The 122,083-nt window shown below is 35.8% G+C and overlaps 1 protein-coding gene and 1 long non-coding RNA gene across 5 annotated transcripts; one reads left to right on the plus strand and one right to left on the minus strand.

The window, feature by feature from the left end:
* The first annotated feature begins 12,804 nt into the window (after positions 1 to 12,804).
* Positions 12,805 to 95,936, plus strand: LOC127562566 (uncharacterized). Of its 4 annotated transcripts, none has more exons than XR_007953708.1 (4): positions 12,805 to 12,907; positions 88,274 to 88,416; positions 91,995 to 92,056; positions 95,833 to 95,936. It is a non-coding gene; the product is annotated as an uncharacterized LOC127562566 (long non-coding RNA). The 4 variants fall into 4 exon arrangements; XR_007953705.1 differs by lacking the exon at positions 12,805 to 12,907 and adding an exon at positions 84,422 to 84,530; XR_007953707.1 differs by lacking the exon at positions 12,805 to 12,907 and adding an exon at positions 84,539 to 84,793.
* FLVCR1 (FLVCR heme transporter 1) lies at positions 44,798 to 64,201 on the minus strand. The gene is made up of 10 exons (XM_051998412.1): positions 63,358 to 64,201; positions 58,211 to 58,355; positions 53,098 to 53,235; positions 51,263 to 51,330; positions 50,495 to 50,598; positions 48,602 to 48,712; positions 47,849 to 47,954; positions 47,355 to 47,466; positions 46,297 to 46,364; positions 44,798 to 46,136 (listed from the first exon to the last, which is right to left on the minus strand). The coding sequence occupies exons 1-10, from the start codon at positions 64,105 to 64,107 to the stop codon at positions 46,110 to 46,112; spliced, it is 1,629 nt and encodes a 542-aa protein (XP_051854372.1). The 5' UTR covers positions 64,108 to 64,201; the 3' UTR covers positions 44,798 to 46,109.
* Positions 95,937 to 122,083: the final 26,147 nt, after the last annotated feature.

Genomic DNA, 122,083 nt, shown 5'->3' on the forward strand with positions numbered 1-122,083 from the left:
CATTGGGAAGTCTTCACACGCCCGAACCCCAGCATTTGGTGCCCACAACAATCTCATCATTTGATGCTGAACCTCCATCCCATTACCATTATGGGGGACCAAAAGGATGCCTAATGATTTGTGTCAAGTGCTTCCAGCCACGCTCCATCCTGCCTAAGGAGCTCTAGGGAAGATCCAAGAGAGGCGATTGAGCCCAATGGTGAGCGTTCTCCCACTCGTGGAACTGATTCAATGACTGCTCTCTTCCTGTGCTGGGAAGTTAGATGCATCAAAGAAGAATTAGATTAGAATTCCTCAAGGAGGTTTAGGAAACATGTGTCCCTACACATGTTCTGGAAATAGTTAAGAATACTTGATTTTCCCAAATCAGGGAGTGAAAGAAGCCCTTTACCTAGAATGCTTTTTACTAGGTTGTCAATGACCCTTAGCAGGTACAATTGCAAACTGGATCTTCAGGTACTGAACCTGAGAATAGGGGGTATTTACTGTGCCAAGCCTCGCACTAAGCCTCTGGCTGCCACCCCGAGTGCAAACAAGCACCCTGGAAGGTCTCCAGCAGGCTGTGCAGAACCCAATCATTAGAGTTTATTTTCGTCCCCGTCGCCCACGGATGCAGCCTTTTCCCTCTACCCTGGGGCTAGAGCCTCCCATTCTGGGAGAAGTACAACATTTTATAGAGGAAGAAAGTGAGCCTCATGAGAGGTCAGACAGTAAATAAATAGCAAAGCCAGGGCTCCTTATTCCTATTGTCTTAAAAGTCCCAGGCAAAATGGGAAAAGATTGACTGAGACAGTAGGGGAAAATCAAAAGTCCTATACTCATCAATTAGTAGTCTCTTGTCTGTCTACAGGCATTTTGTCTTACTTAGAATTTCCTCTTATAAGGTCAGTGATCACATATAGTATTTGAGGATTCTCAATGGTCTGTAAGGTACTTCAAAATGCAAGAGATACCCCCCCAAAAACCCTAAAGATTTTTTTTTTCAAAAGTTCATTTTTGCATAGACATTTAAATTATACTATGGAACATGACTATCATCAACACTTGAAAAATAATTATAGTTAACATTTATGTAATGTTTTAAGATTTGAAAAGTGCTTTAAAAGTATTATCTCCAATGTGTAAATATACTTAGAAGAATTGCAAATGTTTAACCTACATTGGATTGCTTTGCTGTCCTAGGGGAGGGGTGTGGGGAAGGGAGGGAGAAATATTTGGAACACAAAGTTTTGCAAGGATGAATGTTGAAAACTATCTTTGCATGTGTTCTGAAAACAAAAAACTGTTATCCAAATAAAACAAAAAAATATATGATTTCCCTTAATCCTCATAGTACTAGGAGGTAGGTACTATTATTATCCTTATTTTACAGATGATGAAACTAAGGCAGTCAGAGGTGAAGTGATTTGACCAGGGTCATGTGTCTAGTAAATCATGCATTCCTGGAGCAGTATGATGAAGTCTATGGATCCCTTCTCAAAATTGTTTTTAAATTCATAGAATAAAATGAAATAATTATAATTACAAAGGGAACCAATTTTATTGAAATAAAGATATGGCTAGTAAATGTTGAAGATCACATTTAAACCTGGCTTCCTTCTTTGGACCTGCCAGTCCCAGAGCTCTGTCCTTACCTTGTTGCAAATGTCAGATTTCTCTATTTATCTCTGACTTCTCTCTCTCTGATATGGATGTTGATGGGAGAGAGAACCTTTGGGATTTTTAATCTAACCCAACTGGTTAATCAACCAATAGGCATTTATTAAGCATTATATACTAGTTACTGTGATAACTATGAAGCATACAAAAAGAAAAAGAAAAAAGAAAGGGGAAGGAAGGAAGGGAGGGAGGGAGGAAGAAAGGAAGAAAGGAAGGAAGGAAAGAAGGGAGGGAGGGAGGAAGAAAGGAAGGAAGGAAGGAAGGAAGGGAGGGAGGAGAGGAAGGAAGGAATGAAGGAAGGAAGGAAGGAAGGGAAGGAGGGAGGGAGGGAAGGATGAAGGAAAGAAGGAAGGAAGGGAGGGGAGGAGGGAAGGAGGGAGGAAGAAAGGAAGGAAGGAAGTGAGGGAAGGAGAGAAGGAAGGAGGGAAGGAGGAGGGAGGGAGGAGGAAAGGAAGAGAGAAAAAAAAAAGAAAAGAAGAAAAAAGAAAGTCCCCCTTTTCAAGAAGGAATATGTATATATATATATATATATATATACAAATACAAATTAAATATAAAATCTTCTTACAAAATAAAAACAATAACTAACTTTATAGATAGTACTTTAAGAGTTACAAAATAGTTCAGTCATATTGAAATAGCCCAGGCAATAAAATTCAAGACAGCCGCAATGAGGAAAATTTAGAATTTATTTGGTACCGAGCTCCGGACGGAGTTCTGATCGAATTCCGTACCTCATAGAACTAAAGACAGCCTTATAAACATTTCTCTTCGGCTTGTTACATTTTAATCTGTGATTCGCATTTTACAACAGGAAGATGGGGGTTTTACAGGATAAGAGGAGAACCGCACCTGGGCAGATATTTTAATATAGATAGATTGGTTTCCACTACCATCCTACCCTCCCCGGTACCACCCTTAAGAGCATTGTTGAGCCCGCCCTTTGAAGTGCTAAAGAAGTCCCCCAATCTAGCTGAGCAAACTTTCTTCTGCTGGCCCGAGGTGGAAAGGAGGGCCATTTGTCCATTTCAATATTATATTTTTGATCCTAACAGCAATTCTATGGGGTAGATACGGATATTATACTTCTTTCATTAATGATTGCTAATTTGATTAATTAAAAAATCACCCAGAAACTATATCTCTTGAACTTTTTACATGTCACACTATCTGAGCTTATCAGAGTTAATGAAGGGTATGGATGAGAACCTGTTAGTCTCCCAGATTTGTGGATATGTACCAACTACACTTCCTGTGAAGCAGCTCAGGGACCCCAGCTAACAGTCACCTCTTGGAAAAAGCTTTTCTTTCTATCATTGTGCTCCAGCTGTGTTCTGAACTTTGACACAAAGGACTGGATGGATGTTGGAAATATCACTTCATCGAAAGGAACCCACATGTGCAAAAATGTTTGTGGCAGCCCTGTTTGTAGTGACAAGAACTGGAAATTGAATGGCTGCCCATCAGCTGGAGACTGGCTGAATAAGTTGTGGTATGTGAATGTTATGGAATATAATTGTTCTGTAAGAAATGACCAGCGGGATGAATACAGAGAGGCTTGGAGAGACTTACATGAACTGATGCTGAGTGAAATGAGCAGAACCAGGAGATCATTATACATGGCAACAAGAAGATTTAAGATGGTCAATTCTGACATTTGTGGCTCTCTTCAACAGTGAGATAATTCAGACGAGCTCCAGTGATCTTTTGCTGAGGAGAACCATCTACATCCAGACAGAGATCCGTGAGGACTAAGTGTGGGTCACAACATGGCATTTTCACTTCTTTTGTTGTTATTGACTTGAATTTTATTTTCTTTCTCATTTTTTTCTTTTTGATCTGATTTTTCTTGTGCAGCCTGATAATTGTAGTAAATATGTATGCCTAGATTGGATTTACATATATTTTACATATTTAATATATATTGGATTACTTGCCATCTAGAGGAGGGATTGGGGAAAGGGGGGAGAAATTGAACACAAGGATTTGCAAGGGTCAATGTTGAAAAATTACCCTTGCATATGTTTTGAAAATAAAAAGCTTCAATAAAAAAGAAGAAAATAAATGCAAAACAAACAAAAAAAATTCCACACACACATATATATGTGTGTGTGTGTATATATATATATATATATATATATATATGTATATACAACTGGGGCCTTGGGAGAATCTTCAAGTTCCTTTTTATTCCTTCTTTCAGTGAAAAATAATAATTTCTGGGGGGAAAAAAGAAATATATACTTTATCTCTCTGTCTCTAGGCAAACTTTAGCTGAACCACCTCAGGGAAGGCATAGGAAATTTCCTACTTTTAAAGAATTTACCCTGCTTTACCTCTTGGAAAAGAGGAACTTCACTGGAGTGACTGAACAATAGATGATGGCCAAAATATCTTTTGGAGGTACTAAGGAAAAGTGGGTTTCAAATGCATCTTGTGTTTGAGAATGAGTGAAGAAACCCCTTTTCCATGTATCTAACATGAGATATGTATCTACAACACGAGACAAAGAAAAGAAAGGCTAAGGGAAGGTTAACTGCAAATTCAGAAAATTGGAGAAGATGCTATGTGGGGAGAGATTAGAAAGATAAAGTCTCCAATTTACAAAAATGAAATAAAATCAAGCTTTTAAAATTCACAATAAATTGATTATAAACTTCATCAAATCCCACAATCCTGAATCTGGGTTAAATTTTAAACTTAGAATTTTAGGATCAATATAGTAAAGTTCAACTGAATCCAGCAGATAAAATAAGCAAAATCCAGCATCCTCTGAGATAATACAGGCTGAAAAACATAAACAAATGTCTAAAAGGGCCTACGATACTTTAAAAGTTGCTCCATGAAACTGTTGGAAATGAGGAATGTCTGGAACATCTCCGTGAGGGGTCACTGTCCAAAACATAATGACAAGCTAAATGAATCATCTAATTCAGTATGACATTTCTGTTGTGATGTGTCCGTGATAATTTCTAGAAAATGAAATGGGGAGAAAGTGCTTTTCTGACAACCTCAGGAAGAAAAGAAATATTTGGATTTTAGAAATTTCCCCTGACAAAGGCTATACTCAGATTGAGATACAATGGAAAGGGTAACTACCTTTTTCACTGAGTATTGTCATTTAGGAATAGGTCAAGAGGGAACTTAATAATGGTACTCTCAGTTGGAAGTTCAGTTTGCCTATTTTGGGGTCAAATTTCATTAATGCTCATGCTCCTTAACAATTTGATTGTGTCACACTCATTCTGTGGTTTCTTCCCACAGTCCAAAGTTGGAGATAATCAGGTCCTACCCAGGTTTGTAATTTTGCTTTATGATTTTCTCCAGCTCAGTTGGAATCTTCCTCTCTTCAGCCAACTGCTGTCTTTGACTCCTACACCCCCTTGAGTGTTGCTTTTCCCCCCTTGGGTGACAGACATGCTGCTCCCACTGTGAGGTGAGTGTTAAACTGCCTGTTGCCCTCTTTAGAAACTGATTTCACTAAGAAGAAAGGTGTTGTTTCTAGGTGCTGGTTCTCCCTATTTTCCCAAATGACTGATTCCTCGGCTTCCTTCCCAAACTCCACTCATCTTTCCTTTTCTAAGGGCTATCCCTGCTACAATTCATGAGAAAAACAGGAGAGGAAGAAAAAGGAAGGTCTCAGTGGGATCCTCAAACTGAGAAAAACCAGTCCTTTTTAGAAACCAGCCTCATACTTCTTTTACACTTTTACAGGCTTTAGAAATTCATTTCTAATTTGTTTTTGCCACAGAAACAACTGCCCAGGTATTAGGTTCCTGTAATAGAGAGAAACAATCAGAGCTGTTGTCTGAATTCTTTTCTACATCAAAGTGGAAGATCAGCCAAAGGGCTTTTCCTTTGGCATTTTAACTTTCAGTGGATCTAAGAAACTACATCTATCCAGGGTATCAGGATATCATTTCTCTTTCATGGGGAAATGCAAAGATGACCTATTCATACAATAGGAATAACCAGACTGAGATACAATGGAAGGGGTAACCACCTTCTTTGCTGAGTATTGTCCTCTAGGAATAAGACAAGAGATGCTTCATGTACTTTCAATCAGGAGTCTAGTTTTAGGGTCCGGCCTCAAGAATGGCTGTGGATTTAAGAATTCTGATTATCTCAGGCCTATTCTCCAATTCTTTCCCACTATTCAAATGTGAAGACCATCAGGGCTCTACCCTGACAGGCTTCCTTTTCTCCTAAAAATAAGTAGCCTTTGTGTCAATCCCAAATGAGCCAATTCAGAGACATATGAAAACTCAAAATAGGTCATTTGAAGGAAGGATCCCAGACACACTATACAAAGGGAATTTCTTAGAGCAGAGGACTTGAACAAGTGTACTGACTCTAAAACTAGAGTTTTCTGTAATCTGAGGAAGGAAGGCAATCATATCATAGGCATCTGGAAAGTCCCTCATGTGGGTACTTATATGTATGTCATCAAGTTCCAGTGAGAGTAACAGCTGATAAGAAAATAGTCCCCGGCTGCACTATCAATAAGATAGCCTTTTTCATGCTGAGTGTCCACATCCTCCACCTGTCTACAGAGGAAGCTGGCCAGTTGCAGTGACTGTGATTACAAAACGGCTCCTGCTACACAAGAAAATATTTGTTTACTTCCTATTGGATTTCAGCATCTCAGAGCTGCAGGGGATTTCTTTGTTGTCAGCCATGACAAATATAGGTTACTGTTCTGATTGGAGATATCATCATCAGGGCTCAAATGGTGGTAGAACGGACTCCAGCCCAGGATGGATAGTGTTGGAAAACTGACAGGGCTGAGAAAAGACTGGGATTTATATATGGGACAGAGGGTCAGTCATTCTAGGTATGGACATGTGGGTGACCATGAGAACGTTCTGCAAGGGAGTCAGTCAAGAAGCATTTATTATGTTCCAGGAACAGTTCAGATAGAAGGGCTCAAGGAGCTCATGGAGAGGAGACAATAAGCAAGCAAATATGTACAAATAAGATGTAAACAGGTTAAAAAGAAAATAGTTGACAAAGTCATTAGGAATATGGAAATATGTTTAAAAGAATTGTACATGTTTAACCTACATCAGATTGCTGTCTTAAGGAGGGAAAAAAATTTGGAATACAAAATCTTACAAAAAACAAATATTGAAATCTATCTTTAGATGTATTTGGAAAATAGAATACTATTGAAAAAATTTTTAATCACTAGAATTAAGGAGGGTTGGAGAAGCCTTTCTGTAAAAGATGGGATTGTAGTCAGGACTTAAAGGAAACCAGGAAGATCGGTGGTTGGAGTGGAGGAGACAGAACAATCCAGGCAGGGGGGATAGTCAAAGAGAATGCCTGGGGCAGAGAGATGCAGTGTCCTGTTCATTCAGCAATAAAGAGGTCAGTGTTAGTGGAAGAGTACCTGGAGGGAAGAAACTGTAAGAAGATTGGAGAGGGGGTAGGTGAGGCAGGTTATAAAGGACTTTGAATGTCAGAGAATTTTGTATTTGATTGTGAAGGTGACAGGGAATCAGCAGAGTTTAACAAGTAAGAGGGTGACATGGTCAGACTTGAGTTTTAGGAAAATCACTTGGGTGGCAGAATGGAGCTGGATTGGAGTGGGGAGAGACCCCAGGCAGGTAGACCCACCAGCGACCTACTGCAGTAGTTCCTGTGAGAACTCAAGGGAGTCTTCTCTCAAGGGAGAGAAGAAGGTTTTGGCAAGAGCTTGGATATATCGAGTGGGAGGGAGAAGTTCATAAGTGGCCTATAAGGAGTGTTAGTTAAATATCTAAACTCCCAGATGTAAGCTATTTCTCTAATTTTAGACAGAGAAGGCAATTAACTGAGACACAAGCAGACAAGTAGGGGAAATCTGTCAATTCGATTAAATTCATTGCATTTATTCAGTATGTATAAAGACTTGGAACAATAGTAAGCATTAGGGATTTAAAAATAGAAATGAAACAGTTCCTGCCTTTCAAAGAACTTACATTCTATAAGAACAAAGTAATGTGGGTACAGATAAGTAAATAATAATGTATGTGTAGCAAATATGTGAAGGGCCTTCATCACAACTGGATTTTCCTCTCTACGTGCTACTTGATTTTCTTCTCTCTCCCAAAAAGCTGACTTCTTTGCTGACTCTCTGACTCTATGATGAGTTTACTGATTTGGGAGCTTTTGGGGACTTCTCATCAAGTGGGGACAAAGAGTTTAATGGCTTGTGATAGACATGAATGGACTTGCATCTACTGTCACCCATGAGTCCTAAGAAGGCAGTTCCCAGATCTTAAGTTGCAAAATTCATCCTTCCACAGCCAGAGGAGTCAGATTTCCTGGATGGTCAGTGCTAGCTAGAGTTTAAGACTAACTAGCATAGTTCATAAAGCATTTTACATATGTCGACTTGTTTGATCCTCATAATAATCCTGTGATGTGAGTGCTTTTATTCTCATTTTACAGATGGGGAAATGAGGCAGAGAGGTTAAAAATGACTTATTTAAGATCATACAGCTAGTTAGTATCTCCAGGAAAAGGAATTAACATTTATATATTGACCATTATGTACCACATGCTTTGCTAAGCAATTTTTATGAATATTATCTCATTTTATTCTCATAACAACTCTAGTTCTATTATTATCTCCATGTTACAATTAAGGAAATTGAGATTTAGATGCACAGGGTCATATAGCTAGTGTCTGAGGCTAAATTTGAAATCAGGTTTTATTAACTTTAAGCCCTATACTTTCTCTCCAGTGCCAGCTGGCTACTAGCTCAGACTTGATTCTTTAGTAGTTTCAAGTTCAACAGTTAGAGGTTCCAAACTTTTAAAGAGAAAATGGGGAGAAAGGCAAATTTCCCGGATTGACACCAGACTCTTGGGGGAGAAAAATATAGAAGAGGATTATCCTCATGTCTCCCAGGGACAGAAGAGCACTAAGGAACCAAATCTCAATATGAGGGATCAAAAAACCTGGGATTTGCCTTCCCTTATTAATGTGTCATTTGGAGAGTATAGGTCTGATGCAAAGTGGGGGATTCTTTTCTATACTAACCTTAAATTAGTTTTCTTTCCAATGTATAAGTCCTTAGGGCAGTATTGAAATGGATGTTAATTGGACATTTTAGTGAAATGCAAAGAATATTGGGATATTGCTGTTCTAGCAGCTCTAACTCAGTCTCCCTCCTGAGGGATGCGGAAGTACAATACAATGACTCAGAAGGACTAGGATTCTGTGGCCTGGAGTTAGGGGGAAAGAGAGACATCAAGATGGGACAGAAATGGGGCTTCTCAAAGAGGAAGAAGAATTGTGTTAATTGTTTATGGGCTATTCTGAGTCTATTATATGTTTTCTGTATTTCCTATTGGGGGGGGAAGGGGGAGAGGAATAAACATACCTGATAATTGTAAGTAATTTTGCTTCTTGCCACTGTTCTATCTGCTTTTGACTAAGTTTTCCAACTGCTCTGGGATCATGTTCTCTTAATCAGTGAGAATTCACTGTATCTAGCTGTCCTAGGACACTTTGTATTTATTTATTTTTTACTTTTCTGTATTTATCATGTAAATACCTCTCCTCAGTACTACTTACTCCCTTTCTACCTCTTGCTCTGAGAACAAAAGAAAAGGAAGGGAACAAATACTTATTATATGCCAGGTGCTTAACAAATATTATTTCAGATTATTTTCATGACAACTCTGTGAGATAATATACTATAATTGTCCTCATTTTGCAGTTGAAGAAACTGAGGTACACAGGTTAAGTGTCTTGCATAGGTCAAACAGCTAATAAGTGTCTGAGACTGGATTTGAACTCAAGTTTTCCTGACTTCTGGGCCCAACTCTTTATCCACTTTATCTTTTACCACCTAACTGCTTGAATAGTAATTATTTTAATAGCTTTTCTCAAATACATGTAAAGTTAGTTTTCAAAACTCACCTTTGCAAAATCTAATGTTCCAAATTTTTCTCTCTCCCTTTCTCTTTCCCCGCCAAGACTGGAAGAAATTTCTTTGCGTATATTTTCATACTATTCTTCATGCTGTAAAAAAAAAAAAAAAATCAGATCAAAGTGAGAAAGACAAAAAATAAGCAAGCAAACAACAATAAAAGTGAAAACACTATTCTGCGATCCATGTTAGGTCTGCATAATCTTCTCTCTGGATGCCAATGGCTCTTTCCATTCCAAGTCTATGGAATCATCTCATTGTTGAAAAGAATCAAGAATATCACAGTTGATAATCACATAATCTTGTTGCTATGTACAATGTTCTCCTGGTTCTGCTCACTTCACTTAGCACCCGTTCATGTAAGTCTTTATAGGCTTTTCTGAAATCAGCCTGCTCTTCATTTCTTATAGAACAATAATATTCCATCGCATAGTAATTAAATGAATGCTACTGTCAGGGGCAGGAACAGAACTGCTTTGTATTTGTATTCCCAGCATTCAGCCTACTGCCTGACACGTAATGAGAACTTAAGAAATGTGTGTGTGTTTTTAAATTCATTCATTTCAGTGTTGACACAGGATCTCAGGATGCCTTTAACTATTTTTTGGAATATTGTGGATCTTAGGATCACAGTGATGTTCAATTCAGATAAAAATGGATCATTAAACTGTATATAAGAATCCCTGCAGGGCAGCATATCAATTTAAAAAACCACATGTTAACATTATCTATGTCCTATTGCATTTTAATTTATTTTGTTATTTTTGTTAACTTCCCAATTATATTTTAATTTGGTTTGGGCTATACTCTGGAGTGTTGCCAGCTGTGTTTGATACCTCTGATCTAGAGAGGGGTTATATTTAGAACATATTTGGGGATTTTCAAGGGGTTTTAGGTGGAAGTAAATGAATCAAAGAGATGATTTTTAGGGAGCTGGTTGGGCTTGGTCAGTGTGAGACTAGTGTTTGTGACTCTGGATACAGGTTACAAATGCAAGGAATTTCTAGGGAGGAAGGAAGTTTACTTATATAGGAGATGGCACTTGAGCCAAGACCATAAAAGGAATTAAGAGGCAAAGGTGGGGAGACAGAGAATTCCAGGAATGGGAATAATGCAATAGAAACAATGAAAGATGTTCAGAGACCTTATGGAAAGGCATGGAGACAAGAGATAGAATGTTGCAAGTAGGCAGATTTGGCTTAAACAAATATGGAGTAAGAGGAGCAGGTATTGGGGATCTAATTATGGAGTTCAGGGACAGGAAATACAATTTCTAGCAGGTAAAAATATCCATAGCTATTTTACCTCTCATTTCATATTCATTTTTGGTTGTTACAAGAACTTTTAAAAAAATCTTTATTTAGTTATTTTTGCTCAGTAGAAACAAAGCTGGAATTAAAGATGGCTGACCCATTGTCCTCCTCAAAATGGGGCTCGGAGGCTCTGAAGAGGCACTCTGAGAGGAACTTAACAAGGGGAGAAGGAGGCTGACATGATAGGAAGAGATTTTAGAATGAGAAGATTAGAGGGATCAATGGATGTCCAGGTTGAGGAGTCCATAAACACTAGGGAAGACAGCTGAGATATGGGTGGTAAAGTTGGAAAAATCAGAAACAAAAGTGGCAGAGCACTGGGGAATGGAATGAATATTAGAGAGACTAGAATGGATGGAAGTTTGTGGACCTCCTCATTTGCCTGTACCCATGTGTCTGACTTGTTCTAAAAGATTTGTATAGATGGACTAATTAGCATTAATAATATCAAGCAACTTAGAAATAATTTAAATAATCATGTTGGAGTGAGAGCTACCCCAAATATGTTGGGGCTCAAAGGGATCCCCCAAATGTTGGGGCTCCAGACCAGTGTTGCTATTGTGTCTCAAAAGAATATGTAGGTTCAGACTCATCTCCTAGTCAAGGGGAAAAGTTAACTATAGTTGTGACACCGATTAGAGCAGGCTAAATTTCAAAAGAGGAAGATAGGAAGTGGGGAGATAGCAGGTATTTTTAAAGGAAAAAGGTGAGAGAAATCAGGTGCTTCATGTCATTGATACATTCATTTTATGGCTTAGAGGTGGAGTTGAGGAGTGGTCAGGTTTTTATTTTGTGAGCTCAAAGGGGGAGAAATGTGTTTTTAGGCCTGAAATGTCACTAGATTAAATGACAAAGATCCATTTGCCTGTGTTAACTTCATTATTGATGCTCATAATGCCAAACCTCCTGTTACTGATGTCCAGTGGGCTGTTATCTGATGGCCAGAAATCTTTTGGACTCAGCATCTGATTGTACAAGACAAACTAAGGCAAGGTAGCATAAGGAGAGAAATAAATTATTCCTAAATCAAGATATCCTAAAATCTGTACTCCATCATTCCCAAAACCAGATAGCCTGGGGTTTATCACTACATTATTCCTAAGGGCTATACCATATTAATAAAAATATTCTTTTTTAAATTTTTTTTCTCTTTAAGTTTATTTTTTTAAATAATTATAACTTTTTTTATTGACAGAGCCCATGCCTGGGTAATTTTTTACAACATTATCCCTTGCACTCACTTCTGTTCTGATTTTCCCTCTCCCTCCTTCCATCCCCTCCCCAGGATGGCAAGCAGTCCTATACACGTTAAATATGTCACAGTATATCCTAGGTACAATATATGTGTGCAGAACCAAACAGTTCTCTTGTTGCACAGGAAGAATTGGAGAATAATTATTCTTAATAGTCTTTTGAAAATTCAATTTGATTTTGTTTTTAGTTCTGATTTCCCCTCCTTCATTCATTACTCTCTCCCACCCATGGACAAAGCAACAAAAACAAAATACGTTACAAATATGTAGTCATTCAAAACAAATAAAAGAAAGACAGAGAGACAGAAACAAAGAGAGATAAAGAGATAGAGACAGAGACAGAGGCAGACAGAGAGACAAAGAAAGAGAAAGAGAGGGAGAGGAAGAGAGAGACAAAACCAGAGAGGGGGGAGAAAGGAAAATATGCTTCTATCTTCACTATGTCTATCAGTTCTCATTTGAAGTGGATTGTTGGAATCCTTACAAACTGTTAAGTCATTAGAGTTGATAGAGACAATAATTATCTAATTTAGCATGGTTCAGTATGATTGATCTGATCTTACAAGGAGATGTTATGGGCCAGAAGAAACAAGGTACTAAGTAGAACTGATAAAAAACAATGCTTGTGTTCACACCTTTAGAGAGCTCATATGAGCAAGAAGCTCTTAGGGCCAGTGGAAAAGCTCCGATCCTGATTTCAGTGGAATAGCCTCTGATCCTGATCCAGTGGAAAAGACTCCTCAACCCAGAAATTAGGGTGAGTACAACAAAAAAATTTTGTTAAAAGAGTTAAAGTAGAATTTCAGCAAAGATGGGACAGATGTTTAGAAAACAGCCTTCTGTTTCTGTTCAAGGAAAATGTTCAGAGACCATTGCCAGACTTATAAAAAATCAAGGTTTAATTATAATCTGGGAGCATGTCGTTTATCTTTTAAAAACTGTACAGTACACATCTCCTTGGTTCTCTACAGAAAAAGAATTGGATCCAAGTGAGTGGAAGTTAATGGGAGAGCAACTAGGTGAATACTACAATTCTCATCCAAACTTAATTTCTAAAAATACACTTTATACATACAATTTAATACTACTGCTATAGGAAAGTATTTAAGTGTTAAAATAAGGAAAAAGAAGAAATAGCAGGAGAGGGAGATGCCAACTATATTAGGTGAAAAGGAGGAAGAATCAGATAAGAATGGAGTTAAGTATAATTCTGAGTGTGATACTTCACAGCAGGAGAAATTAGATCATTCCATATCTCATGACCCTTCCCCCTCAATTAACCTTTCATGGGTGGAGGAAGAAGGGAGAGGGAAAGAGGCAAAAAACACAATCAATTCCTGTGAAGCAGAATATGACAAGATTAGAAAAAGCATTAATCAAGGCAAAAAAATGAAGGAGAAGATATATATATATATATATATATATATATATATATTTATAAATGCATATCCTGTGATTGAAAAACTTGACTCTTGAGGTCAATAAGAGAAAAAATACACTCCTTTTAATTTGGAAAAAATTAAAGATTTGAAAAAGGGATGCACGCTTTATGGGTCTACATCCTCTTATGTTAAGCTTGACCACCTATCAATTGCAACCATTATATGACATTTTAAGGGGAAGCAGTGCTTTAAACTTACCACGCCAGCTTAGAAAAGAAGCTCAAGAGGCTTTGAGAGAAGGCTTTATCCAATGTGGTTGAAAAAGTCACTCAAAAACCTTTGGAAATGTAAGTTTTTGCTACACAAGAGGCACCCATAGCAGTCCTTCATCAAGGAGACAGTGTGATAGAATGGGTGAATCTCCTGGCACAACCAGGACAAAGCCTTACTCCTTACCCAGTGCTTGTGGCTAGAATTTTATTAAAGGCCATTAAGCGAGCAGTACAATTATCTGGAATAAGACCTGAAAAGATATATATCTTTTATACTAATGTACAATTTAATGTATGCTGTGAAACCATCCCAGAGTGATAAATTTTATTGGCCACAGATCCAAATTTTACACGTGGGTCTCCATTAAAGATAACCAGACTATTGCATAATTGGCAATGTATTTTTGAGGAGAAGGTTTCTAAGGTTCCTCTTAAAGGACCAACTATTTTTACAGATGCTTCCAAACAAAATATTTGTGCTGTATACTCTTGTGACTTAATTATAAAGAGAGTAGTCAGAACTCCTTTTCAGTCTACTCAGCAGAATGAATTGTATGCAATCATTCTAGCTCTTACTTATTATCCAGGAGATATAAATACAATATCTGATTCAGTTTATTCAGTAGGTGTGGTACAAAGAATTGCCACAACCCAAATAAAATTTGTAGCCTCTAATATCTATCAGCTCTTTAAGGAACTTCAAGAGCAAGTGAGAAAGCATCCAAGTAAGATTTATATCTTGCATGTCCACTCTCACAGTGGACTTCCAGGTCCTCTTTTTTTATGATAATTCAAAGGCGGATAGCCTTCTAACCATGTTGGCCAATACTCCTTTATTTCAAGGAGTTCAAGAATCTCATTTTAAATATCATCAGGCTGCTTGAGTTTTACATTTATAATTTGGAATAACAAGAGAGGAAGCTAGGAGCATAGTAAAAGCCTGTACCACTTCCCTTCTTTTCCACACTCCTACACTGCCACCAGGGAAGAACCCTTGTGGTTTGAGACCCAATGAAATTTGGCGAATGGATATGACCCATTATAAATCTTTTGGTCATCTGTCTTTTAGCCATGTTGTGGTAGACACCTTTTCAGGATTCACTTTTGCAATACCAGCAGCAAAAGAGACAGCCTGAGTGGTCACTGAATTCCTTATACAAGCATTTGCAATTATGGGTGTGCCACAAGAAATAAAAACAGATAATGGACCTGCATATACTTCTAAACATTTTGCACACTTTTATGCACAGTATAAAATTTTACACACCACTGGCATATCCTTTAGTCCTCAAGGACAGGCAATAGTAGAAAGGAGAAACAGAAACATCAAGTTGCTCCTCCAAAAACAAAAGAAAAGGGGAGCCACAGGTAACCCTAGAGAACTACTAAATCTAGCACTTTATACTATTAACTTATTTATTTTTGACAAAGATGCACTGGCTCCAGCAGACAGGTTTCATAACCCACTGGAAGAGTAGTATTCAGTGCGAGCAGTTCCATTATCTTTAGATAATCTCCAGGTGATGTGGAGAGACCCAGAAAGTAGTGAATGGAAGGGACAAGATAGGTCAAATGCGTGGGGGAGAGGGTTTGCTGTATCTCCACAGGTGGAGAAGGAATCAGATGGATGCCAACAAGCCATATTCACCTTGTCCATTGGAGAGAGATGGAGCAGACCTTTGATCAAAGGAAAAGATCTCCTTCCATTGCTGACTGTGCCCACCACTGAAAGAGCATGGTAGTTATAGCATTTGACTCATGGGCATCAAAAATTGTTGGACTTCAAAACCCTTGGGAATCATTGGAATCCCTGAGACATGAAAAGATTGTTGTAGGACTTCAAAACCCTCAGGAATCATTGGATTCTCTGAGACATGATAAGACTGTTATAGGACTTGAAAACCCTCAGGAATCATTGGATTCTTTGAGACATGATAAGACTATTGTAGGACTTGAAAACTCTCAGGAATCATTGGACTTTCTGAGAAATGATAAGACTGTTGCAGGATTTCAAAATCTGCAGGAATCATTGGATTCCCTAACACATAAAAAGACTTTTGCAGGACTTCAAAAACTTGTGGGGATCCTTAGATTGTCTGACATGTGAAGCAATGGACAATAGATTGGTTTTGGGCTATCTCTTGGCTGCTGAAGAAGGCGTATGTGTGACTATCGTTTACATACCCTCCTTCTAGGACTTCTGGAAACTTTTTACAACACCATGTTGATTTATATTGTTATATCACTACTTGCGTGTACAATTCATGTTTGTTACACCACATTGAGCCTGTACCGGTTGTAAGGAGAGTCATCACTGCTAGCCTGTGCATTATTGCTATATGTTTGTGTAATACCTCCCATGCTGATGGGTTTGTGCATACCTGTTTCTAATAATACCCTTCAGCCCAGAGACCCACTAGCAACCCCCACTTCCCTTTGGTGCTTTTCATCTCCCTTCCTGAGATGTCGGGGTGGGGGGGAAACATGATCACCTCCTTTATAGTGTTTTCACCTCCTTTTCTGAGAAGTCAGGGAGGGCGTGATCACCTCCCTTTTGAAGTTCTCACCTCCCTGAGTAGTCAGAGATGGTGTGACCACCTGTGCCCTAAAACAAAAGAAAGCAGGAGATGTAAAGAGCTGAAACTCTGAGTTGATGCACGGAAGTCGGATAACTGAGCACTTAAGGCTAACTACCAATTGGACAATACTCTATTATCATATGTTTGGAAAATGGTTCTTCCCACTATTCTATGCTGGTTCAATCTTTTGGTGTATACAGAGAATTGTGGGAAGGATTAGGGGGTAGCCTAAGACAAGCCAGAGTAACTTTCACTGTCGAGGTGGAAAAGGAAGGTCGTGGAGATCCTGTGTCTATTCCCTTCACTTCTACCCCTAAAGACTAAGAATAAAGATCAAGGACTTTTGCTTATCCTGACTCTGGCTGATTCTAAGGTATCCAGGGTGCTAACTCAGTCTTCACACTCAGCCAAAGCAGTACTTAGGGGAAATTTTATATCTCTAAATAGGTACATGGAAAAATAGAGAAAGAAGAGATCAATGAATTGGACAGACAACTAGAAAAACTAGAAAAAGAACAAATTAAAAACCCCTAATTAAATATCAGACTAGAAATTCTGAAACTCAAAGAAGAGACTGATAAAATTGAAACTAAGAAAACTATTGAACTAATTAATAAAACTAAGAATTGCTTTTATGAAAAAACCCAACAAAATAGATAAACCTTTGGTTAATTTGATTACAAAAAAAGAAAAAAACTCCAAATTACTAGCATAAAAAACAAAAAAAGGGTCAACTTACCACCAATGAAAAATAAATTAAAGCAATAAATAGGAGCTTTTCTGCCCAGCTATTACCAAATCTGACAATCTAACAAAAATGGATATTTACAAAAATATAAATTGCCCTGATTAACAGAAGAGGAAATGTATTACTTAAATAATCCCAATTTAGAAAAAAAAAGAAATTGAATCAGCTATTAATGAATTCCCTAAGAAGAAATCTTGAGACAGATGGATTCACAAGTGAATTCTGCCAAACATTTAAAGAATAGTTAATTCCAATACTATATAAATTATTTGGAAAAATAGGAAAAGAGTCCTGCAAATTCCTTCTATGACAGAAATATGGTATTGACACCTAAACTAGGAAGAGCCAAAATAGAGAAAGAAAATCATAGAAAAATCTTCCTAATGAATATTGATGCAAAAATTTTCAATAAAATATTAATAAATTACAGCAATTTGTCAGCAAGATAATACACCATATGTCTACATGAGATTTATACCAGGAATGTAGAGCTGTTTCAATATCAGGAAAATTATTACCATCATCAACCTCATCAATAACGAAACCAACAGAAATCCTGTGATAATCTCAATAGATGTAGAAAAAGCTTTCGACAAAATACATCACCCATTCCAATTTTTTTTAAAAAAGAGAGCACAGGTGTAGAGAGAGCTTTCCTTAAAATAGTAAGCACTATCTATATAGCACCAACAGCAAATATAATTTGTAATAAAGAGAAGCTGGATGCATTCTCAATAAGATCAGGGATGAAACAAGGATGTCCTTTTTCATCATTATTATTCAGCATTGTACTAGAAATGTTGACTTTAACAATAAGAAATGAAAGGAATTAGAATAGGTTATGGGTAAAGAAAGAAAAACTATCACTCTTTGTAGATAATATGATGATGTACTTAGTGAATCCTAGAAAATCATCCAAAAACCTACTGGAAACAATTAACAGCTTTAGCAAAGTTGTAGGATATAAAATAAACCCACATAAATTATCAGCATTTCAATATATTTCTGACAAAACACATCAGCCAGAGATAGAAAGAGAAATTCCTTTTAAAATAAGTATAGGCAAAATAAAATATTTGGATGTCTATCTGCCAAGACAAACCCAAGAACTAAATGAACACAATTGCAAAACACTTCTCATGCAAATAAAGTCAGATCTAAACAATTGGAAAAACATCAATTGTTCATGGCTAAGTTGAGCTAATATTATTTTTAAAAATGACAATTCTGTTTAAATTATCTATTGATTATTCAGTGCCATGTCAATCAAACTGCCAAAAATTATTTTATAGAACTAGAAAAAATAACAAAATTCAGCTGGAAGATCAATTGGTCAAGAATATCAAGGGAATTAATGAAAAAAATTACAGAGGATGGTGGTTTAGCAATATTAAACTTAAAACTACATAATAAAGCAGCAGTTATCAAAACCATTTGGTACTGGCTTAGAAATAGGGTGATGTATCAATGGAATATATTAGCTACATGACACAATAATCAAGGTCCACAATAATCTAATATTTGATAAGCCCCCAAACTCTATTTTCTAGAAGAAGAATTCACTATTTGACAAAAATTGCTGGGAAAGCTGGAAAATAATGTCATAAACTTAGCATAAACCTACATCTCATACTCCATACCAAAATAAGGTCACAATGGGTACATGATTTGGGAATAAAGGATGATACCATAAACAAATTAGGAGAACAAGAGATAATTTACCTTTCATATCTTTGGAGAAGGTAGGAATTTATGACCAAAGAAGAACTAGAGAACATTATGAAAGGCAAAATGGATGTTTGATTCCATTAAGTTAAAAAAGTGTTGTACAAAGAAAACCAACAGAAACAACATTAAAAGGGAAATACAAAGCTGGGGCAAAAAATATTTACAGCTAGTGTTTCTAATAAAAGTCTCATTTTTAAAATATAGAAAGAACTGTGTCAAATTTATAATAAAATAGTCTAAGGTTATGAACAGATAATTTTCAGATGATGAAATTAAGCCATTTATAATCATATGAAAAAATGCTCTAAATCACTATAAGCTTATTGCTTGTGCAAATTTAAACAACTCTGAGATACCACCTCACACTTCTCAAACTGGCTAAGATGAGAGGAAAAGATAAAAATGAATGTTGGTGGGGATGTGGGAGAACTGGGTCACTAATGCATTGTTGGTGGAGTTGTGAAATGATCCAACCATTCTGGAGAGCAATATGGATGTTCTCAAAGAGTATAAAAATGTGCATATCCTTTGACCCAGCAGTTCCACTACTGTGTTTGTATCCCAAGGAAATCATAAAGGTGGGAAAAGGACCCATCTGTGCAAAAATGTTTGTAGCAGATCTTTTTTTTGGTAGCAAAGAATTGTAAAATGAGTAGATGTTCATCAATTAAGGAATGGCTAACTAAGCTATATGAGGTATATATGAGGTATAAATAAATAAATAAAGTAAATAAGGTATATGAAAGTAATAGAATATTATTGTTCTAGAAAAGATGAATAAGTTGATTTTAGAAAGGTCTAGAACGATTTTTATGAATTTATGCTAAACAAAACAAGCAGAACCAGGAATACATTATACACAATAATAACAAGAATATGCAATGATCAAATGTGAAAGACTTGGTTCTTCTCAGTGGTTCAGTGACCCAAAGCAATCCCAATAGACTTTGGACATAAAATGCTATCTGCATCCAGAAAGAGAACTATGAAGACTGAATGTAAATCAATACAAATCAATTCACTTCTTTTTTGTTGTTTTTTGTTTTCCTTTTCTATGTTTTTTTCTCTTTTGTTCTAATTTTTTTCTCCCAACATGATAATAAAGTAATATGTATTTAAATAAATTAATTTTAAAAAAGACAGAGTGGATTAAATGCCATTTTCAGAATCAGGAGGACTTAGGTTTGAGCCATACTTCAGACACATACTGGCTTTGTGCATCTGGAGGAGTCACTGAACCTGGCAGTGTCTCTAGGGAACTCTTCTTGATAACTGAACTGCAAAGGGAAATGGAGCTGCCTGTCCATTAAAGGAGAGTTCCTTTAAGACACAGATATAAGTGCAGACCTATTGCCATGTTGCTAACTCAATTTCTTCATGCCATGACAGCCTGTTTTACCTTTCCTTCACCCAACTTCCACCCCCAGTTAAGAAAACAGTAATCAAATAAATAGTACCATTCCTATAAAGTAAGATTGAATCAGTTGCTCTAGAGCTCTAGTCACTCTTCTTGAGACTTTCCAGACCCAATACACTCCTTCCTGGCCTCGACTTCCCTATATGTGTTATCTTCCTATATTAAAACAAAAGTTCTTTGTGGGATATCAGAAAATAAAGATCATTTTCCTTTAGGGAATACCAAGTAAATACTTTAGGACCTATTCTTTTGCGAGATGGTTTTTGTACTTGTAGCCATAACACTTAGTGTAGTGCCTAACACATAATAAGCACTTTGTGACTACTATTTCATTCATTCCAAATAAGAGAATGTTGGATTATCCCTAATGCTGAGTATTAACAGCTATTGATCATTTAGACCTAATTCTATTAAGAAATTCTTTTGTGGAACAATCACATAAAACACTGAAACTCCAGGTATTTACTTGGCATCCCCTGAAGGAAAGTGATCATTATTTTCTGATAGCAATATACCATTGTTTCTTCATCCAGAAGGGTTAAATGGCCCTAATAGCATGTTGTTGTTGTGTATGCTTTGTCAACAGAAATAGAACATAATTGTCATTATTTCGAGCCCTCTCCTTAAACCTACAGATCCAGAAACTGAAGGGGGTTTTCTCCATTTTTCTGCAAGCTTTCCATTCACACACAGCTCCCTCCCTTGTTCTCTCCCTCACTCCCTCCCTCACTCCCTCCATTGCTTTCTCCCTCTCTCTCTTTCTCTCTCTCTCCCCTCTGTGGAGTTTTTCTTCTTTAAAATATAATGGTTCTCTCTGGGAGCAGGTTTCTCAGGGAGGTTTTCTGGAGGCAGCCTTAGTTGCAGTTCAGATCAATAATTACCCCAAATGCAGCCAGGTGTTAAAAGTTCAGATTGTTTATTGCTTCCTCAAAATAGCCCGGTTAGTTTTCTTGGTGGCCTGTCTCTCTGCTTGGTTCCAAGAGCTCCCTCCAAATGTCTCCAAATTCAAAGGTTTGTCCTTCTGCCCAGCCAGCCAAGTGGAAAATGTTTTGAATCTCTCTTGCCTCTGAGAAAGGGCTTGTGGGCTTCCTCCCAGAATGCTCCTCTCCAACCCCTGACAATGTTCTGAAGTAATTCCTCTAACCCGAAACTAAGAGCCTCTTTATATATGATCTCCCAAAGGTTGACTCCTCCTTCTGGAGGCTTTAAGGAAGCCCTGAAATCTCCCAAACGTGTGAACTCCAATGAGTACTTAAATACATTAGTGAGCTAGAGGATTTGCTAAGTGCCATGCTAAATTAGCACTTTGTAAGGATTCCAATACTCTCCCTCATTCCCTCCCTCCCTCCCCCCTCTTTTCCTCTCTCCCTCTTTCCATCTCTCTCTCCCTTCCTCCCTCATTCCCTCCCTTGCTCTCTCCCTTGCTCCCTCCCTCGCTCTCTCCCTCACTTCCCTTCTCTCCCTCCCTCCCTCCCTCCATCTCTCCCTAAATTCCTCCATCTCTTCCTCGATCCCTCCCATTCTTCCTCTCTCCCCAGTGGGCTCCCGCTCGCTTCCCTGCTCGCTCCCCTGCAAGCTCCCTTCCCTGCTCCCTCCCTCCTCTGCTTCTCCCTCCTCTCCCTCTCTCCCTCCATCTCTCCCTCCCTCCATCTCTCTCTCTCCCTCACTCCCTCCCTTACTCACCCCTCTCTCTCTCCTTCTTCCCCTCCCTCGCTCTTTCCCTTGTTCTCTCCCTCTCTCCCTCCCATTCTTCCTCTCTCCCCCGCACGTTCCCGCTCGCTCCCCCATGCTGGCTGGAGGCTGAAGAAAGCAGAGGCAGAAGCAAGGGACAATCTGCAAGAACTCATGGAACCAAGCAGAGAGATAGGCCTCTAAGCTAACCGGGCCCAAGGAAAGAGATAAGAAATAAACGGTTGAACCTTTATCAGCTGGCTGTATTTGGGTGATTACTACTTTTAACTGAAACTAAAGCTGCCTCCAGAAACCTCCCCAAGAAACCTGCTCCCAGAGAGAACCATTATATTATATAAGAAGAAAAACACCACAGTGGATAGCATGTGTTGTCATGAGTCCTTTGGAATTGTGATTGATCATTATGTTAAAGATACATCATTAAATTCAAGATAAGAATTGTAAATTGTAAAAAAAAAAAAAATTGTAAAAAAATTGTAAATAAATTGTAAATTCTACAGATTTTCATGGTCATAGAGCAGAAGAGGAATTTGAAAGGTCATATATACATTGTCATGCCTTCAGAAAAGATTACTTCTAAATCTTCTCATTTACAAGTCTTTTGTATTCCTAAGAAATCTGGCCTATTGCTTAACAGCTGCATTCTACCAAATCTGTGATCTTTTCAACTGGAATTCCTGGTAAAGGACTTCCTCCACAAATGCAGATCATCATATTTTCTGCAACTAATAATTTTTAAAAGTTGCCAGGACGTTAGGAATAGCTTGCCTAGTTTCCCTTTAAGGGAGTTGGTTCTCAAGAACATCATGGTTTGGCTTCCTGACTGACTGAGGTTAAAAGACTCAGCCTGGAGGAGAAGGGAATTGTTGTTATTTTGGGAATTCCTAGTATCCTGACAGAAGATCTATCCTTCATATTATTGCAGATTGCTATGTAATAATGAATTCAAAATGAAGTAGCTTTATTTTAATTTAACTCGGAACTATATAATTTTTTTGTCTTATAATATTAAATTTTAACTGAATTTTATGTTTTAGAGTGTTTCATTACATTCTAATCCTGAGCTTGAATCACTGGGCTGACTTGAGTAGATATACTCCAGAACACAAGGACTCTGAGAGAGACTGACAGTTTAAAAGATCTTATTAATATATTATGTATTTCATATATTTATTTATATAATTGTTATTATATAATTGTATGCCAAGTATTGTGTTAAGGAGATACAAATAAAGGCAAAAACAACCTCTATATTTTAATGGAAGGAGCAACATGACAATATCTAGGTATTCTGTATATGTGTATGTGTAGGCATACATTCTACATATGAATATATATACATGTATGTAATTTATACATATATATTTGTATACACATATATGCATATATATTGACACATATGGAGAAAGACAGAGAGAGAAAGAGAGAATGATTGATAGAGAGCCAATAAGGCAGAGTGATAGGAAACATTGAAGTGAGCTCTCCCTTCTTGAACTGTGAATTACATCCCCATATGGTATCTCATAACCGAACATGAGTTATTATTAATAAATGTTTGATTTATATACCTATCTTATATACTTATATGCTCTGGGTCATATGAAAATTTCTGAGTAAAAAATGAGTTATTATGGTGGCAGATATGCTCAAGACACAAAAACAGAAGAGAAAAATGACTCCAAAACATCTACAAGCAAACTTTCAGAGAAAAACACAGTCTGGAAACAAATTTAACTAGAATTCCTGAATGAGATGAAGCAAAAGTTGAAAAATATTTATAACACCTGGGGTAAAAATTGGAAGAGAAAAGGGAGCTAGGAAGAATGAAACAGAAAGGGAATGAACAATACAGAGAAATACAAAACTTTGTCCAAGCAAAAAACTTGCTAAAATTAGAATGGACCAAATAGATGCCAAAGTCTTTTTGAGGAAACAAAAAAGACTGAAGAAATAGAAGAAAATATAAGATTATCTCATAGCAAAAACAACTGAGTTGAAAAAATGGATTGAGGAGAAAAGAAAAATAAAGAATCATAGCTGAACATCATTGTTATGGGCCAGAACTCTGAACTTGAAACAAAGAATTCTTACAAAGTGTTAAGTCAGTGGAATTGATAGAGACAATAGTTATCTAATTTTGCATGGTTTAGTATGATTGATTTAATCCTGCAAGGAGATGTTATGGGCCAGAACTTGAAACAAGGAAGTGGAATTGAGGAGACAGTGGTTAAATCTAGTTTAGCATTGATTTAATCCTACAACAAATAATGGTTTCTTAGTGATATAATGATTGGTTTGTTCTCAGTGTGGAACATATAAGCAAGAAGCTCTCAGGGCCAAAAAAGGACAAGTGCACTAGAAGCTTTCTGAGGCTGAGACAGATTCATTCCATCGTCTACCTTTGTAGTGACTAAGCACAAACCCTTGGATTCGGAGAGATTCAGAGGTCAGAGAAGGAGGCAGGAGCTCAAGCTCTGGAAACCAAGGAGAGAGATGGGCCTCTAAGAAAACTAGCCGAGCCCCAAGTGAAGGAGATAGGACTTTGAAGGAGACAATAAAGGATTTGGACTTTAACCCCTGGCTACTCGTGATTATTGAACTGAAAGGAAGGCTGCCTCCAGCGACCCCAAGCAAACCTCAACAAGAGAACATTACATTTTAAAGAGAATATTACACATCATGACCAAAACCAAGCTTAAGTATTATATTACAAGCAATCTTTTGAGAAAATTGTCCAGATCACTTAGAACCAAAGGGGAAAGAAGAAACAGAAAAATTCTACTGATCATTTCCTGAAAGAAACTCCAAAATAAAAACTCCCAGGAATATTATATATGTTATAAATACTGTAAAAAGCTAGAAAGAAAGAATTCAAGTACGAAGGAGTTACAGTCAGAATCACACACTATGGTAATAGTGGCTATTACCATAAAGAAACTGTGAGTTCGGAATATGTTATTTCAGAAGGCAAAGGATATAGGTTTATAATCAAGATTAATTTACCAAGCAAAACTGAGTATAATGCTATTGGAAGAGAAAATAGATCTTTAATAAAATAGAGGGCTTCCAAGAATTCCTGATGAAAAGACCACAGCAAGGGAGAAACTTTAAAATTGAAACACAGACATGAAGACCTTTTTTATGTAAAAGTAAACATGAATAAACAATGATAAACGACTAACCAAGCACAAACTGCTTAAATTCAAATATAGGTAGATAATACAAGTCCCCCAAATTAAGAACCACCCCCCCAAATCATCAGGATTCAATGAGGCAGTCTGATTAGACAAGGCCTAGGCTTCTGTTACAGCTTAATGGTCTTAACAAAAAGATAGAAAGACAGGGAAAGAGGGCTACATTGATGGGGAAGGAGGTGGGGATTTAGGGGAAATTATCTCACATAATCTGTGTATACAAGCAGACATCTATTCAAACAAGGAGAAAGCAGATGTGAAAAGTAGCTGACACTTGACCCTGACTTTAATTTGAACTGGTCAAAAAAAGGAAGAATATTCCAGGCTTCCTGCTACTCAAGGATCAAATGCAAAATATCATTCAAAGCCTTTCATAACCTAGCCCCTTCATATACTTTTCCAGTCTTTTAATACCAGTACTCCCCAGAAATACTGAGCTTCTGGCAGTTTCATGAAATTCCATCTCTCAATAAAATTCCATCCAATTATTTTTTCTGGTTGTCTCCTATCCTTGGAAATACTCTCCCTTCTCGTCTCCACCTATGAGCTTCTTTGCCTCCCTGAGTATCAACTAAAATTCCATCTTTTATTGCAAGTTTTCCCCAACTCTCTTAATTCTGTTGCCTTTCCTTTGTCTAATGATTTCCTTTTTCTCTTGTATATATTTATTTGCATGTTGTCTCCCCCATTAGATTGTAAAGTTTTTTTGGACAGGGACTATCTTTTATCTCTTTTTGTATGCACAGTGTTTGGCACATAGTAGGCACTTAATGTTTACTGATCAAATGATCAAATTCACAGGCTGGTGTACATTTCAGGAGAAAGGGAGAAGCACAAATTAAGAGAGGGTAGAGTAAGGGAGGGATTAGTCTTGAACAAAACAAATTAAGGATGTAGAAAAATGTCTTTTTTGAGATGGCAAAAAATATTCTTCTTAAGATCACCAAGATATAACAAAACCACTCCCAGGCTTTGCCATCGGAGGGGGTGTCTTTAGATTGGGGGTTGGATGAACAAGTTATGGTACATAAATGTGATAGAATACTATTATATTGAACTTTTATCATCATAGTGACCAGCTAGGATTTGAGAAGATTATCCCAGGACATTTCCTAATTGAGAGGTATAGGATTCAGAATGCAGAAGGAAACAAATTTTTTTTAGTCATGGCCAAATTTTCTTTTGTTTGGCTAGATGTATTTATGATGGATTTCTTTTTTTTAATACTCTTAATGGTGGGGGGTGGGGTAGGAGTGTGAAATTTGCTTTGTTTGTCTATATACGTTTATAATGGGTTTCATTTATTTGTTTTAATGCTCTTAGTGGTGGGGGTGGGAGTGGGAAAGAAGGTGGGGCTGATTAAAATAAAATGTTTTAAAAACAATTTTTTAAAAAAAGAAAAATAATATTCAGAATAGCTGAAAGATAATCTGAGGGGGGAAGGCAGTAGCAGCTGGGGAGATGAAGGGGCCTCATGAAGAAGGTAGGATTTGAGTTGAGTTTCTGTGTATGTGTGTGTGTGTGTGTGTGTGTATGTATGTGTGTGTGTATAAAGCACATAAACACGCTGTGTTTATGTGTGTATGTGTATTTCAATGCCAGAGGAATTTTTAACCTAATGCCCATTTCTTCTTTTTTTCTTCATAAGTAGAACTGGAGAATAAAAGTAGCTGTTGAATATGGCTGACTTTTGTGAAGAAGTACTATATTTAAACAACAAAGAAATGGTTAGGGCAACAGGATGGGAAAGGAACCTAGAAATCGTTGGTAATACAATTCTAAACAATTAGCACTTCTCTCCTTGGCAGGAGCAGGCCCATTACTCATGAATCCACTCAGCACCTCTGAGATCAGTAATGAATCACTATGGTTGTTCCCATTTTAGGGGGGAAAGCTCTGAATCCTGTTGATTATAATCAGATCAATTTCAATGACATAGTTTTCTCAGGCAAGAATAGTCCTGCTGGAGAGAAGCATTTGGGTGGGAGTCCATTTTGTAATGGCATAAGAACACAAATGACTATTGATGTCCGCTATTTGGGAATGATTACTGAAATGCTAAAGTAGGGTGAACACTGTTTTTGACCTCAAAAATATGAATTTGGATCTTGGTTTTGCTGTTTATTAACCATGTGACTTTTAATCATTTTCCCTCTCTATTTCTCAGTTTTCTCATGTGCTAAATTAGGATGCCCTCTCATCTTTTGATTTCTAATCAGAACTTTTGAGCTATGCGTCTATGATACTTTCATAACAAGTCTCTGGTCTTAAATTCTTTTGCATTGACTTACACACTGGCTGGTTGAATTCCCACAATTGGGCTGGCTCTATCTCCTCCCTCAGGATTTTAGGGAGTACTCTTTTTCTAATGCTAGAAGCTCAAGTCATTATTCTGATGTATTCTCTTCACTAGTAATTAGTATCCCACCTCCAGTTAGCTAATTAACATAAAGTAGTTTTACAAAGGGATAATTACTTTAAAGGTACAGCAAGGACAAAAGTAGAACCATTTCCTCCCAGGTCTTAGGGCTACTCTGTCCTCCATGCCATCTGGGAGAGTGGACTCAAATTTAAAACAATGTCTACAAAGCATTTGTCCTTCCATGTTCTCTTCCAAATGTGAAATTCAGCAAAGCCACTGGATCTTGCATTTTGGCTGCTACTGGACTGGGTCAAGCAGGATGTTTAATATTGTACCTTTTGACTTTTGATATGTTCCCAGATATTTAGTAGCTTGACATTTTGACCTTTCCAAAGCTCACAAAATCATAGTTGTCTCTAAAAGTCCTTCATTTAAATTTGGAAAGAATAGACAAAATGGAAAAGAAGCAACAGCCAGGCTCTCATGGGTAGTATCATAGCAGGGCTAGTAGGGAGATAAAAGCCTGAGACTTCTCTCCTGGGAACATCAAGGATTTCAACATTCCTGCTTCTTTACTAGAATGAGGATCACTCTTGGTTTCAGCCAATGAGGATCTTTTAAATGTATTCCAGTTCTGGCTATACAGTCAATCAATAGTTTTATCTTTTTTATCACATTGTTAGCAGATGGGAACCAGTTACACAAGGTCTGCCAAGCAAGACACTTCTGTTACATGTTATACTTTTCTGGATGCAGGTTCCCCTGCTTCTTCCAAGTAGAAATTATATCAGTCACATATGTTACATGTACTTTGAATCTACTATTATACTATAGAAATGAAATGGGGATCGACTCTATATTTTCTGAGTGGCAAAAATGTAGCGATGGGAGATATGTTCCTAACTTAGGGGTGTGTTGAAACTAGCTCAAACCTGATGCTGATTAACTGTTAAAATTTCATTAAGAAACACACCTCAGAAATAGACAAACAAAATCAGGGCTTGATATTGTTTTATTGATCGTCCGGACTTAAGAAAGTGATGGGGAAAATGTTAATAACGCAGCCTAGACTTAAAAATGTATTGTGTATCTGACCTTCAGATTTGATTGTCTACTGTTTACCAATAATATTTGCCAAATGTTTATCTGTACTTACACCTTCATTTTACAAATGAGATTAAGTTTCTAGAGAGATTACATGATTTGCCCAAAGTTACACAGGTGATAAGACTGGGAGTACTAGCTGAAATTGATGAAAAGTAACTTGTGAAGAAAGGACCCAAATAAATAGTCACATGTAAAGTATTCTTTCAATGAGGAAAAAAAGCACTGATCTGAGAGCCAGGAGAAGCAGGGAGAAAAGTAAAAACAGCACCCATCCCCTTAGTCTGCTTACATTCTAATGAAAGAGACAACATACAAATAATTATGTACATACAAGATCTTTACGATGTCATTGGGAGGTATAAAGGTTCATAGAGACGAGACCAGACTTATGATTCCATTGGAAGAAATGTCTCCTAGAAATGTAGATGGGTACTTTCTTTACAATTTATAGAGTTGTCTGGGTCACTGAAAAATGACATGATTTGCCAGGTTGTGACCAAGGATCTTCCTGACTCCAGGTCCAGTTCTTTTTCTATTTCTTGATACCTCTCTAAGTTCTACAACTGAATATAATTCCTCCGCATAGTAACTCCCATTGATACAAATAGGGTAACAGTATGATGGCATGGTTTATTCTACAGATAAGTATAGTAAGTGACCAGCAGAGGGGGCCCTATACCCATTTTTATAGCCAAAAGGATGAAAATCTGCATTTCATTTATTTATTCATCCCTCCATCCATTCTTTTATTTGTTCATTCATTTATTTAATTCATTCTCTAGTTCATTCATTCATTTACTCGTTTTAGATGGAGGGCGTTCTTTAGTTGTTATAGTTAATGGTAGTACTTACTGAATGATTCATTACATATATGCACATACACATATATTATAGATAAACATATAGATTGTTCATTTCTGTTATGTCTTACTCTTCATGACCCTATTTGGAGTTTTTTTGGTGGAGATACTGGAGAGGTTTGCATTTTCTTTTTCTGTTCATTTTTATAGATAAGAAATTGAGGCAAGCAGGTTTAAGTGACTTACCTAGGGTCACACAGCTAATGTTGGAAACTGAATTTGAACGCATAAAGATGAAGCTTCCTGATTCCACAACCAGTGCTTTATGCACACTGCACCACACGTAGCTGCCTTACTAATAAATGTGTGTGTGCACGCATATGTACATGTATTTGTATATAAAGATTTTTTATGTAAAAATGCCCTTTCCTATGGACACATGAAACCTAAAACCAATAAGGATACATAGACCATGCAATCAGTGGTTGTATCTGGCTGAGGACCCAGCTCCCTTCAAAATGAATTTATTCATTGTAAAATTGACATTAGAAATTGTTTGACTTTGGCCTCCAAGTTCCTTCCTCAATTTACCTGAAGTCTCCGACACTTAACACTTGTTAGCTATGTGACCTTGAGCAAGTCATTAAGCTCCAATCGACTAAACAAAAAACAAACAAATAAATAAAAAGATTGGGAAGATTTGAGAGTGGGGAAGAGAGATGGCAATGAAGAATTTTGGATGCCAAACAGGCATGAAGGTGAGAGGGACTCAGCCATTAGAGTCTTTTGAATAGGAAGGTGACATGAGCTCTTAAAAGTTTGTGATATTTATTTTCATTTTTCTAGGCCAATATGATATAAATGAAGCAAGACAGGGAAAAACTTGTTTTCTCTCTGTGTGAAAGAATGAGACTTCAGTGCTTGCTAAATTCCTTTACCAGGCATAAAATGCTTTTCATTGTTCTTGCTGACTTTAAAGTATGTTGGTTTGGACTTCAAGTACTGTCACTTGATTTTGGCACCCTGGAACAAAAGCTCCAGCTGCCCTGTGACTTTGACAGGATAGAAGAAGAGAACACAATATTACTGAGAAGCTTTTATTTCTTCCTAGCCATCTTGTTGTTCTTTTGTTAGAATATTTATTAGAATTAAGTGTTTTCGTTCTAATTTGTCACAGCCAGGTGGTCTGCCTGAGAGATGAGAAGAATTTGAGTGGAGGGGGATGGGGATGGGAGAAATCATCTGAGACACATTGTTATAGTAGTATTGATGGTACTTGGTAACTGATTGAACACAGGTGTTAAAGGAGAAAAAAAAAAATCAGGGATGTTCCAGGGTTGCAAACCTGGAAGACCAAAGGACAGCGAAATCTTCCAAAGAAATAGGTTACAAAGTAGGGTGAAGTGATTTGAAGGAGAGAGAATAAATGAATTTTGGTTCTGGACACGTTGAGTTTGAGATGCTTATTGGGCCTCCAGTAGGAAATTTCTAAAGAGCATTTTATGATAAATAAGAATTAGATATGTAGACCTAGAAGTCATATGCATTGAAATAATCATTGAGATGAACAAGCTAATTTTAGAAAATTCTGGAGAGACTTACATGAAGTGACGCCGAGTGAAGGGGGTAGAACCGAGATAATATTGTACACGGCAACAAGATTATGTGATGATCAATTCTGATGGACTTGGATCTTCTCAACAATGCCGTGATTCAAGGCAATTCCAATAGATTCAGGTTGGAAATAGCAATTTGCATCCAGAGAGAGAACTATGGAGATTGACTATGGAATGAAGCATAACATTTTCATCAATTTTTTTTTCTTTCTAATGTTTTTCCCTTTTGGTCTGACTTTTCTTGGACAACATGACAAATATGGAAATATGTTTACAAGGACTGCACCTGTTTAACTTATATCAGATTGCTTGCTATCTTGGAGAAGGAAGAGATATGGAAGGAAAGGAGAAAAATTTGAAAGACAAAGTCTTAAAAAATTAACGCTGAAAACTGTCTTCATATTTATTTGGGGAAAAATACTATTGAAAACTGAAAAAAAATAATTGTAGAACTTTAGAAAGAAACAAATGCTTGTTTAAGTACCTACCATATGCCAGGCACTGTACTAAGCACGATACAAATATTATCTTCCTTGACCCTGACAACATCCTTGGAGGTAGGTGATATTGTTATCCTCATATTATAGTTACATTATAACTATTATAACTATATATATAGTACATTATATTAAGCAGCTTGTTATTTAAGCTATATGTGTTTTTTAATACTATAATAACATCTCTGAAATTCCCTTGTAACATCAAAGCCAGTTTCTAAAGGGAAATTAAGTCCAAGTTCAAGGATGAATTATAAAATCCCTAAAGATAGATTATGGTGGTTATTAGGCAAGGTCATGGAACCTTTCAAATAATTCAATTGAGAGAAGTATCAAGAGATTCTTGAAAATGAGTCTCTTGCATGCCTGAAACTGTTGAGCCAGTCATTAGCTAAATTTTGCATCCATGTTTAACCTTAGAAAATACATAGGAGAGGAAAATTCTCTCTCTCTCTCTCTCTCTCTCTCTCTCTCTCTCTCTCTCTCTCTCTCTCTCTCTCTCTCTCTCTCCCCCCTCTTCCTCCTCCTCCTCCTCCTCCTCTTCCTCTTCCCTCCCTCCCTCTCTCTCTCTCTCTCTCTCTCTCTCTCCCCCTCCCTCTCCCTTTCCCTCCCTCTCCCCCTCCCTCCTTTCCTCCCTCTTCCTCTCCCTCCCTTCTTCCCTTTCCCTCCCTCCCCCCTCTTTCCCTCCCTCTTCCTCTCTCTCTTCCTCCCTCCCCCTCCCTCCCTCCCTCCTTCTCTCTCTCTCTCTCTCTCTCTCTCTCTCTCTCTCTCTCTCTCTCTCTCTCTCCCTCCCTCCCTCCAGATATTCTAGGGTTTATAAAATTAATAAATTTGTTTCCAACCCAAATTATCAAAAGTTACCAAAAGTACCGAGTACTAAGTTTTTCTTTATCAGTTAAATGCCATCAAGTCTTAAAATCCAGTGCTTTGTAGTACTGGCATGACTTGGCTGCCTCACTTAGACTTCTAAAGCCAACTGAACAGAAATGAGAGAATTTTTGAAGTCTTATAGGATATATATTTTTTTTATTTGTTTTTCCCCACTCACTAGCTCTCTGTTGCTTTTAGGATTACATATAAAATTTTCTTTTTAAAGTACTCCATGATATTCTATCCAGTTTTTTATATGTCATTCTCCTTTATCTAGCAGGAGACATGTGGTAAAGTGAATATAATGCTAGAACTGTAGTCAGGAAGATTTAAGTTCAAATAGAAGTTCAACTACTAGGCGTGTGACCCTGGGTAATTCACTTAACCCTGTTTGCTTCCATTTCCTCATCTGTAAATTGAACTGGAGAAGGTACTGGCAAACTATTCCAGTATCATTGCCAAGAAAACTCCAAATAGGAGTTGGACATGAATGAAAATACATGCTGTTCACAATAACTTCCCTTTCCCTTCTCATATTTTCAGTGATCCAGCTATTAGCCCCATTGCTGTTCCTTGAACAGGAGCTCCATTTGTGCATACTTACTATGAATTTATTTTTAAAAAATTGTTCATTTAAATAACAAAATCATTCTCTACCTAAAGGATCTTAGATTTTAATCAAATGGCTGTTATCCATCTTTAGAATTCTCTCCCTCCGCATCTCCACCTCTGATTTCCTTATATTCCTTTAAATCTCAGCTAAAATTTGCTTCTCTTCAAGAAGCTTATTTTGGTCCCCTTAATGCTAGAATCTTCTCTCAGTTGATAATCTCCAATGTATTCTGTTTAAATCTTGCTTATATTTTGTGTTATCTTTCTTTTTAGAATATTTTAGAATATTTAGAATTAGAATTTAGAATATGAGCTCCTTGAGGAGCAGGGACTATTATGCTAAGCCAGGGCTTAGCACAGTGCTTAGCAAATATTTAATAAATGACTGAAGTGTGCTAGTTTTCACTTTCACTTTTCCTTTTATTTGAGTCTTCTTGTACAAAATGACTACTATGGAAATGTTTTACATAATTGCATATGTATAACCTATATCTGATTGCTTACCATCTCAGGGAGGGTTTTTTTAAATTAAAAAATACATTTAGTTTTTAAATAAATCTATTTTATTAATTGCAACAGTCAGGTGCTCAAAAAAATTTGTGGTCCATAAATGTAATAGAATGGACTTTCATGAATCTGGAAGAGAGATTTAGATTTGTGACTTTTTTTGCAACTTTTCCACTTAAATCCAATTTATGAGCAAATGAAGATATTGTTCTTATGATGTCTTATGATATCATTGGCCCAAAATGAAGGATTAACAACAACAACAAGAAAAAAAAACAAACCATAAAGTATGTGGTAAGACATGACAAAACTTGTATGAATTCATATCAAATGAAGAACCAGGAAAATAAGCATGGTAACTAAAACAACATATGTGGAAGGACAACAAAAAATGAAATTGAACACTGTATATAGTTCTGGAGAAGTGATGAAAAAGTACCCTTTCCTCCCTTGTTTGAAGGGTCTGAGGAATTGTGGGTCTGGGACATTGCTTCTATCGTTAAACTTAGTTCATTTTATTAGTTTTGCTGCATGAATCTTTTTGTTCTTTAAAAATTTTTTTAAAAAATTCTTTGTAGCAAAGAATGTTTCTCTGGGTAGGGAAAGAGGAAGAAATCTATTTGGAAATGAAGGTGGTACAAAGATATTGATATAGTTTAATAACATTTTATAAAATATATATTGATATATATATATATTGTAATTAATAAAAATCTAACTTTTTTAGGGTAGAGAATTATTTTAAAATACACCTTTAGCTTTTAGCGCAGTGCTTGGTACATAACTGCTCAATAGTGTTTACTAATTGATCCATGTGCATGTTAATTTGAGGGTATTGTTAATAACCGCCCCAGGAGGTTCCAGTAACCATTAGACTAGAATCGGGGTCCTCAAACTTTTAAAATAGGGGGCCAGTTCACTGTCCCTCAGACTGTTGGAGGGCTGGACTATAGTAAAAACAAAAACTTTGTTTTGTGGGCTTTTAAATAAAGAAACTTCATAACCCTGGGTGAAGGGGATAAACGTCCTCAGATGCTGCATCTGGGCCTGCAGGCTGTAGTTTGAGGACCCCCTGGAGATCTTTACAACTGACATTTATGTAGTACCTTAAAAAATTCAAACTACCTCATTTGATCTTCTCAATATTCCTGTGGGATAAATGAGATTTTCACGTGTGTGTTGCAAACAAGGAAATGAAAAGGAAGAGATGGGTTAAGCTACTTAATCATCATCACAAATTGGTTAAACATAGGAGACAGGACTCAAATCCAGTTCTCTTGGATTTGAGTTTTAGTGAGGTCCCTTAAGAATTGAAGATAGGCATTTGGTAATCCAGAAAAACTCACTTTTTGCCAATTCAGGGTTTAGGGAGAAGAAATGACAGCTCATAAAAAAATCCCCAAAGCTAAATTTAGCCATTCACTTTCACTAGTTTTCCCATTATTAGCTAGGAAAAAATATAAAGAATTATAAGTCACAAAACTAAATGGTGTGTTATCTTAAAGAATCAATCATTTTCATTTCTTCTTCAGGTTGAATAGATCAGTTTAATGTGTTACTTCAAGGATTATTTGCATTGTAAATGTGCTCTTTCAATGGTATATATAGTAATAAAAATGAAGTTCAAATCATACCTCAGACATTGCTTGCCTCAGTTTCCTCATGAGTAAAATGAGGATAATAATAACATTTACCTCTGAGGTTGTTGCAAGGACAAAATAATATTGGTTATATAAAGCACTCTAGAAATAATAGCTATGATTATCTTCATCAGAATCATCATCATCATCCTCCAATCACTGGAAAGAAATTTTGTTGTAATTTAGTCACGTCCAACCCTTTGCAACCTCATTTGCATTTGTTTGTTTGGTTTTTGCAAAGAAAATGGAGTCGTTTGCTGTTTCCTTTTCCAGCTCATTTTACAGATGAGGAAACTGAGGCAAATGGTTGTCTTACCCAGGGTCACACAACTAGTAAGTGTGTGAGGTCAGTTTTGAACTCAATTCTTCTTAAATCCAAGCCCAAGCTTTACCTAGTATACTATCTAGCTGCCCTGGGAAAAAATTTAGGGGAGATTAAAAACCCTGCTCCAGCTACTTTGAAAACCAAGTGTGGTCTTGACTAATCCAGAGCTGACTGGAATCTTGATCTGGGGCCAAGATGCAGAAGGATAATTCACTTTTTATTGAAAAGTCTAGTTATTCCTAACCTGAAATGTTAAAAATACACTCGACACTGAAAATCAGGTATTGAGGAAAAGAAGCTCAAGGAATCATCAGCATTTCTGGCCAGAAGCAGCTCCTCTCCATTTAGGGAGCCCAGAGCACAGAAGTGGGAGAAACTTTATACTCATTAGCTTGGTGCAGTTCAGAGACCAGATTGGTCTGTTAGCTTTCAGGATCTAATCTTTCTGATACGCCCAATATATATTTCCCCCTAAAATTGTATAAACATGCTCCCCCTCCCTCATCATACATCCCATGTTCATAAATGGCAGAAAACTCCTCCTACAGAGTGGATTGTTTAATATTCAATTAACTTATTAAGCAGATGCAATAGTGATTTAATCAAGTCAGATCACTGACTCCAATTAGTTTGGGCTGGATCATCTATTATTTTCAGTTTGTGTTTTTTCTCAAAACTACAAGACTCTTTCTGATTGGTTGAATCCACCTGTGCCTTCCTAGCTCCTCAATTCCTTGTGTGGTCAAAGCTTCTATTGATCACTTAATTGCTCTGTGGAATGTTAACCTTCCTTAACCTCTCACATTCTGAAAACCTCTTGGTCAGTGGTACCCATTATCCCACACTACCTCGAAGCTTGCAGCACTTTGTGGAAACCCAGGTTTTCAGCATTTCTCACATGAATTTTCCCTGTAAACAATTATAAAATAGAATTAAAGTTAAATATTTCATACTCCCCTGGGGGTAATTCCCCACTCCAAAGAGTTAAATGAATCCCTGAGTGGACCTGAACAGCAACTATTTATTTATCCAAACTGAGGGACCAGGTGAAAAATCAAGTTTTTACTAGTTTCCAGTACCTGTATTCCAGTAGCTTATCATGAAATCTGAATTAATTCAAAGGCAAGCAGAGCAAAGGAAAACAAAACTGAGTGTACAAGTTAACAAACTCAGTTAAAGGCACTTGGGCTCTGTTAGGTAAAAATACAAAGGAAGACACTTCTGCATTAATCTGACTTGTCCTTTCAAAACTCAAGTGTTACCTTCTATGTTGTGTTCTCCTTGCCCTCCTTTCCCCAAATAGCCTTGTATTTGTAGCATTGCTAATAGAAATGGACATCTCAGGCTCAGTCTCCTTTTCTCTCTGTCTCTAGTCTTTTGTTGTTGTTTTTGTGGAAGGCAATTGGGGTTAAGCAACTTGCCAAGAGAAATACAACTAGGAAGTGTCAAGTATCTGAGCTGGATTTGAACTCTGGTCCTTCTTCCTAACTCCAGGGCTTGTACTCTATGTAGGGTCCCTTCTTTGCCTCTAGTTTAAAGCCATACTAGATCTGGGGGAATAAAGAAAAAGATTACAGGGGAGTAGTAGTAGTAGTAGCTGGTTCTAAATTTTGCAGGGTACTTTACAAATATTATCTCATTTGATCTTCATAGAAACTCAAGTGGAAAATGCTATTAATATCCCCATTTTACCAGGTTAGGAAACTGAGGTAATTAAAGATTAAGTGATTTGACCAGGATCAGGCAAGCTAGTAAATATCTGAGATAAAATTTGAACTCAGATCTTACTGACTCCAGATCCAAGAGCTCTTGCTCTTGCATTGCACTCCCTAGCTAATTATAAACCACCCTTTCCTGTTGGTTTGGTTTTGTCTTATAACCTTGGACAGGTTTAGAAAGTGCTTGCAGCAGCAATAGCAAAATTATGTGATGATCAATAATAGACTTAGTTCTTACCAGTTCAGAGATCCAAGATAAACTTTGGATGGAAAATGCCATTTACTTCTGTAGTGTTCTCTTCTTTTGTATAATATGATGGTTCTCTGGAAGCAGGTTTCTTGGGGAGGTTTTCTGGAGGCAGCCTTAGTTTCAGTTCCATATAATAATCACTTCAAATACATACAGCTGATAAAATCCAAACATTTATTTTCTCCTTCCAAGTCTTGTCTCTTTCCTTGGGCCCGGTTAGCTTTCTTAGAGGCCTCTCTCCCTCCTTGGTTCCAAGAGCTCTTGCAGCTTGTCTATCGTTGCCTCCAGCTCCCTCTGAATCTTGGTTCTTCTCCGAATCCTTCGTTCTGCCCGACTGCAGTCTCTAGCTTGTCAATCTCCTGAACTGACTGACTGACTGACTGAAGCTCTTTTTATGCTCTTTTAGAGGTGTAAACTCAAAGATTGATTCCTCCTCTGAGAGTGGGATTATGGGAAGTGTGAATTTGGATATCTCATATTGAACCCTGAAATCTCCCAAATGTGTGAACTAATGTGTGAACTTTCAAAGGTGTTAACTTAAGCATTGTTTCTATCAATTCCATTGAGTTATCACCTTGTTTCAAGTTCTGGCTCATAACACATTTCCAATAAAAATAACTGGTTGAAATCAGTTGTAAAGTGTTGGCAAATCCCCAGTAGAAGCCTATTGTGGTATTTCTGCTTGCCCTTATTGCAACACTCTGTGGAAACCCAGATTTTCAGCATTTCTCACATGAAGCAATGAATATTCTTCAGATCTCTTCCAACACTTCCCAAATAATTATCTCCCTGAAGCAGCTAGGGGATGCAGTGGGTAGAGCACTGTGTTTAAAGTCAGGAAGATTTGAGTTCAAATTTCTTTTTTTTCTGTTTCCTCTCGTAAATTTTAAATTTAAGTTTTAAAAAAAATTAAAGCTTTTTTATTTACAAAATATATGCATGGGTAATTTTTCAGCATTGACTGTTGCAAAACCTTGTGTTCCAAATTTTCCCCTCCTTCCCCCCCCCCAGCTCCTCCCCTAGATGGCAGGTAATCCATGTTAAATATGTTAAAATATGTCAAATCCAACATATGTATACATATTTATACAGTTATCTTGCTGCACAAGAAAAATCAGATCAAGAAGAAGAAAAACTGAGGAAGAAAGCAAAATGCAAGGAAACATTAACAGAAGGAGTGAAAATGCTGTTATGATCTACCCTCAGTCCCCACAGTCCTCTCTCTGGGTGTAGATGGCTCTCTTCATCACAAGATCATTAGAACTAGTCTGAATCATCTCTTATTGAAAAGAGCCATGTCCATTAGAATTGATCCTCGTATAATCTTCTAGTTGCCATGTATAATGATTTCCTGGTTTTGCTCATCTCACTCAGCATCAGTTCAAGTAAGTCTCTCCAGTCCTCTCTAAAATCATCCTGCTGATCGTTTCTTATAGAACAATAATATTCCATAACATCCATATACCACAATTTATTCAGCCATTCTCCAACTGATGGGCATCCATTCAGTTTCCAGTTTCTAGCCACTACAAAAGGAGCTGCCACAATCATTTTTGCACATGTGGGTCCCTTTCCTTCCTTTAAGATCTCTTTGGGTAGAAACACTGCTGGGTCAAAGGGTATGCACAGTTTGAGAATCTTTTGAGCATAGTTCCAAATTGCTCTCCTAAATGGTTGGATCCATTCACAACTCCATCAACAATGTAGTAGTATCCCAGCTTTCCCACATTCCCTCCAACATTTGTCATTATCTTTTCCCATAATTTTAGCCAATGTGAGAGGGGTGAAGTGGTATGTGAGTTATCTTAATTTGCATTTCTCTGATCAATAGTGATTTAGTAGCTCACTATATAGTTTGGAGATTTCCTGCATATATACTAGAGCAAAAACCCTGTAAGAGGTCTGTAAGTGACCTCTCTTCTCTAAAAGATTGTTTGAGGTAGCCATTCTTGATGATCAGATAGAAACATATGGGATGGGACTGGCTTCCAGGATGGATAACTCATTACTGGTTTGAGTTCTTTTCATTAGCTGTTGAGCTATAATCCTGTGTATAGATTAAAGGTATGACCCAACTCTTTAGCAAGTACTTTTCCCATCTGGCTTCAAAGCATAAGGATGTCTGAGCTATTTTTTGTGGTGAAAAAACATTTGAAATTGAGGAGATGCCTATCAACCAAGAGATGACTGAACAAGGTGTGGTATAGGATTGTGATGGAATACAATTGTGCTATAGGATGAACAGGATGGTTTCAGAAAAATATGGGAAGACCTATATGCAAAGAGAGCAGAATCAGATCATTGTACATAGTAAAAGCAATATTATGATGGTCAACTATGAAAGACCTAGCTATACTGATCATGACAAGTGATTCGAGACAATTCCAAAGACCCATAATGAAAACTGCTATCTACAGATGGAGAACTGAATAGCTCAATGCAGATTGAAGCATTTTTTTTTCATGGTTTCTTGCTTTTTATTGTTTTTATTTTTACAACGTGGCTAATATGGAAATATGGTTTTCATGACTTCGTGTGCTAACTGATATATTGCTTGCCTTCTTAATATGTGGGGGAGGAGCAGGAGGGAAAGTTAGAATGCAAAAAGAAAATTGTAATGTCAAAAATAAAAACTTTAAAAAATGAGCTTTCTGAAGGGGTTAGGGTGCTCTTGTCTTTATCCAATTGCAAGCCTGAGACACAATCTGCTTACTGCATGGGGGATGTCCCTGACTTCTTTTTGTAACATTTTCCCTTTGGAACAGGGCCTGTGAGAATAACAAAGATTTGGAGGCCTTCTGCCTCAGCAGAGGTATCTCCCATCAATAAAGGAGCAGCAATTGCAGCCACCAGAGAGTGATTGTGTTTGCAGTGGATTGGTGGTGAGGAAAGAAATGGTCATTAGAAAAGGTCTACTGGAGAAAAGATCCTGCTTGGCTTTTGATTAGTCTGCTCAGTGGAGGCAAGATGTAAAATGGATAATTAGCAGCCTTGCAAAAGTGTTCATCCCAATGAGGCTTAAATATTAACCTCCCAACAGTATGTACTAATAGTAATCATAACACTATGTGATTCTTTAGTGTGTAAGCAGTCCCTTTGCTGTGGGCACCCAAGCCTACTACCTGGTCCATTGAATTTGGACCCATTATCAACCTAGTGGACCCTTGAGGGAAAGTAACCTTACTCTAATTTTGTAGCCTTTGTCTGGAAGCTAAGGTGAGGGTGATGAGTTAGGAAAGGTGAACCCTGGGGAACCTATTTCAAGATTTTTCAGAAATCACTGATAATGGCTCAATAATCCCATTTGCCAATTTTTTCAGTAACTTCTGTGAGATGAATGGCAGAATCAGCAAAGAACAAGAGAATATTTAGCTTGAAGACAACTTAGAAGGTGTGTGATAATTTTCTTCAAATACTTTTAAGGGTTTCCTGGTGGAAGAGGGATCCCATGCTTGACATGGGAGGGAAGAATTAAGGATGATAGTTAGCAAAATGGTCCGCCCAGGTGGCTCTGTGGATAGAGCTCAGGCCTAGAGGCAGAAAACTTGAGTTCTCTCAAAACAGGCTTTATACATTAGCTGAGACACATTGGGCAAGTTGCTTAACACTGTTTGCCTAAGTTTCCTCATCTGTAAAATGAGCTGGAGAGGGAAATGACAAACTAGTCACCATGTTTGTCTAGAAAACCGCGAACGAGTCACAAAGAGCGAGACATGACTGAAATGACTGAACAACAAAAAGCACGCAAGTACAGGGAAGCAGATTCCAGTTCAGGCTAAAAGCTCCCTAGCAATTAGAGATGTCCAAGAGTGGACTCTTCAGCAGTGGTGTTTCCTTAATCCTCGATATCTTTGTGTAGAGGCTGGATGCCATTAGTCAGAGGCACTATACGTGAGGCTCATATGTCCTGTGAAGGCTTGACAAAATAAGCTCCAAGATTTTGTTTCAAGGATTAATCTTTCCTACAGAAACTAAATTCTCAAATATTAATTGGCAGATGTGACTACTAAGCCATCATCAGTGATACCTGAAAGATCATAGAAAACAGAAAAATTGCCTGTACTTCAAGACGGGAGAAGTGCAAATGCCCTTACTTAAAAAGCAAATAAAACAGGCACTGCAAACGTGACTTCAGTTCATGGGAAAATTCCCATGATGGTTGGCAAGGACCCAGAAAGAAAGGTGGCAATGATAGAACTAGCCTAGCTTCATTCATAACCATTGCCTCAGACTAACCTGCTTTCCTTTTTCTGTGATGATTATCAACCTAGTGGACCAGAGGAATGCTGAGAATTAAATACCAGGCAGCTAGGTGACAGATTGAGTGCTAGACCTAATTAGGATAATCTGAAGTCAAATCTAGTCCCAAAAATTTACATGTGACCTCAAGGCAAGCCACTTAACTTCTCAGTTTTTTCATTTGTAAAATGGGGATAATTACAATCACCACCCAGGGCTGTTGGGGAAGAAGAGATTCGAACAAATGCTTTGCAGATCTTTTAGTTGTCATATGAATGCTAGCTAAATTATTATCATTGCAAAGTTTCAGAAAAATACTTATTTTCTAGATTGCATAATAATATATGTAAGTGGATTCAGAGTTGGTTGGATGGCTGAGTTCAGAGAACAGCAATTTTATGTCAAGGTGCTAGTGGGTCTCCAGTGAAGACCCTGAGGGAGATTTCAGACATTTGTGGTTTAACATTTCTTATCAATGACAGGGATACAGCTGTAAGTAGTATGGAATCAAGTTGACAATTAATACAAAGCTAGGAGGGATAACCAACCCACTATGTGAGGACACACACACACACACACACACACACACACACACACACACACACACACACACACACTCACTCACTTTACTATAAATCTATACAGGTGAGAGGACTGGGCTGGATCTGTGAAGGTGAGATTCAGTGAGAGGCTGTGGCCTGTAGCCAGCATGGCCTGATCCATATTAAAATATAACTGGGGAATATTTAACAAAATGAGTAAAAGTGCAACAAAATGCAGTTGACATTAAATTTTGAAACAGTCAATAGGAATCTTCAGGGATCTTTATGTATGACTTAGTATTTAGCTCCCTTAGTTTGATACTCCTGCTGCAGTGAATAGAAATTGAGTTTCACAGGTTTGTTTTTAATGCTTGAGTGGCAATGGAAGCCAGGTTCCTCTCACATTTCAGAGCTTATTTAGTTCTCCTTTCTATTTTATGCATCTTCCCACTTCCCAACCCCCACCAAATAAAATAGCAAATAACAAGGCATGAATTATTTTTTAAAATAAATTCATTTCAATTTAGAAATACTGGAGAACAACTGTACCATTTAGACAAACAAAGGAACATGAAAAAAATGTCAGTGATAATTTAAACTCCAAGAAAACAAGAATGAAAAGCGTTCTTTTTGCAGTTACTCTGAGTTTAAACAAATACATCTTATATGAAATTTTTCCAATATACAGAACAAACAAGTCATTTTTGCAACATTTAGAAAGGCATTTTTATGGAAGCAGACAACATACTCTCTTAGTGCTAGCAGGGAGAGGGGCACTCATTTAGCCTCATGCAAGCAGAACTCGTTACACCAAGAAGCTTAGCAATGGCACTCCTACCCAGGAAGCCTGGTTGGAGGGTGACCTAAAGAGCATGCCAGAAGGTCCAGGGAGAAGGCACAGTAATCTCTAGAATGACAAAAGGATTACTTGTGTTGATAAGTTTTAAGTGACCAGTTTCAAACAAAAACAAACACCAAAAGTTGTGTTGAATGATTGGAGCTCAAGAGAATCAATTTTGGTATTTGGTGAAACCGAGCTCTCATCATTTCAAACAAATGAAATGGAATATATATGAAGGAAAAATCCTAATCAACTTTGTGCCACTTAATACATCACTGAAATAATTTAACGAAAACTCCTTACAAATGAAGGGAATCCAATCCAAGATATAAATGATAGTATGATGACACAGTCCTTTTCCACTTAAACTATAGCTCTAGTTCACATAAAGGAACTCTATAGTCCATCTCTTTTCTTTTGTTAATTCAAGTTAAAAAAAAAACCTAGGGAAAAACATACATACATAACAATTTCCAAAAGACAATAATTCCAGTTTTAATTGTATTGTACAAAAAATCTCAGGGGCCTTAAAAGCAATTGCCTATTAAAGTCTTAATTTTAAGAGTCTGAAAAATAAATCATTTAATAATCACATTAACATTTCTTTAAACATATTCCTATTAATACACATTATGGTCTGAATACCAAAGGATGTTTTATTGAGCACTTTATAACTGAACTATCATCATTCAAGCAGGCCATTAAGAAGGATATAAGGATCATGTGTATCCATGATGTAGATCAGGGCTTCTTAAACTTTTTTCCACTTGCAATCTGAGAAATATATAGATGACCTCAGGTAAATAGGTATATAAAATAGGTATTTAAATCAAACATTTATTGATAATAAATCATCATTTCACAACCTCCACATTCACTTACAAGACTCCAATGTGATCCACAGTTTAAGAAGCTGGGATGTAGATGAATCACACAGTCTCATTCAATAGCACAGATTGAGGCTTACAAGCCTTGGATACCAATTATCAGATTCCACCCAACTCAACTTGGGCTAAAGTACTTAGCATGGCAAATATTTTAGGAAAGATTCTATTTTAACAGATTTGTCAGCAATCCCAGTGAGGTTAAATGACTTGTTTTCATTTAGATAGTCATTTGGTAGGTCTAGAATGAGAATCGAGGGCTCCTGATTTTTAATCTAGTAGTTTTTTCCAGTGTCAGGCTACATATAGAAAAATATATGTGTATAAATATATATATATATATACACAAACTATATATATACATATATATATACACACACACATATATATATATATATATATATATGCAGCTATTTTGATTATGTCTTGGCTGTATAGAATTAATTATAATTTAAATATAAATCTGTCCAAGGATCCTTCTCACATCAGAATTATCCAACTATAAAGGGGCATTTCTTATGGATTTCTATGTTTAGGCTAATTTATGTGTGAACTTGATGTAAATAATGCAATTATTCAAGACTTTAGCTACCCTTATGATATTTCCTTTAAAAGATTTCAAAACGTGGAATCCAAAACTTAGAAAAAAAATTTAGGTCTTATGGCTTGTCAGTACAGTTATACTATATGATATAGTACAATTTTTCAGTCAGCAACATTTCTATGTCCAGGGTATGAAGAATAAACAGGCTAGTAGGCACTGTGGGAAAACACTCAGACAATTCTTTGCTTGTACACATGAAGGAGCAGACTGTCATAAGAATATTTAAGATTATTGTAAATGCCTTTTTATTAAGACTTTGTAAATGCCTAAGATTATTGTAAATAACACAGCTCTTCTGACACATTCATGAAGAACTCCTTGGCTTAAGTGTTATACCTGTGTTACATAGCATAATGTCTAAAAGGGTACATGGTAGATGGTGAGGAAAATAGAATCCAAAGTCTTGCAATTGGAGAGTTGCAATAATTGTGCCAAGAAGTAGCTATATTTAAAGGAGGCTTCATTAAGAAAACTTATGACTTTAAAGTAAATGGAGTTTTTCTGTCTTAGCAGCCTCTAAGACAAAAAACACAAGGTGATCATATCACGACTAAACAGAAGTGGTGTAGTGCTATTCTACTGCTCTCATAATAAAACACGGGATAGAATTTTGACAGCTATTTTACAGTTAATATGAAATAGAAGACTTCTATTGGTTAGTAGAGAACTCCAAGCACAAACAACTCTCTTAGTGGGTCACTAGCTTCATGTTTTGTATACTATAAGCACATATTAACAGATTGGCAGATATCATGAATAAGCAATTAAGTACACATTTAGGTTCTGGATTTTTAGAGTCTGGCATGTTTACACATTTGGGGAGGGATCTGGATCTGTGATTTCATTAATACAGAGAAATACTGGTGAGGAAACTTCTTTTATCAATTCAATTCAGCAACTATTTTGCAACTTATAGTCTAAAGGCCCTGAGACCACTCAGCTTGGATAAAGCAGAAGCAGGACTTGAGACTGCACCATTCAGAATCCAAGGTTAGTTCTTTCTTCACCAAAACCAGGCTGCCTAATTTTCATCTATGCCCATAATAAAACACTAAAAGCATTTTGTTTCTCCTTTGCTAGAAAGAGAATTTATTCTCTTAGAAAAGAATTGTCTTAGAAAAGAAGTCACAATCTTAAATATATCAAATGAGAATGTGTTCTCTGTTGCCACTGTTTAAAAAAAATAGAAAAATATTCCATTTTCAAAAAGTAAATGCATAAATGCTCATATTTTCTGAGATGTGCTATTATAAAAAATGTAAAACTCTTTGATAAATAACAAATAGTGTTAAAATGTTGTAACATCTTTTAGGCAAAAGTAATTGTGCATTTATAATTCACATAATTATTTTCAAGTAAAGTTCCATCTCCCATAACTTGCAGATCAATTCTGACTGCTTATACACAGATCTGATTATTACAATTCATCCTGCTTAGTATCACACAAAATTTACACATTATTTCTACTGAATTTTTCTGTTCACTGCAAATTTTTGATTCTGACTGTTTGGCCAACAAAATGTTTTTTGATTTTCATTCTTCAGGACTGCTGACAGGCACCTGTGCAAAGAATCAGAAGATAAAACATTATTTTAATGTCTACCATGTAAAAATATTCCTGACATCTAAGAAGCTGAAAAGCCATCAAATTAGAAAGAATGATTTTGCATTTAATAAATAGTTTCTTAATATTAGGCAAAATGATGAAAATAGCACTCACAGCTTTAATATCCATGTTCCGAGCTCCTAAGTTTACATTGTGTCTTTTCAGATCAGATTTAATTAATGCTGAAACAGAAAAGAATATATATTAGTATAATACTTTGTAAATGAGCAATCATATAAAGTATACTTTTCTAAAATCAGCTGAGAATACTTTAATTACAATTTATAATCAGAAGTGTCTCCTTATTACCCTATCACTAATGCTGTTGCAGTAATCCAGATCATTAGAATAGGTAATTTTCTTCATGCAAATATCTTTTAAATAAGTTATTTTAAAATCACTTAAATTTGTAAATTTAACAATTTAACGATGATATTTGTTGGTATTATTTAAGCACAGTAATATGTTTTAAAATGCAAATGAGAACTGCCATTGTTCACTTTGTTTTTAATTTCCCTTGTAATTATTCTCTTTAAAAAAATAGTGGATGTTTTATATACCAAAAGAGACATTTAAAAATCCAAGAGAGAGAAAAAAGAAACGCACTCTCCTTTTTTTCTAGTTATGGCATTAATCTGGTAATGAAGAAGCCTGACTAGTGGTAGGATGATGGAGTTTTAGAATCATCAAACAATAGCTACAACAAAAATGGCAGGCAAAAGCTATGGAAACATAGTTAACCCACTGGAAGATAAAGGCTGACAGGGACCAATATTTGACCCTTAGGACCAGTGATATCTTGGGATATCCTTTAAAATATTGTTTGTTCCTTTCTTTGAGACTTGGTTTTAGAGTTCCCCTTATGTCTGTTTTTCTTTGTAATAAATATGCTTATGATCCGAATATTTGTAAGGTGCCCTGCGAGTTAATTTAAATGCTCTAGAAATAAGCTAAATTCTGATTTTATAAGGGAAGAATGAGAAAAACAGACAGATAAATAGAGAAAGACAGAGATTCTATGGGTAGGGACAAGACTGCACCATATTTAGCTATATATATCTGAAAATTCTGCACAAATGAATCTTATCTACCAAAAGTAGAACATTTGACACTCAAATTACATGAAGAATTAAATATAAATACTTTTTACAAAATTAACATCATTAACTTACCTGTTAAAATGATGCCTAAAAATGTCCATGCACAAAGGAAAAGATTTCCAGCTAAAGGGCCATGTTCTGAAATAAGCTTTCCTTGAGCCAATGTAAAAAAAATTCCAAATAACTGAAATAAGACAAGATAAGGAATTTTTATGGAAATACAAAGGATTTTTGCCTTCTTAGAGGGCACCAATTCTATCATTTCTGTTATTTTTATATCAAGAACCTAGCACATAGTAATTAAAAATACATGATAAAGGCCTACTGATAGAATGGATTAAACTTTATATATTTTTTTTAAATTAGAGAGGACTTTTTCAAACATTTTTTTTTTTTTCTAATTTGTACTCTGGAAATCTACTATTTTAAGGGACAACTCTGGACACAAAGCACTCTCTATCAGAGAAAAAATATTAGAAGACATCCCTACTATACATTCTTTTAAATTTCCAGTAAAGAATCTTTGGCCAGAATGTGCTGAAATTCAAGAATGATCAGAAATTTACCTGTGCCGAAGCATTCAGGAGACCTGATGAAGTCCCCTCAGATTCAGGATATGTTATTTCAACAGCAAATTCAAAACCCAAGGGAAGATAACCAGTCATGAAGAAGCTAGAAAAACAAATGCACAATTAAGTAATTTATCATAAAGATTCCATCATATACTGATTCAGTCGTTTTGCTTCATCTAGACACAGTTTTTCCTTACTAACATGCTGGATTCAAAGTTGACTGAGCTAGAGAATGCCCTGCTACAGATCCTTTGACCATAGTGTAAAACTCTTTCATGGATAATTTCAAGTCTGTTCTGCTTCTTCTAAATCATAGAGCTCCTTTTGCCACTCTAGTTCATTGTTCTCCCTATTAGAGAACATGAACCAGTCCAAGTTTAACTTTGTTCTAAATTTTATATATTTTTACATTTAATTTCTTAACCTATAACTATCTTTAATCAAATTTGTCTTTATGCAAGTAAAATTGAATTGATTAAGCAGCCTTTTTTTCCTATTCCCTACCTTTGTAATGTGTGCATAGCAAAAAAAACAAAAACAAAAACAAACAAACAATTATTTTCCCCTTTTAAGTAGCTTCACATGTTCAGATACCAATAGATTTTTGCAAAGTTTAAACAAAGCACCTTTGGATGAAATGGAAGGCTTTCTTTTAAATTATGACAATAAATCTCTCAATACTGAAATAGTATTTATTCCTTTCTTTTCTAATTCTAAAAGTCTGTAACTCTAATCCAAGATTCTTACCCAAGTGCTCCTCCAGTAATAAACACAATGAAAAGGTGTTCAAGGTTCAAGGTGAAAGTAAATAAAATCATTCCAATAAAAGACAATATGTAAACTATTAGAGTAGTCTGTCTAAAAAAAAAACAGCAAAAAACAAAACACAATTATTATTGTTGTTATTAGAACCTGAATATCCTGATTACAACCCTCCTTTCCCCCTCCCCCCCTCCCCCCCCCCCCCCCCCCCGCCAAAAAAAAAAAAACCAACTCAAGCAAACAAAAAAAAACCTATGGCTGACTATGCCATATCAGTGCAGTAACAATACTTTCTAGTGGTCAAAATTCAAAAGTATTATACTGTCAACACAGAGATCAGATTCAGTCACAAAAGATAGTGGGTTTTAGTTCCTTTCAAAGTCAGAGTTCATACCTACACAGAATAGGGACTGTGGAATGAATAAAAAACATGGCTCTTTGTACTTCTGAAGGAGACAACATCCTTTCTCATCCTTCAAGGCTTAGTTCAAATCCCATATTCTCTTCAAAACTTTCTCTGACTACTTTTGTCCAGAATAATTTTTCCTTCTGCTGAATTCCTACAATACCCATTGTTGGTAACAATGACACAATCATTTATTTCTTTTAATGATGCTTCTTTTGTTACTTAACTTTTTATCTATACTTATCTCACACACTAGATAGACATATATTACAGTCGTATAATCTACAATACCTAAGGCAGTCATTATGCACATTCTAAGTATTTGGTAAGTTTTTGTGGAATGAATGAGTGGAATGACTGCAAGAGTAAGAAGAGATGCAGAAGCTCATATAATTTTAGAACTGAAAGGGATTTTAAAGGCCAAGAAATCCAAACAATTATCCAATGTATAAATAAGCTCCAATAATTGCTTCTGAAATAAAAATTTATTTTCCATGGAATTCTGAAGATTTTCATGTCTATAAATGTATGATGTTTTAGAAATTTACTCTGAAACCTTAGAGAAAATTTCCTTGATATTCAAAAATTATTAATTATCTCTTCTTTGGTCTTTGAGAGATTGGGATTGTTGTCATTCTACAATTTTAGAAGAAAAAATTTTAAATCCACATCTATTTCATCATTTTAAGCTTACTTACCTCCTTTCCCTCCCACCAATCAAATCCTTTGTTTTTGGTCTAGTTGAATCCTAGTGGGGATAATGTACATTGGAATAACAACAACAAAAAGGCTCAGTATCAGAAGAAAAAAAACCTTTGGAAAAAACAGATTTTCCACTCTGTGGCACTGCAGTTCATTTCATAGAACTTTCTGAAGCTTCCTTCTGAATAAAATAATTACAATAACCTTGTAGTCAGAACTTTATATATTCAACAAATAATACTGAGCCCCTTTTTTACTGAGTCTAGTAGAGAAGCTAGATTTATTACTTTTTGAATGGGTTTGGGCAGGGCCTGCTAGAAACCATTGGGAGGTTCCTAAATCAAAGAAAAGGAAGAATGGAAGAATTAATTCCTTAGATTTAGGATATCTACTGCTATTCTAGTCAGGTCAAAAGATGGTCAAAAATTCAAAAATAAAATCAGCAGTTAATTGTATTTCTACTATAAGGATACCATAATATCATTAATTTCTGAGGAAACAAGCAAGTTTTGAAGACTAAGTATTTTCACTGTGCGACAATATCCCTTATATGAGAAAATGAAAAAACAATGCACTTAAATAATGGATTGGACCACTATATTTAGAAGTCTACAATTTTTTAACATTTAACACACAGGAGGAAAAAAATAATCTTGTTGGCCATATCTCATATTTCTTCTAGAATCAAAAGTCCCTATTAAAGTCACTCTGGTTGTAACATTTACTACCACAGAGAACCAAATTACAGCACATTTATCATTTTTACTTACTTGTATGTTTTGGTGTAATCCAGCCACAAGCCACAAAGAATGGAGCCCACCATTCCTGCTATAACTAGAGTAAGCCCAATCAGTCCAGCACTGATTTCTTCTCCCTTACAACAGTTTTCATATAGATTACTTAGATACTATAGATTAATTAGATACTCTCTTCAACTCAAATTCATTCTTCATATTTTTGGATTTTCTTAGAGGAATTTTAATTTTAAAGCAATCAAGTAAAACTAACATGCAAAGTAAGAAGGTTTAGTCTCTGCAATAGGTATAAGTCTAGATAGAGTGAAGGAGATAATAACACTATTCAATAACAACAAAAAAACCCAAACCTTTTAATCTATGAAAATAATCCATTTATTTTATGTAGCTATAAACCCAACAATTTTTAAGGAATTTATAATTATCTAAAAATGATTTTTTCTACTGGAGGTCAAAGACATACTGGATTAAACAGAGATATTTGCTTATTTTATTATTTTATTTTTGTTTTTTCTCCTAGTAGTCTAACATGTCTTCTTTTTCCGTATCTCCATCAGTTATCAAAATCTGCATAAATACTAGTTGATTAAATTTTGTCAATGACAATTATGAAAAATGCTACTGTTTTAAATCTTTAAGAATTAGTTTCTATTTCTTTTTTCAATGCAAATAAAATAATCATGCAAAAAATAATGAATTAAGGACAGAATATTTATTTCTAAGATATTCCTTAAAGTGGCTTAATACTATATCACTAACTAAAAATTTTAGGCAAAATCTTACCTCATAATATGTCAAGATCATTTGGTTTAACAGTGTTGAGACTGAATAAAATGACCCAGTCATAATACCTATAACAATAGAAAACATTAAATGCACCAGTCCATAAAATATGATAGTAGCAAAAAAAAATTTTAATCCAAACTGAAAATTCATTTTTAGAGGGCTAATAAAAGGAGAAGCTATGGAATTTGAGCTATGGAAATCTAGAGGATGCCCATTAATTGCAGAATGGATAAACATGTTGTGATATATCAGGGTGCCAAGAGCCATCTGGGTATTTACAACATCATTCTCAGGTTATACGTAATTATCTACTTAATTGAACTCAAACAGTGGGAAGTTGTACCTAGCTTTCAGCCCATCATCACCTATGGTTGATTAAGCAAATGAGTCAGAAATTCCTCACTTTTGTAGCATATGACTATATAATGGGATGTTATTGGGCAGGATGAGTTCAGAAAAACCTGGAAACACTTATATTAACTGATGTAAAGTGAAGTGAGCAGAAATAGGAAAATACTGTATATAGTAACAACAATATTGTATAATGAACAACTGTGAAGGACTCAGATATTCTTAGCAATACATGTTTCAAGACAATCCCAAAGAAGAAAAACACTATCCTCCTCCAGAGAAAGAACAAATGTTATCTGACTACAGACTGAAGCATTCCTTCCTTCCTTGAGTTTTTTGGTACAAAATGATTATTATGGAAATGATTGCATAATCTAATCAGACTGATTACTGTTCTCAGGGAGGAGAGAGAGAAGGATGGATAGAACTTGGAACTCAGAACTTTTAAAAACTAGCTAAAAATTGTTTTAACATGTAATTGGGGAAAAAATTAAATATTATAAAAAATTTGAGCTAATAAAATCTACCCACAAAAAAACTTATCTCCTTTAATTTACTAGATATAATTAAGGTAGAATTCCGTTAAAACACAATTCATTATTATTCTAATTCAATCTACTCACAAAAAAACCTATCTCCTTTAATTTACTAGATATAATTAAGGTAGAATTCCGTCAAAACACAATTCATTATTATTCTGATTCAATCTATCAAATTCAAATCAAGCCCTGGAAACTTAATAAACCACATCTCTCAAACAAAAAATCCAACTACTGGGTGTCTACTATACAGCTCCAATAATATGAGCAATATAAAAGAAGTTCAAGACAAAGTCCTTATCCTCAAGTCTTTATTGATGAGAAAAGAATACATATAAAACAATTACCATAAAATTCTGTATATAATTAAAAGCTAAGTAATGAATATTGCTCAAGGAAACCAGATCAAGTGGTTAGTTTGCCAACCAAAAAATCCTTGGTCATAGAAATGCAGAAGATGAAGAAGAGTGAGGAAAACAGGAATGGGGAGAGACTAGAAAAAATATCAAAGAAAAAAGGGTTCTAGTCATAATAAAAGAAATGAAGAGATTCAAAATAATAAGACCAGAGAAAAATGTTAATTATGATTGACTTTATTTAGTCAAAACAGAAGTCAAACTGCCACAGGTCAAAAGGAGTTGATTATAAAGAAATGGAGATATAACATGATAATAAAAAATAAAGAATAAGCAGCTACGTTGTGTGTGTGTGAGTACACAAAAAGAAAAGTGGGCTCTCTTGCTAGAGGCCTCTCTTGCCTTAACAACAAACTGTAAGGAGGTATTTTCTTACATTTATGCATAGAAACTCAGAATCCTCACATAAGTTTTATGGGATTAATAAACTTTACTCAATAATGACAGTTTAATCCAACCAAATAAAAATAACCATAGTGTTGCATATTCTACAAGCATATTATATCAAAGAAAATACTTTACTTACCATAACTAACTAGCAAAAGCACAAAGGGAATATTTTTAAATAAATTCATTATTGATTTTTTATAAGAATACTCTGGGGGATTGTGTTGGAGAACTGCTTGAGCTTCACTTGGTGGATACCGAGGCTTTTCTTTGAAAGCTAGAAAAATAAGAGAGTCAACAGTTATTATATTAATGAGTAAAGATCTCTGATTCATTTTTGACTTAAAGATCTAAAGAAACTCTTTCAGTAAAGCTTCTAATTTTTACCTAATTATTTATGAGACAGAATCATTTCAACTTTTTTGCCTGAGTTTATGCATATTCATTTCTGCAGGGATAAAAGAATTGGCCATTTTACCGAAGTGGGTTGAAAACACACCAAAATCATGCCATATTTCTGCTGAACAGCAATACTATTCAGTATATATTAAATGAAGAATTTGTCATTTTCCAAGAAATTCTATTTCTAGACTCAATTTATTTTGTTAAAGTCAAGCTTCAGATTTAAACAAGTCTATACATCCATACTTTTGTCAAATGTTATGATGTAATAAACTTACAAAAAGCTTCTTATTCAAATGCATTATTTGATATAATTCTACTCCTGCAACTCAAAAGTCTTATTCTAAATCAAGCCTAGGGGAAGTGCTGGATCTTGGCAACCTATTCTATTGTTAATAGATAAGCCAGAAGCTGAACTGAGGGTATTAAAAAATATAATACTTCTGGTGCCAGGTACTCATAATACTAGTCCAGACCTTGATAGGATTGTGGTAGATAATACAATGTTTTCAATGAATACTTGAGATTATCTTCTACTTTCCTAATCCCAATATGGGCAATAAAAGGTATGAATATTATTAGACTTCCTATCTTTCTGTAAAAGGTGGTTGGATAAGATTTTAGATAAGAGAGAATATATGTTAGGAGACAAAATGAGCAAGTAATATTTGGGTGGGCAAAATTCAATATTGATAGAATAAAAATAAGTCCAATAATGTGAAAAATAGAAAAGGGGAAAAAAAGTTACCACCAGCTTTAGGGTGAGATTTGCTAAGGAATAATAATTCTTTTTCCAAAATGGTTTATGTACATAGCTGCTTAAGAGGCAGGAAGATGCTTTTTCTAAGCTTAGAATTCTTCAAAATTCCTGTCTAAAATTGCTCAAAATATTGGTACTCTAAAATCAAAATTGTCACATTAACCTAGATGTTTATTCCCAGACAGGTCTTACATAAAACTATATCGTAAACAACTTAAAAGATATTTACTCCCCATTGTCTTTTCTCTCATAAGAAAGTCAAATGTTTAAACTGTTGCTGTTCCTCTTCTTCTTTATACTCTATCTGATTCTTTTAGTGATGGAGAAGTCTGTTGTCATTCTTGCAAGTCCCTTGTTAGATGAGAAATGCCTCATCTTATTGTCACTAGTAATATGTAATTCACAACTATACGTTAAGCTTTTAGAATTAGAAAACTGTATTCTTATGAAGCAATAATGAAATTGATATTAAGATTTTGAGCTAATTATAGCAAAATGAAGGCCTGGATGTTCTTCCCCCAAGGAGTGTGAAAGAACCTTTTACTCCAAATGTGAATTTCACTGAGTGCACACATGCTAACCAGTAATCACTGGCAGCCAACTCCTCTCCCTTAGCCAACTCTCTTAGCCTCTACTGCCCACATTCTTTACTTTACCTAAATATAAAACCAGAGATAAAAAAGGGAGCCTGGGCAATGGCACCCAGCTCTATTATGAGGGGCAAAGGGAAAGGTGTCAAAGTATAGCCTACCCTGGGCTGAAATAAGGCTCATTCTGCTACTGACTCCAATCCCTTCTTTTCTCTTTTCCTCCCTCAAACCCAGCCCCAGCTAAGGCACTTTTCCTGTGACTGTGGGGTAAAGGACAAGGTAATCTAGGATGCTGCAGACAAACCAGGGCCCGGGACATAATAGGTCCCTAAGAAAAGTTTGTGGGCTCGTCCAATATGAATGTGCTTAAATGTGTTACTGTTTTTGGTGAGGTATGACTGTGCTCTCTAGTCTCAATAGGCTTTAAGTGCAGTTTGCTGACTGTGCAGAATCAGCCCTGAGTGCATCAGCTTCAAAGACACACATATCCTTAGATAGTTATATCTAACTTATATATAAGTTATATATATAAAACAAATTACGTATTTGTTATATATAACAAATTATAACAAGAAGGCACAGGTAAAACTGAAAAAAACACGTGCACACTTCACAATGACCACCACCAGCTTCACAGTGGAACAATCCTCAGCAATTGCCCTACCTTCCTCAAGGTCCAGTCATGGTCTTCCCTTCCGGCCCACAAGCTCCATGAGGGGAAGGATCATGTTCTACTTTATCTGCCTCATTACCTGGCACAGTGCTGTGCACATTGCCAATGCTTAAGAAACTTATTTACTTTTTTCGATGGTCAAAAGTAGATTGGTTCTGCCTGTTTTCTAAAGGAATTTACTTGTTGAAAATACCAGACAAATCTTATCCCAGTATTATTTCACTTATTTAAATAGGAACAAGAACTACTTAAACCACATATAAGATATAATGACTTAAAAAACCCCACATAGCCATGCTTTATTGTATTTTTGTTTATTTTGTTAAATATTTCCTAATTACATTTTATTCTAAGTCAAACTGCGCTCAGAAGTATTGATACCTCTTCTCTAAACTATTAAGTCATCTACAAATAGATAGTATTTTGCCCCATCTCTGCCTAGGTTTACTCCTTCAATTTCTTATGCTCTTCTTATTGCATTTTCATAACTTTATCAAATAGTAACAATCCAACTAGAAAAACTTCTAGCATTTCTCTATTACAAATAACGATAGCTTTTGGTATCTACTGCTTAAAAAAGTTTTTTTATTCCTATAATTTTTAGTCAGTTTTTTTTTGAAAAGATGAATTAGTACTATATTTTATCAAGTCCTTTTAATGTATTTTTATAACCACATCATCTTTATTGCTTTATTATTTATATTGTGTCTTTTGTTTAGATAGCTTTCCTAATGATGAACCATCTCTGGATTCCTGGTCCAAACAGAACTTGGCCATAGTGAATACTCTCTTGAATATATTGTTGTAGGGCTTTTTTCTCTTCCCTCCCCATTTCATCCCTCTTTTATTTTTCAGGACCATATTTCTCTCACTGATGGAGTTTAGTAAGGTACCTTCTCTATCTCTCTCTCTCAGCAAATAATTTATGTAACATAGGAGTTAATCACCATTTGAATATCATAGAATTCATCTGTAAATCTATATAGGCAGATGTATTTTTTATTCACCTTTGAGGACATATTTTCTAGTCAACTTTTTTTCTACTCCTATTACAAAAATGAATTTTATGTCTACAACAAAATTTTATAAACATATAATAATTAGGTAAACACATGCTTTTCCTTCTCACATTATTCACTAAAGACAAGCATTTTGGAAGCAGAAAGGATGAAATATAAGAGTTTGTATGTTAACAAGAAATTAAAAGTACAAAAAAACCCCCGCTTTTTTATGGCACAAAAAATTCCCTAATCTAATTGGAAGGCCATATGTAAATAAGGAAGTTTAAAAATGGCTACACAAAAGCAGATTTCTAAATTATGTATTTTCCAAATAAAGATATAACTTTCTGAGGCAGCAAGAATAGGTCACAGATAATTATATATTCTATTTTATTCCTTTTTAATATGCTCACAGACTACAAAGTTGCAATCTCCAATTGACATAAGGATTCAGTACATTAACCGATAGGAAAACCAAGGCAATTGACGATTCTACATACTTAACATAACCACTATAACTATTTATAGTTTTTAAATCAGTTTTATGGGAAATTAGTTCCTAGACCTTCAATTTTCATTTCATTTATAAAGGCAATTTATGATGAGACATTCTGTATACACAGCCAAACATATTTATGAGAAATATTTTCTCATAATGAAAGTAATCTTTCATTAGTGTTGCATTGACAGTAAGAGAATTAGAATATAGACAGACACATAAAAATAACATTCACATTTAACTGACAGGTATTTTACAATACAGAATCATTTTTAATGATACTTCTTTCTTCAATCAGCAAATTTTTATTAAGTTCCTCAGAATGATATAGTAGGAAAAGTGTTGGATTTGGGGTCAAAAGACCTGGGTTCAAATTATTTCTGCCACTTACTCCCTGTGTGACCTTGAGATAGTCACTTAACTCAGTTTTCTCATCAGTAAAATGAAGAGACTGTATTATATACAGCATTGAAGATCTCTTTCAGCACTATTATGCTTTTGGTTACCACAAGTCCAGTGCTGTGGGTTTTCCTTTTGAATTACATAGCTAGAATTTATTATTAATTTAACAAGTTTCACCAAAATTTCCCCCAAAGTCATAGAATTGTTTCCCCTTAAGAAAGCAAAAACTTTAAAAGCCAACCTTCCCAGAGCTTCTTCCCCACTGACGGTGGCAGTTTGCAGCTGATTTTGACTGACTGCTTCAGGGCAGGACCAGACGAGATGGAGAACACTCAGTGATGAATGTCTGCAGCAGCCCGAGTGGCCTAACAAGCAGATATTTGCCACAGTTGGAAACTGACCAAAAGCCTGCTGCTGCCCAAAATTTGCCCAACATTTTCAGACTCAGTATTAAGGGAAGAGGGGGCAGGCAAGGGGAGGACAGGGAGAGATGAGATTCCCTGGAAAGGATTATCATTAACAGAAGGCAGTGGTCCATGTTAGATGACTTCCCCTAAAAAGCACAAGTCTGACCCTGAGCTGGTTAGCATAAGATGAAATATTAGAGGAAGAAGAAACGGCCAATATGCACTAATCTTTAAAACAAGCAGGTTAGCAGGATGAACTGAAAAATTAGTAGAGAGATACAAGATTAAGTAGACTTACAATTCACTATATTATTAAAAAGGTAAACTGGTGTTGCTGGGATTATTGTTGTGGCATTCCCCCTCCCCCAAAAAAGAAGTATATGGACGTCATGAATCGAAAGCAAGCAAATAACATCTGAGAAATTATGAATAAGAAACTTCAATACAGATGATTATTCTTTTACATTCCTCCACTAGAGTCACCCTATTTAAATTTTAGGAAAAACAAATTTGCTTACCAATTACTGTGAGTATGAACAAAAGAGTTGCAACTGATGCTGTTCCATAGAACATGATGTTGATATTGTGGGACATGAGAACTGTGTCATTCTTTGTGTTGGGCACCAAAACTGGTGGTAACAAAAAGCCGACTGCAACACCAAGCTATAAAATATACACCAAAATAAGCAACTGTAAAAAACTGCTCATCACAGATTCTTTCCAAATCTAAAAAACTAGTGAAATTTAAAAGAATATCGGTATTTGAAGGAGTTACTGACAATTTATATCTGCATTCTTTCTTAACGTTTCCTTTAATAAAAGATAAATACCCTAGAAACAATTTAAAACAGGAAAAGACTGTATTCTATGGAATAAATCCAATAATTTTTACTTCAGTTACTCAATTTTAGACACCCAAAAGCAAGTTTTATTTTCTATTTGAAAATGGTGTCAATTTTAATCCTTAGTTTTTCACTAAATCACAGGATTTTAGAGTTGAAAGGTATCTAGTCTAATCCATAAATGTAAAATAATTCCCTCTAGAATACAATATACTCAAAAAAGCAGTCATCCATATTTTGATTGGAGACCTCCAAAGAAAGAGAAAACCCATTACTCCAGCCTGTTCCATGGAGTTTTTTTGACAGCTCTTTTAAGAAGTTTTTCCTCATACTGAGCCAACATTTGCTTGCCCTCCTTCCCCTTCCAACTTCTATCTTTTGCTTCAAGTTCAACCCTCTGGAGCTAAGCAAAACAAATTTAATGCTTCTGCCTGACAGACCTTTAAATATTTGAGGATAATGATCATGTTCTCCCTTTCAGTCCAAGTACTATTTTCTCTAGACTAAGTAGCATCAGTTCCTTCTACCAATCCTCTTATAGAATAAACTTAAGGCCCTTCAGTATGCTGGATATGCATCTTGAGAAACTCTTGAGCTTATCCACGTTCTTCCTAAACTATGGAGGCCAGAATAGAAGGCAATATTATGGATGTGATCTCACCAAGGCAAAGCAAACGAGGATGGTTGTATTCACATTCTTGGATGTATGGCAGTGAAAAGACTGTCCTTAGAAAGATAATTAAGCAGATAAAAATCAAACATAATGGTTTAGTTGATGAGATAAGTGAATTCCTGGTATAAGACTGATAGACACTTTTAAATAATTTTGAATTTCTAAGCAGGAAGAAATTTCACCAATCATTTGCAAGTTCAATAGAAAGAATACTGGTCTTGGAATCCTATTTTTACTAGTTATAAAATTGTTGATAAGGTATCCCCACCATACTCCTCAGTTTAGTCATGTGTAAAATAGGAATGAACCTATATTATCATATAAAGTAACTTTAATCAATCAATAAACATTTAAGCCCCTATAATGTGCCAGGCACCATGCTAAAAATTGGTGAAAAAAAGAGGCAAAAGACAACCTATGTCCTTGAGAAGCTTACATTCTAACTGAAGAGACAACATGCAAACAAAGTAATCTATGCATGAGATAAACAGGAAATAATTATCAGAAGAAGCCAGAATAAGGAGGGATTGAGGAATAACAAAATCTATGTAAACTGCTTTTCAATCTCATGAATATTGGGTCCCTAATTTTATGGATGAGAAAATTTCTAATCACAAAGGCCAGTGACAGGTCCACAGATCACATGGTATGTTAAGAATTCCCTCAGTGTAAGGGTGAAGAGATTGAGGCTCAAAATGGTCAGTGAGCTAGCTACTCTACAGTGACAAAAGAGTATGGGAGATTCCCTTCTGGCGGAGCCTAGATGTCCAGGGTAGGCAGATGCTCGCTGAATCCCATCAATGTTTCCTACAAACAACTTTCAAACAGTGGCTCACATCAGATTTTGGAGTGGAAAACCAACCCGAAGACTGGAGCAATGACTGAGGGGTCAGCAGGAAAGCTCTGTGACAGCAGGGTTGGGGTCAGGGGTGGCCCAGAACAAGCAGCTCTTGGAGGAGATTGTGCAGCAGCAGCAGCAGCGTTGGGAACTCTCAGACCAGAGATGGGAAGAAAGTCGACAGTATGTAAGAAAGAGCTCCTGAGGACCCTTCACTGCCACTCACTTACAGCTCCAGCGCTTGTGGTTGGTCACTAGGAAGCAGAGGGGAGTGCCTGTGACTATAGGAGAGCAGGGACCATGGTCATAGTTCCAAAGCAAAGAGGAGGGCTAATGCTTATGGCTGCAAGTGAATAGAGACTCCTCCTGGGCAAGGACAGAGTGTAAACAAGGAGAGCAGTGACCATACCTCTCTGCAGTTCACACCACCTTGGGAACACCAAAAACTTGCAGACTTCCAGGACTAGTTCTGAAAACAACAGCATGAAAAAGCCTAAAGCTTGGGACAGATGAGAAGGGCCAAGCTTTAACTAAAATTATCAAGAAAGTTACTATTGTGACTTTGACAAAATTATCAAAAACTCAAGAAACACTCTAGAAAAATGAGCAATCAATAACTAAAAACTTGATCAATAAAAAATTACTATGGTGGCGAGGAAGACTCAGAAGATAAATAATGTGAAAATAGCCACCCCTCCCCCCCAAAAAAGCCTCAAAGTAAAATATTAATTGGACCCACACCCAACAAGAATTCCTGAAAGAGTTAAAGAGATAATAGTAATAAAAGAAAAATTAGGGGAAAAAATGACAGAGATGCAAGAAAATAATGAAAAGAGAATTAATAGTTTGGTTAAAGAGGCACCAAAAATACTGAAGAAAATAACACACACGTACCTATGTGCATGCGTGCGTGCCCTCCCCCCTCCCCCACTTCTGGCTATAGAAATATATCTTATCCAAAAGGAAAACAGTGGGGGAAAGAGTAAAACAGTGGGGAAAAGGGATAAGAGAAAGGTGAAGAGGAGGGGAAGGAATGATAAAAGAAATAAATAAAAGGAATGATAAAAAAGGGAATAAAAAGGAAGGTAATAGAAGCAAAAGAGATTTTTGAGGAGGACAGGATAAAGAGACAGAAAAGGATAAATAGATGAAGAGAAATATGGTTAGTAATCATAACTGTGAATGTGAATGTGATGAGTTCACCCATAAAACAGAAATAGCAGAATGGATTAGAAACTAGAATTCAACAATGTATTGCTTAAAAGAGACACTTGACAAAGAAAGACATCTACATAAAGTTAAAATGAATGGAACAGAATTATGCTTGAGCTGAAGGAAATAAAATGTCAGAGATAGCAACCAAAACAAAAACAGACCTAATTAAAAGATAATCAGGAAAACTATCTTTTGTTAAAAACACCACAGACAATTAAGAAATATCAAAAATTTTTATAACACATTTCTCTAGTAGGTCCTATATCTCAAATAAGAACTATTCCTCAATTGATAAACGGTCCAAGGATATAAACAATCAATTTTCAGAAGATAAAATTAATGCTCACTATAGTCATATGAAAAAATATTTTAAATTCTAATCTAATCTAATCTAAAATATAATGATTAGAAAAAAGTAAAAAAAAAAAAAAAAAAAAAAACCTGAGATAACATTTCATACCTATCAGACTGGCTAACACAAAAATTCTTAAGGGAGTGAGGCAAAATAAGTACATTAACAAACTGTTAGTGATACAGTGAATTGGTCTAAATCATTCTGAAGAGCAATTTGGAACTATGCCCAATAGGTTAAAAAATGTGTATACTGTTTGACCCAACAATACCATTACTAGGTCTGTATCCCAAAGAAATCAAAGAAAAGAGAAAAAGACCTGTACAAAAATATCTATAGTACTTCTTTTTGTAGAGGCAAATAGTTGGAAATTAAGAAGATATTCATCAGTTGGGGAATGGCTAAGATGTGGTATATTATTGTGATGGAGTACTACTGTGCTACAAGAAATGCTAAGTAGGATGGTTTCAGAAAAACATGGGAAGACCTATATGAACTGATGCAAAGTGAAGTGAGCAAAACCAGGAGATCATTGTATATAGCAACAACAACATTGTAATGATGATCAGTTGTGAAAGACTTAGCTGCTCAGATTAATGTAATGATCCAGGACAATTTCAAAGGACTCATAATGAAAAAAAAAATGCTAACCACCGAGAGAGAGAGAGAAAAAGAGAGAGAGAGAGAGAATGAGAATTTAAAAACCCTTGGGTACATATTGAAGCATATTTTTTCACTTTTTTTGTGATATGGTTAGTATGGAAATGTTTTGTATAATATTTCATATTCAAGATTGATATCAGATTGATTGCCTTCTCATTGGATTGGGGAGGTAGGAGGGAAAGAATCTGGAATCAAAATTCAAAAAAATATTAAAAGTAAATAATAAAAATTTTGACTGCTCTTTAGGTAATGCAATTAAAAAAAAAAAAGAATAGCTAGTTTATGCAGTAGAGCATTAGGCTTGGAGTCAGGAAGATCTGAGTCAAAGTTAGGTTTAAATACTTATTAGCTGTGTAATGCTGGGCATGACACTTAACCCTGTTTGCCTCAATTTCTTCATTTGTAAGTTGAGATGGAGAAGAAAATGGCAAACCACTCCAGTAGATTTGACAAGAAAACTCTTAAGTGAGGTCCTGAATTGGATACTGCTGAACAAAACCAAAAGATAGAGAGATATTGAGAGAGAGAGAAAGGGAGAGAGGAGGGAAAGAGAGAGGGGGATGAGAAAAAGAGGGAGAGAGAGAGAAAGAGGGAGAGAGAAGGGGGGAAAGGGGGAGAGAGAGAAAGAAGAGATCGAAGAAGGGGGAGAGAGGAAGGGAAAGAGGGGGCAAAGAGGGAAAGGAAAAGGGAAGGGAAGAGGGAGAAGCAGAGAGAAAAGAAAGGGAAAGGCAGAGAACATTCCTCATTTAACGGATGAGACAATTTCAGCTCACAAATGTTAGTGACAATGCCCACAAGCCACACAGAGTGTTTCAGAAGCCCCCTCATTTGACAAAGGATAACATTTCAGCCCCAAATTTAATGCCATGCCCCCCGGCCCTCGCGGGCTTGGCGGAGATCCCCTCACTAAGTTGGGCTCACCGAGGCTGGGGCCGTGCCCACAGGTCACACTGGGTGCTGGACGGTGGGTCTACCTCCGGACCCCCGGCTTTTCGGGACCGCGCTCCGCCTCGGGGTCTCCGCTTCCCTCCTGCCGCCCTCCATTTCTCCCCTCTGTCCCTCAGGCCTCCCCGCCCTCTCACCTGGTTCCCCAGCACGGCCGTGGCACAGGCGGTGGACACCTCCCGAGGCCCGAACCACACGGAGGCTACGTGCGAGGGCAGGCCCAAGATGAACACCTGCGACACGGAGCAGAACACCTGACCCAGCATGGTGACCCAGTAGAGGTCCCTGGCCACGCTCCCACACTTGACCCAGGCGCCCAGGGCGTTGAAGCCGGCGCCCAGCAGCGCGGTGAGGCGCAGGCCGTACTTGTCCAGCAGCCAGGTGGCCGGGAAGATGAGCGGCACGTAGACCAGCATGTAGATCATGGACAGCCAGTCGATGTCCGTTAAGGGCACGCCGTAGAAGTCCTCGAACACGTTGCTGATGATGCTGTACTGGATCCACTGGAAGGCGTTGACCAGCGAGTACAGGCTGAAGATGAGCAGCACGACGAAGCGCCGCGGGGATAGCGCAGTCCGCAGGCCGCGGGCCCCCGTCTCCGCCTCGGCCTTGTCCCCGCCGCCGCCACCGAGAAGCAGGGGGACCAGCCTGGCCCGGGGCTCCTCCTCCTCCTCCCCGGCCTGGGACTTGTCAAAGTTCTCCGCGTCGCCGGCGGCCGCCTCGCACAACAACGGGTGCCCGTTCGCCGCGGCCTGGAGGGTTCCATTCGCCCGCTTGCCCTCCGGCTCCTCCTTGGCAGTAGTGAAGCTGTCCGAGCCAGGAGCCTTAGCCTCCGCTAGGCTCTCCTCCTCCCGCCCCGCAGCAACCCCTACAGCCGTTTCAGTCATGTCCCTCTGGACGCCTGGTAGGGCACCTCGAGACCCGGGCCGCCTCCACCCCTTCCCGCTCCCACCCCCGGAGCCGAAGCTAGGCAAGTCGCTGAACTACAGCTTCAGTCGGCAATCGCCGCACCGGGAGATGGCTTCCACCCTCGGAGCGCCCGGGGAAAAACCGGGCTCCAAAGAGGGCCGTCTCGGTTGTCATCCCCGGCCAATCAGCGTGATTCTCGTCTTCGTGCTGAGCCAATCCGAGACGCCGAAGTAGGGGTAGGCGAAGAGTGGGGAGGGAAAGGCCTGGGGGTGGGGAAGTGGAAGAGTGGAGAGGGGCCCGCGCGTTTTGGGAAGAGTAGGGCTGGAGTGAATGGCCTAAGGGAAGACTTTAAAGGGCGAGGAAGGACGCCGTGGGAGGAAGAAGACTGGGAATCCGATATAGGAGCTCCAGACTGAGGAGGTGGAGGAAGCTGGGATGGAGGAAGAGAGAAGAACGAGAGGGAGTGACGGAGACATCCAGAAACCCGAGGATGGGGGAGAGGGAGACAGTTACTGTTGTGAGCACCAGATAGTAATTGTGAAGGATGCAGAGATGGACACGGAGTGAAGCTTAATCTAACCGTTAGCCTTGACACGTGACTTTTTAGGGCAGAAGTAGCCCTAAAAGTAGCAAAGTTTTCCCCCGCTTCTAGTTTTTGTTGTTTTCTTTCTTTGTTTCTTTCATCCTTTCTTCCTTCCTCCTTTCCTTTTTCCCTCCTTCCTTTTTTCCCTTCCTTCCTCCCTCCCTCTCCCCTTCCCTTCATTTCTCCTTTCCTCCCTCTTTCCTTCCAATTCATCCTTGAAAATATTAAACAGAACCGAAAGGAAGAAAAATCAAGGAGGAAGTTCTGCCTGCTTTGTGCATGAAAACTCCCTGCTCTTTCTAATATCCCCTAACCTTGTGTCAAATATACAGTCTTAAAAGCTTTTAGCATTTTGGATTAAAATTCACTGAATTATCTTTGAGTGCTTTGTAAGTCTCACAGACAAGATAGATAAGCTGTTTTTCCAAAATCAAGTCTCTGATCCCTTCCTTATATAGGATTCCTTCAAGACATTATTAAAATCACATGAGAACACTGCTGAAGGAAATCCTTCCAGTCCCTGAATCCAGCAAATCAATCAAACAAGTATTTTTAAGCACCAACTAAATGCCAAGTACTGTTATGGGCCAGAACTCTGAACTTGAAATAAAGGATTCTTGCAAGGTGCTAAGTCAGTGGGATTGATAGAGACAATAATTATCTAATTTTGCATGGTTCAGTATGATTGATTTAATCCTACAAGAAGATGTTATGGGCCAGAACTTGAAACAAGGTACTAAGTGGAATTGAGGAGACAATGGTTAAATCTAGTTTAGCATTGTTTTAATCGTACAACAAATAATGATTTCCGAGTGATATAATGATTGGTTTGTACTCAGTAGGGAGCATATAAGCTAGAAGCCTCAGCCAGGGAGATTGAGAGATTCAGAGACAAGCGGACAGAAGGAGGTTGAAGGATGGAGCACAAACTTTTGGACTCAGACAGATGCATCCCATCTCACTCCACTTTGGTGGTAGGCTCTCCTCCTTTGCTTCTCCACTGAAACCAAGACTCCAGAAGGCCTCCAGAAAACTAGCTGAGCCCCAAGTGAAGGAGATAAGACTTTGAAAGAGATAATAAAGGATTTGGACTTTAACCCCTGGCTGTACTTGTGGTGATTATTGAACTAAAACGAAGGCTGTCTCCAGAGAGCCCAAGAAAACCTCAACAGAGAATGTTACATTTTAGAAAGAACATTACAAAGTACTGTGCAAGGGATTGGGGATATAAGTACAAAAAATTAACCAAACCCTGCTCATAATAAGCATACAACACACTAGGGGATATAATAATACCAATAAATGTTGATATTAAAAATATGTTACTTTCATGGGAAATTTTGCCATTTTCCAAAAATAATCTAACCTACTTATCTCCTTTTCAAATCTGGGCCTAAATATGTCCCAGATATATAAACTATTGTAATATTATCAGATATCCATCTAAATGCAGATTGAAAACTTGGCAATAGCTGTTTTTTATCCATTTCTTTCCTATGCAGATAGGACACTAAATGTCTTTAAGTGATTACAGATTTCTTCTAGAAGGCTCTGCAATATCTTGAGGTACATTATTTTCTACAAATATAAGCATCTAAAAGGCTTCATCATCAGACTTCAGAGAGCTAAGATGGCTGAGTAAGCAGGAAATTGCCTGAACTCTCCTATAGCCACCTCCAAACAGCTATAAAGTGTTATCCTCAAACGAATTTTGGAGTAGAACCAGCAAAAAGGCAGGGTGAAACTAGCCCAAGAAAATTGTAAAGTCAGCAGGAAAGATCTATTTCACTTAGATAAAATAGGAGTGCAGCCCAGGACAGAAAGCATCCCAAGCCAGCAGCATGCCCTGGCTCAGCAAACCAGTGGAAGATCCTGTACCCTAGTATGGCATGAGAAGGTAAATGTTAATACCAAAACACGCTTCACCCCAACATTCCTCAGCAAGTCCCAGGTAAATAGGCAGACACACCAGTACCCAACACTCAACCATAGGCCTTTGCATGTGGGAAGACATCTGCACTGGGATTCCCCCCCTCCCCCAACACACACACACATGCCTCAGGGCAGCATCAGATAAGTTACCAGATCCCAGTGACCGCCAGCAGCATCAGCTACCCCCCACTTTATCTCACCTCACCTCCTCAGCCCAACATCAGGCACAAGGGTCCCCCATGGGCCTAGGGCAGCACCAGTGCAGCACCAGACAAATGTCTAGGGCCTGCAGCCTCTGGCACAGAAAGCTTGGGATAAAATCTTTCTACCTCAGGAGCAGAAGTCAAATTTAGAAATAAGGAAGAAGACTAGAAAAGATGAGCAACCCTCTCCTCCCTAAATAATCTCACCATAGAAAGTTATTATGATGACACAAACTCAGAAGAAGACAACATTGTCAAAACATATATAGACAAAGCCCCCAAAGGAAAATGGGATTGGTCTTAATCCCAGAATGAACTCATGGAAGAGCTCAAAAGGTAATTAGTTTAAGAATCAAGAGAGAGAGAAGAAAAATTGGGAAGAGAAATTAAGGTAATACAAGAGAATCATGAAAAAAGTTAACAAGATTTCCACTTTGTAAAATAAAATATCTTTTTAAAAAATAGAATTGGCCAAGTGGACAAGGAAATATAAAAGCTAACTGAAGAAAATAACTTAAAAATTAGAATTGGAAGTTAGTGACTATGAGACATAAAGAATCAATTAAAATCAAAAGAATAAAAATAGAAGAAAATGTAAAATACATCCTTGGAAAAAATAACTGACCTGGATTATAGATCCAGGAGAGATAATGTCAGAATCATTGGACTACTTGAAATTCATAACCAAAAGGAGGACCTGGACATCATACTTCAAGAAATTATCAAAGAAAATTACCTTCGTATCCTAGAAACAGAGAGCAAAATAGGTGTTGAAGAAATCTACTGATCACCTGTGGAAAGAGATCCCAAAATGAATGCTCCCTGGAACATTTTAACCAAATTTCAGAAGCCAGAAAGAAACAATTTAAAAATCAGAGAGCCACAATCAAGATTATATAGGACTTAACAGCTGAAACATTAAAAGATCAAAGATTATGGGACATGATATTCTGGAAGGCAAAGGAGCTAGGATTACAACAAAGAATCATCTACCTGGTAAAATTGAGCATAATTTTTTTCTCTTCAAAGGAAAAAATGATCACTTACTGAAATAAGTTTTCAAGCTTTCATAAGAAGAAAACCAGAGCTGAACAAAAGCATTTATTTTCAATGTCAATACTCAAAGAGAAATACAAAAACAGTAAAAAGGAAAGAGAAAACATAACTGTTTATATCCTTTCCTGGAAAGATAATACTTGTAATTCTTAGGAATTGTATCACTAATCGTGCAGTTAAAAAGAATCTGCATAGATAGAAGGTTCAAGTAAAATTAGTAGGAATGAAATCAAAAAATCAAGAGGTGAGGAAGAGGATTACATAGGGAAGAAGGGAGGGAGAAGTGGAGGAGTAAATTATCTCACATGAAGAGGTATTACAGTGGAAGGGAACATGGGAAGGTGATCAGGAGACTTCACTCGAAACTTATTCTCATTGGAATTGGCTAAAAGAGGGAACATACACAGTTGAGTAGAGAAATTTATCTTATCCTATAGGGAAGTTGAAGGAGAGAAGATTAAGTAAGGGAGGGGATGACAGAAGAACTGGCAGATTGGGGGAGGTGGTGGTCAAAAGCAAGTCACTGGTGAGGAGCGAAAGGGTGGTCGGAGAGGAAACACAGGAGGAAAAAATAGGACGGAGGGAAATAAACAGTAATCATAACTGTGAATGTGAATAGGATGAACTCTCCCATAAAACAGAAACAGATGGAAGACTAGCTCAAAAATCAGAATCCTACAATATTCAGTTTGCAAGAAACACACTTGAAGCAGAAAGAAAGAGTAAAGGGGCTGGAGCAGAATCTATTATGCTTCCAGTTAAGTTAAAAAAAAAAAAAAAGCAATCATGATCTCAGACAAAGCAAACACAAAAGTAGATCTAATGAAAAGAGATAAGGAAAGAAAGTACATCTTGCTAGACAATGAAGTAATATCAATACTAAACATATAGGCATTGAGTGGTATAATATTCCTATTCTTAAAGGAGAAGTTAATTGAATTATAAGAGGAAATAGCAAAACTATAATACTAGGGGACCTCAACTGTCTCCTATCAGATTTAGATAAATCCAACTAAAAAATAAATAAGAAAAACATTAAAGAGGTAAATAGAATTTCAGAAAAGTTCAATATGACAGACTTGTAAAGAAAATTGAATGGGAATAAAAAAAGAATATATCTTTTTCTCAGTAGTATATAGCATCCACACAAAAATTTAACCATTTATTATGGGATAAAAATCTCAAAAAACAAATGGAAAAAGGCAGAAATATTAAATGCATCCTTTTTTTGATCATAAAGCAGTAAAAAATACATTCAACAAAAGGCAGTGGAAAGAGGATAAAATTAATTGGAAATTAAATCTAATCCTAAAAAATAAAGTAGGTTAAGGAACAAATAATAGAAACAATAATGCTATTAAAGAGAATAAGAACAATGAAACAAAATACCAACATTTATGGCATACAAGCAAAGCAGTACTTAGGGAAAATTGCATTTCTCTAAATTCTTACAACAATAAAATAGTGGAAGAATAGATTGGGCATGCAACCAAAAAAATTAGAAAAAGGACAAATTTAAAAATCTACAATGAAACACCAAATTGGAAATTCTGAAAACCAAAGGTGAGATAAATAAAATTGAAAGCAAGAAAATTATTGAGTTAATAAATAAAACTAGGAGCTAGTGTTATGGGGAAAAAACCCCAACAAAATAGATAAATTATTGGCTAATCTGATTAAAGAAAAAAGAAAACTATTCAGTATCAAAAATCAAAAGGGCAAATCCACCACAACAAAGAGCTTAATTAGTTGACATTTAGGTTAATGAATTAACTTTTAACCAAATTAAAGCAATTATTAGAAATTATTTTGCTCAATTATATACTAATACATCTAACAATCTGAGTGAAATCGATGCTTATTTACAAAAATATAAATTGCCTAGATTAATAGATGAGAAAATAGAATGCCTAAATAATCCCATTTTAGAAAAAGAAATTGAACATGTCATCCATGAACTCCCCAAGAAAAAATACCTACAGCCAGATGATTTCTCAAGTGAATTCTTCTAAACATTTCATTTTAAAAATATATTTATTATTTTATTTTCCCAGTTACATATAAAACACTTTTTTACATTTATATTTAAAACATTGAGTACCAATTTTTTCCCTTCCTCCCTATCTCCACTCCCTTTCAAGAAGGCAATATGAAGTTATGCAAAATATTTCCATAAAAGTCACATTATGATAAAAAACATAGAACCTTCCCCCCAAAAAAAACCCTCAAGAAAAATAAAGTAAAAAAAAGTATGCTTCAATCTGTATTCAGACATAATCAATTTTTTCTTTGGCTATGGATAGGATTTTTCATTTTAAGTTTTTCAGAGTAGCTGTGAGACTATTGCTGAGAATAGCAAAGTCATTCACATTGATCGTCCCACTCTTTGTACATTACTCTTTGTACACAGTACATTTCACTTTGCTTGAGTTCATGGAAGATTTTCCAGGTTTTTCTGAGAGCACCCTGCTCATCATTGTTTAGAGAGCAATAATATTCATCATAACCATTTACCACAATTTTTTTAGCCATTCTCCATGGGTATGGTCTCAGTTTCTAATTTTTTGCTCTGAGAAAAGAGTTATTATAAATATTTTTGTACATACAGGTCCTTTTCCTTCTTTTTTAAAAATCTCTTTTGGGATTCATGCCTAGCAGTAGTATCATTAGTTCAAAGGATATGCATGATTTTTTAGCCCTTTGGGCGTAATTCATATCTTTTGATCATTTATCAATTAGAAAATGGCCTTTTAAAAAAAACAAATTTGACTCAGTTCCCTATACATTTGAGAAATGAGGCTTTCATCAGAGTAATGTGTTTCAAAATTCATTTTTCAATTACAATTGCTGACTGTATCCCCCCATTTATTCTATTTTCTCTCTTCTTTCATCCTGACTCTTCTCAAAAGTGTTTTGCTGTTGACTACCTCCTCCCCAAATTTGCCCTCTCTTCTATTGCCCTCTCTGTTTCTTATATCCTCTTCCCTTCTTACTTTCCTGCAGTGTATGATGGGTTTCTATATCCATATTGATTGTGTATGTTATTTCCTCTTTGAACCAATTCTGATGAAATTAAGGTTCACTCATTCCCCCTTTCCTCACCTTCTTTCCCTTCACAGTAAAAGCTTTTTTGTGCCTCTTTTATCCAGATACTTTACACCATTACACCTCTCCCTCTTCCATTCTTCCAGTACATTCCTTTCTACTCCTTAACTTTTATTTTTAAAATATTGTTTCATATTCAATTCATACTTATTTTCTCTGTCTCTATACTCCTAACTACCACAATTATTAGAAAGTTCTATTAAATTGCAAGTATCATCTTCCCATGTAGGATTGTAAACAGATCAACTTTATTAAATTCCTTATGATATCCCTTTCCTGATTACTTTGTTATGCTGAGTCCTATATTTGAAAATCAAATTTTCTATTCTGCTCTGTCTTTTCATTGCAAATGCTTGAAAATCCTCTACTACATTGAATTACAACCTTTCCCTCAAGGATTATACTAAGTTTTGCTGGTTAAATGATTCTTTGTTGTTAGATACAGTTCCATTGTTCTTTGGTATATCATATTCCAAACCCTCCGGTTTTTTTAATGTAGAAGCTACTAAATTTTCTGTTATCCTGACTGTGACTCCACTATGCTTAAATTTTTTCTTTCTGGATGCTTGCAATATTTTCTCCTTGACCTGAGACTTCTGGAATTTGGTTATAATATTCCTGTGAATTTTGGGGGGGGGCATTTCCTTCATGAGGTGATGCTTTCAATTTGCATTTTACCCTCTGGTTCTAGAATATCAGGGCAATTTTTTTTGATAATTTCTTAAAAGATGGTGTCTAGGCTTTTTGGTTTTTTTGGTCATGGTTTTCAGGTAGACTAGTAAATTTAAAATTATTTCTCCTGGATCTTTTTTTTTTAGGTTGACATTCTTTTTCTAATGAGATATATCACATTGGGGGAGGAGGAATGGAGCTAAGATGGTGGAGAGTAGAAACATATCTATGTGACTTCCTGTGAGCTTCCCCCAGATCAACAATAAATTAAGCCTCTGAACTGGTTTTGGAGTGACAGAACTCACAAATTTTTGGAGTACAACAAATCTCCAGAAGAGGATACTCTGGAAGAACTTCAGAAAATGTCCATTTCAATCAGGCAAGGGGAAAGGCTGCCCAGGCCAGAATACAGTGCAGGAAGCTTGGGGGCAAGGAGCTGGGGTAGGGAGCCAGGGTGTTGCAGCTTCTGTGTACCAGAGAATCTACTGCAAGGCTCTCAGGCTATTCTGTCCTGGTTACAAGCCAATGGATCAGCAGATTAGCTGTAAGATAACTAAAGCAAATACAAAGGACAAATTGTGAGCCCCTGAACCCCAGAACGTGAGACCTGGCCATGCCTACCCAACACTGGAAGTCAGTCAGCAACACTAGCCCCAGAGCGAACTAAAGTGGTTATCACCCCTTTGTCTTAAGAGCATAACTCAATCTTTAAAAAAAAAATAAGCAAAAAAGCAAAAAGAACTCTGACTGTAAGCAGCTTTTATGGAGAAAGAGAAGAACAGATCTCATATCCTTAGGATTCTAAAGGCAAATCAGTTCCAGATGAAGCCCCAAAGAATGATATGAGTTGGTCTCCATTTCACAAGGTTATCTTGGAAGAATTCAAAAAGGATCTTAAAAGACAGAAGAAAAATGAGGAAAGGAAATGAGATCTTTATAAGAGGGAATGGGGAAGGAAAAACAGAAATTATCTGAAGAAGACTCCTACAAAATAGATTTGATGAAATGGAAAAAGCATTTAACTCTTTACAAAATAGATATGAAAAAGAAACCAATTCATTGAAAAACAGAATTTGTGAAATGGAAAAAAAAAATGCAATGAACAAAACACCTCAATTGCCCAAATGCAAAAGGAGATTTAAAAACTTACTGAAGAAAATAATTCACTAAAAATTAGGATTGAACACATGGAAGTCTCATTGAGTCATCATCAGTGAGACTTCAAGAATCAGTCAAACAAAACCAAAAAAAAAAAAAAGAAAAAAGAAAAAAAAGAAAAAGAAAAAAAAGAAAAAGAAAAAATAGAAAAAATGTAAAATACCTCATTGGAAAAACAATTTTCCTAGGAGAGACAATATAAGAATTATTGGACTTCCTGAAAACCATAATGAAAAAAAGAGCCTAGACATCATCTTTCAGAAATCCTCAAGGAAAAACTGCCTGGATGTCCTAGAACCAGAGGATAAAATAACCATTGAAAGAATTCACTGATCACCTCCAGAAAGAGATGAAAATTCCAAGGAACATTGTAGCTAAATTTCAGGATTATCAAATCAAGGGGAAAATATTGCAAGCAGCCAGAAGGAAACAATTCAAATATTGAGGAGCCACAATCAGGATTACCCAGGACTTAGCAGCTTCCACTTTAAAAGATTGAAGGGAATGGAATCTGATATTGTGAAAGGCCAAGGAACTTGGATTAAAGCCAAGAATCAACTATCCAGCAAAATTGAACATCATTTTTCAGAAAAAAAGATGGACATTAAATGAAACAGGTGGATTTCATCTATTTCTGATGAAAAGACCAGAGTTGAATAGAAAATTTAATCTTGAAATACAGAACTCAAGAGAAGTGTAAAAAGGTAAAGAGGAGAGAGAAAAATAGCTTTCTTTTAAAAGAAATATTTCACATTTGTTTTATTGTTTCTTGGTTTCTTATAAAATCATTAGCTTTCATTTGCTCAATTCTAATTTTTTAAAGAATTAAATTATTTTCCTCAATAAGTTTTTGTACCTCCTTTTCTATTTGACAAATTTTGCTTTTTAAGGTATTCTTCTTCTCATTAGCTTTTTGTACTTCCTTTTGTGTCATTCTCAATTCTCTTCCCAATTTTCCCTCTAGCTCTCTTTATTGATTTTCAAAATCCCTTTTGAGCTCTCCCATTGACCAAGCTCAATTCTTATTCTTCTTGGAGATTTGGGGTATAGGAGTGTTACTTTATCATCTTCTGAGTGTATGTTTTAATCTTTTTTCTTACCATAGTAATTTTCTATGGTTAGAATGTTTTTCTCTTGTCTGCTCATTTTTCGAGCCCATTTCTCTTTGTTAAAGTAGGGCTCTGTTTCTAGGGTGGAAGGTGCTCTGTCCTGAGCTTCAACCATTTTGTGCAGCTGTTTGCAAAGATCCTTCTAAGGATCTGACCACAAGAACTCTGTTCTACCCTGGAACTATGAGGAGAGTCCCCACTCCACTGGCTGTAAGTACTACTGTATAAAAGCAACAGTTTTTCTTCAGTGCTAGTAAAGGGACTTCCTATGAGCTGAAGCCTCTAGAAGCTGTGGCTACCATTGCCATCTAAACCCTTCTTGGTTTGCTGGTTTTCCAAGGCCCTCTCACCTTATTGACAGATCTTTTCTGCTGACATTTTAAGTTGTCTTTGGTGACTTCTGATCTGAGAGGTCTAGAAACTGCCAGTACTGCCACTGATTCAGAAATCCAATCCAGTTCTTGCTTTGCTGGCACTGGAGCCAGAACTGGGGCTTCACTGGTACAGCCTGTAGCAGGACTGCATGCTGGATTCCTACCCTAATTTCATAGATGTTTCCTGCTGACTTTTTAAATTTTCTTTGGCTGGAAAATATTCCATTCAGTATTTTTCTATGTTCTGACTCTCTAAAATGTGTTTAGAGTCATTATTTAAAGGAATTTGAAGAAATTTAGAGGAGAACTTGGTGAGTCTCTACCCTCACCAAGGCTCTATCTCTGATCAAACATTCATGAACAATTGTTTCTAATGTTACATAAACTCTTTGGGAAAATAGGAAAAGGAGTCCTGTCAAATTCCTTTTATGATATAAATATGTGGTGTCACAAACCAAGAAGAGCTAAAACAGAGAAAGAAAACTATAGATCAATTTTTCTAATGAATGTTGATGAAAAAATGTTAAATAAAATACTGGAAAGGAGATCATAGCAATATATTACAAGGATCATACACTATGTCCAGGTGGAATTTATACCAAGAATGAAGGGTTGATTCAATAGTAGGGAAACTATCAACATAATTGACCTTATCAATAAGAAAACCAACAGAAATCATATGATTATCTAAATAGGTGCTTAAAAAAAGCTTTTGACAAAATACAGCACTCATTCCTATTAAAAACACCAGAGAGCATAGAAATAAAGGTTGTTTTCCTTAAATGATAAGCAGTATCTTATCTAAACCTATCTAAATCATCTTCAAGCATTATGTGTTAGGGGGGATAAGCTAGAAGCTTTCCCAGTAATATCAGGGGTAAAGCAAGGATTCCCATTATCACCACTATTACCCAATATTATCCTAGAAATGTTAGCTATCATAATAAGAAAAGAAGGAAAAAGTTGAAGGAATTCAAATAGGCATTGAGGAAATAAAACTATCATTCTTTGCAGATATGATGGTGTACTTAGAGAATACTAGAGAATCAACTAAAAAACATTTGAAATGATTAACAACTTTAGAAAAGTTGCAGAATATAAAATAAACCCACAAGAATTACAAAACACATCCAGCATCAAGAGATAGAAAAAGAAATTCTATTTTATGCAAATTAAGAAAACTCTGAGATATCACCACACACTCTCAGATTGGCTAAGATGACAGGAAAAGACAAGGACAAATGTTGGAGGGGATGTGGGAAAATTGGGACACTGATACATTGTTGGTGGAATTGTGAACAGATCCCAAACTATGCCCAAAGTGCTCTCAAACTGTACCTACCCTTTGATCCAGCAGTGTTACTACTGGGCTTATATCCCAAAGAGATCTTAAAGGAGGAAAAGGACCAACATGTGCAAAAATGTTTGTGGCAGCCTCTTTGTAGTGACAAGAAACTGGAAACTGAGTGGATGCCCATCATTTGGAGAATGGCTGAATAAGTTATGAATACTATGCAATATTATTGTTCTATAAGAAAAGATCAGCAGGATAATTTCAGAGAGGCCCAGAGAGACTTACACAAACTGATGCCAAGTGAAATAAGCAGAACCAGAAGATCATTGTACAAGGCAACAATAAGATTATATGATAATCAATTCTGATGGATGTGACTCTTCCCAACAATAAAATGATTGATGCCAGTTCCAATGATCTTGTGATGAAGAGAATTATCTACACTCAGAGAGAGGCCTATAGGAACTGAATGTGGATCACAATGTAACATTCTCGTTCTTTTTATTGTTGTTCACTTGTGTTGTTTTCTTGCTCATTTACTTTCTTTTTTTGATCTGATTTTTCTTATGCAGCAAGAGAATTGTATAAATATGTTTATACATATTGGATTTAATATATATATTTAACATGTTTAACATATATTGAGTAGGGAAAGAGAGTGGGGAGAAGGAGGAGAAAATCTGAAATACAAGGCAATGCAAAGGTCAATGTTGTCAAAATATCTGTGCATATATTTGAAAATAAAAAGCTTTATCAAATAAAGAAATAAAATACTTGGCAGTCTACCTGCCAGGACACTTTTCATATAAATAAAGTAAGATATAAATAATTGGAAAAATGCCAATTGCTCATTAGTAGGCCAAGCCAATATAATAAAAATGATCCTTATGCTTAATTTATTAATTCAGGAACATATCAATCAAATTGCCCCCCCCCCAAAAAAATTTAATAGAGCTAGAAAAAAAATAAGAAAATTCATCTGAAAGAATCAAGAAAATCAAGGGAATTAATAAAAAATGCAAATTAAGGTGACCCAGCAATTCCAGATCTCAAACTGTACAAAATGATAATCAGCAAAACTAATTAGTATTGATAAATAGAGTAGTAGATTAGTGGGATATATTAGACACATAAGACACAATAGTAAATGATCATGGTAACCTAGTGTTTGAGAAGCCTAATATGACTTCAGCCTCTGGGATAAGAACTTACTATTTAATAAAAACTGCTGGGAAAACTAAAAAAAAAAAAAATGCAGATATGAGGTATAGATTAACATCTTGCACTGAATTCCAAGATAAGGTCAAAATAGGCACATGATTTAGACATAAATGACGAAAGCATAAGTAAATTATGAGATCAAGAAATAATAATTTACCTGTCAGATCTATGAAGAAGGGAAGAATTTGTGATCAAACAAAAGATAGAGAGCATTACAAAATATAAAATGGGTAATTTTGTTTACATTAAATTAAAATCTTTTGTACAAACAAAGCCAATGTAAGCAAGATTAGAAGGAAAGCAAAAAGCTGGGAAACAATCTTTATAGCAAGACTTTAATGCAGGCCTCATTTCTCAATTATATAAAGAACAGAATCAAACAAGCCATCCCCAATTGCTAAATGGTCAAAGCATATGAACAGGCACTTTTCAGATGAAGAAATCAAAATTACTTATAATCATATGAAGAAATGCTCTAAATTCTCTTTAATTAGAGAAATGCAAATTAAAACTCCTCTGAGGTACCACCTCACAACTATCAGATTGGCTAATATGATAGAAAAGGAAAATGATAAATATTAGAGAGGATATAGAGGAAATGGGAAAGTAATGCACTATTGGTTGAATAATTAACTGATCCAACCATTTTGGAAAGCAATTTGAAACTATGCCCAAAGGACCAGAAAATTGTGCATTTCCTTTGATCCAGCAATACTATGACAAGGTCTAGATCCCAAAGAGATCATAAAGGGAAAAGGAACTACATGTACAAAAATATTTATAGCAGTTCTCTTTGGGGCAAAAATTTGGAAACTGTGGGGACTCCTATTAATTGGGGAATGGCTGAAGAAGTTGTGGTATATGAATGAGTAGGTAGAGTTCAGAAAAACCTTCAAAGGCTTTCATGAACTGATGCAAAGTGAAGTAAGAACAACCAAGAGAACATTGTACTTAGTAACAGCAACAGTGTGTGATATATGATACAAAATGAGGTTTGCAGAACCAGAAAAACAGTTTATGGAAGAATAATCACACTGCAAAGTAAAAGAACTTTCAGGGACTTAAGAACTTGGCTCAATGCAATGACTGGCCCTAACTTCAGAAGACCAATGAGAAAGACTTATTTCCCACTTCCTGACCAAGCACAAAATGAAACATTTTTAGACCTGGCCAACATGTATTTGTTTTGCTTCACTATGCTCATTTTTTGAGGGTATAGTGATTTTCTTCTTTTCAGCTGTGGAATAAGAAAGAAGTGAATTAGCAATAAATATATAGTATTTTTCCAAAGAAGAAAGAAAAGAGGTTATTGAAGCATTCTTCTTACCCTCACTTTCCAACTTCTTGCAATCTGACTTGTCATTACAGCTCTACTGAAATTGCTCTCCAAGATAAATTAAATAAATCCCAATAGCTAAATCTGGTGGTCTTTTCTTGGTTTTCTTCATTCTTGACATCTCTTCAAGTTTTGAACTTCTCTTTTTATGTACTCTCTATACCCTCATTTTTATGACATTGTTTTCTCTTGATTTTCTTCCTATATGTTAGGGATTGATCTACCTCAGTATCAGAGTCAGACTTTTGTGGAATCTCGAAACAGCACAATCTGAAGTTTCCAAATTGCAACTCACCTAAATAGGTGGTGGCCTATAACCAGCAATGACTTGTGCCTAAGTCCTTGTACAAGGGTCATCCCATAGATGTTCCTGCTTCAGGCTATGTGGGACTCATTGTGGAGGGCTGTGCCCTTTGAGATGAGAGTCCTCTTATTTATTGACTTAGGAGCCAGTAGAGCTGATGACTCCACAGATTAAAAGAGAATGTCTAGTCCAATCCCTTTCTTTTATTTTCTGGCTGTGAACCACACAGGGTGATTTGGAGATGCCTCCCAAGAGCTGAGGGAAGAAGGAGAAGCTGGTCTTCCCTGCCTTGGTCACCACGCAGTTGTGAGCACTTGCCTGGTCTAGCCCCAGCTTGGATTTGGCTACATCTTTGTGTTCATCCTTTTCTGGTCTTTGAGAAATAAGTCCCCATCTTAAGTCCCTAGGGTGTGGTAAGGACCTTATAAGTCTCGAAATCTTCATAAGGCCAGAGTTAGCCGGCAACAAAGGAAGATTGTGTACTGAAGAGAATGGTCATTGACTTGAGAATCAACCAGAGCTGAACCATCTTGCCAGCCAACAAGTGTTAGTTTACTAGTTTGGCAGAGCCAAGCTGAAATGTAAAAATGCCTATTTGGCAATCTTGAAAACTGCTTTATGTCTTGATTGGGTTTGAGTATGAGTTTATAATAGCATTTATGTTTCTGTACCCTGTTCTAAGTTTGTTTTGGTTAAATATACATTGTGAGTTCTATGTTTACCTTCCCATTATCACATTAAATTACTTCTCATACCTGATTCATATTATACATTGATATTTTCCTTTTTACTTTCCCTTTTTTAGGGTAATGTTTCTGTTGTATTTATACTTACAAAATATATGATATACATGCTATATAATATTATAATCTATTTATAACAATGTATTATGAATCTGCCATATAATATAAATTATCATCTATAATAATATATCACAATAAGAAGAGTAATCCTCTCATTAAATACCAGGCTTGCTTAGAAATAACCTATTCTGAAGTATATTCTTAAGTTTCCTTAGGAAAGAGGGTATTAGCCCTATTCTTATTTTTTGTATTTAATTGTTTTATTTTTTCCTGTTTATACTTGTTGGCAGGGGAAAATAGAACAAAAGGGAAAAACCACAACAGAAAAAAAAAAAAAACCAGAAATAAATGAACATAGCATGTGTTGATTTACATAAAATCTCCACAGTTCTCTTTCTGGATGCATATGGCGTTTTCTATCTAAAGTTTATTGGGATTGTCTTGGATCACTAAACTGCTGAGAAAAATCAAGTCTTTCATAGTTGATCATCTCACAATTGCTGTTACTGTGTATAATGGATTACTGGTTCTGTTTGTTTCACTCAGTATCAGTTTATGTAAATCTTTCCAGGCTTTCTTCATGATTTTTTATACAATAATACACATCATATGTACTATAATCTATAATAATATATCATAATATAAAGGGTAATTTTCTCATTTGATACCAGGCTTGCCTAGGACTAACCTGGTCTGCAATATGTTCTTAAGTTTTCCTAGGAAAGAGAGTAGTGCAGAAAAGGTATCATCCAGGAAATGTATATTTAGTGGGGGAATTAAAATTATCCCACATACAATAAAAGAGACTGAGGCTGAGCCAATGGCATTTTATTTAAAGGTTCCATTGTTCCTTCTAATGAAGTAAACCTCAGATCTTATGATCTGAGATTCCTCCTCCTTCCAGAACCTCATTTTGTAGGGTGTCCAGTCATTCAAGTAAAATTATACCAAGTACAAAATAATTCCACTGATGGACATATAACATATAATCTAAAAATAAGCAATATAATATATCAACAGGGTCACCAGTTGGGTGAGGTAAGGAATATCAGTTACAAACCTAAAGCTTCTCTTTAGATTGGGCAGGAGGAAATGATACAAGCTATCATTATCAGTGTCCTAAGTGGTTATAAGATGGTCACTTGATCCTATTGGACAAGTGATTGGTCTGGAGGTACAAAAATATTTGGGGGGACTTTACATGTGATTTTATGCTGGACTTGGTCACCATGACAAGGAAGACCAAAGGTGGAAGGCCTTTAGTTAACTTCCTATGGTTGAGCAAGTGAACCTAGAATCTGTAGCTCATAGTTCTGGAGCCATATATATAGAACATTGATAGGATTCTTAAAAATTGATTAATACTAATTGGAATGGAATAGGTATCCATATAAATCATCTCTCAATTTAGAGAAGGGATGAGCCAGTTTTGTAGCAAGAGCAAGGAATAACAAATCAATGGGTGGCTTAGGCCACCCTGGCATAGATTGAAGATTAAAATACCCAAGAACAGGTCAGGTTGCCCCTATTCTTATTTTTTTATTTAATTGGTTTATTTTTTCTGGTTTCTTTATGAATCATGTTAGGAGAGAAAAACCAGAATCAAAGGGAAGAAACCACAACAGAAGAAAAAAGGAGCAGAAAAAAGTGAACATAGCATGTGTGATTTACATTCAATCTCCATAATTCTCTTTCTGGATGCAGATGGCATTTTCTATCCAAAGTTTATCGGGATTGCCTTGGATCATTAAACCACTGAGAAGTCTTTTTAGTTGATCATTGCATATTCTTGCTGTTACTGTGTACAATGTACTCCTGGTTCTGTTTGTTTTGCTCAGCTTCAGTTCATGTAAATCTTTTCAGGCCTTTCTTGTTCATCATTTTTTAATAGAATGATAATATTCCATACTTTCTTATGCCATAACTTATTCAGCCATTCCCCAATTGATGGGCATCTACTCATTTTCCAGCAGTACCTGGGTCAAAAGTACATTCAGTTTTATAGTTCTTTGTTGCCCTTATTCTTGAAGCATTTCATTTGACCTTTCCTGCCATTCAATGAACAGGTATACTGTTTCATATCTCAGTTTCTTTCCCCTAACTCCTAGGAAAACCTGGCAGAATATAACCAGTCTCACTTTTCAACTCCTTTCAGTTTGACTTCTGACACCATTATTCTACTAAAAACCACTTTTTCTGAGAACCAGTGACATCTTAACCAATGAGACCAAAGACTTTTTCTTGATTCTTGAGCTTCTTGATCTCTTCAGCTTTTGATACTTTGTCATTCTTTCTTCCTGCAAAGTCTCTTCTCCCTCCTTCCATGACACTTTCTCCTAGTTCTTCATATCTGACCAATCTTTCTCAAGCTCCTTTGCTGGAAGTGTCCAAAGATTTATGACAGTGAATGTCTTTCAAAGTTCTGTCCTTAGCCCTCTTTTCTTCTTTTAGCTTGTAAGAGTTGAATTTTTACCTCTCTGCACATAATTATCAAATCTGTATGTCCAGATCCAATCCAATTCAATCCTACAGCACTGGCTTTCTGTTGGACCTCTCCACCTGTATATATTTTCAGTAAAACTCCATGTGCAAAATAGAACTCATTACCTTCTCCCCTAAATCTGCCCCTTCTGCAAACTGGCCTATTTCTGTAAAGGGCAGCACCACTGTCCTGGTCACCCAAGTATGCGACATTAAAGTCATCTTGAACTCTTTCTCTCCCTCACTCTGCATAGCCAACTATATATATGCCAAGTCTTTTTAGTTCTATTTATATAGCATTTATCATGTTTGTACTCTTAATTCATTCACACAATTACTGTGATGATTCACACCTTCATCATCTCTAACCTAGCTTCCTAATTGGTCTTCCAGTTTCCAGTGTTTCCCCTCTGTATTCTATTCCCCACATAGCTGCCAAAATAAGCATATTACACTCTTAGTAAAGAGCTTCTGTAGTTCCCTGACTGCTGCCTCTGGGATAAAAATTAACCTCCTCACTTTAATACTTTAAGCCCTTCACAGCCTGGATTCAATCCACTTTTTTTCCCCCAGACTTGTTCAACATTATTCCCCTTCATACACTCTTCAGTACAACCAAACTGGCAATAATTGTTGTTCCTAGACAACAGTTCAAAACTTGGTTTTCTGGGCCAATTAAATCTTAAAGATAATTTCAGTGCCGTTTAAAAGAAAAATTAACCTAGTTTGCATTTGGTCAGTTAGGAGCTCAATAAACATTCATTAAACACATACTATTTGTTAGCCACTGTGGTAAGCAATGGGGATATGACGAAAAAGCAAAAATATGAACCTTGCCCTCTAGGAGTTTACATTCTAATCTGGATAACAACATGAAACTACTTACATATAAGATAAATGGAATGTGAATTGATTGGATGAAGGGGAAGAACAGCTTCCTGTAGAAGTCAGGATTTGAACTTAGTCTTGAAGTCAGAAAGTAGAGGAGGAGTTGGAGAATGTTTCAGGGATGAGAAACAGTCAATAAAAACGCATGGTTTTGAGAGATGACTGTCATGTGTGAGGAAATGCAAATATTCCACCATCAGGAAATCAGAGGGTGCCTGAAATTGAGTGAAGCATATTACTAGAAATGTAGGAAGAGGTTGAATTGTGTCGGGTGTTAAATGATAGAAAATTTCATATTTGATATTAGAAGTAATAGGGAGCTACTGGAATTTAAAAAGTGATGGGGGAAGGAGTTAAATGTGACATGTAGCAACTGAAATTTAGGAAAATCACTTTGCAAGTTGAATAAAGAATGGAGTGAAGAGAGATTTGATTTAGGGAAACCAACTAAAAAATTCTGACAATAGCCCATCCAAATCAGGCAATACCTGCACTGTGGTGGCAATTATATGAATAAAAAGAAATTCTGTGAAGGCAGAAGAGACAAGACTTATCACAATAAACATCAGGGTCAGACTTCTGTGGCCTCTTGGAAAACCACAGTCATGGTTATTGTTGTCTTTGTTCATCCTTTATTCTCAAAGAGAACCAACGAATCACAAGTGTGATGTTTTGACTTATGTGTGAGTTGGATTTGAGTAAGGCAGAGCTACACAAAGTTGTTAGCCTTGCTCTCTCTTTTGGAGTCATTGAAATTCTGTAGCAACACAAAGATGCAGGTGACTGGCAATGTAATGGGTGATCTTGGTCTTCCTTAATTAAAATCTTGGGGCAGCTAGTTGAATGTAGTGTAGTAGATAGAATACCAGCCCTGAAGTCAAAAGGACCTGAGTTCAAATGTGGTCTCAACACTTAACACTTCCTAGCTTTGTGACCCTGGACAAGTCACTTAACTCTAATTGCCTCAGCAAAAAAAAAAAAAAAAAAAAAAAGTAAATTAAAGTCTTTTCCAGATCTTAGTTTGTCTGAAGCCAAACCCTTTGAATAGCTAAGAGTAGGTAAAAATTGAGACAAAAGATGGTCCAATTTATCATCCTAAAAAATTTAAATCTGGAAGGAGAAGATTCTCAGAATTTCTGGCCAGAACAGAAAACAATTGCTATTTACTCTCATTTTAAGGTACTAATACTAAACCATGAGCAATATGAGCCGGTGGGCTGGGCCTATTATTGGTCATTCAGTGAAAACTGAATGATTTGGGTTTAAAAGTATACTCAGGTAGTTCCATTTAAAATATAAAAAAGGGCTTTTTTTAAAAACCTGTTTTTCAGAGCTATCTTTAAGAGATCAAAAGTGAAAACTGCGTAAGACAAAAGTAAACTGTCCCAGATTAAAAAAAAAAAAGAGGAAGAGAAGAAGAGGAAGAGGAAGAAAAGGAAAAGAGAAGAAAAAGGAGAAGAAGCTATGAGAAGATAACTGTGAAGCACAGATAGAAGAAATATATATGACAAGGTTTAGTTTTGGAAGTCCTTCTCTCTGCAGCAGGGGTCCTCAAACTTTTAAAATAGGGGGCCAGTTCACTGTCCCTCAGACTGTTTGAGGGCCAGACTATAGTAAAAACAAAAACTTTTGTTTTGTGGGCCTTTAAATAAAGAAACTTCATAGCCCTGGGTGAGGGGGATAGACATCCTCAGCTGCTGCATCTGGCACGCAGGCTGTAGTTTGAGGACCCCTGGACTGCAGAACTATTGTTGCTGTGGTTGTTGTTGGTGGTGATGAGAGGACCTGATGTGCTCTCTCCTCCAGAGTCATCAGAAACTAGTAACAAGACAAAGATCAAGAGACTATTGATGGATTCTGGGAAGAATCCTCCAAACAGAGGGTGAGAAATCAGGTGGCACCACATAGTCACTGAAGAATCAAAGTTGGAATAGGCGACTTAACAACGTATAGCATATTACCAACCATGTTTTGCCACAAGAAGTGAGAGGCATCTAGAGCATACTCAGAGCTGCCATTCCTGGTTCTAAGAAACTCCAGGGAAGCTTTGGAAGGACGGCTTCCAGCCATATGTGATTCTGGATGGAGTTAGTGTGAGTGAAGAGTTGAGAATGACCCTGAGGTGATGAGCCTGGGAGAATTGAGGTGCTTTTCATAGTTTAATAGTTGGAGGGAAGGAAAGTGATTCCTGCTTTGAACATGTTGAGTTTGAGATGCCAATAAACTATTCAGGGTGAAATGATATGTGATAAGGACCCTGGAGAGAGAATGGGGCTTTATAGATCTGGGATTTATTTACTAGCCAGCACAGTGGCTAAAGTACTAGAGTTGGAGCCAAGAAAACAAGTTTAAATCCTGCTGTGTGATCTTGGGCAAGGTACCTTATCTCTCCCAGCTTCAGTTTTCTTCTCTCTAAAATGGAGATAATAATAGCATTCTTATGAAGATCAAATGATGTAATACTTTTAAAGATCTTTGTAAACTATAAAGTTATAGAAAGACTAGCTATAATTATTATACTTACAGGAACTGATGAGATCACAAAGCAATATAATATGTATAGAGAAGATAAATGGGTCCAGAAAAGAGCCTTGGACAACCCACAGTTGGCTCCTGACCTGAATAAAATCCAGAAAAAAAGACTAAGGAGAAGAATAAGGAAAGAGAGCAGTGTTCACAAAAGCTAGAAAGGAGAGAGTATCCAGGAGATCAATAAAGACTAAGGTTACAAAGAAGTCAAGAAAGACAGGGATTGAGAAAGGGTCAGGAGATTTGACAATTAAAAGGCTACTGGTAACTTTAGCAGGTTCTGCTGAGTGATGTGGGCAGAAATCATTAGGGCTTCATCCATTTTATGTCATAGACCTCTTTGGCAGGTTGCCAGGGCCAACGGATTCTTTTCATAATGATGTTTTTAAATGTCTAAAATAAAATATTTAAGGATTCCAATATGACATGCAGATTGATTGAATTGAGTGTAGAATCAAAGGGCCAAGCTTCCAAAAATATTAATTTATTAAACAATGTATGTCATAATAAATCGGATCCAGGTTTCCTCAATTTGATCCTGAACCCCAAATATAAGAGAAAACAAATTTTTATGTATCAAGAGAAAATAATGAACAGGATACCATATTATATAATCTGATTTCTAGTTGAGGGAATATATTAGGGACTTTCTAAGTTTGAAGGGAGAGAACAAACAGATGCAATTCCTTGAAATCAGAAAAAGATGTGTCTTAAGTATCTGTGTCTAATCAAAGGAACAAGGATAGTAACTAATTGATCAATATGGGATCGGTTTCAGATAAGATAAATTCTTTGGATCTGATTGGGTTTCTGGTCACTATAACTTCATTCCTTAGTTAAAGGGTTTCTAAACAATAGGTAAGGGTGGTCCAGTTTCCCAGCCACATAGGATTAAGTTGAAACAATGCAATAAAGTTTTCTCACAACTCCCATAATTGTATAAAATTTTCCTCACAAAGTAGAAATTGGATCAGACCCATAATTTAATAGATAAGGAACTGAGCTAGATCCAGAATTGAAACACAAGATGATTCACTCAATTCCCACATTAAAGGAAACAAATTATTTTGAGATAGGAATTATAAAAATGTTTTTGAAATTAGCCCATAAGTTCTAGGCTAATAATGCCTGGTTTAAAATAAAGAAAGAGGAGCAGAAGTGGGGTAGGTTCTTTGGACAGAACAGCCGAGCCTGCATAGTAGGAACCCTGTTAGACATTGCTTCTACTATGCTATGCTAATCCTTCTTTCTTTCGCAGGGGCTGTGCTCAGCTATGGCATGCAGTTCTATTTCCAGCTCTGAACAAACATGAATTCCTACTCTCTCATTTTTTCTCACCATGGCCCCAAATCCTTTTTTGTTTATTCATCATTCTCTTTGGAGTCTTCAGTTGGCACCAGCCCCTTAGTGATGGTGATTCCCAGTAAAAGTGATATAGGTGGGCAATGTTCTCTCTATGTCCAGGTGCAATCCAAATAATCTACATTCCCAACATGAATACTTCATTATGTACATTCCAGTCTTATATCTCTTACTAATTTCTTGCTCCTTTATTATCTTCCGCTATCTTCCCATCTATCAAAACCTTATCCATCCTTTAAGGCATAACTCAAGACCCTTCTTTGATCTTTCCCATTCATAGTGATTTTGTATTATTGATTTGAAACTTATTATGTATTTCATTTTTCTATCAGTTAACTTTTCACTTGTGCTTGCCTCTCAAAGTAAAAATTAGTTGAAGGTAGACAGCATACCAGTCTGGTGCTGGAATTCAAAATACAATAAATAACTTCTCATTTGCCTGATTTACCTTGGGCTCATAGTGATAATTTCCAACATATTAGGCAAAAGATGTTGAAGATTCACATACCTGATGGTGTTAGTGCTACTCGAGTCTCAACTTTAGCTCTGATTCTGGAAAAAAAATAAAGTAGCACAGAACCAACTGTTTCAAAAAATTTATTTAAGCTGGTTCTGAACCATCAAGGTTCAGGCAAGCCATTTAGCTTGCCTACAGAGTGAAAGAAGGAAATGTTTCTAGTTGGAAAACCAGCTGGAATATGAGAGTCAAATTTTATAATACAGAAATACAATTTACATGTTTATTAGCAGGTAGAAAGAAACATAACTCATTAAAACATATTCCAAGAAAACAACATTGATGGGGAAATCTGTTAAGCAGCCTAAGTCAGGCTTTTTTTTTTTTTTAATCCAACAATAATTGTTTTCCTGTGCATATTCTTTGATCCAGCAATATCACTTCTACATCTCCCAAAAAGATCATAAAAAATGGAAAAATGCCTCCCGACTCTAACCCTAACCCTAACCCTGTACATGTACAAAAATATTTATAGTAGCTCTTTTTTTGTGGCAGCAGATAACTGGAAATTGGGGGGGTATCCATCAGTAACATACTGTGTTATAGGAATGTAATGAAATACTACTGTGTTATGAGAAATAGTGAACATGCAGATTTTGAAAAAGCTTGGTAAGACTTACATGAACTGATGCTGAGTGAAGTGAGAAAAATCAGGAGAACATTGTATACAGCAATAGCACCATTATGGAAAAATTAACTATGATAAACTTAGCTTTTCTCAGCAATACAATGATCCAAGACAATTCCAAAAGACTCATAATGGAAAAATGTCATCCACATCTGGAGAAAGAACTATGGAATCAGAGTGTTGATCAAAGCATACTATTTCCACTTTTTTTCCTTTCTCATGATTTTTTCCTTTTGTTCTGATTCTTTTATAACATGACTAATAAGGAAATATGTTTAATATTTGTACATGTATAACCTACATCAGATAGCTGTATTGGGGAGGGAGGAAAGGTGGGAAAGAGGGAAAATTTTAGAATTCAAAATCTTCTAAAAGTGAATATTGGAAAGTATCTTAACATATAATTGGAAAAGATAAAATACAATTATGTGGGGGGAAAGAAATAAATGTTTTCCTAGCACAGCAATTGCCATGGAAAACTATTACCAAATAAGTGGGTCAATTGTGAAATCAGCCAAGCTCTTATCATCAGTTGCTAAGCAACAATATAATTTTTTTTTCTCCCCCTTTAACTGCTGCGTTTCTTCAGACCTCAGGCCTTTGGGATTTCTTAATCACAAGAAATACATACCTCTTTCAGCCTCTCAATATATTCACATTCAAACAAACAAAAAAAAGAAGCGCCACTTAACAATCTTCAGCTGAGATTCTTCTGCTGTATCCAAAGTTTAGGTAATGTACCATTTTATATTTCCAAAAGTGTTTTTTATATTTTTGTTCTACGTCTGTGATTTCTTCAATATGAAAACTTTCCTCCACAAACACTGGTTTGTACTTTTATATCACATAGTTTTAGAGAGCTTCTGGTACACTGAGAGGTTGAATGATATTTACACAAATGTATCAGAAGATAGACTTAAACCCTGACCTTAATGATACCAAAATGAATTCTCTAAACCACTCCATTTTGACTTAAAAAACCCCTAAAATTTCTGAAAAAAATTCAAACTATTTGAAGAAAAGTATATATTTGAATCATTGTAAATATCAAGAATCAAATTATTTCTCCCCTCATTAGTCCCTTCACCAAGAAGTATGAGAGCTGGAAATAAAAAAAAAGTAAAATTTTAGACTAAAATCTAATCAAAATAATGAGATTAAAGTTAAGAATTTAAAAGAGTTAAGGTTAGAACAAAACAGTGGATTTTGTGTAATTTATTACAGCCACTTAATTTTTTCAGCTAAGGAATGGAATCACAGAATTTGAAGTGAATAATCTACCTAAATTCACTTAAAATTAAAAGACAGAGCCAGGATTTCAAACCCAAGTCCTTCAATTCCAAATCCAAGTATTTTTCTATAACATAATGATGCTTTGCATTTCTTGGAGATTTTAAAAAATTCCATATTCTTCCTATTTCTAGTTAGCATTACTAATTGATAGTTAAAAATAATTGGTTTCCTACATGTGTATATTTCATAATACATATCTATATCAAACTTTCTATATCTATATCTATATAGATGTACACATGTATATGTATATCTATGCTGAATTTGTTATGTGTGAACTGTTCTACTCTCCTAATAGAACGTAACATCCTGTCTCATGTTTGTATTTATATCCCTAGTATCTGGCACAGCACTTGGCCTATAGTGATTGATTCCAGACCAATTTAAAAACAAATTTTGGGCACACAATCCCTGACAATGAATTCTATTGGTTTTCCAAATTAGCTGAATGAACACATTGTATATGGCCACCTCAGAGAGGAAGAAAGTGTTGTGTGTCTTTTTATATATTATCTACATGCAGATGACTCAGATTATATTGCAAATATTCATCCACAGTTTCTCTACTGAGCTTCAGTCTGGTAACCCTCTGTTATCTATCGGATATTCCAAAGTAAAGGCATCTCAAATTCATTATATCCAAAACGAAACTCATATATCCTACTAATAATTTATAACCTAGACATGTCTGCATCTTTATAATGCAAGAATGATTTAATTAAACATAATTCCAAATTTAAGAAATAGAACTGGATTTGAAATTTAGGGAAAGCTTACTAACTTTAAGTTAATATTTCTGGAACACATTGAAAGCCCTGCTATTTTCCCAAATATTATTCCCAGCAGCATCTAGTTAATGCTTTATATTCAATTAGAATTTCCTTCCTTCTTTCTTTTCTTTCTTTCTTTTCTTTCTTTCTTTTCTTTCTTTCTTTCTTTCTTTCTTTCTTTCTTTCTTTCTTTCTTTCTTTCTTTCTTTCTTTCTTTCTTTCTTTCTTTCTTTCTTTCTTTCTTTCTCTCTCTCTCTCTCTCTCTCTCTCTCTCTCTCTCTCTCTCTCTCTCTCTCTCTCTCTTCCTTCCTTCCTTCCTTCCTTCCCTCCCTTTTTCCTTCTCTCCTTCTTTCCCTCCCTCCCTCCTTTTTTTCTCTTAAAGCATAGTAAGATTTATCAAAAGGTAAAGGTCTCTAGAGGATTTGATACTTTATATGCTTTTGATCTTTTATACTTTAGAATTAGTTTCATATATTTTTTCCTGCTGGCAAATTTTGATGGAAGGGAAAAAAAATAAGGGTATTAAATGTCACTGAAGGAAAAGGACAAAGGTAAGAAAAATAGTGAAGAATGGAAAGTTTACAAGTCCAAAGACTTTATTAAGCAATTTTTGCCTAGGGCGCTTATCACAGTTACTTTACTAAGAGCAGTCACTAATTATATAGCCTGTATAGTCTATATTATTATGGGTAAATGTTGCCAATTAATACTTTCTAACCATTCACAAATACTATATATTAAGTTCAGATCTTTTTGCAACAAAATTCTGAAGTCTAGAAATTCATCGAATAGCTATTAATTTTTTTTGTTCAGGATTATGCTTAACTTTGGTAGGTATGAAAATTTTGACTGCAACCTTAGTTCTTTTGTTCTTTGATATATAGTGTTCTAAGACCGAAGTCTTTTAACAGAGACACTGCTAGGTCTTGTGTGATTCTAATTATGGTCCTATCATATTTGAATTTTTTTTTGCTTATAATATTTTCTCCTTTATCTCTTTTTTTTTCTTTCAGAATTTAACTATGATGTTTCTGTAGGTATTTTTATGGGATCTCTTTCAGTATTCACTGGAAATTTTTTTCTGTTTCTACTTTTCCCTCTTGTTCTAAATACTTGAGGACAATTTTCTTTAATTATTTCCTGTATTGTATCAAGATTCTTTTGTTAATTACTTTCAGGTAGCTCATTTATTATGTTTTCTCTTCTAGATCTGTTATTTTTCTTATGACATGTCTCACATTCTCTTCTATTTCATTACTTCTTACTCTCATATAACTTCCTTGGCATCCCCTTGCCCAATTCTAGTTTTCAAGGAGTCATTTTCTTCCTTGAGATTCCGGATCTTCTTTTCCAGGTTTGGTTGACTCTCTTATTATCATCTTATTTTTCTTGAATTATTTTTTAAACTTTTTTTCTCAATCTATCAATTTCTTTTGAAAGTCTTTTTTTAAATTTCTTCTATGAATTTTTTTTGAGTAACATTTGATGTTAGACTTTGGGGTAGGAGAAGCTTTTTTTTTTTTTTTTTTTTTTTTGGTTACTTCAGTATCTTCCTCTGAAGAAGAACTTTAATCTTCTCTATGGGGTTGATGCTTCTGGCCTCAGATTCTCCTTGAATTCTCTTCTCTGGCCTGGAACCCCAAACCAAGAACTGTCAAAGGACAGAGGAAAAGCCATGGCAGTAGAGTTGGGGAGACTCCAGGGAAAGTATGTTCAGAGGACTTGGACTGGGTACCCCTCCATGTTTCTGCTTTTTGAAGACCATTACCCCATCCCCCCCAGCAAAATAAAAGCAAACAACAACATAAAAAAATAGAAAACTATTGAAAGACATTTTGTTTTTGTTTAATTGTTTTAGACTCTTCAAGACTCTGTTTGAATTTTTCTTGGCAAAGACACTGGAATGATTTGCCATTTCCTTCCCAGCCTCATTTTACAGATGAGGAAACTGCGACAAACAGGATTAAGTAACTTGACTAGGGTCACACAGCTGGTGAGTGTCAGAGGCTAGATTTGAGCTCAGGAAGATGAGTATTCCTGATTCTGAGGTCAGCCCTCTGTACACTGTGCCCCCTGATTGTTTATAGACTATTGATTCTTAATTATATAAAAGTACCTTTATTTGGATTTTAAAAGGGAAGAGTGACAGCAGGAACTTTGCTTCCTGTGAGTAACTTCTCTTTCTATTGTTTGCTATGAAATAGGCATTTTATGGTAACCTCATAGAATATCATTTTCTCTCCACAGTTATCATCATTGACTCTTCAGAGACCTCGCAACAATTAAATACAATGTCTGTTGCATCTGAAGTGAGTAAAGATCTACTGGAGTTGAATGAACAAAGGGATAGTCGATGCATGGTGGAATATAGTAATTATATGGACTGGCTGAGACACCAGAGAAGACATTTTTTACAGAATCAACATTTGGCTACTATAGAAATGAAACAGATTGCTAATGCTGACACTGGCAGAAGCTCATGGGCAAATCCAGCCCACCCTGTTCACACTCAGAGGAGACATTTCCCACAGATAAGTAAGCAACTGTAACTGCATTCTCAAAGACAGTTGAAAGCTATCTAGCAGAGATAATTGGGTAACAAAACAGAAAATAGGAAAGATTATCTGCATGTGAAGGAGGTGGAGAGAATATCTACATAGGAAAGAGACAGACATTAGATTAGGTAACTAAATGATGTTGTCTCAATTCTCTATCTTAAAATTTCCAAGGTAGCAGATAATTATTGAAGAATAACAGAATTGTAGAACTGGCAAGGGATTGATAATGTTCCTGAAAAATTATTCTATAGCTTCCACTTGAAGATACTCTAGTGGTAGGAAATTCAATGACTGCCTAGCCAATTCATTCCATCTGGGGCCAATTTTTTTTTTTTAATTCCTTCTATTGAATCAAAAATCTGCCTGTGATTTCCATCTATTTAATTTTCATTCTGCCACCTGTCATAGAGCTGGAGCATAGAGCTGGAAATTACTCCAGAGGCCATTTAGTCCAAGCCCCTCTGTTGTGGAGATGAAAAAACTGAGGACAGGAAAGGTGAAGTGATCACTTGTTCCTAAAGTCATCACATAGGTAGTAAGCAAGTATCAGAAGTAGAGTTTAAATGAAAGTTTTGAGCCTAAAGATCCGGGACAACTCTGTAAATATTTGAAGGCATAAGTCATGTAGGTGGCCCGGCTCTGTGTTGCATCCCCAACAGACAATACTACCCCCAGGCTCAAGAATGTGAATCTGTAGGTCCCTATTTCTAAAACTATCTCACAAGCTTCCATTTGTGAGTCCATCTTTAATAGCTAGCAAGTAAACACAATGAGCTCAAAGCAAAGATATTTAAATGATAGCTAATAGCATTAGACACAAATTACCTTCTATCCATGGGACATATTCTTCCACAAAAACAGAATCTATGAGAAAAGTGGGCACCCCTTCTTAGGGGTTGGATTTTCTTACCTTACCTTTTTTTACAGGTCACAATGAGCATAACCAGCCTTCAGCTAGCCTATGGCCATTGACCTTTCCATTTCAATGCTTTGTAACCTTTCTGATTCTAGATCAAGTGACTTTGCTACAACAGATATATAGCAACAGGAAGTTTTCTTTCTTGATTTAATACCTCATTATTCCCCCTCTTACTTTAGGTAATTATATCTTTGTTTGGGGATTGGGATGGGGGAGGAGGGAAGCAACGACATGAAATTAGAGAGCTGGACTAGATGACTTTTATTGTCTCTTTCACTGCTAAATTTTTATAATTTTATTTGATTTCCTCCCCCAACTATATTCAATATAACATGGTGTAAAAAGCACTGTATTTGGAACCAAAGGACTTAGGTTCAGATTCTGACCTCAATATTGGTATGATCTTGAACAAATTACTTAAACTCTGTTCTCTCATTGGTAAAATGAAGAGCTTGGATGAGATAACCTCTAAGGAACCTCTAGTTCTAAATCTAACACATCTTTATCTCTGCCATCTCTCCAGATTGTTTTATTTCTTGGCTGAATTTCTTTCAGGAGAGAGTTTAAATCCAGTCTGGCTACAGTTTAATTAGTGAAGGTCTTTTGTCCTAAGCTCTTAAAAAAAACTTTTCTGTTCCACAAGTCATGTAATCAGGAAAAAAAGACCCAATTTTGTAAATACTTCCTACTGTTTCTTACTATGCTTTTCCCAAACTCTCCTGTTCCAGTTCCAAATCAATGGTCTTTTGACAAGATACCGATAAACTGATTATATGACTTTCACTAAATATCACATGGACATGATTAATCCACAGCAAAAAGGAAGTAACATTAAAATTTTTTAAAAAAGTAATCAAAGGCGGGGCAGCTAGGTGGAACAGTAGATAGAGCACCAGCCCTGAAGCCAGGAGGATCTGAGTTCAAATTTGACCTCAAACACTTAACACTTCCTGGTTGTGTGACCCTGGGCAAGTCACTTAACCCCAATTGCCTCAGCAAAAATAATAATAATAATAATAAAGGCACATATTCAGAAGCCTATACACCTAGGTGTTCAAACACTTTTTCTGGGATTCAAAGTAAGAACGGTAACAAAAAAAGAGGCAGTGTGCTCTAGTGGAAAGCATGGTTTTAAAATAGGAAAAATTGTAATGCCAGAGGAACCTGAGGTAAGATAGAGATTAGAGGTTTTTAATATTTTATTAGAAGGAGAGTTTGCACTGGGGCGAAACAGGATCCATATTGATACCAGCTGGAGGATGGGGCTATTGTCTCAAAGCATCTAATCAATGAGGGAGAGATTCCAGAGACTCTTATTGAGCTCCAGCGATCAGGGAAACAAAAGGCAAGGGGTAGAGCACTGGTGAGCTGGAAGTTCCAGGAAAGGACCATCAATTCAGTTCTGACAGGTTAGAGGTAAGGAGCAAAGATCATAAATTCTGATAAGTTGGGAAGATGCTAGGAGCTAGGAGTCTGGTGCAGATGGTCCCATCTAGGTGTTTGAGATACCTCTGGGATTTTATGTCTCTTTGGAATGCTAGTGGTCAGGGCTCCCAGACCTAATTATCTCAGTTCTAATAGCCAGGAAAGGGGATTTCCCCCAGGGATACTGAGGCAAAACGATTCAGGGAAACTGAGGCATAACAAATTCAGATCAATCTTCAGACATTTACTATCAGTCAAAAAGCAAGCATTTATTAAGTGCCTACTGTGAACTAGGCATTGAGCTAACTAATCTTACTTTGGGAATACAATGAAAGAGAAAAGACAAAGTTTCTGCTCTTAATGATATTTTTATAATGGGGGAGATAACATACAAAGAAAATATGCAAGATAAATTGGAAATGATCAAGAGAGAATGGCATCTCACAGAAGATTAGATTGTAGCTGATGCTGGTAGGAAGCCAGGGAAGTTAGGAAGCAGAAAGGAGTAAGGAAGAGAGTCAAATGCATGAGGGACAGTGAAGACAAATGACCAGGTTGAGAATGGTATGTCTTAATGCAAAGAAAAGTGTCAGTATATATCACAGAATACAAAGGGTGAGGTTTAAAGAGAAAGAAGGTGGAGAAGGTTGGAGGGACAAGGTTATAAAAAGATTTTAAAAAGTCATCAAGAGGACTTTATATTGATTCTGGAAGCAATAGAGAACCACTAAAATTAATTGAATAGAGGGAATGGTATGGTTAAACTTCTGCTTTGGAAATGATGAGACATATAGAAGTATCTCAAAAACCTAAGGAGAAAAGAGTGTCAAGGAGAAATAGGTGATTATGTAAAAGGCTACAGAAAGGACAAGATAAATAATGATAAATTAGGTCATGGAAGTTGTTGTTTTGTCATACTAATAGATTATGCTGAATCCTATCTCTTTTGTGACCAACCATATGAGCTTATAAAGTAAACTTAGATATGTATTTAGTTCAAACACATGAAAAATTGGATTTTCAAAATCAATAAAAATATTATGGTTTTATTCAAGAGATTATAAATATACTTTATATGCATCTATACACATAGAGATCTTTATGTATTTGCATATAATAGAAATCTACTCACTTATATTCTTGTAAATCATTTAAAAAACGTGTTTTTTTTTTTTTCTTTCAGGTAATACCATATTTGGATAAAGACCATCACCAAATACCCTTTGTTTTGAACATTGGGCATGTTTGAAAATAAATAAAAATACACTAGTGTGTACTTCACTTGAATCCAATGTTATAACTTTAATTTTTTCAACTTTTTTTTAACCCTACCTGAACTATGCAATATAATTTAGGAAATAAAGTTATTAAATTAGAAGTTATTGCACCAAAAATTTCAATACGGTTTAAACCATACTTTAATTTTCACTCCCTATTTTCAGATGAAAGTTTCATGGGGAAATGAAGGAACCAAAGATGTGTCAGTTCAAATACCAATCCAATCCAATTAACACTTTTTATGTATCTACTATTGCCAGCACTGTGCTAAGTGCTAAGGATACAATTAATAAAAGATAGTCTCTGCCCTCAAGGAGCTTACAATCTAAAGGAAGAGACAACTCACAAAAAGAAAGGGGAAAGTGGTAGTGCTGGCTGGTGAGGGTATGTGTGTGTGTGTGTGTGTGTGTCTGTCTGTCTAAGGGTGAGGAGGAAGAGGAAGCATGGCACATCAATGGGCATCTTGTTCCATGAAAATGAAGTCAGGTAGAGAAGGAGTAGCAACAGAGTAAGACGATTCCAGTTTCTACCATCTCTAAGGAAGGTATTGGGAAGGGTTTGGTAGTTGTTCATCCTTTATTCTCAAAGAGGATCAGTGACAATCAGGAACATGATTGTGAATTAGATTTGAGGAAGAGCTGTCCACAGTTGTCATCTTGCTCTCTCCACCAGGGTCATTGGATTTCAATGGCAAGACCAAGGAGGTGACAGCCTAGGATGCAATGGGTGACTTTGGTCTTTCTAAATTAAGGTCTTTTCCAGGTCTCAGTTTGTATGAAGCCACATTCAATGACTAAGAGCTGGGTAAAAATTTAGACAAAAGATGACTCAGTTTGTCCTCCCAAAGCTATCAGTCTGGAAGGGGAAAACCCTCCGGGTTCTGTTCTGTTCTGGTCAGAACAGAAAACAGCTGCTGTTTATGATGGGATTCTATTTCCTCACCCCAAACACCTCCTGTAATCAGCAACAAGCTGGCCAACATGTTCTGTAACCACACCATCGAGTGGCCACATGATAGTGGGATTTAAATATAATACAGAAATTAGCCAATGAGAGAGTATAGCACCAACAGGATACAGGGAAGGATGTTGGACTGCACAACACAAAAGGGACTTTTCCCCAGTGTGGTGCCTGCTTGCTTTCTTTGCTTTGCTGTCGTCCTGCTAGTTAGCATTTCCCTATATTAATGTTGCCATCTTTTCTGTATTCATCCCATGTAACTGCATGTGCAGTATCACCAAGGCTTTAGGACCTCCACATGTTAGCAAACTTCTTTAACCTAAAAATGTACACCTTGTGAAGTAATTAGCACCATTAACCCTATGAAAAAACTTGTCTTGCTTTACAAGGTTGCTAACTCCTTCAAGGAGTTTATGCTGCTGAATGCACAGATCTCATTAAATGTTTTTACTTGATTTGTAGACTATCTCAGTACTTAATTCTTTCAGATTTCATAACTACACACCTGGTACTCCAACATTTCGTGGTCCATATGGGGAAGAATATCTAACTTAGCCCCCTCCTTTTTAAGGTAGGGCCCACACTTTAGCTAGTGTTGCCTAAGTATCTATCAAGGTTTGGTGGACTACTTAGGTCCTGGTGCTCATGTGGCCTTTGTGCCCAGCAAATTCCTTCTCAACCAAAGATGTTCTATTTAAGAACTTTGTATTGAACTCCTGTACTTCTTGTATATCTCTCCACAGGACAGTGTGTGTGTGAGGCAAGTAAGCTATAAGTGAGGATTTTCTAGTTTTTAGATTGCATGGGGTAATTCCAGGAACTCACTCTTTCTGAAATATTTTAATAAGTTTTGGAATACCACTGTAGAATTTATTTTTAGGAAAAATAAAAATTAAATCTTATAAAATTTTTTATAAGCATTTTAAAAGTAATTGACAAGATTAATAGCTTCATTGTTCTAGGACAATGAAGGAAAAGTAGTTAGTAGAAAGCCCAGAAATGAAGGGAGTAAAGCAAAAAAAAAAAGGCAAATAGCAATCTCTCATTAATCTTTCTTTGACTAATTTTTTCCCTGAGTCCCCTTCTGCACAATTAGGAATGGAAAATATGGACCCCTTCAAATAAAGGCTACTATAGATGCTGAATAAGCAAAAGTACTCCAGAAACTATTGAGGGACCTTCTTCACAACTCTGATTCTCAGCATACCTCACTCCTTTTCCCTGGACTCATGAGTATATCTCAGTTGTGAGAATTGCTTACAAGATCATTATTGCCCATATCAAACTGTTAATTCCTTTCAGATCAGATTAAGAAAAGAGAATACTGGAAAGTTATAGGGAAAGTTGAATTCTGCTCCACCTGAGCAACACAGTGCCCCCACCTTGACCCAGCAACTCTCCAGCCTCAGCACCCACAATCGACATTCCCTGAACTCTGCTACTTGGAACTATTACCAAAGGGAGATCGTGCCATCAGCCACCTTTGTCTGTGGGTAGTGCTCCGCCCCCCAAAGGGCAGGCAGGTAATGTCTCTAAGGTGGGTCATAGTGCTCAGCAGGTCCCACCCAACTCCCTGGCTGGGAGAGTCCAGGTGTCCCTGGCTTTGCTTAACATGGCAGTGTGAGGTAGGGGAACCTGCCAGTCTTTGTCTTTGGTAAGCCCACCCTTCTCTGCTCCAGTTGAGCTGTGTAATTTATGGCAAGGTATTTTATCTGTTTGCCTCAGTTTCCTGACTCCTTCAGAGTCATTGGAATCCTGTAGCAAGATAAAGGTGAAGACAGCTGCCCATTGGCCAGATTTACAGGAGAGGAGTTTGGTACTTTACCCACCTGTCTTACAAACAGGGGAGAAAAGACTTGAATTAGCAGTATGATGGTGAGTTCACAAGAGATGAGTTTATCCTGCAAGGGGCATCTTGTGCATGGAGAATAAAACAGCGAGGACAGTAGATATAAAGTAGAGTTAATGCTCTAAAACAATTCTAAGTGACTTTAGATTACAAACACATTAAAAATATAATGGAAAGAGTATTGGACTTGGATTCATGGGAAATTTGAATACCTTCTCCATTAATTATGTGATCATGGGCAAGTTACACTGAGCCATGGTTTTCTTTTATAAAATAGGGACAAAAAAAGTACATATTGGGGTAACTAAGTGGTATCAGTGCATGGCATGTTAAGGCTGGAGGTAGGAAGACTCAACTTTCTGAGTTCAAAACTGGTCTCAGACACTAGCTGGGTGATCTTGGACAAGTCACTTAACCATGTTTACCTCAGTTTCTTCATCTGTAAAATAGTTTGGAAAAGGAAATGGCAAACTAATATAGTATCTTTGCCAAGAAAACCCCAAATAGGATAATGAAGAGTCATATTATTATTCTAGTTGTACGAAATCCTAGGAAATTTTAGCTAGTGACCTCCAAAAGTAGATTGTAATATATTTCAAAGCTACTATTAATGACTACTAACATAGCCCTCAAATAATCTCCATGCTAAAATTCTATGAGAAATGGATATTAAAAGGGCAGATTTGGGATTATCATGTTTGAAATATTAAACTAGAATTATAACTATATTCCTTTATCTCCCCCCTCAAATATTGGTAGTTTGGGGAAAATATTTTTAAAGTTCAAGCCACTCTCCTGATTGCAGGCCCTTAAGTGAATAAGGAGTGTTCCATGCTATATAGCTGAAGGTTTGACACATTTCCTACTAAATGCTTGTTACCCAAAAACTTTTATATTTGTGAATAAAATCATTTATCTAAGCAAACAGAAGTTGGAGAAATTGTACAGATTAGAATATACTGGGCAAACACAGATTGAATGAGCTCCCCAACTAAGAGACCTAGTAATAAGATGTTTCAGTTCAAACAAAAGTGAGAGTCTCTGATTTCACCCAAAAGAAAATTCCCTCCAAGATTCTAGTGAGACTGAAACAGGAATATTCTCAAGGCACAAATTTTTCTACATTTTTCCAGGCTTCTTCCCGGAGTCTTTTTTCTTTTTCCAGGGACTTCTCCTTGGAGATCCTGGAACCTTGGGTGTCTTTTGTGAAAGTCTCAAGCCAGAGGAGAAAATATTGCTCCTCAACTAAATCCTCACCAACTCCAACCTTCATGCAAGCACTGAGTGTTATGCTTATGCAAGTGCCCAGGCTTGAACCTTGAAGTGCATTTACATTCTATGTTGCTGTCCTTGGCATCTTGTTTTTTTTTCAAATGATTTCAAATGATTCCTTTTAATTCCTTCATCATCCTGATCAATCTGTAAGTGCGTTTCCTAAAATGTAAAAAGTGTGGTTTGATCAAGAAAGACAATATGATGATCATCCCCTTTATTCTGAACACTATAAATCTCAATTCAGTTTAAAATCTTATTTTTTTTTTTTGGCTAGTAAGTCAAACTGTTGAATCATACTGAACTTGTTGGTGACTGAAGTAATCTAAAATTGGAATCAGACAATCTGAAAGCCTTCACTACTAATGGTCCATAAGAATGAAAATACATGAGCCTAAGGGAAAGTCAACACAAGCAGAATTACCCAAAGTCTAAATTTGTGCAAGGATTTTACATCCAAGTATCATTAGGGGAATTTCTTGTATTAAAGAATATGTCTTTCTCTTTCCTAACATAAAGTTCATCCTTGTCCTAGTATTCATTACCTCACCTGAACTCTTATAATTCTATGTAATCATATATCAATGATCTATAATCTATATAATATCATCTCTTTATAATTATCTGAACTCTTATAACATTCTTCCAGTTGGTCTCTGTACTGCTAGTCTCTCTGCTTGTCAATCCATCCATAACCTAGCTGCCAAAATAACTTTCCTAAAGCATAAATCTTACATGTCCACTTTCCTGCTCAAAAACCTAGGCAATAGATAAAGAAATTGGTCCTGTGCTGCCCCAAAGATATAAAACAGAAATTCTTCCGGCTGGAATTGAAGGCCCTCTACATTTTGGTTCCTAACTAGCTTTCTAATCCTATTTCACACTGTTCTCTCCTTTAACTTGACATTTCAGCCAAACTGGATCTGGATTATCACATATTCCACTTATTCTTTGTTATGGGCCAGAACTCTGAACTTGAAACAAAGGATTCTTACAAGGTGCTAAGTCAGTGGAATTGATACAGACAATGGTTACCTAGTTTAGCATGGTGCTTAATAGTTCTCTAGTTCAGTATGATTGATTTAATCTTACAACAAATAATGGTTTCCTAGCGATATAATGATTGGTTTGCACTCAGTGTAGGGCATATAAGCTAGAAGCCTCAGCCAGGGAGATTCAGAGACAGTCAGAGAGAATGCAAAGGACTGGTGGCAGGAGCTTAAGCTCTCAGAACCAAGGGGAGAAATTCAATTGGCTCTTCGATCTTCCTAGGCCTGGCCTTCTGCACTTCTTGCCCTGAGACCAACGCTGATCTGAAAGGCTCTTCAAAAAGCTGCCCAGCCCCAGGAAGGAGATAATAAAGAATCTGGACTCTAAGAAAGCTAACCAGACCCTAGGAAAGGAGACAAGACTTTGAAAGAGACAATAAAGGATTTAGACTTTAACCCCTGGCTACTCTTGTGGTGATTACTGAACTGAAATAAAGGCTGCTCCCAAAGACCCCAAGAAAACCAAACCAGAGAACATTATGATTATTCATTCTATTTTCCTTCCCTGTATATTTGCTAAAATAAACCTAAACAAGAAGATATTTAAAATTAGAGGAGAGACAGATAAATTGAAACCAAATTATCCTAGACCTAATATCTTTGCTTATCTGGGCACTGAGAAGGTTTAGTTCAGTTTCCATTTCCTCTGTGAAGCTTTCCTTTGTTCTTCTAGTTATTCTTTTTTACTTCTTAAAACTGCCTTGCATTTCATATCTGGGTACATGTAGGACTGCATTCCTCCCTCCAGAGAGTAAGTTCCTTGATAGCAATGACTTTTGTTTTTTTTATTTTGTATCCACTGAACCCAGTATCTTGCACATGACATGTGCTTAAAAAATGAATGGGATAATAGTAAGTAAAGTAAACAGCCACATATTCAATACTCTAAGGGTTGAAGTAGACTCAAAGGCACCAAGGAAATAGATCATGGCCCCAAGCTTGTTCATGCTCCACGGAACATTCTCATTAGTTTTAAGTGGCTTGAGAGTAGTATTCCATTTTATCTTTAGTCTTTACCTTAAGTGCTTAATACAGAACCATGAACATTTTTGGTTCCAAATATTACTTGTCAGCTCATTAAATTCAAGGACTTGAGATGAATAGGGTTTCTGAGAGTCAGTCAAGAATATTTTTTTCTTGCTTACTGAGTGCTGAGTACTCTCATGGGTATCACAAGGAAAAAACAAAGGAATACAAACAAAATGTTAATCTTTTCACAGACTTTGCACATGAAATTGATCTCTTGGTTAAAAACTCATTTTGAAAATTGGATTTTTTCAACATTTGCTTAAATATATGTATGATGAGGGAAACTCATCTACCAAAAAGAGATAAAATATGTACAAAGACATGTACCTCCCAAAGTATTAATTCAAATTCTGAGGTGGGAATGAACCCTGCTAAGAAGAAAATGGAGAGAATAGCATGATTGAAACTAGAGAATTCATTTCAACATTAGGGTAAATCCAGTATTCCATTTTCATGATCCTGAGCCTCCAGTGATGAACTAGAATACTTTGGCTTTTTTTTTTTTTTTTTGAATTGGGCATGACTTGGACTGATTTAGAGCTATATTTAATTTATATTTTTAAAAAATGTTCTCTTTAATTTTTATGTCACTCGGTATATCCTTCCTTCCTCCACAATTCAGAGTCATTCCTTATAACAAAAGAAGACAAAAGAAAAAAAAAAAAAAAAAAAGAAAGCAGTTTGGGAAAACTAACCAATGTATCAACTATTTATTTCACATATAATGTTTCCCACTTCTGCTGAGAAGTAAGAGAAAGGAGCATTCTCATAGCTCTTCAAGGACATTTTGGGTTAGAAAAAAACTTCCCTGAATTACCTATGGTTCAGATTCAAGATCCCAGAGCTAAGTCAGAAACCGGCCAGTCTGATGTAAGGAGGAATGAAGGGACATTATATCTTTTCTCCCCTTGTCATTCCAAGAAGGTATCTTCTCAACAGAAGGACCTTTAAAAAAAATGCTCTAAAAGGAGCACTTTTAATTTGCTAATTGCAGAAACTATTTAAAAGCTTAATTTATTTATTCTCCTTTATCATACTTTTATATAGACAAGAACTGACATACACCAAAAGCAGTAGAGGACCTAGCCCCTGTAAGTTCCATCAACAAAAAGTCAGATTACTGTGTATCAGGTATAACTTGGAAGCATTAAAGTCTCTGATTTTTGTAGATAATTGTGATCTTGTTAAAAAAAAAAAAAGTAAACTTTTTCCTCCCAATTACCAGCTGAATGGTATGTTAGGATCATAGTAAGTATTGAATGAGTTAATATATGTAAAACCTTTCCTAACCTTAAAGCATTATATAAATGCTAGCTAACTATTATGGTAAATGAACTTTTAAATTCCTATCAATTGTGTATCCCAAAGAGATTGTTAAGAAGGGAAAAGAACGCACATGTATGAAAATTTTAGCTCTTTTTTATGTCAGTAAAGAATTGGAAATTGAGGGAATACCCATCAATTAGGGAATGGCTGAACAGGTTGTGGTATAGGAATACAATATGCAATAAAAAATGATGAGCAGGTAGATTTCAGAAAAACCTGGAAAGATTTACATGAACTGATACAGAGTGAAGTGAGCAGAACCAAGAGAACACTGTACACAGTAACAGCAACACTGTGCTATCATCAACCTTGATAGACTTAGCACTTCTCAGCAATGCAATGATAAAACACAGTTCCAAACGACTCATGACAGAAAATGCTATATAAATCCAGAGAAAGAAATATGGAGACTGAATGGGGATTGAGTCACTTTTTCCTTTGTGGTTTTTCCCTTTTGTTCTGATCCTTCTTTTACAATATGTCTAATGTTGGAAATATGTTTAATATGACTGTACATATATAACCTTCATCAGATTGCTTGCTGTCTTAGGGAGGGGAAAAGGAGGAAGAATGAAAAAAGTTGGAAATCAAAATCTTTCAAAAGTGAATGTTGAAAACCAAAACTAAATAAAAATAGAAAAAATAAATTCCTAGCAATAGTACTTGAATAGGCTTCCCCAATAGTATTGTTTTTTCTAATTACATGTAAAGAGAGTTTTCAATACTTATTTCATAGGTTCATTTATTTGTTTTTTACTTCATAGGTTTTTGAGAAAAAGTTTGTTACACATAGATACCTTTGGCCATAAGACTCATCAACTAGCTTTATAAGGTTATTCAATTGTTGAAGTCACTAAGGACATTTTTTTTAAATTCTGGAAAGATAATACTATCATGGATCTAGGTCGAAAGACCCAGAAGCTTTCTAGACAAATTCCTTCATTTTCCACACTGGGAGGCTAAGACAGATATTTTCTTTTCTTGGAGCCAGGGAGATAACTAAGGTAACCTTTGATATTTCCCTTTTGATTTATAGTCTGACAACATTCTATCTTTCTTGTGTACTTTGATTTTAATTTTTATCTATAGTTTTATAGCTTTACAATTCTGAAGAACATTCATTAACATGGATTCTCATAGTTTGTTCCTTTAGAACAGTGTTTGTAAGGTGACATTGTAAGCTTTTTGCCGAAAACCTTAAAAATCAAATACTTTACCCTTGTTGTGAAAAAACTAGTATTGTTTTTATGAGAGCAACCATTTCCAGGATCATAGATTTAGGGAGAGAAGAGAATTTAGAGGTTCTCTATGTGGTCCAAGCCTCTCACATTACAAATGAAGAAATTGAGTCTCAGAGAGAGATGACTTGCCAATATCATCTAGGTAATAAGTAACAAAGAAACAAGATTTAGACCCAAATTCATTGATCCTCCCCTAGATCTCAGTTTCCTCAATCAAAATGGTGGAATAGAAGGACTCAGTGAAACTTCTCTTTAACTATGCCCTATAACATAAGAATTCAGAAGAGAATCAAACCAAAGAGGCAGTGGGAAATTTAAGGAAAGACTCCAGGAGAACCGAACTTCGTTGCTATTGCTCTTACTCCAGAGAGGAGAGCTCAGATACAATGTGAACCCAGAATAAGACCTCAGCACTGTCATTCTGGACCTGAGAGGGACGAACAAAGGCCAAAAGGCAAGGCTCTTACTCTGAATTTATAGAAAATTGTAGCTAGCTTTCGAGGGCCAGCAGCTGTCTGTTGGCAAGTCTGTGGATGCATTTCCTCAATTGGGTCATACCCTTGATCAGCTTGTGGAAGGTTTATTGAAAGTTTATGATTTCCTAGACCAAGTTACTCTTGTGCTCAATGAAGAACTTAGACAATACCCAGGACATATAGTAGAAGATAGCTAAAACAGGCTAGGATAATAGATAGAGCACAACAGACATTCTGGAAGTGTGCCAGCCTGGCTCTAATATAAAGTCCTAATCTCTAAGGACAGGCTGAAAGAATGAGTAACCAAAAAAGAGAGTAGGGAGAATAATTCCAAAATATCTCAAGCAAAGAAAGCCTCATACTAAAATACAACTTGGCTATAAGATCAATGAGAACTTCTGAAAAAAAAATGAAGCAAGAATTTTTTAGAGGATCAAAATGATACTATAGATAAATGAGAATGATAAAGGAAAGAAATGAAGAGAAATGAGAACTACAGAGAAGAGACTCAGAAAGTGATTTAAACAGCTTAGCCCAAGCACAAAAACTTGCTCAAGTAACAAGCTCTTGGAAAAATCAGAATGTTAATAATAGATCTTAATAATTCCACAAGACAGTAAGAAATGTTAAAACAAAGTTAACAGCCTGAAAAATGGAAAAAATGTAAAATATCTAATATACAACACACCCACACCCATACATAAAGTGGTAAGTCAAAAAGATAATTTAAGAATCAGTGAACTACTGAAAGCAATTAACCCCACCCCATCCTCATATCTCAACATATTAAATCAAAAGGGCAAAGTGAAACTAGGAAAAAAAAAAAAACTCACTTATCACCTCTTGAAAGAAACAACAAAATAAAAATTTCCAGGAAAATTTGTGGATCAAATCCAGAGATTCCACTTCAAACAAAAAATACTTCAAGCAGATGGAAAGAATCTATTCAAGCATTAGGGAAGCACAATCAGAATGACGCAAGATTTAATAGCTATACCACAGTAAAGGAGCAGAGAGCATGAAATAATTTTTGCCAATTTTTTTTTGTAAAATAAAAAAAATATTGCCAAAAGGCAAAATATATAGGCTTGCAAGTAAGAATAGATTACCTAGAAAAATTGAGTGTAATCATAGTATTTTTTAAAAATAAAAAAAAAAAAACTTCAATGAAAAAGATTTTAAAGCAATCTTAATTAAAGCAACAGAACTAATCAGGATTCTTAAAATCCAAATATAGGAGTCAGAACAAACATAAAAATATTATGGGCCAGAACTTTGAACTTGAAACAAAGGATTCTTACAAGGTGCTAAATCAGTGGAATTGATAGAGACAATAGTTATCTAATTTAGCATGGTTCAGTATGATTGATTTAATCTTATAACAAATAATGGTTTCTTAGTGATATAATTTGTTTATATAGAGCATATAAGCTAGGAGCCTCAACCAGGATTCATTTGGAGAGATTCAGAGGGCAAAGAAGACAGGCAGAAGGAAGCAAGAAGAGAGATAGGCCTCTAAGAAAGCTAATCTGGCCTCAGGAAAGGAGATAAGACTTTGAAAGAGATAATAAAGAATTTGGACTTTAACCCCTGGCTACTCGTGTGGTGATTACTGAACTGACAAGAAGGCTGTTCCCAGAGACCCCAGGAAAACCCAACCAGAGAACATTACATAAAAAGGTAAATAAAAGTGAGAAGTTGGAAAGAATTTTATAAGAGATGATGCAAGTGTTCCTTCAGAATCCTAAGATCATCAGATATCATAGAGGGATTTAAATAAAATATAGGGCCTAGGTGTTGTTTACAGTTTTAATGATTTTAAAAGGGGAAAGTGGGGAGTAGGAAGGGGAAGGATATACTAATGGAAAAAGATGAGGAACTTGCTATTTTACAGAGGTTGTACAAGAAGTCTATACAAATGATAAAGGGTAGAGAGAGCAAATATCCCTTGAAACTCATCATCATTTGAACTGGACAAAGAGAGTAAAAATCAGATACACATAAAGAGTTGAGTATGGAAATATATCCAACTCAAGAGGAAAATGAGGAAAAAGTAGTAAAGATGACAAAAATTTTAATAGTCAATATTGGAAGGGTTGTGGAATGACAGGTACACTAATACATTGTGCAAGTGTGAAAAATGGTACAACCATTTTGGAGAGTAATTTGGAATGATCCAAATACAGTAACTAAAATGTTTATAGCTTTTTGAACCAAAGAATCCATTATGGGGCTTATATCCCAAAGAAGCCATTGATAAGAAGTTCCCATACACATCAAAATATTTATAAGAACAATTTTTGTGATAGCAAATAATAAGAAACAAAATAGAGGCCCAGCTACTGGGGAATGACTAAATGTAGTATGTAAATGTAGTGAGATATCACAATACTATAAGAAATGAAGTATATGATTAATATAGAAAAGCATGAAAAGATATATATGGAGAGTAAAGAAAACAATATGCACAATAACTATAACAACGTAAATGGAAAGAAATACACACAAAAAATCAAAAAGAAATGTAACAAAATTCTAAGATAAAACATGATTTTAATGAAGAGCTATTGGAAACCACCCTCCTAATCTTTTTCTTTGTGAAGGTAGCAGATCTACAGATTTTATACATTATATGTTTTTTGCACTTTTCCAGTGTATTTATTAATCAATTGTGCTGATTTCCCCTTTCTTTTTCTTCCTTTTTTTTTTTCTTTTAAAAAAAATGCTGTTTGTCAGGATGATTTCAGAGAGGCCTGGAGAGACTTGCATGAACTGATGCTAAGTGAAGTGAGTAGAACCAAGAGATCATTATATATGGCAACAGCAAGATTATACCATGATCAATTCTAATGGGTGTGGCTCTTTTCATCATTGAGATAATTCAGACCAGTTCCAATGGTCTTAGGATGGAGAGAGCCATCTACACCCAGAGAGAGAACTGTGGTACCCGAGTGTGGATTGCAACATAGTGTTTTCACTTTTTTTTTGTTGTTGTTATCAGCTTGCATTTTGTTTTCTTTCTCATTTTTTTCCTTTTTGATCTGATTTTTCTTGTGCAGCATGATAATTGTGGAAATATGTATAGAATTGCATATGCTTAACATATGTTGAATTACCTGCTGTCTAAGGGAGAAAATGGGGGAAAGAAAAGAAAAAAAATTAGAACGCAAGATTTTGCAGAGTTGAATGTTGAAAATTATCTATGTTTTGAAAATAGAAAGCTTTAATAATAAAAAATAAAAATAAATAAAAATGGTATTTGTTATATAGGGTGGCAATCTGGGAGTTAGCAGGAGAGAGATACTGGAGATAACTATGAAGACTAAAAAATCCAGGAGACATTAATAAAAACTTATTTTTAAAAAGAAGATAAAAAATTTCAGCAAAGTTGCAGCATACAAAATAAATCCACATAAATCAACATTTCAATATTTCAGCAACTAAATTCAGCAAAAAAAAAAAAAATCAACAGAGGAATTTGATTCAAAATAATGACAATGTATAAAGTGTTCCAGATGCTACTTACCAAGACACACAAATAGGTACTATATAAATAAAACTACAAAACATAGTTTACAGAAATAGAGACCTAAATCGTTGAAAAAACATTCATTGCTCATAGACAGGCCAAGCCAATGCAATAAAAATGAAAATTAATTTACTTTTTTTTTAGTGTCATACTAATCATACTACCAAAGGATTACCTTATAGAATTAAAAAAAATATGAATGAAATCCATCTGAAGAAACAGAAGGTCAAGAATCTGAAAGGGTTCTTGGCAGAATAAGATATCACACTATACAACAAAAGAAGAAATCAAAATAATTTATTACTGGTTAAAAAATAGAAAAAATCAACAAAGAATGTATTAAGTATACAACATATGGAAGAAAATGAACTTAGTGACTTGATGTTCAGTAAAATCCTAAAGTCTGATTACTTAGGTAAGGACTTAGAATCAGAAAAAAAAAAAAAAAAAAACCTAGAACAGCTTATGGCAGAAAATAGATTTAGATCAATACTTCTTATTTATATTAAGAAAAGCTCCAAATAGATTCAGGACATATGTGTGTGTGTGTGTGTGTGTGTGTGTGTGTGTGTAGTCACATCAGAAAGAAATTATGGTAAGAAGAGACATCACCTTTCAGATTTATGGTAAGGAAAGAATTTTGATCAAACAAGGGAGAGAGAAGATCATAAAAGAAAAATAAAATGAACAATTTTCATTACATCAAATTAAAAAGGTTTTGCATACATACATCCAATGTAGATAAGAGTAGAAAGGAACCAGTTAATCAAGGATAAATCTCTTTCAACAGCCTCCTTTTCAAAATACCTCTCTGATAGCAGAAAGCAAAAAGAATTGAGAAGCCTCTTGATGAGGGTGAAAGAGGAAAGTGCAAAAACTGTCTTGGAACTTAACATTAAAAAAATCATAAGATCTTGGCAACTGGTTCATCACTTTCTGGCAAATAGAGGGACAGAAAATGGAAATAGTGTCAAATTTAGTATTCTTGGGCTCAGAGATCACAGTAGACAGTGATTAAAATTATGAAATTAAAAAAATACTCCTTGGAAGGAAAGCTATGGAAAATCTGGATAGTATACTAAAAAGCAAACACATTGATGGGCAAAGTTATGGTTTTTCCAGTAGTAATGTATGACTGTGAGAGCTGGACTAGAAGGAAAGTTGAATCAACACTTTCAAATTGTGGTTCTGGAGAAGACATTTGAGAGTTCCTTAGACAGCAAGGAGATCAAATCAGTCAATACTTAAATTAATTCAGACTCTTCATGGGAAGGTCAAATATGGAAGCTGAAGTTTAAATATTTTGGTCACATAAAATGAAGATGGAACTCATTAAAAAAGACTATGAAGCTGATATGATGTTTAAGAAGTTTGAGAGACATTATTTTGGGTAATCATTTTATTAGTAAATTCTAGGATATTAATAAAATAGGGTCAATATTACCCTTGAATGCAAAAAAACAATTATGGTGAAGGGCTCACAGTTTATATGTCCTTGGAAAAGTGGATGTTCCTGAGGATGGCAATCAACTCTGATTGGTTATTAATGAGACATTCTATAAACTTTGGATGGAAAATGTCATCCATACCCAGAAAGGCTCATGGAGACTGAATCTGGATCAATGCATACTATTTTCACCATTTTTTTCCATCTTTTTTTTTTTCCTTCCTTCTCAGGGTTTTTCCCTTTTCTGATTTTTCTCTCTCAACCATATTTGATATATGTGAGAAATATATATTTCTCACATGGAAATATATAAAAAAGGAATGTACATGTATAACTTTTAAACTTAATGAGAATGAATTTTTTTCAGTTTTTTTTAATAGCTTTTTATTTACAAGTTATATGCATGGGTAATTTAAGAATGAATATTATAAAGAGAGATGAACTTATTTCTTTTTTTGTTTTTGTTTTTAAAATTTTATTAAAGCTTTTTATTTATAAAACATATGCATTGGTAATTTTTCAGCATTGACCCTAGCGAAACTTTCTGTTCCAAATTTTCCCTCCTTCCCCCCACCCCCTACCATAGATGGCAGATAGTCTAATACATGTTAAATATGTTATCATATATATATATATATATGTATATATATATATGTTACATCCTATATATATATATACACACACACACATATTTATAAGTTATCTTGCTGCACAAGAAAAATAAGTTAAAGGAAAAAAAAAAAAACCTGAGAAAGAAAACAAAATGCTAGCAAACATCAACAGAAAAAGTGAAGGTGCTATGTTGTGTTCCACACTCTGTTCCCACAGTTCTCTCTCTGGGTGCAGAGGGCTCTCTTCATCATTGAACAAGTGGAAGTGTTTTGAATCATCTCATTGTTAGAGAGAGCCATGTCCATCAGAACTGATCATCATATAATCTTGTTGCCATATAAAATGATCTCCTGGTTCTGCTCATTTCACTTAGCATCACATCATGTAAGTCTCTCCAGGCCTCTCTGAGATCATCTTCCTGATCATTTCTTATACAACAATAATATTCCATAACATTCATATACTTGTTCAGCCATTTTCCACTTGATGGGCATCCACTCAGTTTCCAGTTTCCAGCCACTATAAAAAGAGCTGCCACAAACATTTCTGCATATGTGGTCCTTTTCCCTCCTTTAAGATCTCTTTGGGATATAAGCTCAGTAGAGACACTGCTGGACCATTCTGGAGAGCAATCTGGAACTATGCTCAAAAAGTTATCAAACAGTGCATACTCTTTGATCCAGCAATGTTTCTACACCCAGCGAAAGAACTCTGGGAGATGACTAAAAACCATTACATAGAATTCCCAATCCCTATATTTTTGTCTGCCTGCATTTTTAATTTCCTTCACAGGAAAATTAAATTTCAAAGTCCGATTCTTTTTGTACAGCAAAATACCTGTTTGAATATGTATAGTTATTTTGTATATAATTTATGCTTTAACATATTTAACATGTATTGGTCAACTTGCCATCTGGGGAAAGAGGATGGGAGAAGGATGGGAAAAGTTGGAACAAAAGGTCTTGCAATTGTCAATGCTGAAAAATTACCCATGCGTATATCTTGTAAATAAAAAGCTATAATAAAAAAAGAAAAAAAAAAGAAACACTGCTGGATCAATGCCAGTTTGATAACTATTTGAATATAGTTCCAAACTGCTCTCTAGAATGGTTGGATCTGTTCATACTAACAACAATGTATATCAGTGGCCCGGTTTTCCCACATTTCCTCCAATATTCCTCATTATCTTTTCCTGTCATTTTAGCTAGTCTGATAGGTGGTCTGCGCTAATCTGAGAGTTGTTTTAATTTGCATTTCTCTGATCAATAGTGATTTGGAACTCCTTTTCATATAACTAGAAATAGTTTCAATTTCTTCACCTGAAAATTGTCTGTCCGTATGCTTCCACCATTTATCAATTGGAAAAATGGCTTGAATTCTTATAAATTTGAGTAACTTATCTCTGTATTTTAGAAATGAGGCCTTTATCAGAACCTTTGAATATAAAAACGTTTTCTCAGTCAATTGCTTCCCTTCTAATCTTGTTTGCATTTGTTTTGTTTGTACAATCCTTTTTAACTTAATCAGAATTATCTGTTTTGTAATCAATAATGATCTCTAGTTCTTCTTTGGTCACAGATTCCTTCCTCCTCCACAGATCTGAGAAGTTCTTCTAATTTGTTTATAATATCATTCTTTTTTTTCACAAAGGTAAATTTTATTAGGTGAAACAAGATCTTTTTTTTTTTTTTTTTAAACATGTGAGGTTATTTTTTTATAGCTTTTTATTTACAAGATATATGCATGGGTAATTTTTCAGCATTGACCCTTGCAAAACCTTCTGTTGCAACTTTTCCTCTCCTTTCCCCTGCCCTCTCCCCTAGATGGCAGGTAGACCAATACATGTTAAGTATGTTAAAGTATATGTTAAATACAATATATGTATACATATCCATACAGATATTTTTGCTGCCCAAGAAAAATTGGATTTAGAAATAAGGTAAAAATAACCTGAGAAGGAAAATAAAAATGCAAGTGGACAAACACAGAAAGAGTAGAAATGCTATGTTATGGTCCACACTCATTTCCTAGAGTTCTTTTGCTGGGTGTAGCTGGTTCTTTTCATCACTGAACAAGTGGAACTGGTTTGAATCATCTCATTGTTGAAGAGGACCACATCCATCAGAATTGATCATCATAGAGTATTGTTGTTGCTGTGTATAATGATCTCCTGGTTCTGCTCATTTCACTCAGCATCAGTTCATATAAGTCTATCCAGGCCTTTCTGAAATCATCCTGCTGGTCATATAATATCATTCTTTATGTCTAGATCATGAACCCATTAGGTGTGGGTCAATGCCTAGTTTCTGCTGTACTAGTTTCCAATTTTCCTAGCAATTTTTGTTAAATAGTAAATGAGATGAACTTATTCCAGTAAGTGTCTTGAGGTACATGACACTGTGAGGGATAGAAAATCCTATCCAAACCATTCTCCAATTGATAAATGGTCAAAGGATATGAACAGACAATTCTCAGATGAAGAAATTTAAACTATTTCTATACATATGAAAATATGCTCCAAATCATTATTAATCAGAGAAATGCAAATTAAGACAACTCTGAGATACCACTACACACGTGTCAGATTGGCTAGAGTGACAGGGAAAGATAATGCGGAATGTTGGAGGGGATGTGGGAAAACAGGGACACTGATACATTGTTGGTGGAATTGTGAACACATCCAGCCATTCTGGAGAGCAATTTGGAACTATGCTCAAAAAGCTATCAAACTGTGTATACCCTTTGATCCAGCAGTGTTTCTACTGGGCTTATACCCCAAAGAGATACTAAAGAAGGGAAAGGGACCTGTATGTGCCAAAATGTTTGTGGCAGCCCTGTTTGTAGTGGCCAGAAACTGGAAATTGAATGGATGCCCATCAATTGGAGAATGGTTGAGTAAATTGTGGTATATGAACGTTATGGGATATTATTGTTCTGTAAGGAATGACCAATGGGATAAATACAGAGAGGACTGGCAAGACTTACATGAACTGATGCTAAGTGAAAAGAGCAGAACCAGGAGATCGTTATATACCTCAACAACGATACTGTTTGAGGATATATTCTGATGGAAGTGGATCTCTTCGATAAAGAGAGTTAATTCAGATCAAAGATGGACAGAAGCAGCTACACCCAAAGAAAGAACACTGGGAAATGAATATAAACTGCTTGCATTTTTGTTTTTCTTCCCAGATTATTTATACCTTCTGAATTCAGTTCTCCCTGTGCAACAAGAAATTGTTCGGTTCTGCACACCTGAACCTATTCAACATGTAAATAGGTTGTAACCTATTCAACATGTAACCTATTCAACTGTAACCTATTCAACATGTATAGGATTGCTTGCCATCTGGGGAAGGGGGTGGAGGGAGGGAGGGGGAAAAATCGGAACAGAAGTGAATGCAAGGGATAATGCTGTAAAAAATTACCCTGGCATGAGTTCTATCAATAAAAAGTTATTAAAAAAAAAAAAAGAAAAGAAAAGAAAATCCTATCCAAAAATGACTACTCAGAGACCTCTCAAAGTAAAAAGCAGAAAAGTGCTTTATTTAATTAATTCTCATGAGAATGAGCAATTCCACCATGAGATGGGAAAGAGAGAGAGCTCACCATAGAAGGGCTAAAGAAGGGGATAAGGTATACAGTCTTTATAGGTTTTAGTTACAAAAGGATTACATCATGAGTTGGAGAACATTAAGAGATAGGTGCCCCCCTCACCCTTTAATTGGATGTTATTCGTGCCCAAAACAGCAGATTCCTAGTTCCGGGAGGAATCATTAATCAGGCAACTAGTTGTCTAAACATTGATAACTTGAACAGTGATATAAATGCCATCATTCTAGATTGAATATGTATATCTAAAATCTAAATACATATTGGCTAATATTCAACATACTTATGTAGGTCACAGAGACCTTAAGAAACTAAAATATAGAAGAGGAATTTAAATGTCCTTGGAAGTTCTTCACTTTATCTTTACTACACACAGCTGCTGGAAGTTCTTCAGCTATACACACACACACACAATATAACACTCAAATCTTGGTCAAATAGATGTGAGGAATGTTATTATCAATATCTTGGGGAGATTTAGAGGCTCGCCTCTTTTTCTAAATTCCTTATTTTGAAAAGTTCTTTTTCCTTGAAGGACATTACTGAAGAGATTGCATTGACTTTTCTCACCTAGATTAGATCCCATCCAACCTTACAAGGAATTGAATCTAAAGTGAGGAAGCCCATTGTATTCTACTCATTTCCTTGGAGACCAAACTTTTTATTTAGATAGTCCAAGGCTGGCAGTGGTCTTATATAGTTGGAGGTGTTAACTTTCTCCTTTTGAGGGTAACATCAGCTCTTTGTTGCTTCAAAGGGTATATAAACTGTGAGTCCCACCACCTTGATTATCTTTGGTTTTAGAGAGGTGGCCAAATGACCATCTTTTTATTAATAACCTACTGGCTTTATTAATAAACTGATTAAATTACTCAGAAAATATGTCTTGTGAACCTTTTAGAAGGTCACAGAGACTTATCAATTTCCCTATTGGACATGGGGAAATTCCATATTTTTCCAGAACTATCTGAAAAAATGCCATGAGTAGGAATGCATTCGTTCATCTTAACTTAGAATTTCTTTACTGTTTCTGATTAAATCTTAGCATTCCTTCTATCTGCCAAGGGAAAATCAGAAACTTTATGAGCAAAACTACAAAACACTTTCCACACAAATTAAGTCTGATCTAACCAACTGGAAAAATATTAAATGCTCTTGGATTGGGTGAGCAAATATAATAAAGATGACAATACTACCTAATCTATTTATTTAGCACTACACCAATCAGACTCCCAAAAAACTATTTTGATGACCTAGAAAAAATAACAATAAAGTTCATATGGAAAAACAAAAGGTCAAGAATTTCAAGGGAATTAATGAAAAAAAAATCAAATGAAGGTGGCCTATCTGTACCAGATCTAAAATTATATTATAAAGCAGCAGTTACTAAAACCATCTGGTATTGGCTAAGAAAAAGACTAGTTGATCAATGGAATAGGTTAGGTTCAAAAGACAAAACAGCCAATAACTTTAATAATCTGGTGTTTGACAAACCCAAAGACTCCAGTTTTGGGGATAAGAATGCATTATTTGACAAAAATTGCTGGGAAAATTGGAAATTAGTATGGCAGAAACTAGGTATTGACCCATACTTAACAATGTACACCAAGATAAGGTCAAAATGGGTTCATAACCTAGGCATAAAGAATGAGATTATAAATAAATTGGAAGAGCATCGGATAGTTTACCTCTCAGACCTGTGGAAGAGGAAGGAATTTATCACCAAAGAAGAACTAGAGATCACTATTGACCACAAAATAAAAAATTTTGATTATATCAAATTGAAAAGTTTTTGTACAAACAAAACAAATGCAGACAAGATTAGAAGGGAAACAATAAACTGGGAAAACATTTTTCAGTCAAAGGTTCTGATAAAGGCCCCATTTCCAAAATATATAGAGAATTGACTCTACTTTATAAGAAATCAAGCCATTCTAAGTGAAATGAGCAGAACCAGGAGATCATTATATACCTCAACAACGATACTGTTTGAGGATGTGTTCTGATGGAAGTGGATCTCTTCGACAAAGAGAAGATCTAACTCAGTTTCAATTGATAAACAATGAACAGAAGCAACTACACCCAAAGAAAGAATACTGGGAAATGAATATAAACTGTTTGCATTTTTGATTTTCTTCCCGAGTTATTTTTACCTTCTGAATCCAATTCTTCCTGTGCAAGAAGAGAACTGTTCGGTTCTGCACACATATATTGTATCTAGGATATACTGTAACCTATTTAACATGTATAGGACTGCTTGCCATCTGGGGGAGGGAGTGGAAGGAAGGAGGAGAAAAGTCGGAACAGAAGTGAGTGCAAGGGATAATGTTGTAAAAAAAAAAGTACCCAGGCATGGGCTCTGTCAATAAAAAGTTATTTAAAAAAAAATCTTAGCATTCTTGGTTGGTCAAGTCTTTGAGTAAGATTTCCCACATTGTTTGATTTCTGGATGAAAAGGAAAAAAAAAAACTTGATCTTAATTCAATAACTAGATATTAAATACAATAGAGAAATAACTACTTGTCACATTTGAAAAAACTGAAGGCAAAAGGAGAAGGACGTATAGAGGATGAGAAGGATAGATGGTGTCAAAGAAACAGCAAACATGAGCTTGGAAATTTTCTGGAAATAGTGGAGAATAAAAGATCCTGGAATGCTTTGGTGTATGAGGTCATGAAGAATTGCATTCACTGACAGATTGAACAACGACATCAAAATTCCAAAATATGAAAGGAATTCAAATTCACAAAAGCCTATTATTAACTGATAAATAACCAAAGAAATGAACAGACAGTTTTCAAGTAATAAGCACTCAATACATAGATTAGCATTTTTAAAAAACCATGGAAACTACATGCCTTGTCCTCTATTTACTTTTGCTTTGAGCAGAGCAGTTTGATTCTTCATAGGAATACAAAGGCAGAGCAAGGAACAATCAGAAGGCATAGAGAATTAAACTATTAAGTCTTTTTGTATATACCTGGTGAAGAATCAGAACAACTGTTTTTCTTTCTCATTAAAAGTGTAGTGTTTCTTTTTAGGAAAAGTTACCAAAATGTACAATAAAAAATACTAGCAAAAAACAGTAACGTGCCAATGAATGCCAACTAGGTAAGAGCACAGTTGTAGAAACTTCCTTGAACTTTTATGGTCTGTTCTCTGTGTTCTGTTTTGGTTCAGCTGCCCAGGACAGGGTAACTTTTATCACTCCCACGTTGTACAAAATTGGAGGTCAGGAAAATGTTTCAACTCCAAAAAATGGAGATTTTCATAATTTGGCTCTAGTCTACCTTTTTTCCAGGCTTATTTCATATCATTCTCTTTTATGCAATTAAGTCCAAGTTTAGCTGTTACAATATTTGCTATTTTTTAATTCTATATTTTGGTCTTTACATGAGCTATCTATCAAGAGGACTCCTCCAACTACAGTAGGCTGGCTCTGGCCTTCTCATGGACATAGATTCAGTACTGGGGAAGTCTAATTTAAAAGAAAAGGGTTTCAGGTTCTTTTTCAAATTCTCCAGCTCAGAGAAAATCTATCAATCAAATATTATTTTATTCCTTTCTAAGTATGCCCTAAAAATCATTAACAAGGGACTTGATTTAATAGCACTTTTTTGGTAGCAAAGAACTGGAAGCAAAGTGGTTACTTATCAAGTGGTGAATGCCCTGAATGCATATGAATATAATGGAATATTATTGTTTTATAAGAAATGACAAAAAGAACAGATTCAGGAAAGCCCAGAAAAGTTTGATGAACTGATACAGATGAAATGAACAGAACTAGAATTTTTTAAAAGCAAATTTAATTTTATTTCATTTTTAAATTCTATTTCTTCCCATCTCATCCTCCCCTACCCACTAAGAAGGCAAAAAAATAAAATAAATAAAATCATTTACAAATATGTATAGTCAAGCAAAATAAATCCCCACACTACCCATATTCAGAGAAGGAAAGAGAAGGTGGGAAATATGTTTCATCATGAGTCCTTAGTCACTACATTGATCAAATCTTAAATCTTTCAAAGTTATCTGTACCTATTGTTGTCATTGTATAAATAGCAGAACAATTTATACAATGATTGTAACATTGTAAAGGAAAACAATGGTAAAAGACTAAGAACTATGATCAATACAATGGCCAATTACAACTGTAGAAGAGAAATGATGAATCATGCTTTCCACCATTTTTTGAGAGGGTATTGATGGACTAAAGGGACAGAAATTTCTAGATACAGCTAATATTTGAATAGTTTTGTGAAACTATACTTATTTGTTGGTAGAGTAGAAAGTTGAGGGGAATCAGAGAAATGGTGACAGTGATAACAAAAAAGAAGAAAAGAACATTAATGAATTATTAAAAATAGAAGATAGCAGAAAGAAGTTCAGAAAGAATCATAAATGGCAATGTTGGAACTATCATGTTAAACTTGAAAATTTTTTAAAAAGGTATTTGACCTTTATATAGGTAGAGAACTAAAAATATAAAGTACTAAACATAATATCAGATTTTTTAAAAATATTGTTTTTTGATATGGTTTTAATCTTATTGTCTCATGGAGTTAATGTGTTCTGTTTGTACCATTCTAATTTTCCAGGAGCCTTTAAATTGGGCAAGTTTTTGTGTTTTTATTTTTTCTTTCTCTCTTATTTCTTGGGAGGGCAAGGCATATATTGGGAAACATAGGTCAATTAAAAACAAAAGATATAAGTAAAAAATTTTTAAATTAAAAAAAAATACTAACAACAATAGAGAGTCCCAGTTCCATACTTGTAAGAGAGGCTAGAAGAAACAGGTATAAAAGAGCCAGAGGTCTTCCTTTGAAGTACTCCTCAGATCCTTCATAATGCAGAATTGATCTTGGTTTCTCTGGAAGCTATGATGCAAGATGCAAGAAGTCTTGCCAGTCTTGAAACCTTCTAGTACTATTCTCAGTCATTTTGCATCACTGGGAGAATCATGAGCACATCCTAGATTAGTTTATCAAATCACCTAGATAATACTTTTGAAACCCAGAGTTAAATTTCCTTTATACTAACAATTCTAGGTTGCAGAAGAGAGATTATAAAGGCTAGAGCAAAGGTGGAAGAGTCCTAGAAGTTGGAATTTGGACCAACATTTGATGTATTAATGAAAAATTGGATTATAAATATATAAATGAAAATGGGGTTGTCCTGATGTCATTTACTCAGAATTTTCTCCAGGGTCTATTCTGGGTCATGGTTATTGTGAAATATGGCATCCTTGGTTTTATTTTTTTGTTAGATATCAAAGGGAACCTTCTTTCATATTTTTTTCTCCATTCTTGACCTTTCTTCTAACCTTCTAACATAAGGCCAATTAAAATCAAATTCTACTTTAAAGTAAGTGAATTGTAGTCACTTATGTATTGAGCAATTTTAACCTTAAGAATAAATCAGTGTCAACCCAAAAGAGTGGAAAAGAACAGAGAAACATTACATTGTGTACTTTCTACTACTCCAAACTTCTTAAATAATGAAATCAGGATAAAGTGACTATTAAGGGCAGTCTTCAAAGGAACAAAAAGGTGGAGCACTCTTCTCAAAAGTAGTTTCTCCTCAAACTTGGTATTTTCCTTGTTAGGTTGGGCCCCCAGAGAAAGAACTTACTACTTTCAAGATACTAATATCTCTGTGGGCCCTCTGATACTGTGGTTCCCAAGTCCTGCCTAGTATGTGTTCCATAACAATCTGCTATAAACCTAGTTAATTTTTAGCAAGCACAGTGGGTATAAAACATTATCCTTCAATGCCTGAGGCATATTTTACACAAATGTACCCAGCCTTTCCAGCAATGCTGCAATTATTGCAGCACAGGCCTTCCAGATTGACTTAGACCCTTCTGAAACTCGAAAGATCATAACCAGTCTCAGACTTATCCATCACAAGATGTTCACTTTGAATAAGATCAAGAAAGAATAAGGACAAAGAGAAATAGGTAACCATATGCTGATAGTCACATGGAGGCCAGATGGGGCTAAGTGTTCTTTCCCCATCCAGCTCTCAGAAGGTAGATCAAAGTAGTTCTGTCCCATATCCAGAAGGGAAAGTGTTACTAAGACTCCAGAAATATGGAAGCCTTGATTCCAACCAGACTGAAATGTGTCAAGCAACAGCTGTGTGCTAATTTTTATGCCTAGGGAGTTTACTGGATTCCAGTGACTTTGGAAAGGAAATATTCCTTGAGTTGTAAGATTATTTCTTTTATTGTTAATTCCTGTGGGCATAATGGTTGTTCAAAAATGATTCCTACTACTTAATGCCACTGGATATAAGTGTGATAATAGGTGAAGTTTCCTTTCTGACAATTTTGCTTGGAGTGTCACATCTAAACTTAGGACTCCATTAATCCATAAATTATCTAGCTTCTTTACAAGCTGCATAGTGACATCAACTTAAGTTACTTTGGAATTATTGGTATAGATATCATAATTAAAAAAAAAAGAAAAGCAGGATTTGGATGTGCCAAAACTTAATATTTAATAGATACCAATTCATAATTATGCTAAATGATATCCATTCCTTTTGATTCAGAAATCCCAGTGTTAAGTAAGTTCAAAGGAAGAAAAAGATACAAGATCTATATTTATCCTATATACAATAACATTTTCTGTGACAGCAAAGAACTTAAAACAAAATATTGAAGAGTAGCTAAAAAAATTGTGTTATATGAACTGAAAAAAGAAACAATGAACCTGAAGAATAAAGAAAAGGATGGGAAGACCAAAAGACTACATGATTAAAGACCATAACAATGGAAATGCATGATAACATAAAAATGTGGTTAATTTTTAAATTTAATAAAAAAATTTAAATTTATTTTAATTTTATTTAATCATTAATTAATTACATCATTATCATAATTATTATATAATATAATAATATTAATACTATTATATTAATTGAATTAAATAAAAAATTTAATTTCAAAAATTAGAAACTTTTAAACAATTAAAAATTTCAAAAATCAAAATTCTAATTTAATTTTAAAAAATTAAAAAAATTTAAACTTGACATTTGAAATTTTATTCTTTTAAAAAGCTTTTTATTTTAAAAACATATGCATAAATAATTTTCAACATTCACCCTTGCAAAACCTTGTGTTCCAGGTTTTTTTCTCTCTCCTATTCCTTTACCCTCTCCCCTAGATGGCAAGTAATCCAATAAATGTTAAACATGTATAATTCTTCTATATATATTTCCACAATTATCATGCTGCACAAGAAAGAAAAATCAAATCAAAAAGAGAAAAAAATGAGAAACCAAAAAGCAAGCAAACAACAACAAAAAAGTGAAAATACTCTGTTGTGATCCACACTCAGTCCCTACAGTTCTCTCTCTGGGTGCAGATGGCTCTCTCCATCACAACATCATTGGAATTGACCTACATCATCTCATTGTTGAAAAGAGCCATGGCAGTCAGAATTTATCATCATATAATTTTGTTATTGCTGTTAAATGTTCTCTTGGTTATACTCACCATATATGTAATATGTATACATATATCTGTATTTATATAGATATATGTATACATATTACATAATAATATATTACTTCATATGCATGAGGTAATAGTCCTTCCTGCATTCCTTGAAAACATAATAGGTGGTATTTAACTGTAGGTGGTTGTTCAATTTCAGTTTGGTCTGACAAAACCCATTTTAGATTTTCTTGGCAAAGATGCTAGAATGGTTTGCCATTTCCTTCTTCAGCTTATTTTACAGATGAGGAAA

Source organism: Antechinus flavipes, chromosome 4, assembly GCF_016432865.1.
Source record: "Antechinus flavipes isolate AdamAnt ecotype Samford, QLD, Australia chromosome 4, AdamAnt_v2, whole genome shotgun sequence".
Classification (NCBI taxonomy): Eukaryota; Metazoa; Chordata; class Mammalia; order Dasyuromorphia; family Dasyuridae; genus Antechinus; species Antechinus flavipes.

Excerpts from the sequence above, each read along its gene's own strand:
- FLVCR1 (XM_051998412.1), bottom strand. The coding sequence starts at position 64,107 with ATGACTGAAACGGCTGTAGGGGTTGCTGCGGGGCGGGAGGAGGAGAGC. Across the intron at positions 51,331-53,097 it reads GCTTTTGCTAGTTAGTTATG|GTATTATGACTGGGTCATTT; the intron begins GTAAGTAAAGTA and ends CTATTGTTATAG. Across the intron at positions 50,599-51,262 it reads TGATCTTGACATATTATGAG|GGAGAAGAAATCAGTGCTGG; the intron begins GTAAGATTTTGC and ends AACTGTTGTAAG.